Genomic DNA, 144,179 nt, shown 5'->3' on the forward strand with positions numbered 1-144,179 from the left:
TGTGATACTAATACATTTGGCAAGAGATTTACGGACAATCAAAGCCATTTAGGAAATATGAGTCCTTTTCCTCTGAAATGTGTGATAATTACCCACTTCTAACTTTTTCAGTTCTAGAATTTGAATTTCGATTTTTTTCTTTTGACAGCACATGAATTCAATTCTGTGATATTCCAAAGGAATATATAAAGTGTCATTGACATGTTTGAACAATGCCAAATGCTTCCCTGTACAGCTGCGGAAACTTGAGTGAGCTTATCGGCCACTCAGAATCAGGGAAGCTGACAGTGGGACATCGCACCTGTCTTCAAGGTTGTAGGAGAATTCTCCAGCCTTGCCCTTCTGTGTCTCACTCCTTTCACGTCCTGAATTGGTAATAATTATGTATACCTCTATATCATTTAATACTTTTTAGCATGTGTTTATTTACAGCATAACAAGCAGAGGAATTTCCTTATTTTCACTTTTTGGAGGAAAATGTTCATGTTCAAAGAAATTAACCAATTTAGATAATGATCAACTTATAGAATCATTGAGTCTAGAGGTGAAATCACACATATTGGATACAAATTGCAGAGTAAGTTTGATATAAATCCAATTTTTAAATGTAAAAAATGAAATTACAAATATTTTGGAAGAAAATGAAAAGGAATATTATTATCATTTAAGGACTTTATAACTTTCAGGACAAAAGTTATAATGGAAAATATCGTTAGGTTTGAGTACTTAAAAACACACATGTGCTGGGGTGTGTGGGTGACTCAGTCGATTAAGTATCCGACTCGTGATTTTGGCTCAGGTCATGATCTCATAGGTTCTGAAATCCAGCCCCGCGTCCGGGCTCGCACACAGGGGGAATCTGCTGAGAGTCTCTCTCTGTCTCTCCTCCCACTCTTGCACATGCCTGCTTGTGCCCTGTCTCTGTCTCCCAAATAAATAACCCTTTAAAAGGAAAGGAAAGAAGAGACACCTGGGTGGCTCAGTCAGTTAAGCATCCGCATTTCAGGTCATGATCCCAGGATTGTGGGATCGAGTCCCGTACCAGGCTCCCTGCTCAGGGGGGAATCTGCTTCTCCCTTTCCCTCTGCCCATTGCTTCCCCTGCTTGTACTCTCTCTTGAGCTCGCTATCTCTCTCTCTGTCAAATAGATACATAAAATCTTCTTAAAAAATAAGAAAACAAAAGGAAAAGAAAAAAAAAACTTATTTCACAAATGAAGACACAAAGGCAGAAGGAGGGAAGCCCTTGCCCGAAGTCACACTGTTGGCAAGGCAGCGCCTGGATGCAAAGCCAGGTCCTGTGGCTGCAGACCATGCTACGGCAGGGGTATAAATGTGCTTTGTGTGCTCCCTTTACATGGTGAGAGAAGGAGGGGGGGTGAAGGCAGAGATGCACATTGACCAGTTTTCAGTGTTTATCTCCGGGTGGGAGGATTATGGGGAAAAGCTTCTGTTTATTAATTTAAAAAAAATTAAATCCAATATATTCTCATTTCTCTGCACTTCACGCATGTCACTGGGTGGTAATGAATTATGAGGTTTTCAAAGTTGCAAAGTTGTCAGAAAGGGTGAGGAAATACTCATTCTCCCCCTTGTTCTGCTGCTTTGGTAATTTACAGGCCAAAATAGGATTAAGGAAAACCAACTCAGCTTCCCGAACCCCCGTCTCTGCTAAACCCTTGATTGTAAAGCCTCACAAAGGCACAAAATGTGGTGTGTGATTTCTTTTTTTTTTTGTATTTTTTAAAAAAATTTATTTCTTTCTGAACATTCTGTGCCTGTCATTTTTTTTCTCCTAAAAGGATTACTGAACTGAGCCCAGCATTCCAAAGTCCTGACGTTCAGACCAGGAGTTGGGCCCCTCTTCCCACTGCTGTCAGCCCAGCATTGCCAAGATCCTTGTTATTTCTGCTCTGTGTTTTCTCACAATCCCAGAGGATCTTGGTGAAAGGAAAAGGCTCTCTCTCTCTCTTTTTTTTTTCTGATTCAAATCATTCTGGCTTTTGAGATTGTAACAAATATCAAGGGGCCTAGAAATAGTACAGTGTTTCCTGGTATTAACTCTTTAACAGAGAGAACACACTAGGGGTGGGTTTTTAAAAACCTGCGTCAGCTTTGGCAACTTAAAGGTGGGCCTGATCAGATTCCTCCAATAACACCACTGATGTGGACGGTGATTCTGAGAGTGGAAACAATCTCTGGGGTGGACTGGGTGCCCTGCCCTGTACAGAGGGCTTTGCTCACACTATTCTACAGACCACGCCTAACAGGAACGGGAGGGAGGTAAGAGCATCCCACTTCTTGCAGGGTTCAGTGCTTTAGACCCTCCTGGGCCCTCAGAACTCAGAAGTGGAAGGACTACGATCTTCACGCTGGTCTGCCCAAGTTCAAAGTCTGTGCTTGACCATCTAGGTCAGGGTCTAAGACTGGAAGGAATTGTTAATGATGTGAGCTGAGGGGTCCACGTCCCATTCCCTCACCCCCCATAGAAAGCATCGAGGCCATGGGGCTCACCCAATGTTCATGGAATGAATGGATGCCTGGGTGAATGAATGCATGAACAGAGCCACCACCATCTTGCCAAAGAATGTGGAAAATGGTCGTTAAGTGGTTACTTTTTTTTTTTTTTAATTTGAGAGACGGTCTCGGGGGATTGAGGGCCTGGGTGTGGAGTCTTGTACCTGGGGGCAGAGGGTCCTGGAAGTTCTGGAGAGGTCCAAGGGCCCAGTGTTGCCTAAAGAAGGGGCTGCCACATTGGAGAGGAACCCCTGACTCTAGATGCCAACCACACTGCAGAGCAGGGACTGGCACTGTTTCTCTGTAAAGGGCTAGACAGTAAATATTTTAGGTTCGAGGGCCAGACAGTCTCGATGGCAACTGTTCCGTTCTGCTGCCATAGCGCACATGCAGGGGTATGTCAGCACACGAGTGGGTCTGTGTTCAATAAAACTTACTTATAGACACTGAACTTTGACCTTTCTATAATTTGTATATATCACGAAATATCACTTGTCTTATGATTTTTTCCAACTACTTAAAAAATATTCTTAATCACAACTGTACAGAAATAGGCAGCGGGGAGAACTTGGCCTGTGGACCGAAGGTCAGTGGGAGGCATGAACCTTTTTCCACCTAGGATGTGAACTCAGCCATCTAGGGGAGGATGGGGTTTATGATAAATACTTTTCTGTTGTACCACCTGTGTAAGTTTGGGCAAATAACTGGAATTCTCTGTGTGTCTCTATTTCTCCTTCCATGAAACATGAATGTGGAGGGGCGCCTGGGTGGCTCAGTGGGTTAAGTGTCAGCCTTCAGCTCAGGTCATGGTCTCAGGGTCCTGGGATGAACCCCCACATCAGGCTCTCCACTCAGCAGGGAGCCTGCTTCTAACTCTCCCTCTGTGACCTTTCTCCCTTTCACTCTGTCAAATAAATAAAATCTTAAAAAAAAAATGAATGTGGGCGCCTGGGTGGCTCAGTGGGTTAAGCCGCTGCCTTCGGCTCAGGTCATGATCTCAGGGTCCTGGGATCGAGTCCCGCGTCGGGCTCTCTGCTCAGCGGCGAGCCTGCTTCCCTCTCTCTCTGCCTGCCTCTCTGTCTACTTGTGATCTTTCTCTGTCAAATAAATAAATAAAATCTTTAAAAAAAAAATGAATGTGGAATACGAATAGGGAGCATGAATAGTCCCTAGCTTGAGATAATCCACTGAAGGCACTTAGAACAGAAAAGTCCTCACCGACTGCTAGCCATCCTCATGATGGCTAAGGTCATGGCTGATGCTGTAAGGAATGCAGGCGGATGGGAAATTCCAACAGCGGCTTCCACGTTTGTTTCTTCCAGGGAGCAGCAGGGATTTGGAAAATATTATGGGGTTCACTGGGTCCATCTCCTGGCCCTGCTCACTTTGAAGTAGAAGTGTTCAGAGTTGGGTGGGCTCTCAGGCCTTCTGGAGCAACCTTCCATCTAAGGTAGATTCTTACTCCAGCCACCATTACAGAGTCAGCCTTTTCACCTGTTCAAACCCTGTTCAAACCCTGTTCAAAATTCTGGAGATGCCCTTGGTTGCCTCCTGTGTCTAACCAATCCTTCTCTTCCTGGACTTCAAGATCCTCCATCCTGATGTTGTCCCTGTATCTGGCTGTCTTCATGTCTTCCTTCTTCCTTCTCTGAGTCTTCTTCTGTCCTCTCTCCCAACAGTCAGGGAACTCTTGTAGCTGGCTTGGTTTGAGGTCCCTGGAGGTGGGGAACAGGACTTCTACATCTTCACATCCCAGGCACCAAGCCCACGCAAACATCCAACTAGCTTTGGGAGAATAGCGTCGCACCTTTGTTCTCATACGTGGTTCTCGTAGAATTGCTCTTCTCCAGTCATTGGCACGAAATGCTCCGTGTGCTAGATCCTTCCAGCTGCTCCAGCATCCTAACCCACATTCTCCTCAGGGCCCTGCCAGCAATGAAAGAGCTTTAACCAAAGGGCCAAAGAATGTAGCTAGACTGGCCTGGGGAGGCTTCCATGTGAACCCTGCTACCAAGACGGAGTGTTTATTTGGGCAGACAGGAAGCAGTGAACTCAGAGAATAACACAGCCAGAGCCCAATGAGGTAAGCACAGAGGGAAAGAAATAAAATTTTCCATTCTAGTTCAGCCATGACTAAAGTTGTCAGGAATCAGTGCAATAACGACGAATTTGAACTGATTTGCATGGGTAAATCTCTTTGCAAATCTGGGCTTTTATTTTCCCATATGTTCCTACTTTAGCTTTCATAAGACTTCAGTAGCTATAATCGCAGAAAAAATGATCTGAAGCATGTTCAGTATATTTTTGTTCATTTATTTAACTAAATACTCAATAGTATGTATTATGTGTCAGGTACCATTCTAAAAACTTTATATACAACCACAACACGATGCTGCCTCTCATTCATTTATTCATTCTTCAATAAAAATAAATTGGATATATTCTGTGGAACCACAATGTGCTAGGAATAAAAAGGCACAAGATATAGTTTTTCCCCCTTGGTTTTAGTGGGAGAGACAAACAAGTAAATCAATAGCACAACGCCTGTAATTAGGGCACACACGGCATATATCTCTTGTCCTGGGGACTAGGAGGAAGGGCATGTAACTTATCCCCGAGGAGGTGATGTTCAAACTGTATCTTCAAAGGCAAGTGAGGGTCTGTGAAGCGAGGAGGGCCAGTGGGCCAGGAACAGCTTAGGCACAGCTTTGACGAAAGTCAGCCCACACCTTCAGGGATCTGTGATCCACATTCCACAAGCTTACAGCAAAGTATCTGAGTTGAAGAGGGGTCCCACTCTGCCCAGACTGCCATAATGGAATACTGAGGACTGGAGGCTTAGATAGAAATTTATTTTCTCATGTCTCTGGAGGCTGGAGGCCCAGGATCAGGGGCGAGCAGTTGAGGTTTCTCCTGAAGTCTGTCCCTTTGGCTTATAGATGGCTGTCTTCTAGCCATGTTCCCACATGGTGGTCCTTTTGTGCAAGCATGTCTGGTGTTGCTTCCTCTAATTGTAGGGACATCAGTCATATTGGATTAGGGGCCTACCTTAATGGCCTCATTTTAACTGATTCCCCTCTTTAAAGGTCCTATCTCCAAACACAGTCACATTCTGTGGTCCTGGGGGCTAAGGCTTCCACATGTGAACTGGGGGGGGTGGGGTGGGGGGAGAACTAATTCATCCATAAGCCACGAGGAGGAGGGATCAAGGGGTCTGAGGCTGGCATGGTGGCTGCCGGAATAGTCCAGGGGAAAAGTGATGGAAGGCAAAGCGAACAGCAGACGTGAGAATGGGAAGAGAGTGTTAGATCCCTGAGAATTGTGAAAGGTGCCCCTGCACACAGAGATGCCAGCTGGCTGGGATGGAGGGACACTGGGGGAGGCCGTGGGTGGGTGGAGGGAGGAAGTGAGAGGGTGAGTCTAGGATGACGTCCAAATTCTGAACAGAAGGATGGGGATGCCTCCCTGGAAGGAGGAACAGGGGAGGGGGAGCACATCTGGAGGTGGGAGGAGGACAGTGCGTTAAAGACGCCAGTGGAAAATCACAGGGAGAGGTTAGCAGGCAGTTGGGTCCGTGGGTCTGAGAATCCAAAAAGAGGTCTGGCCCAGAGCTAGAAATCCGAGGTCATTGAAGCCAAGGATTTAAACAAAGTCATCCAGGGAAAGGGAAAATAGGCAAGCACAGAACTCTGGGACTCAGAAAAAGGAGTGGCTAGAGATGTGAGGGGAAGACCAGAAGAAGACAGAGAGTAGGCGATGATTTAATGAGGGTCTATGTGCCCAATGAGGCGCTGGATGCTGTGGGGCATCTCTTTCTACTCGTACGGAAGTTCCTGGATATAGGCATAGTACAGAAAGTGAAATAGCGTAGACAATGTGTCAGGCACACCTTGGAGTACTTGCAGTAGCTCATTAAATCCTCACAAAGCCCTGCTATTTATACATGAGGACACTGAAGCACGTAAGAGAGATGTACTCAACATAACAGAGTAGACTGCGACTCAGACCCAGCTGATAAGGCCCCCAAGTCTAAGCTCCCCACTATGGAGCTAGTCTGCCTCACCCTACACTGCACTAATTTTAGAGATGAAGAAGTTAAGGGTCAGAGAGGTTAAGAAATTTGCTCAAGGTGACAGGGCTATTAAGTGTCAGAGTCGGGTTTTAAATGAAAATGTTGGCACTTTCTGCTATACTGTGCACCTTCTTTACATACTAAGGAAAGTGGGAATTGCAGGGACAAGTGTTATCTAGTGAGAGTGGAACAAAAAGTGTCTTACAACTGGCCATACTGGGGTCAGTTTCAGCGGAGTGATGGGGTGGAAGTCAGGTTGTAAAGTCTTGAAGAGTGAATGACAGGCAAGGAATTTAGATTGGTCTTTCAGGAAGTTTGACTATCAAGCTAAGAAGGGAGACGGGAAAGTAGCTAAAAGGAAAAGTGGGATGGAAAACTGTTTAAAAATTAGTTTTTGGAAAAAAAAATTGGAAGGGGAGGCGAACCATAAGAGACTATGGACTCTAAAAAACAACCTGAGGGTTTTGAAGGGTTGGGGGTGGGAGGTTGGGGGAACAGGTGGTGGGTAATAGGAAGGGCACATATTGCATGGAACACTGGGTGTTGTGCAAAAACAATGAATACTGTTACGCTGAAAAAATAAATAAATTTAAAAAAATTAGTTTTTGGTTAAGAGAGAGAAACCTGCAGATATTTGCATGCCGAAAGGAAATCCAAGAATGGGGGTCAAGGTGATGGAACTTTGGTTTTCAGTTTGGTGTGAGTTTGGTTAATTTGAACCAGGGTCTCTAACTTTGGACTTCCACTGAGAAACTGAGCCTATAAGCTGGTAATGTTGCCAAAGCACACAGTCACCCCAATGGCAGCACATGGGGAATGGTCCCCATCTTTACTTTGCCTAGCTTTAACAGCCGACATAACCACAGACTCATCAATGGGTGATTGTTCTGCTATTAACACTCTCCAAATCTGAACAGTAACAACTCAGCTAAACTGTTAGTTTCACTTGTAATCTAAGACATACAAATGTAAATACGGGGAGGTACCATACACCCAGTACCAAAGATTTAAAGCCATGAAAACTCCCTGCTGGTGAAGAGACAATTTGGTACAATTCTTTTGGAAAATAATCATGCACTTTCAATAACCTTAAAACGCTTCTCTCAGTAATTCCATTTCTGAGAGTTTGGATACAGAAACAAGCAAAAGTACAGAGATGTTCATTGCAGCATTGTTTACAATGAGGAAAAACTGGAAACACTTTGAGTAGTCATGAGTAAAGACATGCCCACACAAATAGTAAGTCCTCCTGATGGAAAATAATGTAGTGGCTTCATATACCACTTACAAACACAATTTTTGATACTTGATATGCATACAGTGGTAAGTGAGAAAAGCAGAATAACAATTCTACAATATGAACACACCATAAATAAGCCAACAGTATAAAAAAGACTGAAAGTATCTTCACTTGCAGTGATTATGTTTGCTTGGTTGGTTCTTTGATAATGAAAAAGATACTAAACAGGAAAAAGTCTCTATAGTTCTCCACTGATTAGCAATGGTTGACATTCAATGAATGCCATTTTTTCCCCGTTCCCTTTTTCATACCGTTCTCTAGCATTTTGGTAGTACATAAATTATCCATAAAGAAATGCAGGTGTTTTACTGAAAATGCATCAAACGAAACCTCTAGATAACACACTAGGAAAGCATCTTTAGCATTTTTTTATTATGCTTGACACCACTTTTCTGTATAAAACAATACACACTCATTTGGAAAGTGTAGAAAAACTGTAAATCAGAACTATGGAGAAGCAAAGAAAAATTTCATTTAATCCTTCTATTTAGATAATAAATGTTGATATTTTACTTCATAAAGGAAACAGTTTTGGTGGGAGAAACTGCAGTGTTCATTTAAACAAATTGCGTATTACTGTGACATAAAGCTCTTACACTACATTACACACCTTAACAAAGCCTAATCATCCACACAGACAGTGTAGGTTTAAGGATAACCAACACTGTTGAGCTCAGTCTATGTGGGCCTGGGCGGGGCTCTGTAAAGGACCTGTCCTCTGTTGACCTTACCAACCAGGAAAGCAACTTTTGTAGCTGTTGCTCTTATGGAGTAGATCAGAGATCAGAGAATGCTATAAGTAAAATACAGCTAGAATTCATCAATAAGTCTGGACGTGGTGCCAGGAGAACAGCTGTGCTGATTTCTGCATTCTTCCCCGTTACTTGGGGAGAGGACCAGCCTCTTGTAAACCATAAAAATTAAGCCAGCAGATGAGTTTATTCTGGAGTAGCAGAAGAATTGCAATTCGGGACAAACTATGGCAAACCATGGACAAGTACAGAGAACAAAGGAGAGGGACTTGCTTTCCTAAAGGAAAGGAGGGAGTTGGGAGGGACGTTTTTGAATGACAGTTGATTGGAGGAAATAAAAAAACTTCATTAGAAGAGAGTGAGAGTTTGGGGTTGTGGTGTCTTCTCATTGGCTGAGTTGTAGCAGTTTCTCATTGGCTGGGTTGTGGCAGCTTCTCATTGGCTGGATTTGTTTCCCCAGGGAGAAAATCTTCCTTCCTTCTTCCGGGGTATAAAAAGTGTCTTCCTGATGGGTCATAAAAAGTAATGAATGATATGAGTGGTACCTGTATAAGAGCTCTTCCTTCTAGTCTTCCCGATCCCATTTTGAATTAGGTTTGCCTTTACTCATTTGCACTATCAATCCCCCCCTCCTTAATCTTCAGCAAACTGATGGCAGTAGAATGTAGCAGGTGCTCAATAAACAGTGGAGGTAAACTAAAGTCTTGGGCTCAAATTCCTACCCTATCACTTATCAGTAGATGCTCCCATCCATTTCTTTGGTTTTAACCCCTGTCTTTGAGTTAATCAGTTTCAAATTTCAATTATTAACCCTGTCTTCTCTCAAAAACTCCAGACCCAACTAATTAGCTGCTTCCTTCACTTGTCCTCTTGGATGTTCTGTAAGTGGCTCAAAATCTCCACCATCAGCATAGGTACCCCAGTGAGAGACTAAATCTCTTGTCCTTCTTTTCCTTTTCCATGTATTTGCTCATAAAATCCTGCTGGATTCTAGTTCAGAAATCTCCCAAATTCATCCTGTCACCTCCATCCCCACAGCTGCTGCATGAACTAGCTCAGACTCTCATTATATCTTACCTGGACTGTTACATCAGTCTCCTACCTAGTCTCTTTGCCTTCAATCTTCCTGTTTTAAAACATCTTCTATGTGACCATAACCAAAGTTATCTATCCAAGGTCAGGCATCATTGTATCAAGGTTTTCGTTGAAAACATTACAAGGCTCTGCATTGCCTTGAGAATCTAAATTCTTAGACAACCCAGACAGCCTATCACAATCTGGCTCCAACTTCCCATTCTGGCCTCATCTCATAAAACTCACTCCTCTCATCCTAACCAGGCCTTGTCTGTTTGAGCCATACAGAATTCCCATTCTTGCTCTTATAGACCATACTTTCTGTGTTTCCACAAGTTAGTCCAGGATCTTCTCTCCCAACTTCTTATCCATGGTACTTCTTCACCTGGGAGTTCCTATCCTATATTCAAAGTCCAGCCCACTTGTCACCTCTTCTGAGAACCCATCCTGGGGCCTCCCAGGTAGAACCAACCACTCCCTTGACCCTGCTTTCATAGTACTTAGTCAATACACCTTTTATCGCACTCCTCTTGATCTCTTTGGTGGCAAGAATGAATGCCCCAGTAAGAGTGTGATGGGTCTACAGCTGGTGCCACATCTGTCCCTGTGACCACAGCCCCGGCCTCTGGGTATTGCCTAGAGTCTCAGACACTTCACCACTATCCTCTGCGTAGTGGTCCTCGGGCTTCACTTTGTGAGCCAAGGCCCCTGGATGCTTGTTTCACGGGCACATTCCTCCATCCTCCCCACAAAAAAGACTCCTTCAGTCGTGGTCCATGCATCTTGGGTGAAAGATTTGTTCAGAGAGAATCAGCAATGGGGACTGATCCTGGGGCAAAGGGACCCATGTCTGGAGAAGGGAGTGAACGGAGTGCATTTATATTCTGGGACTGCAACAAGCTAGGACAGAAAGGCTCTTCATTCAACTTGATTAAACCTATGCGGGGGTCCATGCTGGGTGCACATGAAGACGAACTGAAAGTATCCTTGAAGTTCTAGTTAACTTTTAGGATCCAATTTTGTGTCTTGAATTACTGTACTTCAGGCTCCCCACAACTGGGCTGACTTGTCCCCTGGGAAGTCCAGGCTTATCCTCAGCAGAGCCTTTCACTCAGTGCATGACAATTGCTGAAATGTGGTGTACCCTCTAGCAACCACACTGTAAAGTTAGCCAAGCACAGGGGCTGTGCTCATCCATCCTAGTCCGCTCCTAGAAGGTTATTTGGGAAACAGCTGTTTAACTACATTGAATGAAATAGTCCTTTCATACCTCAGGCGACCGAGCACATTCAGTATGTCCACGGAATGAGCACACAGCTGGCGCTCCAGCATCTCTAGACTGACTCAACAAACAAACCGACCCCGGGGCCTCTGGGGCCTCGGGAGCTCAGCCTACTGCGGAGGCGGAGGCGAAGAGGCAGGAATGTCAGGTCCTTTCCGTGGTCCCCAGGACTCTGTGCCCTGAGGCCGGTGCTGCACGTGCAAGAGGAGCAAGCCGAAGCCAGGAGATGAAATCCACGGCGGATTTATGAAGGATTTATGCAAAAGGTCCATGATGATCGGTGGAATTTCCACATGGAAAGGGATCCAGGGAGAGGAGCGAAAATGCAGAGTATGGTGTGGAGGGGGGAAAAAGGAAGAAACGTTAAGAAAACAAGCTGAGAGGCCATGGTGGGTAACTGACTCCACGTCGGGGTCGGCCTGGGAGCGGAGGTCAGAAGTCAGCACCCGCCCCGCCCGCAGACCCCGGCCCCCTCTCCCCGCCCCAGGCAGGGAGATCCAGGGAGAGGGAGGCGCGGGGTCTCGCGCGCGGCTCTTTGGTCCCCTCTCCCCTGAACCCCCGGGCCGTCCGTCCCACCCCGGCCTCCGCGGTGTCGGCCAGGCCGGGGGCGGGCCTGGCTCCGGGTGGGGAGCAGCGGACCCGAGGGGGATGAGTAACTCTCGGCGGCGAGCAGGCGCGGCCGGCGGGGAGCCTGCCAAGTTCCAGCCCGACGCGAGCTCGGCCCGCAGCGTCCGGGGTCGTGCCCGAGGCCCGGGAGGGGCGGGCGGCCGCACCCAGGGCGGATAAAAGGGCTGCGCGGCGCGGGCCCGGCTTTCTCCACGCCGGGCCTGCGTCGCGCTGCTCGCGGGCGGGCGCCTGACGCCGGAGCCGGGTGAGCGAGGCGTGTGGGCACCGCGGGCAGGGCCATGGCTGAGGTGGCGAGCGCGCCGGCCACTAGGCCGAGCCTGACCTCCATCTCGTCGGGGGAGCTGCGCAGCCTATGGACGTGCGACTGCGAGCTGGCCCTGCTGCCGCTGGCCCAGCTGCTGCGCCTGCAGCCCAGCGCCTTCCAGCTGCGCGGCGACCAGCTCGTGGTGCCCGGCCCCGGGGGACCCGCGGCGGCGCGCGGGGGCTTCAACGTCTTCGGCGACGGCCGCGTGCGCCTCGACGGGCAGCTCTACCGCCTCAGCAGCTACATCAAGAGGTGGGTGGCCTCGCTGGGTCCCGCAGAGGCCTCCACCCTGCTGTCGTCCCGGGAGCCCGGGGACCCCTCACTCCCTCTGAGTACCCCTTCCCGGACTCCTCTTCCTCTCTTTCGTGACACTTCTAGGTTTCCCTCATTGCTAACGTCACCTGGAGGTGCACAGATCCCCTAGTCCTGGCCTTTTCTGCCCTTTGCCTTGGCATCTTTCAGCTGCCGCTTGAAGCCGCCCAAAAGGGCATCAGGGAAGGCGCATGCTGTAGAGCTGGGTGGGGAGCTCGTAACTGGCGAGTGCTTCTCCCTTTCTGGCTCCTTAACTGGGTCAGATGAGCTCAGATGGAGACACACCCTTCAGGGGGTATTTGCAGAGGAGTCTCATGCCCTGGCTTTGGATTTGTGGGGAGGGGAGAGGCTGCTCAATTCTGTGTACTCCTGGCTTCATCCAGGGAGGAGACCCCCTGGAAAAGCCGGCAAAAGTTCAAAATCTCCCATCTCTGGCCTGCCTTAGTTTTCAAAAAGAAAGAAACCGTGGCTGAGAAAGGAACAAAGCCCGGAATGAAGTCCAACCCCGGCCGTGTAGGCTGTGATGTGGGCTGGCGAATTCTGGGAAAATCGGTGCAAATGAGTGTAGCTTCCAGGATCCTGGCGCAGAGCTGGGCCCGAACTTAATTTGATGGCGAGTGCCCAGGACGCTTAGCTGTTGTGGCCAAAGTGTCTGAAGCATTTCTTAGCAAACTTGCAGTCAGCAGGCTGCAGTCCATCTGAAACAGGCTTTGATCGTCATGGGATAGAGGAGGGAGCTTCATGCTTGATTCTACATAGTCTCATGCCTTCCAGAGGTCATCCTGTACTTGCGCGTGTACGTGTGTGGGGGTGGGGGCGGGGTCTTCCACTTGTGCGGCGGAACTGAGTTTCGGGAAACAGGCAGCGCAGCCTAGATTTTGAATCAGAGATGCGTAAGCTGGCGAGCTATGAAGATATAAAGCCTTCGCTACTGGGAACGACAGCAGCGCTGTGGCACCCGGTGGGTGGGACGGAACCAAGAAGGGCAAGCAAACAACGTGAGATATTTAAAATGCCTTCATCAAAGCTGCTGGGGAAAACGTTGCTTTTCCACACAAAGATAGTGAGGGCTTTGAATGCCTGAAAACTGTTCTGCAGCAAGAATTTCTCCCTTTCTTAGTGAACTGAATATTCTAACCCATAAGCAGGAGACGATGGGAGGAACTGAGTTAGAAATCATACTTGCAAAGATGAAAAAAAAAAGGTAACCATTGTATTTGAGCACAGAGTATGAAAGATTAAAATGTCCAAAATTAATTGAAACCATAGGTTAGACTTTTGACAGAGCCAGTTCCCTCAATCTTACCAAGCAGTGCGGCAAAATTTAAAACGATGTCGAAGTCTGGTAATTAAACCCTTGCTTTGAACACAAAAGACGATTAAACAGCAGTGGTCTCCTGGAAGTTTAGAGTCCAAAATAAATAATGACCAGACCAGAATGCAGAGAGGATGCAACAACAAGGTTCGCATTGTCCAAGCAGTTGAGGGAGGGCCTGCGGACACTGGGACAGAGCAAGGAAGGTCTGAGAATAATTTGGGTGATCGAAGGAACTATCTGCATTTCTCTCAGGGGACATGCGATGGCAGGCGAAGTAGATTTTTAGAGGTGGGTGTGCAGTCCTGAAGGACAAACCTGATCTAGATGGAGAGAGCCTTCTAGAAAGGGGGGGGGGGGACTGGGTTGTGGATAGCAGTGAGAGGTTTTTTCTTCATAGAGCAGAAAGTGGGCGCACAGTCAGAATGCAGACATCGAAGTTGCCTCCTCAGATCTGCCAGATTTACCCCGTTGTCTTTGGCTTTGGGGATAGCATACAGCTTCCTCTCTCAGAACATTACTCCAAAACAGTGATTCATTCCCTCCGTCCCTCCCCCCTTCTCTTCCCTTCTCCCTTCCTTCCTTCCTTCCTTCCTTCTTTCCTTCTATAAGATTTAGCCAGTTTTACTAAAGAAAAACTGCATAATTTACTTCTTACGTGTCTGTTCTGGCACAATTCTAAAGATCACAGAATCACCTGGATCAATGATAGCTAGCGTGCACCTTTTCTCTCTGCATGCTATGCCCCGTTCAGGACTATTGCCACTGCACGCTGGACAGCAGTTTTGGCCAACAGGACATAGTACTCTCTTCCCAACTTCCTCAAGGTTGGGCAGTGTTGTTCAGGATGATCAGTTTCAAACAGTTTTGCCTTGCCAACCATCACAGTCGGCTTGTACTCCAGCACGTACGTCCCACTTTTCATGTCCAGTCAGGACCTAGAGTTGATGGACTCCAGCAATGTATTTTTTCATCTTTTCTGGGGCTGCCCTATTCCTACCTTAGGTGTGGGATGGCCTCCAACCAAGAAGAGCTGCCAAGATGGCCAGGGAATGAGAAAGGCAAGCAATGATTCTTAATCATTTTAGACTAATAGAGCTCCTGAGAATTTATGAAGATCATCTCCCCAGAGGGGTATGTGTGTGTGTGTGTGTGTGTGTGTGTGTGTGTGTGTAAGCTTGGATTTCCTTTCTGAGGCCTCCACACCCTGCGCTGTGTCTTTCATGAGGTGCTTTCCTCAGGAAAAGGCTTAGGGCTACTTACCCTGACATTCCTGTGATTCACTTATTCAGACAATAGGAGGATGACAACAAGAGGACGGCTCAGCTTACTTGGGTGTGTCTTCTGATACTTGAACTGAAATCCGTGCCCACTAAATACACCTGAGGGAAGCTGGGGTGAAGGGGGCAGGTTTAAGGATGGCCACTGGGGCTGTAGAGCTCCTGAGAGCCTTCTTGAAAAATCTTTTCCAAATGAGGGGGGATGAATGGTAAAATCTTCCTTGTTATTATTATTATTTTTTTTTTCTTTCAAGCTCAGAATTTCCATCTGTGTTGCGAACAAAACCTCCTTGGGCTACCAGGTGTAAATAACCACTAACACACACACTTTTTTGGTTTTGTTTTTCCTGTAACGTGATGCAGTGTCTTAGTGAGATTTAGTGGCATGTGTTTGGTAAAGAGGAACGCCATCCTTCTTTTCAGAGGTCCCTGAGCACGAGCGAGGCTGTTTGGGTGATACACAGAAGTGTGTCGCAATGATGGCGGCTGCCGATGGTCGCTGGGCATCAGGAACAGCGCAAAGTCTCTCACAACTCTCACCTCACAAAAACTTGCACAGTTGGCACCATTGGTGTCTTCCTTCTTTTTCCAGGTGAGGAAATTAGAACTCGGGGAGATCAAACAACTTACCTTATCCAGGGGCCGGTGGGTCCTAGAACCAGGTCTTCCATGTCGCCTTGGCCCACTGGAAGCCTCTGCTCTCAGCCAGCTCCCGCGAAGCTGAAAGGATTCTGGCTTCCCCGAGACAGCAACAGCTTTTCCAGAGTCTCCTGAACCGGCAAATAAATAACTGGGATTACAGCAGACGGTACATCTCTTATCTAATCAGGCAAAACGGGGAAGTAAATCTGGTGGCCTTGAGGAGGCCACTGGAAGCAGAGATGTGAGCTGCTCCTGGCCGTAGGCGACCAGCTGTTAGGTGGTGATGGGGACACCCATCTGGAGGTCAGCCACCTGGGGCGGGGGTTGCTGGGGGCGGTGGGGAGATGCATGGGCCCAGGTGGGGAGGAGTTAGGGCTGGGGCCTGGGGAGGTCTTGCCCTATCTGCTCCAGGAATTAGCGGGCTGTGTCTGTGTGCCCAGGCTAACCTCTCTGAGGCAACCCTGACTGGAAGCAGGAGGCCTAGACACAATCGAGACCCCATTTGCTATGTGCAGCCCTCAGGGTCTCCTGTTGTGTCCTTGTGTCTGCTCCTTTGCCTTGATCTCCATGTCTGAGTTTCAGATTTGGCTACCTGCCCGGGACAACAGCCCCTCCCTAGGATGTATAATGCTAGTGATGAAATCATCGTGTGTTGAGCTATGATTTGTATGAGATGATGTCTAGAATCGGTGTGGATGAGCATGGGGGTCAGGACCAGATTGCCTTGGTTGGAATCCTGTTTCTGCAGCTTAGCAGCTGGGGGACTTGGGAGATGTCTTCATCTCTATGACCCCATCTCCTCAGTGTATGATGGAAATAATAGTACCAACAGCCTTATAGTGTAGTTCAGAATTTAAACTCATAAGGTCCTTTAAGCAGTTACTAGCACGTACTGATCACTGGACACCCGTTAACCTGTAATATTATTAAGCAGTCCCATAAACCAAGCGCCTCACACACATTATCCAATCAGTTAGCTTCCTGATGGAGTGCCTTTTGTTAGCCAGATTTTATAGGTGAGGAAACTAATCTCAGCAAAGCTAAAAAAAGCTTGCTGGAGTCACAGAGATAGACGGAACCCAGATCTGATGATTCAAAAGCCACGGGCCTTTACTGCCTTCTTTCCTCAGGAGTCCTGTTCTGGACCTCCAGCCACATGCTGGTCCCCTTCTTACTCTCAGCTCACCTGGGCCTTGACAGATGGCCATCTGCAGGCCCAAGTGAGGCCACCCCACAGTCCCTGAGGCTCCGCTAACCCGGGACTCTTGCTGGGGATGCCTTCTTCCTGCTTTGGCCCACCCGGTGGTGGGACCTTTGTCCTGACAGAACCATCCATCTTATCTGTCTCAGCTCAGGAAATGGTTCTCAACTCCCAACCCCTCCTGCTTTGCTCTTTCATATTTAAATAACCAGAATATAAGCCAGTGTCTCTGGGACCCCTGAATGCAGAGAGCTCTGCATTTCTCTGGCATTTGTACGTTTGAGTCATTAACTTGTTTGTAAGCCTCTTAATGGCAGGTTTCACGGTCTTCGATCAGTGGTTCTCAAACTTGAAATAAGCACGCCGTTCTCCTGGGGAGCTTATTAAAACACAGTGTGTGGGTTGAATAAAACGGGGGGAGGAGCCAGGACTCCGTAGTCTCCCCAGCTCCTCCGTGATACCACTGCCCAGGGATCATGCTTTCAGCAACGAGGTTTTACCAGTCTATCATCTTATACTGAAATGGTGCATTTTCTCATGTCTTTCTAATAGACTAGATGCTCCTCGAAAGCCAGGCTATTTCCTTTTGTTTTTTTGTGTCCCCAGTGCCCAGCACACGTGCTTCATGTCTATTGCTTGAATAAATGGAAGCATAAATACATCATTTCTGCCCCAGGACGGGGGGCATGTACTGAGCATCAATAATGAATGAATGAATCAGTAGATGAACGTGTGTGTCCTTGTTTCAAATCACCAGAGAGTAGAGTGATAAATCAGAAAATTTTGCTTCTGTAATGTAGAGCTGGGGCAGAAGGAGGGGAGGAAGTGAGAGAAAAAGAGCCGTCAGACAGCTCAGGCTGAGGCCCCATGTAAAGCTGTCACGTTAACACTGGAAACACAGCAGGTTCATCCTGCTTGCTCCCAAGGGCAAAGTGCTTTTGCTTAGCGTCACAGCAAAGGATTAGGAAAGCTATAAGCTATTTCTGGGCCTTCTACACAAGGACTGTTCCACATGCGTTCCTCCTTTCCTGGGCTCCACGCTCCATATTTTTTTAAATGAACACACACCCAGAGACACACATGCGCACACACATACACGCCCTCAGACAGAAGCCACGGGTTTGAATTCTCATTGACCTCTGCACACTAAATTGCCAGAGCCGAGGGAAATTTGGTGCAGCTTTGCAGATTGTGCCAGAAATGATGTGGAACCTGGAGGAGCCTTCAGAGAAAGTAGGTATCTCAGAGGGGAATGATCTGATCTCTCAGACACTCTGGATTTGCTAGAAGCAAAAATACAGCTTCTTTCTTGGTCTCATCTTCCAGACATTGCTTTCGTTAAGCTTTGCGTTGGCCTTCCGAACTGAAAAAGCGAGGAAGAAATTGGAGCAAGGAAGGAGAAATTCTTGCTCATGTATTTTTCAGATGCTCCTGTTGTCCTTTCTCCTGGTCACTCAGATGAACACAGCCCTGTGTGTGTGTCATGAGTCTGTAGAACTTCACCCTACGGCCAGCAGAACTGGCCGGGATTAAAGACACTAACCATGTTTGTTGAGCAGCTACTATGGACCCAAGTACAAATGTCTTTATTACTTGTGCTGCCTTGAATCCTCTCCAGAAGGAGATCTTGTTATAGCCCTTCTACAGATGAAGGCACAGGTTCAGGTGGGTGAAGTAATACATTCAAGATCACAGTGATCTTGTGATCTTGTGGTTCTGCAGCTGAGTTTATACAGTCAGTTGGGGCATGAATTAGATCTTCTTATTTCAAATCATTAAACATCGCATCCCATTGGTCTGCTTTTCAATCTCTGGACTGAAACCAGGCATAAGAAGTTTCAGCCTAGAAGCATTTTGGGGCCAGGGTAAAAGCAACAAAGACATGAGAGTTTCAAGGAGCTGCCTTAAACCCTTTGCTTTTCATCCTCAATAACTTTGGCAAATGTAATAAACATCCAGCACCCAAGAAGCAGTATTTGCATCAGTAATTCAGAAATCTGCATGATTAAAGATGAAATAACTAGTCCCTAAAGTAATCTGGTAAGGCTTATCTTAAAACAAAGCCAGTGATTCAACGTCAGATATTTAAATACCTAGGAGACTTCACAACCAGGTTCTCAGTCTTTTTGTATTTTAGTGACTTATGTATCCAAATTTTGTAACGGTGAATTCCAAAGGAATGCTTACATTTGTTAATTTCACTGGACTTCGAAGGGGTTTAACAATTGTACCATCACTGGGAGGCTGGGAATGATGAATTAAGAAGGTATTTCTTATTTCTGACCCGGTTTAAATAGAGAGTTCATTAAGTAGGGATCTTGCTACAATCTCTTGTCTGTAAATTCTGTTACAGAGCTCTCACATAAATAGCAGCATTTTCACACATCTGTGGCGTCCTGATAACTGACATGCTCTGTGGTGATGTTTACAGCCCCGTTAAGATCCTAAAAATGCCTCTAAATCATCCAAGGGAGATTAAATTATGTTGAGCATAGTTTTATTATTCAGGGCATCTTATTAAATTCAGACTCCAGAAAGGATGACTCATGTATAGGTTATGCATTAAACTCAGTGTGCGGCTATCTGGAAGGCCCTCCCCCACACCTCGCCTGGCCTGGTCCCCCTTCTCTGATCATGAGAAACAACAACTCTTGGAGCCCCAAAGCATTCCACAAAACCTTCCACAGTATTCTAGGGAAAACTGATTATTTTCCCAATCAGTGGTCATTCTAAATTGAGATTTTCATGTAAGCTGTTGGCTCTCCAGTATAAAACCGATGGTCCCTCCAACTGGATGTTGACTGCTCTTGCAGGCAGAGGCAAGTACACGCTGTCATTTGCCGCATCAGAATAGTAACTGGGATGGCGGATTTTCCAGACGCACCGTATGTCCGTGCCGTGCACATGCCCTAGAGAATGACACTCAGACCCCGAATATTGAGAGAGCAGAGGAGTCACCCCGAGGAAAATAAGAAATGTTTAAAATGGCTATAAATTAACTCTGTGGTCTACAATCTAGGAGAATATGCAAATCGGCCTTGGGTGGCTCACAGGGGCTGCCTGACTCCGCCCCAGCACCAGGCATAAATCTTGCGGAGGTTGACTCCAGTCGGACTTGTCCTTTCCTTCTGTGGTTCCAAGGGTTGTCTTCCTCTTCTCCTCCTCGGCGCCTCTCCCTACAACCCTGCAACCGCAGACCTCACTGACTCCGCAGCCTCTGCCAGGCCACGCTTGCCTGCCCGTGGCAGGTCCTGGGCAGTGGAAGAGATGATGGCAGAGGGGCTGGGAGGACACAGGGAACCCCTGTACTCCCACCCGCTATCCCAGCCCCACCTCACAGGCCCTGAGCCCCTCTGGTGTGATAAAGCACGTGTGATGCCTGTCTGGTGCCCAGCACATTATCCGTGACCGGCGAATGCTGTTTGAATGAATGAATGAGAGCGAATGAACTCTGCAAATGGTAATCCCCCTTTCTCCCTGCTTCTCTTTTGCTCCCTTTCTTTAGTGCCTTTTGGCTGTTGGCCAATTAGGACAAAAGAATGGGAACATTCTCTCCCTGCTGATAAGGAACACTAGGGCCTCTCTCTCTTTCGGGTGCCCCATCTCTCCCATTCTCGCTGGGCACTTTGTTGCTCAGGTGAGGACGAGGGCAGGAGAGGAACCACAGAAGGACCATACAAGATCCCTGGTCTGCATTATCTTCCGCAGTCTGTTACCTTGTCATTTCCGCTGGTCCCCACCCCTTACCCCAGACTCCAACCCTCCTCACCCTACTCCTGAGTGTTAACACCTGCACACCCCTCCCTCCCTGGGAGCACGGCCACCCTGCATCCCCTTCTCCACCCCAGGACGAGCCCCCTGGCCACCCCCAGTGCCTCTGGCATGGGAAACGGAGACTACATTAAAAGCCTGGCGAAATACAAGGCAGGAAGCTTTTCAGAGGCTCCATCAGGGGTCAGGTTTTAAAAGCTCTCGAAATCAGGTCTGACAATCCCAGGGAAAAAGATAATGATACAGATTTCTAAGAAACCAAGCTGGGAGACAGACAAGCCGAAGCTGTGTTTTTCTGCCTTGGGGGTAGATATTCTCCCACGTGCTCGCAAACCATGCCCCGCCAGGTCTCGTGGGCCAGCCCCTCCGAGCGGGTTGTGGGAAGTGGGATGGGGCGGGAGGCTGAGAGGACTGCACGGCCGCAGCTCCCTGCAGTGGAGATCCCTCCAAGGCTGTGATTTTCTTGTCAGGCACTGGACAGACAACAAGCCAGAGAGAAACACTCGAGCTGTCTCTCCCCGTGACTAACACACGGCAGCACAACAAAGGCGGCCCATGCTGTCAGCCGGGGCAGCCGTTCACTCCGTTCCCTCCGTGCAGATGCACGCAGCTGTGCCTGTCAATGGGGAACCAGGTCTGTGTCGAAGCGGGATTGTGTGTGGCAGGTGCACCCTCCTGCCTGCTGGAGGCCACGCCACCTGCCGCATCCATGTGCTCTGTGAGCTTGGGTGTGGACGGGAAATGAGCCATCTTCTAGAGGGAAGCTGATGTGTGTCTTCTTATCAACAAGGCAGGTAGAAACACTACGTGGAAAGTTTGTAGAATAGGGGGAGGAAGCTGGCATGCTGGACGGCAGAGTCAAAATGCGAAAAAGTACTCCCCAGGCTGGAATAATGTATGAAAACCAAGGAGGCTAAATTGAATAGGGTCATGGCCAGAAGTCCAACATTAGTGTGGTCTTTTTTTTTTCTTTACCTTCATTGCACAAAGCTCAGGATTAGGGAGATATGAATTAGTTCATAGGAATATCGGTTGATTGTGTAATCTCTGGAGGGGCTGGGATCTTGTCTTGGGATTAAAGAAGGGAAGAGGGCAGGAGAAGAAAAGGAAAATGTCAGACCCACCAGTTTGGCAGGATGACTGAAGACCCAGTTTATCTCACTAGAGTGTAATTCGTCTTCAATCTGGAGAGACACAGAGCTCTTATTGCTTCGAATTAACTCTTCTAGCCCAAAAGGTAGATGGTACTGGCCATCATCTTGTGAGGACTTCCCCTGAGAGCCAAGCATTGGGGCCAGGCCACCCCAGAGACCACAGCCACCTTCGGGTTGTGTCTCAATCTCTCATCTGACTAGGGAGGGGATTTATTTATATGGCGCAAAATATGACTGCCTCCATAGGACACATTTTAGGGGACTTCCCTCATGAGGTCTGTGGATGTGACAGGCGCCTGTCCTGGACAGGATATCCCCTGGAGGGAGGATATTACATTTGCAATTATCTCTGCTTTTTTCATAGATATGTGGAACTGACCAACTACTGTGATTATAAAGATTACAGGGAAACTATACTGAGCAAACCAATGATGTTCTTTGTTAATGTACTGACCAAAAAAGACACCTCAAAAGGTAGGTATATAAATATTTTTGGTTGGATTCTGCCTCTTGGGGCTGTGGGCTGTGTCACGTTAATGAGGTAGAAGTTGTGCATGGACTAAGCAGGTGAGTGTCAGCTGTGACAAGGGTTAGCAGTCTGGAGTGTTAGACCATCTAAAGGACGGCACAAGACTGCAGAACCTCTAAGTGATCTGAGGGCAGAAGCCATCTGTCTCCGGGTTTTGTCTTAACTTCCTGTCTAGGCAGGAAGTGCTATGGGTTCCGAGGCTGCAGGGTTTGAAAAAATGGCTGGGATGATAGTGATGATCTGTAATATTGTGCATCACATACCAAATGCTTACACATATGAGGCATGCTCTCGTATTACCAATTGACACAACAACTCTGTAGGGCTTTCATTCAAATGGGAACACTTTTGAGCATGAAAGAAGGTACTCTTAATTATGCTGGGACTGAGGTATAAACAGGCACTGACCCAGGGGAATTAGGATGCTTAGTCATTCTACCTATGAGGTGCTTATACCCATTTTATAGATAAGGAAACTAAGGTAAAGAAATAAATAGCAATTGTAGATGCTTTTATGTTTTATGCTATGGCCTTCACATTTCAATTTTAGGGGTATCTCTTTATTGTTTCTTCTAAGAAATCAGATTAACTGCCAACAACTCTATTAACTCTAGCTCCAATATGAAAATATCTGTTTTCCCTTCTTCCTGCTTAGTGTTATGTGGAGAAAGTCACGGGTATCGTGCTCTGTGATAGAGGCAGAATTCCTTAATTCTCCTCCTAAATAGCATTCTTAAACGGAGTCCAAGGTAATAAGAAAAGATCTACAAATTCCAAATAGACTTTCTCAAACATTCATTCTCATTCAGATTCGTGGAGCTGATTCTCTGTTCATTTCATTCAGAATCATTCAGATTCTCTGCTCACTTGATGATTCAGTCACAATGCTCTCTCAGCAGGAGGGGCTGGGAACAGAACACAAGGTAACAAGCCGTGCTTGTTAGAGCATCTGAGCCCCTGATGTTCTTTGGCTTGATGATGACCGGAAACCCCGAGAGTTCTCCAGGATTGTAATTCACAGACATATCAAGTACACCTCCCGCCTGGATTTCACAGGAGGAATCTTAAGAAAGATTAAGAGACCTCTCCATTTTAGCATTTTAATGAAAGTGCAGGGAATGGTACAGGAGGTATTTGTGGATATGCAAGTGGCCTACAAAAGGTACAGAGTTGTATTACAGCTCTGTGGAAGGAGGTACAGAAACCCAGTGCTGTGTGATTGTGAGGAAAGCCATGAACTAAAGAGCTTCTATGATACAGAAGCTTAAGATGGTCAAGTTTAAATTATGAAAATTACAAGTAAGGTAACATGTCTAACCTTGCTGCTAAACTGCACTTTTGTGCAAAGTAGAAAAAAGCCACAAGTGGCTCAACACAATTTTCTAATCCTTTGCAGAAGTTTGTCGTAACAACTATACAAATAGACAATGTCTAAGAACGTCGATGGCATCCTCTCGAGTTGTGCAGTGCACAGCCTGACAACCAGTACAATTGTGAAGTGTGGTAGCCCTTAGTGTCTAATGAACCTAAAGATCTTAGTTTGGTTTGTGTGAAAGTTAATTCGAGGTATCAAATAGCTTGCTTGCTTTGTTTATCTCTGATCTCAAAGAGGACATATTTAAAGTACCTCCCCCCCAAAATGGTAATTTGAGAGAAAGGAAATAGGGGTAGAAAAAATAAGATGAATAGCAAAAGTTAGCTCAAAATATATTCCTCAGGAGTGTAAGACTCATTATTGGTGGACCACAGGTCTGGCTCTCAAAGCCAAGGCAAAATATTCAGTTCTCAAAATCACAGAATAGCTGGTCCACGGCCTTTAGACAGAGAGTGACCATCTATGTTACATGTCTGTCTAGAAAAAAAAGCTTGACTAATAAAGGCCATGAAGCTTGATTCTGGGGACTGGAAAAGTTAAGAAACCGATGGTTTGTAATACTTCAAATTTTCCTCATGAGCAAGCAACCTTCCCTTTGCTTAGATTGTATAGAACCAGATAGAATTAGAAATGAGGAATTAAAAAAAAGGAAAGAAAAAAAATCAAAACACAACCATCAACAACAAAACAGCTGTCTGCTAGGGCAGTGACGTGGTATTATTTAAACAATAGAAAGGACTTCTGCTGGGGACTGTGTTGGGGTGGGGCGTGGAGGGGACTCAAGTCTCAGATTGTCTTGATCCTTCAAACCCTAGACTAGCCCTTTGCATGCCAGGTCTTTGGGAAAGGATGGGAAGAGTTGGGTGATGGTGGGAGAAGGCATGGAGCAGCCTCCTTCTTTGGACTTGGCTGATGTTCTGCTTTGCACATGAGGAAATGTTGGTGAGAGCCAAGTCTGTTTAACTGTCCGGCAAGGCTGTTATGACTTTAGCCCTCCATGCTGGACACATGCCCTGGGACTCTGTTCTCATCTGTGATCATTAGGGAGACAAAGTGCAGTTAGGGGAGCTGATTTTCTAACTGGCTGTTACAGTTTCCCAAAGCTTCCTTCACGTCTACAAAATTCTCAGGAACATTTGTAGAAATCTGGTTAGGCTTTGCAGTGAGGGTCTGAGGGAGCTTCGAGGGAAGTTACAAATGAATAAAATCTCCCAATAAGGTGGGAATCACTGCTGCATCGTATGCTGAGAAGTATGTTTATATCACCCATGCACACTTCTATTTGAATTCTGCTTCCTAATTTCTAGAAAGAACATATGCATTTCTTGTGAACACAAGGCACCCCAAAATAAGAAGACAGATAGAGCAAGGGATGGACATGGTAATCTCCTCAGTGATTGGAGAAAGCTACCGACTTCAGGTAAGCCTTGGTCAATCTGAACCCAGGGCTGCTAACCACATAGAAAGGGGTCTGTGCAGTTCATACAAGGCCTAGTTCCTAGAGCTTAATTATAACCAGACTCATAGGTTTTCTTTTGTTTCATTATCACTACCAATAAAATGAGCTTGGTTTCTAGCAACTGATCTAGAAATAATAAATGTCAATTTGACCACGTAGTTCATGGGCTTCAGATGGCTGGGATGCAAATGCCAAGGTCTGTTTTAAAAAATGAAAGTCAGCCGTTTAAATATATCTGTCATAATGAAAAAGAAATAAGGGGTGTGGTATCTTGGATATTTGGGCCTTTGTTAATTCAACGGTATAATTCCATAGTAATATATAATTCTGTAATATAACATTATAGTTATATCCATGACATTAATTAAATGCTTCTCTCTCTTTCAGTTTGACTTTCAAGAGGCGGTAAAAAATTTTTTCCCTCCAGGAAATGAGGTGGTTAACAGAGAAAATTTGAGCTTTGTATATGAATTCAAAGCTGATGCATTATTTGATTTCTTCTATTGGTTTGGGCTCAGCAATTCCACTGTAAAGGTGAAAGGAAAAGTTCTGAATCTGTCAAGTACAAGTCCAGAAAAGAAGGAGACAATTAAATTATTTCTGGAAAAAATGAGCGAGCCTTTAACCCGAAGGAGCAGTTTCTCTGACCGAAAATTCAGTGTAACTTCCAGAGGTATGTTAAACATTCTCAAGTACCTGAGTAAGGTAGTTAAATTAAAGGGTAGAATAATATCATGGGAGTGGAGAGTCAATTAGCTGAAAAAGAAAGGCCTCTTGATAAAGGGGAAACAGAATATCACATAATTCAGAAAGTAAGAAGCGAAAAATATTTACTACCAAGAAGAAATAGGATGACTTTTCTTTTTAGCCTCCTTAAAGTTTTCTGAAATAGCAGTTAGAGTGCGCAGCATACCCAGAATGTAATTTTAAAATATACTATTCACTGGAATACATAGTACTGCTCATTTAAATATTAACAATAATTTAAGTATTAGGGAGAATGATGCTTTCCTGATGTGCACGTTCAAGGCAACACATGGTGTCAGCTGGGGGGGATCTGTACATGATCAAGATATCTATCTTTAAAACTATTTGAAAGGGTTCTCCAGAATTTATAAGACCACAGAAGAACAAATCTTGAGAATGCTTAACCTAACAGATTTTAATCTATATTTGAAAATCCAGTGCTTCCTCTCTAGGAGCTGGTGAGACTTTTCAGTCGGCTTTCAGCTAAGGCAGATGACATCCATCAAGTCTTGTCTGGATTTGTCTTCTGCTGAGCCCATTCTCCTGTCCCACACTAGTCTGGGCTGGAAAGCAACGTTCTTGAACCATGACTCTTGCAGCTAAATGCAAGAAGAAAAGACACAAAGACAAGCAAAATCATACCCATCTCTATGAGGCTGCAGTTTAAAAAATGTTCAGATGTAAAAAACAGAGTCTTTATTAATTACATTGAATGAAAGTTGCTTTCTTCCAATGTTTATAGCAAAAATGCTTACTTTTCAGTATTTCTTATCCTGGAAGGAGCCCCACCACCCCCCACTCCGGCACATTCGTGCATGCTCTCCCTCACTCTCCTACTCCTTCTTCCTTCCTCTTTCTCCTCTTCCCCTTGCCCCCTCTGTCTCTCTCTCCCTCTTCCTCCTTCATTGTTCACCACGGGTGGCCCAGCCCAGATGCATCTGCTGCCCTGGTGAGCAGGCCAGGCCTGGCCTCTACTGGCTCTCTGCCCTGGTGAATCAGCCCAGCTCTGTCCACTTGGTCAAAACGGACCTTGGCGCTAGGTGACTAGGCCCCACCTGTGGGCCTTTTGTCACAAGTGAGCAAACTCTCTGCATGTCTACTCCGGCCTGCGGAAAAGCACGTGGACCATATCCAGCTGGTAGACAAACAGTCAGAAAAGACTGTTCATCTTTCTGAACTTTTCTGAGGAAGTCAGGAGTCTCCACTAATCATTGAAATGGTGACGTTCTATGCTGTGTGAGTTTTAAGGCACTGTTGTTTTTTGATGTTGCTGTTTTTCCAGTGATGATAGTCATGTGCCTTGTTACTCGTCTCAGGTTCAATAGATGAAGTTTTCAACTGCAATCTGTCACCTAGATCATCGCTGACGGAGGCCCTTTTAGCAGAACTGCCATTTCCGAGCGTTTTGGAATCAGAAGAGACACCCGACCAGTTTATCTGATTGGATTGAACGTGTTGTGGTCGCTGCTACCCGCCGGGCCCGTGCAAGGACAGAAGGCTGAGGGGAGGCGAGAGGCAATGGGAGGCGGACACTTCCACCTGCTTTTCCACCCCTTGCTCCCACAGAAGGCCTCTGCCTTCCATTTCCTGGGTGATGCCCTGGCAGGCCCGATGCAGCTGACTTCAGAATAGGAGGGCTGTGGCCCCATGGCCTGAAGGGGTGTCCTCTCCTTTTAACACTTTTCCAAAAGGGCAGAAGGAGCAGCAGAGTGCCACCACCCTGAATGTTTTGCTTAGTGTCCCAGCTTCCTGGGAGCTCCCCTGGCGGACTTCGAGTGTTAAATCTCCATACTGCGTTAATCAGTCCCTCTGCTTGGGAACCTCCTTGTCTGAAGCCAAACCCATCAAGCAGGTGGTTAGCAGTGCTGTTATCTTGCAAACGTGGCTGGCAAAAAGCCTAGGACATCTTTCACTGGAAGACAAAGAGGTTTCTCATCCTTAGGAGGAACATTCTAGGTAAGGGGTACCCGGTACTCGGTACTCGAGGATTGGCCAGGTTGAGAGGACAGTAACCTTACCACCCACTGCCTGAAATTTGAACTCCCTTGCCGGTCTCTCTCATCAAAGTGGCCTGTGTAGAAAGAGGTCAGGTGATGTGGTATCAAACAGTGACGGGGAAGGATCATGTACAGGGCAGCGTCCTCTATTGGAAGCGCAGTAAGTCAGTTGGGTCCTTTAAATAAGCTTTCAGCTATCCTAACACTAAAAGCAAAATAGAAGAAAGCTATAACATTACCATAATACATTGTTACATCAATACATTTTTCATCTCATAGCTACAATGGAGTTCTTCAAAAAGAAAAAAAATTCTATTTACATATAAAAACCTGCATGAAAGAATCACTACATATGCTTATAATGAGGAAGATTTATGGGTCCTGAGTCTAATTTTTGTATCCTTTTTAAACTTCCTGTATTATCCATTTTGATAGCACTACTGATTGTCCCTTCATTTATATTGATATGTTGGGTACTCTTTTTGTGCAATTAAAACTTTTCTTAGCATTCAACATGGAATCAATTAAATTTGTGACCAAGTGTGTATGTATGTGTGATTTTTCCATTGTGCTTTGCAGGTGGTATATTTGCCTTGTAACTTACTAAATGACAATAAGAATTGTGGCTTTCACAGCTACTTGCTCAAGAAGAGCTTTTTGAAGAACAGGTTTCTGAAGCATTTGGAGAAAAGAAAAAGAATTTGATACTGATCTTTCACAAAAGGGAAAAAAGTTCCTTAATAACAGAAGAGGCTAAACATTTGTTATTCAACTCAGTGCAAAATGAAGAATGTTCACAATAAAATAAGTTTTATACCAATGCAAACAAACCTTAAGTGGATATCAAATATTAAATATTTCCCAAAGGAAATAGGGAATCTGTTCACAAAAGTTGAAAAAGGAGATTTTTAAAAGTAGCTTAACTGAGAAAAACCATCAGTAATCACTCCAAGAATGGACGAAAGATCTGGAAGTTTTCTTTTATAATTAAAACCTTTTCTTTGCATCGAACTAAAACCAATTTTCATTGAATACATTCGCTTATTCAATATTCACTCAGCAAAGTTTTGTGAACCGCTTCTAAGCGAAGGTACCCTGTGCTAATTTGTACGTTAATGCGTGTCACAAAGAAATGCTATTGGGGGTTCTTTAAAATTGGTGAAAAGTATATTGGGACAGATCTTTCTGCGTAAACGAGGTTTCCATCTGGGTATAAATGCAGCCTAATTCGGATATTTCAACAGTTCGAGGTCAATGGAAATCTGTAGGACCGCAATGATCTAGCAATTCCTCCATTCATTCAAGCCATTCATTCAGTCTACAGTCGGACTGAGCCCCTACTCTAAGCAGTGCACGCAGGTGGGTGCTGGCACGTAAACGTGTCTAAAGCACGGACCTTGCTTTCAAGGAGCCTCCAGTCTTAGAAGACAGCTGTGCAAGCTGAGAAGAGCAATTAAAATGAGTGCTACGAGAGAAGTTCAAAAAAGAGAACCTCTGAAACACTTGGGGATCCAGTTTGGGAGGTAAAATTAATGACGTAAAGCTGTAAAACTTGGTTGTAAAACAAATATGTGAGGACGGACTTATCCAAGGGCTTGATTTGTTGAAGCTCTCAGTACAAGAGTCACCTTGGAGGCTATTAATTTATTCCAACAAGAATGCAAATCCAGACACTATCTACAGAGTAAGGGAGGTTTTTTCTCATTACCTCATGGTTATAGTTTGATTTTTGGCTAAAGGATAACATTGCCCCACTTGATTGCCTACCTTAATTATCAGCTCGAATGTGAATGTCTTTTTACTGTTTCAAATCCCCAATCTATCCTCAAAGAGCCAAGTTATGCCCCTATTTAAGAAATTCAAAAGAAAATGCATCCAGTTCTGAAGGGAATTTCTAAAGAATTTCAAAAATGCTTTAAGCAATGGTGGTGTCATTAGAATAAATTATTACTTTGAAGAAGAGAACATTCATTTGGACGGGTAAATGCTGGTTTAACAGATTTGAAAGGAGTGTTCACACTTGATATTCACTACTTGAATACACTTGAAAGGACCAGCACTGTAAAGCATTAGTAATTACCCCGTGGCTGGCCTGGCCCACTTAACCTCTTAAGGGTTCAGAGAAGAGGAACACACAAGAACCAGGGAGGGCAGAGCTGGCCCAGGAGGGAGGAGCCGTTTATATTGGATTGACAAGATTTTGACAAAATCAACAGTCTGGACTTTCTGCTATGGCTTTATTTGGATAAAATGGGAGTAAGTTTGGCGAGTAGCATATTAGAAGCAGGGCTTAGAATCTGCCCCATTAGATTGGATCATCCTAACAAAATAGAGAACATTGTAGAATTTTCTTTTCTGGATCTTTCAGTAAAAGGATAGCCATCATTCTTGACTGCTTAACAACAGCTCCTCTGAGTGGCAGATAGGAATTCAATGACTTCAGAAAGATCTGGACCTGTGATGGTTAATTTTATGTGTCAGTCTGGCTGGGCCATGGTGCTCAAAATTATTCTTGATATTTTAGGAGAGTATTTTTGGATGAGACTAATATTTAAATTGGCAGGCTTTAGGTAAAGCAGAATTGCCCCCTACAATGTCAGTGCCCCTCTCCCATCAACTGAAGGCCTGAACAGAACAAAAGACTGACCTCCCCTGAGCAAGAGAAGATTCTGCACAGGTGGCCTTCAAACTGGAACTGCAATGTCCGCTCTGCCCGGGGCCGCCCACTGGCTGCCCTCCTTTGCAGCTTTTAGGCTTATCAGACTGCACAACTGTATGAGCCAATTATTTAAAATGAAATAAGTCTCTCTCTCTCTCTCTTTCTCTACACACACACACACACACACCATTGGTTTGTTTCTCTAGAAAATGCTGAATAATATAGACTCCATCACAGAAATTGAGAAAATGTTTTACAAATTAATGAATCAGCTAAAACAAAGGAGAAAAAGCAATATATATTTTTTAACATGGAGACACTTGAATAAAAGCATTGCCTATTACTGAGTAATAGAAAGACTTTTGCCGAAATGTGCTAAGCTGGAGAAACTTCACTCAGTATATCCATATCCAAAGTACTTGGGTAAACCAGGAGATCATCTGTGACCTCTCCCAGGCTTTCGGAAGCAGTCCCTGAATCTTTTACACATCCTTTGTTGGCTTGCTCTTTGAATTCTCCTATCAACTAATTTCCCATTCTCCTTCTCATTTGGGAGACATCCTTGCCTGTTGTAGCTCCTGGAACAGAGCCTCTTCAACTTGAATGTGCCTAGGAATCCCTTAGAAGTCTTGCTAAGCTGCACACTCTAATTCAGTAGGTCTGCGTTCTAACAAGTTCCTGGGTGATGCAGAGGTTCGTCCTAGCACCCGGCTAGGTCCATCTCAAACTTTATGAATCATCTGGGGATCTTGTCAGAAAAACAGAATCTCTGGCCCCGCCTGACTTACTGAGTCAGAATCTGTGTTCCCAAGATGCCCAGGTGTTGTGGGCATGTCTGTTGTGAGGAGGAGCACATCTGTCTTTTCCAGATCTGGGCTCCACCTGCTCTTTCCACAGCGGCAGGCAAGCTCCCATCTCTCTCCATTTCTTACCCACTGCCTACACACTTGGCTTCTCCTCTCTTGTTTGGGTACTCTCTACCTGACCTCTCGCTCTCCTCCAGCTGGAGACTTCCTTCTTCATAGCAAAAGCTGGGTGTTTCTATCCGTGCTGTCCCTTCTTTCTGCCACCCACCCGTCGCTACTCCTTCACGTCATGTTCCCTCTGTGTGTATATGTATGTGTGTATGTACCTAGAAACTGGAAACAACCATTTAACATTTAGCCCATTCAATACAACTAATAATACACATTATTATACAATACATATTTGTATTATAATATACAAATATACATATAATACATATTATATACATATATACATATATGTATCATGTAACATACATATATGTAATATACAAATATACTCATAATACATATAATACAAATATACATATCTGCATTATAATAATACAATTATAGAAATTATACAAATAATTCTCAAATCATTTGTTGATCAATTCGAAACTCTGTAAAAGGCATATTAGTAACCTGCATGTCTTAATTTCTCAATGGTTAACTTTTTCTGGTAGGTGTTATGGATAATCTTGCTTCTCTTTCCCCTGGAAAAAGAGATCGGGATTTATGTAAGCTTCTGACCTGGTCCCTTTGTTCTGTTGCTGTAACCCAATCCAGTGCATAATTCTCCTGCGCAGGGGAAGCCCAACTTCTCAGCATGGCCAGCAAGGCCTTTGGCTCCGTGTTGAGCCCATGATGTCCCCTGCCTCTGGGGCCTTTGCTCTGCCTACTGGCAGCTCTCCCTCTTCGCTTGGTTGCCTCCTAGGCATCCTTGAGAACTCAGATCAGGCATTTCCTGTTCGAGGACGAACTCCCCAAGCGCCCATAATATCCAGGGCATTTCCCTTAGTATCATCCTACAGCTCGTTTTCAGTGCATAGGCAGTGTTTGTTGAGGGAAAGAAGGACGGGGGAAAAAAATTCATCTTAATCATTGAAAGGGGTTGCCTCAAGCAACCCAAATTCAGAAGCAGGAATAGCGCTATAGCAGTCGTGATAAAATGGACTTGTACCAAAAATCCATTTTGAAGCAGGAATGAAAGACTATAAAAAGAATGAGGCTCAGAATAGGAATAAGACAAAAGAGCAATACCTTAGGTTTATGTGGCCTTATAATTTATAAATTATTGTTAGAATTATTCATCTTTACCGCGCGGCAAGGCAGGCACTGGTATACTCATTTTACAGATAAATTGGGGCTCAGGGAAGTATCTGCTGGATGCCAAAGGCCCCCCGGTAGAAAGTACAAAGAGATCTCCCAGCTCCTGATTCGGTGTGTGGGCCACAATTTCACAGCTTGCCTAAAAGGAGACAAATGGAAGATATTAATAAGAATTCACTTTTGAAATTCTATAGACTCCCTGCTCTGTTTTTAAAAAATATTTTTCTTAAATTATGCTATGCTAATTAGCTCAGCCATTTTCAGACAGTAATCTGTTATTGGGTGTTATTTTCTTCATTTAGATGCCACTACTAAATCCTAATTTAGACTCATTCCTTTTAATAACACCCACAGAACTCTATACCTTCTATGTGCTCCACCACCATTCATAGCTATAAAATTTGAGAGTCTAGAATGTGTTATATGTGTTCCATTATCGGATAGGACTCCTCTCAGAAAATTCTACTTTAGTTCTTATTTTTAAGCAATACCTTGCCTACGCACTAGGGATGTTTACTTTGATGCCTATTCTGTGTCCTTTGATAAACTCCTTTTTTTAAACGTCACCTTCACCTAAGGTCCTACTTTCTCAAATAACCCTTCTGCAGAGAGGGAATAGTTGTAAATTGCTTTCTAGATATGTTGCCAGCAATCTCTAATGAGTACTTCCTCTCTTTTCTTTGCACCCAGGTGGCTAATAGCTGTGTCCTAGCCTAGAAGCATTCAATTTTACTAAGTGCCTACTATGTGTAAGGTAGTTGCCAAGAATATGAAGATAAAAGGTCCTCCCTATTCTGGGAAAAACACACACGCGGCGGCCGGGAGAGACGCAGTTGAGTCTGTGGAGATAGAACAATTACATTGTCCATCACAAACCGCAACGGTTCCTGCCAGAAACCTCTCCTGGTGAGGAGAAAGGTGTCCCACACCCATCCCTGCCTACTCTTCTTTCCTTCTTAACGCAAAGATCTATGACAGCTTTGGCCACAGTCACTTCAGTTGAAAGTTAGGAAGAGATGAAAATTCGCGATTGCAAATCTGACAATACGACTTTCTCTTCAACCTACTCGTCTTTTTGCGTCTCTCTGCAGATAGGTAAGACAATGCTCAGGAAAGCTCACTGTGAGCGAGGACTATAGGAATGCACGAAAGTAAGTATCCATATTACTGGGAACACATCTCTGCTTTCCGCACCCGCCCCCCACCCCCAGCCTGCCTGATGAAGCGCTCGCCCTACACCTCCAGCGCCCGTCCGCCCCCCAGCTGAGCTGCAGGTAGTGACCCGCGTCTCCATGGCGACGCGTCACAAAGCAGCCGCGAGCCGCGCGCGGTGCTCAGCACCCAGACCAGCAACAGCAGAGGGCACCGCCACGGCCTCTTTTGAGCAAGAATGGCACAGCCTGAGCCCGAGGCCGCGTGCCCCTCTCAGAGGGGCCACAAGATTCAGCCAAGTAAGGCTGCAGACCCTGCCGGCTGGCGGGGCAGGGGGGCGGGCTTTTTCCTGGGAACGGGGTACGCTAGAGCAAAGGCTGCTTTTGTCTGCAAGGGTGTTTGCCTCCCTCTATGGGTGGGACTTAATTCGTGGATAGTCTTGGAGTCAGAGAGAATGAAATGTTCATGATTTTGTCATTCTACAGCCTTCGCCATAATTTCTGCAGATCCCCTCCCTAAACCATTCAGGTGTTTTTAACCCACCACCCCTCTCCAAGAAGTGCCTAGGAGATGTCAGAAAGGAGGGAAAGTGCCTTTCCAGGAGAACGAGGTCAAAGACAAAGAAGGTACAGAGGTCAGACGCTGTGAAAACAACAGACCCAGGGGAGACCTGACCCCCACGCAGTATCTAGGAATAGCATAGAAGGCGGGACCCCTTAGTGGATCTGCAGAGGCAGCATCCCCCCACGTGGCTGTAGCCGAGGCTGGGAACTTGGCATTCAGCTGCCACTTCTACATAACCTTTGTTGATTTCTCTTTCAATGGAATTTTGCATTTAACAGAGGTAGAGCTTTTCATGCTAATTTTGCATTCAAATGCAGCGGATTTACGGAGTCAGCTTTTTATGTCAGTGGAGGGAGAGCCATTCTAGCCGGGACGCTAGTGGCCTGATTACTGTGTAGTCAGCTCCGTTCCTGGTCTTTCTCATAGCAATAATCACCCACCGCAGCCCTCTAGCTGGGTAATTGTGGTTCCGTGGTGGCTACAGAGCAGCTGGGAACGGTTCGGCAGCAAAGTCCCTAGAATTGTAGACCAGCCAGAGAGAACAAAATGCATATTTTCAGTCCATTCATCCCTTTATAAAATTAAGGATAGAAAATGAAAATACTTAATTCGTACAAAATATATTGAAAAGACTCTGTTTCTATATACAAGGCGAAAAAGAGAGGCAGGGAGGAGAACCTCCTTCCCAGGTTTTCCCCACTACATTCCTTTTGAATCTCTTCCTCTCTTTCCAGCCACCTGTCTGGGTTTCTTTCACTGTTCCCTCTCCCCCTTCTTGTCTGGGGAATGTGAGAGTCCTTCAAGATTAGTTCTACTTGATTTATGACCTCCATGTAGTGGTCATGTCCTACCAAGGGTTTTGAGTCTACTGAAATGTGCCATTGGATTTCTAATCTCTCTCATTCACTCCTAATTTTTTTAAAAAATTTATTTGACAGACAGAGATCACAAGTAGGCAGAGAGAGAGAGAGAGAGAGAAGAAAGCAGGCTCCCTGCTGAGCAGAGAGCCCGATGCGGGACTTGATCCCAGGACCCTGGGATCATGACCTGAGCCGAAGGCAGAGGCTTTAACCCACCGAGCCACCCAGGCGCCCCCACTCCTAATTTTTGAACAAAGTATCCAGCTGCCTACCAGACAGTTCCATTTGGATGTCACAGAAGGGCCTCGAACTAGTATGTACAAAATGATACTGCTTGTCCTCCTAGACTTTGCAGGCCTGTTCAGAGGGTGCCTGCTGCTCAAGGGAGAAGGGAGGGTAGCTTCATTGACACCTCACTTTGATCAGCAAGGCTCATTGATTCTGCCCCAAAGATCCCCTTCCCATGGGCAAGTTTAACTCTTTCTGCCCAATCTTGGGGCTCTACCAGGCACTCTGTGCCACTCCATCTTCCACTGCTAAAAGTGTCATGCTCCAAAAGGTGGGACTGAGGTGTCACTGCCTAGCTTTGGTCCAAAAATAAGGTGAGGTTGGCAATGATGACCATGGGCTACTTGCTATTGAACTAATTAATATTACTAGATATGGGCTTGTAATTGCTGTTACTAGTTTGAAGGACCACCGTTAATAACCATGAACAGATGGCTTGGAACAAAGGAAATTCATTGTTTCACATTCTGGAGGCCAGAAGTCCCAAATCAAGGGGCATGGCTGCATTCCCAACAGTAGCTCGGGGGCGGGGGGGGGGGGGGCAGAAGCCTTTCTTGCTTCTTGCAGCTTCTGGGAGCTGTCAGCCTTCTTGTGGGCTCCTCACTGCGCCCGGACCTCAACGGTCACATTGCCTACTCTTCTGTGTGAAATCTCCCTCTGCCTCTTACAAGGGCAGTAAAATGGCCTTTGGGGCCCACCGCTAATCCGGCATGATCTCCTCATATCCAGATGTGTCTGCAAAGGCCCCTTTTCCTTATTTGGTACCATTCCCAGGTTCTGGGGTTTGGATGTGGATGCATCTTTTGAGTCCCGTTCAGCCTACTCTAAATGCTTGAATCCACCATCCCCTTTAATCCTCCCAACAGCAAGGCGAACTTAGAATTATTAGGGACTATTCATACTTGCCCACCTATTGGGCTATTGTGGAGGATAAAACAAGTTTCCATATGCGGAAATCCTCTGTAAAGTGTCATATAATATGCACAGGCTAGTTACTATTTTATAATATTTTCAAAACCTCATAATACATTTTCATAATTGTGAATACCTCCAGGGGTGGTAAAGCGCCAGGGTAAAGTGGGGCAAACCAGACCTTGCAGACCTGTCTTCTCCTGCCTCGCTCACATTGGGCCACTCCCCAGGTCTCAGACTTTCATATCTCATGCCCCTTCCTCTGAAAAATGCTTCACTTCACATCCTTTTGTGGTCCCTGTCCAACTCCTACTTTAAGTCCTGGCTCAGAAGCTCCCTATTCTCTGAAGTACGTCCAGGACCCACCCTCGATGCCCATTCTCTCATCCAGCCAGAAAGAATGGCACCTTCTGTGGGAACTCCCATGGCACACGGCCCAACAGCGAGTCTCTTAGCTTGTACTCACTGGAGATAAACTGTCTCCTTACTCACCTGGGAGTTCCCCTAGGCCAGGACAGGATCTCTCTGTCCTAGGGCCTTACCAGGGAGCTTGGTCCGTGGGAGGGGTTCAGGACTTGACTGTAGAATGAACAGAAAATGAAAGAAGGTAGAAACAGGAAGAGAGAATCCTGAGAGAGGTGGACACAGAGTTACAGGGGAAAACACCGAGGTACTTAATGAGAATGAAGGCAAAAGCAGGCGTTGGCACGTTCTGGAAATCGGTGGTTTTGTTTGTTTGTTTGTTTATTAAAGATTTTTATTTATTTATTTGACAGACAGAGATCACAAGGAGGCAGAGAGGCAGGCAGAGAGAGAAAGGAGGAAGCAGGCTCTCCGCTCAAGCGGGAGATGCCGGGCTCGATCCCAGGACCCTGAGATCGTGACCTGAGCCGAAGGCAGAGGCTTTAACCCACTGAGCCACCCAGGCGCCCCGAAATCGGTGTTTTAGAATATTATGATTATAGATTTTAAAGTTGTTATTTCTGTTAATGAAGAGGATTCATTCTAATAACATTGTATTTTCAGAAGCTGTGTCAATGGAAGTAGGAAGCACAGACACAGAGCTGACATAAAGACTTTTAGTAAGAAAAGTCATTAAACAAAAAATTGTAGAAAGATGTACCAGCAATTGTGCATCTCGTCATTCCAGCCATCCAAGCGGGTTAGAATTAGGGAGAGGGAAGTCCACTTGGTCTCAGGTCCAATAGGCAGCTGGACATGGCCTCTCCTGTGCCTGATGCCTTCTGGAATACGATCTTAGCAATAGGAGGCTGCCAGCCCCTAACCTGTCCTCAGGAAAGGGAAAGGCCCCAGATAGGGACACCCGGAGGTGGATCTGGCTTGCCCGTGTGATTGGTGGGGAGATGTTACCTGGATGTTGTGTTGCCAGGGTTTTTGAGGCCTGTTGTGGGCCTAGCAGGAAATTGGTCTGGCCTGGGTTAGTGCTGTTTGCTTTAGGAAGGAGAGAGTGAAATGATGTGTGGTCTCTGGGCAGAGGATCTTTCTTGAGCCTTCCAAGAATCGCTCTCCGAGGTTCAAATCAGTTTAAGCGAAGGTTTCTTTTTTTTTTTTTTTTTTTTTGACTGAAAATAATGTAGAAAACTTTATTTATGTTTCCAGTACAGAGCAAAACAACAAAACTGTAACTATGTAAACAAAAGAATGGTTGCTGCTAAATCAAGAACCACAGCAGCATCTCCTTTCAATAAATTAAATGGTTGAGAACAATGCTTTAAAAAAAGTTGCACAGGTTTCCCTTAAATCTATTTTCCTTAATATTTCACTTCTATTTAACACAAGCTGGGATGTTCTTTTAAGAGCAGCTCTGCCTCCCAATTTCTTCCCACTTACTTGTCCATACTTGGAATTCTCTGAACAAAGAACATTCAATTCTACAATTGGAACAAAATGCTTGAAAGCACGAAGCAACTCTCACTAAAGCAGCAGCGTCAGAGAAGAACGTCGTTTCTTGTCGGGAGTGGGATCTGGGCGGGGACACCGGGAGTGTGTGTGAGCCACGGCACAGAGCGGAGTGTGCGGGGGCTAGACTTTTGTTAGACGGGGGAAGCTGGTGGAGGTGAATCCCAGCCAGAGAGAAGGCGGTGGGGAAACTGTCACGGAGCAGCAGGTCCAGCTGCCTGGCCGCCTGCAAGGGCCTGTTAAATTGGGAACAAGAGCTGGTTGGGAGATGGGGAGATGAGACAGAAAGAAACACACAGACAGCAAAATCTAAATGTTTGGTCAGGGCCCCATATGCTAGGCAGTGCATAGAGATTTAGGACTCTTTGGGAACTGAAGATGTATTTGAGAAGAATACTTTATAGCAATTGTATTTAGGATGTGCGAGTGGGAACATCACAGATAATGAGGTGGCCATGGGGGTCTAGCGGAGAGAAGCTAGACCCCAGACAGCAGTGTATTCAGACATGAAGGGGGATGGTTTCAACCCAGGTTCCAGTGAGCATAAAAAGGTGAATTGCCCAGGTAGGAAGAATGAGAGAACAACTGAGTTAAATTTAAAATCTTTACTCCCAAGAAGTGGGGTGGCACTTTGTGGACACTGGGAGGTTGGGGTAGTTATATTCTGTTGTTGTGAGCATGTGCCCCATGGTTAATTCTCTGTCATTGTCTTTGTGGACCCAGTCCCCCACATCTGCCATAGGCGATCCTTACCCCCTGCCTCCTGGAAACCCCGCCTTCCTATGGCCTTCAGGACACCACGTATTCTTGCTGACTGCTCTCCTCTGCCGGCTGCCTCCTCTGATTCCCCTTCTCCCCAACCTCTTGACGCTCGTATGCCAAAGGCCTTTGGACTGGTCTCCTCCAGCTGTCCTCTCTTGATCCCACCCATCGCTCACCGCTTTAAATTTCACCTGTGCTGTGGAACCCAGTGCTATCATGAGCAAGAATCCATTAGAGCTTCTCCTGATGAGTTGGAGGGCTTTCCCATATGACACCATTCCGTGACAGAGAGAAGAAGATGAATTAGGAGGCCGCTTTTGTAAAACAAGATGGTGAAAACTAAAACCCAATGTCAAAGTATTTATAAATCTCTAGGTCATTGTGTCAGCAGATGTTAAAGCATGGAAAGAAACCAGCGCTGTTGTTCGCATGGGGTGGGAAGAGGCTGAGGAGGAGAGTGACAATGAACAGAGGGAGGAAGGAGAGAGGAGAACATGCCCAGGATAAAACGGGACATGTGAACCTTGTGTCAAATCATGTCATGTGCGTATAGGTGGATCTTCTACGATGCGTGGGAAGGTGGTCACTGAAGTCAGAGTGGGCACCTTAAAGTCAATGCAGGTCAAAAAACTTTCTGTTTTATATTTTTAGGTGTTGCCTGAACACTTTAAAATAACATGTATGACTTCTCAGGAAAAGCAATGGACCTGTTTCAATTTAGGGAGGAACTCAGATCATTCGATTGAGCTTTCCCCTTTCCTATGAGGCCACAAGTTGGCCTTTGTTCCTTTAGACTTTCAATCGCTATCCAAAAATGTTTTTCTTTTGCAAAATTATTTTAATTATTAAAACAACATATAATGGAAATATTCTGGTTTGCCACATTTCAAACTGTTTTGTCATCTTTTTGGCAGGTGACGCCAACTGGGATTCCTACGCCACCACCATGAGGACCGCATACGCACCGAAGACCGGAGCCGTGCCTGCTTTAATTCGGTAGATCCCAATTTGTGTCAGGTTGATCTACATACCTTAAACTGTTCACCTGCATTCTATTATTCAAAGTCCAAAGCCAAGAGAAAGAGTAATCAGAGAAGGCTTATAAAAATGTCCACACGGAGAGCCTATTGCATGCACGGTGCTTCTCCAAGCACCAGATAGGCTCCCCTTAAGAGGTATCCAGACCTCTTACAGGAGAACTAAGAAAAGGAACATATGGATCCCTCATAAAGTCACTGCAGGTCATGCTTTACAACAGAGCCAGTATATGGGTTAACGGAATTGTGCTGCCTAAACATGGAGTAAGAATCGAATCTATTACCTAGTACCTAGTAGGCAGGCAGTGACTACTGAATGAATGGCTGAATGAAGAACTGTTAGCACCTCTCTCACCAACACTGCTCTGGGAAACTGGATGGCCATAACCCACTCACCCTGACCTTCACTTCTCCACTTACTGCTTCCTCAAATGGCTTGCAGCTTCTCCATTTCCACCTGAATTGTGAGTGGTGAGAATTTCTGTCCATCAGCTGCCTCTTTAAGCTCGTTAGTGGGTAAGTGAGAGTGGGGTCAGGAAAGCCCTGTCATCATTCATTGCATCCATGGTGGGTGGGAAATCAGCATGGAGAAACTTCACCTGCCTGTGTGAACTGTTTCCAATAAAGAGGATCTTTTCACTCCAAGAGTTTGAGTTGCTGAGAAGTCAAATGGGGTATGGGCAAGACGTGGCTGAAGAGTCAGGCAGAAATGGGTTTTAGCCTCTGCTCCCTGCTCCTCCCCTTATTATCTCCTCTACCTTTGGCAGGGAACAAGCCAACTATGGCTCAGCTTTGTGGTTGGCAAAGTGGGCGCGATGATCCCTGCCTCAGGTGGTGGTTCTGAGGATGGAATGGAGGCACTAGAACAGTGACTAACATCAAGAAGTTACTCAAAAATTTTCGTTAATTTTTCCCCCAGCATAATAGCTGGTAGACTTTCAAGCACTACAGGCCCACAAGACTCTTGATATCTGACTTCCTGGCTATCCCACTGAGTTACATTATGTCCTCTAACTGGGAGATTTATCATCTCATGGTAATGATCATGCCAGCTTCCTAGTCAGTAACAGTTGTCTCAAGAAGAAACATTTGGGATAAAAGCCAAAAACAAATGGGTACTAATGGAGTCTAGGTCAGTGGTCTTCAAATTCGCGTATTTTTTAAGTTCACGGAAAACTTTTCATTATAAATTAAAATGACTGTGAAAAGTGAATTGCATAGCCCATCCTAAACATTAACATTTTAAACTAAAACTATGAAGTCATAAAAAAAAATAGCCAATGGGTAACCTAAACACCTTAACTTACTGATACTTACTATGATCTTTCTAAAAACACACAAACTCTCCTTCAACAGACCACTTATTTCATTGCTTTTGCTTCTTGAGCTCTTGTTCCACTCCACTTCCTGCATAGACTCTTACCCTGCTGTAATATATTTTGTGTTTGAAAGCAACTTATTGATCACTGCATTATACTTTGCTGAAACTATTTTAGTATATTAATTAAAATTAATTTTTAAACATGTTATGTGACCCTAAGTATTGAGTTATCATAATTATTTTTAGTACACAGTTGCTCAAAGCAATAAATATATTACAAATGTTAGTAATTACTAAACACAAAAAGTAAGCTCTTTGGAATCGTAACTTAACGAGATAAATGTGACTGTTCTGTTTGCAATTAATTTATGTATCCAGTTTAAAGTGTTATTATTTTTGGAATGGAACTGCGTTCAGCATCAATTTTTTTTCTACTTCTCATGTTTATTTTTCAATTTATAGATGCTAGTGTTGAGCAAACTTGTTCATATAAATAAGTAGATGTGAATGAAAGGAGTTAAGTGTGGCGTTGTCATTCAAGACTTTGAACTCTTTCTGAGTTATATGCCAGAAATTATAAGGTAGTTTTTATGACTGAACAGCTGACAACTTGGTTGGGTTAGTCTTTTGGTTTTATTGAAAGGAAATAATTAGATGATATGCCATCCAGTTATTGAGTTATTCCCTAACTCATTTTCGGAGAAGTATTCTGGAAATCTACCTCTTAACACATGACTATTAAATTACATCAGTTGTTCTTTCACTTGGGAGACACTTGTTTAATATATTTTTTCCAATTTTGTTGAGGAACAATTGACATGCATCACTGTATAAGTTAAGACATACGGTGTGATGGTTTGAGTTACATACATTGTGAAACGATTGCCACAATAGATTCAGCTAATACCCATCTTCTCTTACAGATACAAATGAAATATTTGTTATGCATTTAATGAGAGAGAAAGTTCTACCTGTTGAAAATTAATTGATCTGGCATGTCATTACATATTTTACGATATAGATAAAATGAGGAATGGCTGTATTGGATTAAATATTTCATAATATGTTTGGGTTAAAAAAAAGACTTAAGTACCCAATTGAATGATGGATACAAAAATCTGAAGAAAAAAATATCAAAATTTTTGTGTATCAGTTTTACCTAGTGAATCTTTCAAATTTGCTGATCTCAGAAAAGATCCCAGTTATGTTCAAAAGTATCAGCATTGCTATCCTGTGCTACTTCACCTGTCCAGAGATACTCTTCTTTCTTTTTTTTTTTTTTAAGATTTTATTTATTTATTTGACAGATAGAAATCACAAGTAGGGAGAGAGGCAGGCATAGAGAGAGAGAGAGAGGAGGAAGCAGGCTCCCTGCCAAGCGGAGAGCCCGATGCGGGGCTCGATCCCAGGACCCCGGGACCATAACCCGAGCCGAAGGCAGAGGCTTTAACCCACTGAGCCACCCAGGCGCCCCGATACTCTTCTTTCTATCTAATGACATGTCCTAGGGATTGTTTTTTTAAACTGAAAAAAATCTTTAACTTTAAATTTGTGGGGAAAAGAGTCATTTGAAGCACTCTATATTCTCTGCTCTCTTCTCAGAGGGTTCTCCTTAAAGAGGGCTGAACATTCTGTAACGGTTAGGAAATGAAAAACTAGACATTACTCTTAGCCACAGAACTCTACAGTGTACCGAAATTCAGGTCATCCCCACATGGACCACATGTCCTGGTTAGAGAAATGCAATCCCTCTGCCGTCCCCTTTCCCCATGCCCTCCTCACCCTCTCAGACCTCCAAAGGCAAGCCCAAAGTAAAGGTATAGGATTTTAATGAAACTGAAGCCATCAAAGGCACATGAAGATTTTCCAAAGGCAACACAGCACAGATAGCTTTAAGGGAGTTGATTTTCAGATCTCCATCTCTCAGTGTACTCTTTCTTAACATGCTTCTGCCTGAAAACAAACCTCCATATTTACACAGGGGCTTTCTGGCCCCCATCTCTCCTCCTTGTGTCATGGTTAGATGTTACGACTTCACTTTCATTCAGGACCACAGTCCTACCTGAGCCTACACATCTGAATGATAAGTAAAATAGTCCATCATCCAGATGTATCCCACTTCCCAGATGTTTGGTTTCTTAAAGATAGTACCTAGGCTGTCTTTAAAGAAACCCAGGCTTCTTTAAGTCCAACCCAGGCTTCTTTAAAGAAAAAGCCAATATGAAATATTTTAGATGTACACAAAAGAATATACAGTAAATTCCTAGCAATTATCCACCTACAATAATCAACACATTGACACTTTTTATGTATACCTTCCACCCAGCCTTCCCGTTGGATAATGTTGAAGCAAATTCCAGGCATTATATAATTTTAACTCAAAATATTACTTTTATGTATCTCTAAGAGATCAGGATGCCTTAAAAATATGCAACAATACCATTGTCTCAGCTCAAAAAGAAACAATTCCTTAGTATCAAATGGCCAATCAGCAAATTTCCCCCAATGTCTCATAATTAAAAAAAACAAAAACGAGTCAGTTAGAAATTAAATCCAAATAAGTTCTACACATTGCACTTGGTGATGGTTTTTTAACCTCCTTTAATCCATAGGTTCCCCTTCTTTTTCTTTTCTGAGAGTTTCTTTGTTGAAGAAACAGATCATTGTTTTGGATTTTTCTGATTTCACCCCCACTCTGTTGTTTAAAATATTCCTCTTTTCATTCATTTCCTATAATCTACTATTTCAAAGACTTCATCTGATTCAAGCTGGGTGTTTTGACAAAAATACCAGATAGGTGTTGTGTATATCCGTCCAGGGCACGGATAGCTGGTGGACTCTCTTCTTGAACTGTGAGTAGGAAATGGTGACCATTGCCTGGATGCATAATTTCATTACGGCCTTGCTAACTAGTGATATCCCAGTTCTTCTGTATCTTCCTTTTATTAACTAGAATACTTCCATAGAGAGAAACATTTCTTCACCAAGCATTTGATTACACTGAAGTACTGTTTATAGGGGAGGGTATCAGCTCTTTAAAAAAATTAATTGAAAAAATTACTGAATTTCAGATGGCTGTTCTTTTAAATTCCATTTTAGGCTTCCCATACGTTTGTGAAGAACTGTCCTAAGGCACAGGATTGTTTCTTTTCAAGGGAATCTGGAAATTAAATTATTTCTGGCAGCAAGTGTTGAACCAGACAATCTTTTAAAAAAATGTTATAAGCAAAAGGATTTGATATGTATACTGCTGTGAGATTTGGTATTTAATCCCTTATTCTGATTTCCACTATGTTTTCTCATAGCCAAAAAAGTATCAGAAGACTAGGATATACATATTCACTTAGTGACCCTATTCCCAATCAGACACAGTACAATGATGAGTATGTTTGGAAATCACATTCTAAAGAAGACTTGATCAAAATTGGGACTTCAAGAGGAATCAGGAGACACAAATGTCACCCCAGTCAAGTAAGCTAATATCTACATATCTATTTAATTTAATACTGTATCAGTAATCCATAAAATGAGAGTCTAAATATATCCCAGATTCTTCATCTGTAGTTATGGTCCTTCTTATACTATTTTTTGCCTACCTTCTCATATTTATTTCTAACCACTTCTCCCTTATCCTCCAAATTTTTAAAAAGATTTAAAAAAATTGAAATGAAATTCACAGGGCATAACATTAGCCACTTTAACATGAAGAATTCATTGACAATTAGTACATTCGTAATGTTCTGTAACTACCACATTTATCTCATTCCAAAACATTTCCATCATCCAAAAGGAAACCCCACACCCATTAAGAAATTACTTCCTGCTTCCCTCTTCCCTAGCCTCTGGCAATTATGAACCTACTTTCTGTCTCTGTGGATGACCTATTCTGGATATTTTTTACGGAGAATCATATGATGTTGACCCTTAGTGTTTGGCTTCTGCACTTAGTATAACGTTTTCGATGTTCATCTAACCTGTATCATCTATCAGTGCTTTATTCTTTTTTATGGTTCCTTTTTATGGTTGAATAATTCTTTATTGTATGTATATACCACAGTTTGTTCATTCATTTTTCCATTGATGGACATCTGGCTTGTTTCCACCTTTTGGTTATTATCAGTAATGCTGGCACTCACAAGTATTTTGTGTTTGGCTTTACGCATTCTCAAACTCCCAGATCTTTTGTCATCTTGTTTATCTAGAATCCCTTCTCCTGTCCACCAAAGAAATGTATACATTCTTTAAGATGCAGCTTAAAGAGAGCTGTTTCTAATTCCCTTCTCCTCTAGATGGAAGTAGACTCTCTTCTGGGCACTAGATACCCTTCTTCTACCTTAGAAAGCAATGCTCAACTGTAGTAAAGGCTTTCATTTACTTGGCTTTACCTTGGAAAGGCACCCAGATGCATTCAATTCAATAGACATTAGGTGGTGGAATGGGAAGGATTTGGTGACTGAAAGATCTAAAAGACAAGAGAAAAGAATGAAGGATAATGTTTCTGTTTTGGGCTTGGATGGCTAGGTGTAAGCTGTTGCTGTTTGCTGAGCTGGAACGTGGGAAGGACCAGGCTTGGTGCGAAAGGGCATGGGAGAAATGTGAGTTCAGCTGAAGACATGTTGATAGAAAATTTGTCCAATGAGCAGTTGCATGTACAGGTCTGGAGTGTGGGAGAGGAGAGCTGTAGATGTAGACTTGGGAATCATTAGAACATACATACCCCATTTAACTTGGTTCTTCATGGCACCAACTTATTTTAATGAATTTACCCCTTAAATATTTGCCTTGAGATTTTAAAATTAAAGGAAAGCAATTAGTTACAGTATTATACTGTGTATGTATACCTACACACATACATACACACACAAGCATTTATTTTCCCTTGAGGCATGTTGACGGCTCCCAGCCAAGGAGAGCTAGAGTGTTTGGGTGTCCTGTGCATTCTCAGCCAATGGGCAGTAGTGAGGCAGACGGCCCTGTACACTTTCAAACAATGAGAGTTCCATACCAGGCTGCAGCCGCTCCAGCACGTGAATGGTCTTCCCCCTGACCTGGATTGAGGGCGTTCTGCATTGTTTACTCTGGTGAGCCTTCTTGCTCTGCCATTTATTGTTTTTGTTGAATGGTTTTGACTGTGGCTCAAGGCCTGAACTAGGATGAGACTAGCAAATGCTCCCACTCTGCTAAGAGACAGGATCTGCTTCTAAAGAACAGTTGTCCTGGGAGTTAAAATGTAGACTGTGGTTGGGAGCTCCTTCCAGGAAAGGTGGTGAGAAACAAGGGCCGGCTGATATATTGGTGACAATAGGGATGCATCCAAGTGTGTGCGGTCAGGTGGAAAACAGGCTGGGGGTGCGGAGTGATGCCTCAGAGGACTAGCACTACCAGGATGAGGATATAGATGTGTGTGCCTGATGAAGCCCTGGGGAATCCCTAGGTTTGAGGTACAGGGTGAAGAAAGAAGCTGTAAATTGAGACAAAGGAGCAGTCTCAGAGGAAAGCCTGAAAGATGTGGTATCTGAAATGCCTGGGAAAGGGATACAAGGGTGATCCATCATCATGTAACTTACCTCTGCTCTCTGCGGAGTGTCCCACCAGAAGTCACTGGTGACTGCAAGTCCCATTCAGGATATTGGAAAAAAAACAACTTAGCTGGGCTTACCAGTGGCTGGGAGGGCAAAGTCTTCAGGCAGTAGATAGTTATGTGTACGACCTTTTTATTTACTTGTTTAAGCAACCAATATTTACTGAGTGCCTAGTATGTGCCAGACACTCTTCTGAGCCTGGGGATGTAGCTGTGAACAAAACAGGAAAACACCCCTATCTTTGTGGAGCTTACACTTTAGTTGGGGAGACGACATCTGATGATAAATATAACACACAGGCAGACTGTAAATGTGCCATGAAAGATTAGAAAGTGATAGTTTTATGGGAAAAAATGAAGAGAGTAAAGGGGATCCAGAGTGGAGTGGGTGGGGGAAGGGTTTGCAATTCGGGGTGGGATAATTTGGAGATGTGTTGTTTAGATGGTGACATTCACACTAAGACTTGAAGGAGGTGAGAGAGAAAGCCATGTTGATATCTGGGCGAGAACCTCTCTCTCTTTCAAAGGCAAAGCCTTAAGACAGGAGCATGTCTGGCATTTAAGGAATTGGTAGGAAGTCCTTGTGGCTGGAGTGTGATGGATAAAGGAGAAGTAGGAGGAGGTGAGGACAGAAAACAAAGAGGAGGGGGGTTGGGAGGGGATGAGGGATAGAGGTGTGCTGAGTTGGGGGAAGTAAATCAAGCAAAGCCCTATAGGCCATTGAGCATGGACTGTGACTATGACTCTGAAACATATGAGGAGCCCCTGCAGGATTTTGAGAAGAGGGGTCACGTGATTATGCTTTAACAGGATTGCCCTGGCCAAGAGTAGACTATCAGAGAGTAGATGTGGAAGCCAAGATACTGGTTAGGAGGCAATCACAATAATCCAGGAGATAAATGCTGATGGCTCAGTCAGACTAGGGTGTTAGGAGTGGTTGGGAGAAATGGTCAAATTCTAAATATAATTTCATAGGCAAATAAAGTTTCCTGATGTAAAGAATGTGGAATGGGAAGCAAAGAGATGGACCAAGAATGACTCCAGGGATTTAGGTCTAAAGAGTGGCAAGGTTGGAAGGATCATTAACTGAAATGTAGAATATTCAAGACTGAGGGACATGCTCAGGGGTTCAGGCGTGGGAATGTGGAGTTAGAGGTATCTAAGCTTCCAAGAGCACATCTCCAGGAGGACGTTGATATGGGATCTGGGTTGAAGGAGAGGTCTAAGCTGAAGATAAATAAGAGTCTTTGTATGTGAAATAAAATGAGACTGGATGAGATCATTAAGCTAGAAAAGAGAAGATGTTCAAGGACCAAACCTTGGAGCGGTTCACATTTAAGAGGCCAATGAAAGAAGCAGCAAAAGGGACTGAAGAAGGGGCAGCCAGTTGTGAGGGAGAAAACCCAACAGAGTGTGTTGTACTGGAAGCCAAGTGAGCAAAATGAAGAAAAAGGACTGACCACTGTGTGAAATGCTGCTGGCAGGTCAAAGAAGATGAGGATAGAGTTGTCCATTGACTTTAGCAGAATGGAGTTCCTTGGTTGCTTTGACAAGAGCAGTTGTGGTGGAAGAATGCTTGGTTAGTGTGAGGTGGGAAGCTTCTTGGAGAACTGGCTGAGTCTAGATTTGGGGTGGGAAATGTGCAAGATGAGTCTGGAACATCTTGTCATGTCACATAGCAAAAAAACCCATAAAAAACTGCTAGAGTTATATTAAAATTAAAGAAGTACCTACAGGCCAAAAATGATTTGAGCTTCTATAATAATAATATATGCAATAGATGGAAACACATCAAATATGCTTAGATCTGTGAGTTCTGTAAACACACACACACACACACAAAACTGGTGACACTTTCAGAGGATGATAAAAACCAATTCAGTATCTTAAAAACTGACAAAGGGAGAAAGATCAAGCTTTTCTTTCTGCCTTATCTATATGAACTATGCCACTGCTAAGCTAAATGGTAGATGAGGGAAAATGTCTCTTTATAAACATATTCTAGCTAATAAATGAAAAAGAAATGATGGAATATCACCCCTTTGTATCCATTAATCTAGGCGTTAAGCATCAATAGCTGCTAACATCACACAAAGAGAAACAGCTGTATGTTATGGTCCTCCTTGCCAAATGGATTTATCCCACATGTAAGTCAGTCTGGATCTAGCTGCCAATTGCAGGCAATGCAGGGAACAGAGGAAGTTTTAACCTGCATAATGTGTATGCATTCCACACAGTCTGGAGTGTGGGAACCTCTTCACATCAAATGACTTTATTTCTTCAATAGATTATAAGGGAAAGAAGGGAACGGAGAGGGACCCTAAAGATTAAGACATTTTAAAGACACGTTTTGGGGACAGGGAATATATGTAACTATTTGGGGGGAATTTCAGTATAAGGCAGACTGAGTAATACCTTAATAACTAGAGGGGAAGATAGGGTGAAGAGAGAGTTTTCCTTTCTAAGAGAAATGAAGGCAAACTTGGATATTGGCAACCATGACCCCAAAGAAAGGGAGAAATGGAAGTTGCAAGAGAGGAGTGAGAATTTTGGGGGACATGGGCCACACTGGGCTAAACGCAGTGGACTGTGGTGTACCAGACACAGTGGGCCCTAAAAGCCCCTGCTGCTCCATTCCCATCACAGCATAAGTGAGTGCAGATGTGGTGGCTGGATGGTGTGGTGGGCTTTGTGTGGAGGTTCTCGTCAGAGGGCTTCAGTTTTCTCAGGGAAGTAGGAAGCAAGGTTATGAGAGAGTGGGAATATGGAAAGAAGTGCTGGAGTTTTCAAGTTTCATGATCATAAAATTTCTTTGCAGACAAAGACAGAGAGCCTGCCCTCCACCCCCCTACATGCTCATTCTGAGGCCTCTCCATGGGAGGCTGGGTGTGTCTCGAAACTTGGGGCTCTGAGGGGAGGCAGCAGCTATCTGCTTGGGCACTTAGAGCCAAAGCTAGCATGGGTCTTGGCTGAAGATTTCTGGTTGCAAGTACCACTCTTTGGACTTTGCAGTCACTTTTTCTTGTCTCGATATGAAAAAGTCAAATTACTAAGTACCTGTGTTACAGCTGCATAAATTGTGGTTCCTGTTGGCAGGCTCCTGCAAACAATGCAGTGTGGTAGCGGGGTGTAAAGGACCCAGAAGAATATGTACACACAGATACTCAGAGTCTTCACTCAATTAGGGGAACCCATATGGATTTTCTTAAAAACTGTGTTTGTATTCGTAGGACATCTTTCCCTGGACACTACCTCAAGGTCAACCAGCAGCATCAATAAAGAGCTATCTCCCTTGGAAAATCGCTGCTACAGAGGAAGAGGTTAGGAAGGCAATATCAAATCAATTTATTTCCAATACTAGAAGAGATTTTGTGGACAAAGCAAAAGGTAAACATGTTCCTTTTTCTCCTTTTCCTGGTTACATGTTGTGCACTGGAGTTGCTGTGGTGAACACCCCAGACGCAGTGTCTTCTCTCGAGGAACTCACAATATAGACACAGAAAAAGGCAATTTGGTAAACAAAGACAGTTGAGTATGAAAAAGTGCACCACATGGAAAATGCTGTGGGTACACGCAATAGGACATGTAGCCTAAAGGGACAGCCTTCCTGGGCCTGAAAAATGAGGGTGGAAGAACCTGGACAAGATGAAGTGGTCAAGTTAAACATGCTGTTTCGGATTATTATTTTTAAAAATTGAAACACACTTCTATTAAACTAATGCATGTATACAGTGAAATCAAATAGCAACATAAGGGCTTATTACAAAATAACAACCATTCTTTGACCCCACCGGCAATCAGTTCAATCCTTTCAACTGTTTCTTATGTAATCCTCTATATTTTAAAATAATAAGCATATACTGCTATTTTCTTTTTAAGATTTTATTTATTTATTTGACAGAGACATAGCAAGAGAGGAAACACAAGCAGGGGGAGTGGAAGAGGGAGAAGCAGGCTTCCAGCTGAGCGGGGGACCTGAAGCAGGGCTTGATCCCAGAACTCTGGGATCATGACCCAAGCCAAAGGCAGACGCTAATGCCTGAGCCACCCAGGAGCCCCTATTCTGCTATTTTTGATTCATCAATTTTAGACATTATTATTATTGACTTCTTGTTATGGTGGTTAAGGATTTGGCTCTCCTGTAACTCTTTCTCACACCCCTTCCATCCATTCTCTTCAATAATTATATTACAAATTCTTGCTTAATTCATTGCTAATATTTATATTATGATGATATGATGATATGATTATGTAAACATTCACCACTGAGCCAGGTAGTACTTTATGATTGTTTCCTTTTCTTTACATTTTCTTTTTTTTTTTAATTTTGTTTTTTACGAGTTAGTAATTGACTTTTTTTTTTATATGCTTAGTCTTCTATGTCCCTATCACTACTTTTTTCCAAATACTTTGTCACATACTTATCAGGATTTTTTCTAAACACAGTTTCAAACATTCTACCACTTCCAGTAGTTTTCCTACAGGTCATCTTTCTGACACCCTTCATCATTTTCCTCTAACCTAGACTGATTGTTTTGTGGATTTGCTGCCCAACTGTGCCCTGGGACTTCCTTTTTCATTATTCTGGGAATTGCTTTGGCCTCTGCCTGCATTGGATCTTGTTTCCACTTCTTCATTCTTGTCCCTCTTCCCTAGTTTTGGTGAACCACATCTTCCAGTAGTTTCCTAAGAAAGAGTGCATGGGAGGAATTTTTTGAGTGTGTGCTTCCCAATATGGAAATAACATTTTCTATTCCTTATATTTGCCTGATAGTTTGGCTGGGTATAAAATTCTAGGATGATAATCACTTTTCCTAAGAATCCATTCCTCCAAATGTCTTCTCGCATCCAGGATTTCTTTGTGGAAAACTGATGCCATTTTGATTCCTGACCCTGTTGTATTTTTTTCTGAAAGTGTGTAAGATCCTTTCTTTATTCCTGACATTCTAAATTTCATAACTGTATGCATTAGTAATAATCTTTTGTCAATGATTATGTTGGACATTCAGGGGCTCTAGAAGCTATAGTCATGTCCTTCAGTTCTGGGCATTGCTTCTTGCATAGTTCCTTCCTACTTTTTTCCCATCTCTTTTTTCTGTTCTCTTCTGGGAAATTTTTTTTAATTAATTAATTATTTATTTATTTATAAACATATAATGTATTTTTATCCCCAGGGGTACAGGTCTGTGGATCTCCAGGTTTACACACTTCACAGCACTCACCATAGCACATACGCTCGTCAATGTCCATAACCCCACTCCCCCTCTCCCAAACCCCCGCCCCATAGCAACCCTCAGTTTGTTTTGTGAGATTAAGAATCACTTATGGTGGGGCGCCTGGGTGGCTCAGTGGATTAAGCATCTGCCTTCGGCTCAGGTCATGGTCTCAGGGTCCTGGCATCGAACCCCGCATTGGGTTCTCTGCTCCGCAGGGAGCCTGCTTCCTCCTCTCTCTGCCTGCCTCTCTGCCTACTTGTGATCTCTCTCTCTGTCAAATAAATAAAATAAAATCTTTTAAAAAAAATCACTTATGGTTTGTCTCCCTCCCAATCCCATCTTGTTTCATTTATTCTTCTCCTATCTCCCTAACCCCCCCATACTGCATCTCCACATCCTCATATCAGGGAGATCATATGATAGTTGTCTTTCTCCAATTGACTTATTTCACAAGCATGATACCCTCTAGTTCCATCCACAATGTCGCAAATGGCAAGATTTCATTTCTTTTGATGGCTGCATAGTATTCCATTGTGTATATATACCACCTCTTCTTTATCCATTCATCTGTTGATGGACATCTAGGTTCTTTCCATAGTTTGGCTGTTGTAGACATTGCTGCTATAAACATTCGGGTGCACGTGCCCCTTCAGATCACTACGTTTGTATCTGTAGGGTAAATACCCAGTAGTGCAATTGCTGGGTCATAGGGTAGTTCTATTTTCAGCATTTTGAGGAACATCCATGCTGTTTTCCAGAGTTGTTGCACCAGCTTGCATTCCCACCAACAGTGTAGGAGGGTTCCCCTTTCTCCGCATCCTCGCCAGCATCTGTCATTTCCTGACTTGTTAATTTTAGCCATTCTGACTGGTGTGAGGTGATATCTCATTGTGGTTTTGATTTGTATTTCCCTGATGCCGAGTGATGTGGAACACTTTTTCAAGTGTCTGTTGGCCATCTGGATGTCTTCTTTGCAGAAATGTCTGTTCATGTCTTCTGCCCATTTCTTGATTGGATTATTTGTTCTTTGGGTGTTGAGTTTGCTAAGTTCCTTATAGATTTTGGACACTAGCCCTTTATCGGATATGTTGTTTGCAAATATCTTCACTCATTCTGTCAGTTGTCTTTTGGTTTTGTTAACTGTTTCCTTTGCTGTGCAAAAGCTTTGATCTTGATGAAATCCCAATAGTTCATTTTTGCCCTTGCTTCCCTTGCCTCTGGTGATGTTCCTAGGAAGATGGTGCTGTGGCTGAGGTCGAAGAAGTTGCTGCCTGTGTTCTCCTTAAGGATTTTGATGGATTCCTTTCTCACATTGAGGTCCTTCATCCATTTTGAGTCTATTTTCATGTGTGGTGTAAGGAAGTGGTCCAATTTCATTTTTCTGCATGTGGCTGTCCAATTTTCCCAGCACCATTTATTGAAGGGGCTGTCTTTTTTCCATTGGACATTCTTTCCTGCTTTGTCGAAGATTAGTTGACCATAGAGTTGAGGGTCTATTTCTGGGCTCTCTATTCTGTTCCATTGATCCATGTGTCTGTTTTTGTGCCAGTACCATGCTGTCTTGATGATGACAGCTTTGTAATAGAGCTTGAAGTCCGGAATTGTGATGGCACCAACTTTGGCTTTGTTTTTCAATATTCCTTTGGCTATTCGAGGTCTTTTCTGGTTCCATATAAATTTTAGGATTATTTGTTCCATTTCTTTGAAAAAAATGGATGGTGTTTTGATAGGGATTGCATTAAATGTGTAGATTGCGTAAGGTAGCATAGACGTTTTCACAATATTTATTCTTCCAATCCAGGAGCATGGAACATTTTTCCATTTCTTTGTGTCTTCCTCAATTTCTTTCATGAGTACTTTGTAGTTTTCTGCATATAGATTCTTAGCCTCTTTGGTTAGGTTTACTCCTAAGTATCTTATAGTTTTGGGTGCAATTGTAAATGGGATTGACTCCTTAATTTCTCTTTCTTCTGTCCTGTTGTTGGTGTAGAGAAATGCAACGGATTTCTGTGCATTGATTTTATATCCTGACACTACTGAATTTCTGTACAAGTTCTAGCAGTTTTGGAGTGGAGTCTTTTGGGTTTTCCACATATAGTATCATATCATCTGCGAAGAGTGATAGTTTGACTTCTTCTTTGCCGATTTGGATGCCTTTAATTTCTTTTTGTTGTCTGATTGTTGAGGCTTGGACTTCTAGTACTATGTTGAATAGCAGTGGTGATAATGGACATCCCTGCCCTGTTCCTGACCTTGACGGAAAAGCTTTCAGTTTTTCTCCATTGAGAATGATATTTGCGGTGGGTTTTTCATAGATGGCTTTGATAATATTGAGGTATGTGCCCTCTATCCCTACACTTTGAAGAGTTTTGATCAGGAAGGGATGCTGTACTTTGTCAAATGCTTTTTCAGCATCTATTGAGAGTATCATATGGTTCTTGTTCTTTCTTTTATTAATGTGTTCTATCACATTGATTGATTTGCGGATGTTGAACCAACCCTGCAGCCCTGGAATAAATCCCACTTGATCGTGGTGAATAATCCTTTTAATGTACTGTTGAATCCTATTGGCTAGTATTTTGGTGAGAATTTTTGCATCTGTGTTCATCAAGGATATTGGTCTGTAGTTCTCTTTTTTGATGGGATCCTTGTCTGGTTTTGGGATCAAGGTGATGCTTGCCTCATAAAATGAGTTTGGAAGTTTTCCTTCCATTTCTATTTTTTGGAACAGTTTCAGGAGAATAGGAATTAGTTCTTTAACTAAACATTCTTTAAATTTAAACATTAACTTAAACATTCTTTAAATGTTTGGTAGAATTCCCCTGGGAAGCATCTGGCCCTGGGCTTTTGTTTGTTTGGAGATTTTTGATGACTGTTTCAATCTTCTTACTGGTTATGGGCCTGTTCAGGTTTTCTATTTCTTCCTGATTCAGTTGTGGTAGTTTATACGTCTCTAGGAATGCATCCATTTCTTCCATATTGTCAAATTTGTTGGCGTAGAGTTGCTCATAGTATATTCTTATAATTGTCTGTATTTCTTTGGTGTTAGTTATGATCTCTCCTCTTTCATTCATGATTTTATTTATTTGGGTCCTTTCTCTTTTCTTTTGGACAAGTCTGGCCAGGGGTTTATCAATCTTATTAATTCTTTCAAAGAGCCAGCTCCTCGTTTCGTTGATTTGTTCTATTGTTTTTTTGTTTGTTTGTTTCTATTTCATTGATTTCTGCTATGATCTTTATGATTTCTCTTCTCCTGCTGGGTTTAGGGTTTCTTTCTTGTTCTTTCTCCAGCTCCTTTACGTGTAGGGTTAGGTTGTGTATTTGAGACCTTTCTTGTTTCTTGAGAAAGGCTTGTACTGCTATATATTTTCCTCTCAGGACTGCCTTTGCTGTGTCCCACAGATTTTGAACCGTTGTGTTTTCATTATCATTTGTTTCCATGAATTTTTTCAATTCTTCTTTAATTTCCTGGTTGACCCATTCATTCTTTAGAAGGATGCTGTTTAGTCTCCATGTATTTGGGTTCTTTCCAAATTTCCTCTTGTGATTGAGTTGTAGCTTCAGAGCATTGTGGTCTGAAAATATGAAGGCAATGATCCCAATCTATTGATACCAGTTGAGACCTGATTTAGGACCCAGAATGTGATCTATTCTGGAGAATGTTCCATGTGCACTAGAGAAGAATGTGTATTCTGTTGCTTTGGGATGAAATGTTCTGAATATATTTGTGATGTCCATGTGGTCCAGCGTGTCATTTAAGGCCTTTATTTCCTTGTTGATCTTTTGCTTGGATGATCTGTCCATTTCAGTGAGGGGAGCGTTAAAGTCCCCTACTATTATTGTATTATTATTGATGTGTTTCTTTGATTTTGTTATTAATTGGTTTATATAGTTGGCTGCTCCCACGTTATGGGCATAGATATTTAAAATGGTTAGATCTTCTTGTTGGACAGACTCTTTGAGTATGATATAGTGTCCTTCCTCATCTCTTATTATAGTCTTTGGCTTAAAGTCTAATTGATCTGATATAAGGATTGTCACCCCAGCTTTCTTCTGATGCCCATTAGCATGGTAAATTGTTTTCCACCCCCTCACTTTAAATCTGGAGGTGTCTTCGGGTCTAAAATGAGTTTCCTGTAGGCAACATATAGATGGGTTTTGTTTTTTTATCCATTCTGGTACCCTGTGTCTTTTGATTGGGGCATTTAGCCCATTAACATTCAGGGTAACTATTGAGAGATATGAATTTAGTGCCATTGTATTGCCTGTAAGGTGCCTGTTACTGTATATTGTCTCTGTTCCTTTCTGATCTACTACTTTTAGGCTCTCTCTCTGCTTAGAGGACCCCTTTCAATATTTCCTGTAGAGCTGGTTTGGTGTTTGCAAATTCTTTCAGTTTTTGTTTGTCCTGAAAACTTTTTATCTCTCCTTCTATTTTCAAGGTAGCCTAGCTGGATATAGTATTCTTGGCTGTATATTTTTCTTGTTTAGTGCTCTGAATATATCATGCCAGCTCTTTCTGGCCTGCCAGGTCTCTGTGGATAAGTCTGTTGCCAATCTAATATTTTTACCATTGTATGTTACAGACTTCTTTTCCCCCGGGCTGCTTTCAGGATTTTCTCTTTGTCACTAAGACTTGTAAATTTTACTATTAGGTGACAGAGTGTGGACCTATTCTTGTTGATTTTGAGGGGGGTTCTGTGCACCTCCTGGATTTTGATGCTTGTTCCCTTTGCCATATTAGGGAAATTCTCTGCAATAATTTTCTCCAAGAGACCTTCTGCTCCCCTCTCTCTTTCTTCTTCTTCTTCTGGAATCCCAATTATTCTAATGTTGTTTTGTCTTATGGTGTCATTTATCTCTCGAATTCTCCCCTCGTGGTCCAGTAGCTGTTTGTCCCTCTTTTGCTCAGCTTCTTTATTCTCTGTCATTTGGTCTTCTATATCACTAATTCTTTCTTCTGCCTCATTGATCCTAGCAGTGAGAGCCTCCATTTTTGATTGCATCTCATTAATAGCTTTTTTTATTTCAACTTGGTTATATTTTAGTTCTTTTATTTCTCCAGAAAGGGCTTTTATATCTCCAGAGAGGGTTTCTCTAATATCTTCCATGCCTTTTTCGAGCCCGGCTAGAACCTTCAGAATCGTCATTCTGAACTTTAGATCTGACATATTACCAACGTCTGTATTGATTAGGTCCCAAGCCTTCAGTACTGCCTCTTGTTCTTTTCTTTGTGGTGATTTTTTCCACCTTGTCATTTTGTCCAGATAAGAGTATATGAAGGATCAAATAAAATACTAAAAGGGTGGCAAAGACCCCAGAAAAATGTGCTTTAACCAAATCAGAAGAGACCCCAAATTGTTGGGGTAGAAAGGGGATAAAAAGAGGTTCAGAAAAAAAAGAAAAAAATTTAAAAAAGAAAACAAATAAGAAAAAGTATAAAAATGAAAAATATATATATATTAGATAAACTAGTTAAAAACGTTAAAAATGAAAAGGGTAAAAGTTAAAAAAAATTTAGCAGAAGAAGAAAATTGAAATTTTACATATATAAAATAAGAACAGAATGCTGTTCTTTCAGAAAATTGAAAAAAATTGAATTAACTGCAAGACTAAAGAATCATGGGGAGAAAGCCATGAGTTCTGTGCTTTGCTTTCTCTTCCTCTGGAGTTCCGCTGTTGTCCTTTGTATTGAATCTGCTCTCCTTGGTAGGTGAACTTGGTCCTGGCTGGATTTCTTATTGATCTTCTGGGGGAGGGGCCTGTTGTAGTGATTCTCAAGCAACTTTGCCTGAGGCAGAATTGCACCACCCTTACCAGGGGCCGGGCTAAGTAATCCACTCAGGTTTGCTTTCGGGAGCTTTTGTTCCCTGAACGCTTTCCGTAGAGTTCTGGAGGACAGGAATGAAAATGGCGGCCTCCCAGTCTCCGGCCTGGAGGAGCCAAGAGCCTGGGGTCCCACTCCTCAGTGCACCCCCTGAGAACAGCACCCAATCACTTCCATATCCCTGGGCTCTGGCCACGCTCCAAGCTCACCCAGCCTGTGACCGGTTCAAGGTAACCCTGAGTTGAGAGCTCACTCCTCGGCTCTGTCTCTGTAGCCGGCTTCCCTGTTCTAATACTTGCAAGCTCTGCAACACTCCGACACCCCCAATCCTTCTATGACCCTGTGGGACCTGAGGCCACGCTGATCCCGCATGGGCTTCACCCTGGTTTAGCCTCTCGAGCAATGTTCCTCAGTGGAACAGACTTTCAAAAGTCCTGATTTAGTGCTCCGTTGCTCCGTCGCTTGCTGGGACCCGGCCACTTCCCCTGCGGTCTGTCTTTCCATCACTTTGGATTCACTTCTCTGCCAGTCCTACCTTTTAGAAAGTGGTTGATTTTCTGTTTCTAGAATTGCTGTTCTTCTTCTCTTTGATCTCCCGTTGGATTTGTAGGTGTTTGCAATGTTTAGATAAGCTATCTAGCTGATCTCCTGCTCCTGATGTAGTCTCAGCCTGCTACTTCTCTGCCTTCTTGACTCCTCTCCTCTTCTGGGACTCTTGTTTGTTGGATTGATTCTCCAATTTTCTTACCTTTTCTCTCCTAGTATCTTTCTCTTTGTATTTTTCTTCTGCTAACTTGAAAAATTCTTTACCTTTTAATGTAATTCTTCTGTTGAATTTTTTATGTCCAATCTCTTGTTCTCCTTCTTGCTAATTTTTTTGTTTGATGAATAAAATGAATAAGGATATTTACTGCAATATATAGACCCCTTCCCTCAATATGATTATTTTTTAAAACAGCATTCTGTTCTTGTTTTATATATGTAATAATTCTTACAAATTTTAGGATATTTATGATATACTTAATTTTCAACATTTTCATCTATTCCTTGCTTTGTCTCTATTTTCTCTGAATGTTTTAATGGTCTAATGAAAATCTGATCTTTTCAAATTTACAAGAGAGCAGAGGCAGATTTACTATGATGCTTATAAAACTTGTCTCAATTCTGTGGACACTTCTGTTTCTTGAAGTGAGTATATGAAAACAAAATATTAATCTCTAAGGTTCACCAAACCTACAAGGGAGATACTCAAATCTGATTGGAAGCTATATACAGAGATGGTGATTGTTAGCTGGTGCTTGTTTTAGGTGGTTAGGTGATAAGCTTTTTGTTGGGAAACCCACAAATGCCTGGATTTTAGTTCCATTTCTCCAGGAAGATAAACACTTGGCTCTTGGCATTCTGAAAGTAGGATTGGGGAGGTAACTGGGATCTTTCTGCTTGCTGTGCGGATTCTCACTGAACCGTTATTTTTCCTCTTCAGCATCCCACTATACCCACCTTCCACTGTGCCTGATGTTGTGGCATCCCAAGCTTCTTTGGTTCAGTTTTGCACCCAATAAACTTCTGGTTAGGAAAGGACAGTCAAAAAGACAGTCAAATGCAGGAACTCTATTCACTCTGTATGTAAGCCTTCACCAGGCCTCTTGTTTTCAGCCTGAGCTGCAGTATATAGCTTCCCCTGCACCTGTTACAGAAACCTGTTGGGGTTCTGTAGTGTGGCTGAGCTCACTGTTTCGTTATACCCTTCAGCAGTCACTTAGTTTTAGCTCCCTCTAATTTGCTAATTAATTTGACACATCTGTATTTGACTTCCATCTTCTAAAAATGTGTTGACCTCTAATCTATCATTCTGGTGAAATTTGGGGAAGGAGGAGTAAAATATAATATAGATGATCTTTTATGAATCTAAACTGGATCATGTTATCCTGTTGCTTAATTTCACTGGCTTTGAATTGCACTTTGAATAAAATCCAACTTTCATTTCCTTCTTTCTGTTCATTCTATCGTACAAGGCTGGCCTGGACCTTGCTTCCCTCCTCACTCTTCCTTCTCACTCCATCTTCCTCATTCACCAGGCTCCATTCTCATGGAGTCTCACCCAGTCTCATCTTAAACTCCTATAAGATGCCATTTCCCCCCCACCTTCAGCCAGTGTGCAAGCTGCCCCCTTTGCCTGCATCGTTCTTCTTCCAGTTCCTCCTGTGATTTTACTGTGTCATTCTATAGATGCCAGCTTAAATGTCACCTTGCCTGGGAGAGATTTCCTTACTATTTTATCTGAAGAGGTTTGCCACCCTCTCATTTGTTACCTTCTAGCTCCTCGCACTTTGCAGTCATCTGTTTACTGATTTTTATTTTTTTGTTGTTTTTGTTTTGCTTTTTCCTCCAACTATTCAGCGGGTGCCCCCAAAGGCCTTTATTCACTCAGAATCTAGTGCAATATATATAGTCCAGTCTTGGTGTATAGGAGATGCTCTGCAAATATTTGCTGAATGATGGAAAAAAATTATATTGGAAGTGCACTTTTTGAAGTTAGATGAGTATAGAATCAAAAGACCTCCATACTTCAGATAAACATTAAGGGTGATGGGAAGACATTTGAAGTGTCAGCATTCTTAAAAGATGTCTTCGAGCTTCTAATCAAAGTCCTTTCAGTGTGTGCAAATTATCATTTCCCCATGTGTAGATAAATACCCAAGACCTGCCAAGAGTCTCTACTAAATCTCTCAGCTCCATCTGCTTGTCTTCCTCCCCAAAGCCACTGCTATCCATGTCTCCTCCTTGGATGACCTCTAATCCAGCTCCCTTTCCAGTTTCGTTGCCTCCAATTCATAGCTCATCCTATAGCCATAGTGAGTTTCCAGATATGCAAATTGATATCACCTTCCAGTTGAGAACCCTTCATTGACTCCCCATTATCCTCAGGATAAAAGCTAAATGCTTTAATGTGAGTCTGTACAATCTGGTCCCTGCCTGCCATGCCAGCATTCTCAACCTCAACAACCCCCACTCTCCCTGCGAGACTGACTGCCCTCCTTTCTCCAGACTCACCATGCCCCCAGCAGCCTTATGCCTTTTGCACACACTGCTTCCTTCCTGTGGAACACCTGTCCCTCTCTTCTTTTAGCCTATGTCTATCCGTAAGTTAAGTCTAAATATAGGCTTCATTTCTCTCCTGGGAATCTTCTCTGGTCCTCCAAGTTTGGATTGGTGGTCCTCCCTTATGTTTTTATAAATCTTGTTCTTATCTCTTTTGCAGGGTTTATCACCTAATATTGTAATTCTCTTTTTTTTGTTATCTGTTTCTCTAATACTTTAAGTGTCTGAAACATAGGGACCATATCTTATCTTTGTATCCTCATTACGGTATTAAGGCAAATGAATGGAAAACACTAAAGGGTGCTTGTTTTCAGATTCAGGCTTGGAGAACTTGGCTTTGATGAATTGGAACAGCAGGCAGAGACAGTAGAACTAGTTCTTACTTGGCTATATAGATTATGTGCCAGTGGTCCCACTGGTTTTGAATAGTCTTTGCTGTAGATGTACTTTTGAATTGGGCCTTTCTGCAAATGCCATAATAATCTTCAATGGGCCAGTTTCTCTCTTTGGGCTATAGCTACATTAGTGTAATATCACTGTTATCAAGAGAAAAAGAAACAGTGGGAGCTGAGCTCCTGAGGAACAGGGATGGCTCCCTGGGAGGGGTCTGGGCCTTCGAGGTGCAGTTAGCATCGGGTCTGATTAGCTGTGAGTCATGGTTATCCTGTCTGTCCAAACTTCAATACCACTATGGGGACTTGAGGGGATGGTGGGATCCTTTGTATCAAGAACTTCTTTTCTTAATAATGCTGAAGGAACTCATTAATATTAAATTTTAAAAAGGCAATAAAAGCATTAATTGAGAAGAACTAAAGATTACTGTAAACATATATCACATAGTCACTAGAGTGTGGTTCAAGTTGTTTCTGTTCTTTTTCCTTTCATTCCCTCATTAATAAACATTTAGTGAGGTCTGTTACGGTATTAAGTGCTAAGGTATCAATGAAGGGTAAGACTTAACTTTATCTTCAAAGGAACTCAGAGAATCTAGGTCTGAGTTTTGTTTTTTCTGGGTCCTCGTCTCCAGGGGCGCCACTATGCTGGTTCATTGTGGTGTACGTTGTAAGGGCCTATTTAGCCAGAGCAGCTCCATCCTGACCCTGTCCCCCCACACCCCGCCCCGGGGAACTTACTTAAAAACAAGTCCCGAATACCAGTCCCAGGTAACAAAGCCCAAATACAAGGGTAGGTCAGGCGAGGTGGAGTTATCCAATCGGTGGGGGTGCATAGTGTCTCCCTAGCTACCAAGGAGTATGGGCCCCGCCCTTTGGGTGCCTTTTGGGTGCCAATTCTGACCAAGGTGATAGGCTAGTTCAAATGTCTACTATAGGGTAAATTGTAATTCAGTTGGTCACTTAGTGTGACCTAGCAGGACTGTGCAGCTTTCTCTGTGTTACAATCTCATTGGCCACCTGTGCATGGCCAGGCCCAACCACATGGCCTTTGCCCTTAAAAGCTAGTCTGTAAGGCAGAGAGAGATTGTCCTCTTTGCAAGAGACAGTCCTGGCCGGTCAGTTTGATTCTCGATGCTTGGCGCGAAATAAAGCTTTGCTTGACCTTCGCTTTGTATCAGTCTTTCTCCTTTGACCATGGACCCAACAACGTGGACTAGCCCCTCAAGACCCTTTGCAAACTGACCCTCATGTCTCCTCCTTCACCCTCAGCTGCTTCTCCCTGCCCTGCATACCTTATCCTCTTACCAGCCAGACCATACTTCACAAACACACTGCGTACCTTCTGCTTCTCCTTCTGCTTCAGTGTTGACATGTCATCAAAGCACATCTTTTCTGTTTTTGCCTTTTAATTCTTGTCTTCCTTCCCTCCCCTAACAGAGCTTTTTGTATTCTCTCTGGCCTTCTGTAGCACCTCCTGAAGGCTCCGAGGAAATGATTCTTAAGCATATGGGGAGCTTGTTCACAGTGTAAGTGTCTAGGTCCCACTTCTAGAGCTTCTCAGTGTCTGGGATGAGGTTCAGGAAGTGTGTTTTGGAAAAACCTTCCTGGGTAAGTCGGATATATTATCCCCGTGTGAGAACCATGGTTCCAAGTGTTAGGGTTATAAGACATCACATTCCATATCTGTTTTCCCTGTGTATATCTTTCTAATCACACTAGTTTGAGGTTGTCTCAAGGTAGAACAATGACTACATTATTTTTAATTTTGGCACAGAATACATATAGGAACTGAAAACATTTTTCTATTAGGTGGTAGCTCTAGGGAAGAAGGATAAGCGTATGTATCAAGTACTTCAATGGGAATTTGTTTTTCTCTTATAAAACTCTTAGTAATTTACAAAAACCAAGTTACAGATGGTGCTTGCCAAGAACAATGCCAGATGATTTTTCAAAATATCTTAAGAGATGTCCCAATATTAAGTCCTAGATTTGCCTCTTCTCTATAACCTTGTCTTTTCCTTGGGGAGTGTATGAGGTCATCATGAGGCCCGTTGAGTATCATGTCCTCTTCTTCTGAGTCATCTAAATGAAGAGGCAGCATGTAGTGAAACTTTCTCTCACGGTTCTGTTCTAGACAGAGATAATTTAAAAAAAAATCAATAGTAAAATGCTCTTGGATGCCAGTAGGTAACATCATATATTGTTTGATGTACATTTGAATTTATTTTGAAAAGACCTATTGAAAAATGAGTTCAGAACAAGATTCCAGTTTAGTTTCAATAGTAATTGGTCCTATTTGGATATTGTGTGTGATATCCATATTTTTAACACTTTTGTCCTGAATAAGGTTGGTGTTATAAGATGTGCTTCTGAACCAACACTATAGCAAGTATTAAGGATGAACTCACTCTAAGGGAGGTGTCTTGCAACTCCTCTAATAATCTGGCAGTGCTTGTGGAAGCTGGCATTTAGTCCGTGCTTCCTGGATATTTAATGAATAGCTGTTAGTGGAGTTGTTTCAAAGAACTAATAGTGCAATTGTCCACCGATGACAGCAATGTTACCTAACCCTCCAGCAGTAAGGGATAAGCTTCAAGTGGTTCTTTTCCAGATAATGCGAATGATATGCATCGCCCCATCTAGAGTGCTGCCAGATCTAACAAATAAAAATAAAGGATGACCTGTTAAATTTGAATGATTATATATAATAAACAATGAGCACATGTACACACTTATGCCAAGAAATTTTTCATTATTTATCTGAAATTCAATTTAACTGGCATCCTATGTTTTATATGACAACCCTAGCCTTACCTAAACTCTCTCACTCTGCTCCCCACCCCTGCCCCGGGACTAGGCAGGCCTACTGGAATGAGGAATGCCTTCTGTGTCCCCCTAGCAGAACAAAAGAGCACTCCTAACTGACATACAGTATCTTCATTAGAAGCTGCTTCTAATCATTGGAGCATATACTTCCTGTGCCTGATAAAGCAGAAAATTATTTCTTGGTTGAAAGATCCATAAAAACTACATTGATTGTACCTCTAAATACAAGAAGAGCAGGTTTAGTATGACCAGTTGGAAGGTACTGCCAGAAGCAAAATGGGACAATAGGACACTATTTTAAATAGCTTACAAGGACTTCTACACTTGTAACCCCACCCCAGCTCAGAAGATTAAGGAAAGTTCTCCGATGTCTCTGGAATGGAAAAATTTACTTCCCCGACCCGCAGACACTGAATTTCGACGGAATTACCAAGTTCCAGCTAAAATTCCCGAGTTGCAGGATTTTAGTTTCAAATATGGATGCTATTCAAGCCTACCAGTTGCTTCTCAGGGTCTAGGTAAGTAAGTATACCTGTAGCTTTGAAAGCAACTTCAGAGATTCTGTTCTTGTTCCAAGATTCTTCGGCATGTAGGGCCCCGGCCGGTAATCTTGGTAATAGTTAGGAAGAGTGCCAGTTATCTCTGCATCCCTGCAAGGAATCAAAACTATGTCTAGCTTCAAACCCAAAGAATGAATAAGTCTTGGAAAAGAACTGATTGCATATGCTATGAAATGAGTATATGCTCTGCCTTGTGGTGGGGAGGCAGCGGGGTGGGGGAGGGTGCGGGTAAGCAATTGTTGGAATTGGAAAACAAAAGGAAGGCTTCAGTTGTTATAAAATTACCAAAAAAGAGACTGGGTAGGACTCAAATTAGACTTGTCTGTTATCCACTGGAAGTTTAACCACATGGTACACCTATCAAATACCTTCAGATTTGACAACCATTCTAATGATCCTGATTCCTATTGTTTTCAACAGAAGAGTTTTTAAAAGTCCCATGGCCAAGCCACCTCGAAGCTACTGGTTAAATATATAATTTGGTGTCAGTCTGAGATAGTGATCTATTCCTGGCATGGAGTTGGAATCAAGTAGTGCTGTAGACAAAAATCACAGGAATAGAAGATTAGCATCTTGAGGTTAGAAGACAGCCTAGAAATCACCTCATCTAGATCCTCATACCATATGGGAATCCCCTCTATCCCGTCCTTGCCAAGGGGTGATGTCATTACTTTCGGGGAGAGTGCCCCACCTCCAAGACAATGCTTTCATTTTTGGATACTGTTGGAAAGTTCTCAACAGCTGGAACCTCCCTTGCTTAAACTTTGGCTTTGGTTCTACTTCCTCCCACCAGCTGGTGGTCCCTGTAAACGGGACATGTAGAATCAAAAGCAGTATTTAAGGTGTCCTTAAGATTTACAAAAATTGGGCATTTTGTAGAAATTAGGGTCTTCCATCACGTTTCATTGCTTTTTTTTTAAGATTTTATTTATTTATTTAACAGAGAGATCACAAGTAGGCAGGGAGGCAGACAGAGGGAGAGAGGGGAAAGCAAGTTCCCCGCTGAGCAGAGAGCCCGATGTGGGGCTCTATCCCAGGCCCCTGAGATCATGACCTGAGCTAAAGGCAGAGGCTTAACCTACTGAGCCACCCAGGCACCCCTGCTTTTTTTTTTTTTTTGGCCCAATAATTCCAAGACTATCAGAACCCACATTAAATGAACAATACTCAGAATCAAGCAAATGATTTTGATTTTGCTTGCACATGATACATTAGTCTGAATTATTTATTAGTCTGAATGTGCAATGAGTGCTGGCTGGACATATTTTCACTGCTCATTTGCACACACCTGGGTCACTGAGGGACTCCTCTTAAGGTGTCACCCAGTCTGCGCAGGAGATGGCACGAAAGGGAAAGCAGCTTCTATGAAAGCATTTGTTTACTAAGGAGCTGGTGAATGTTACCATCCCACCGTGATGACCTGCAGAAGAGTTGAGCTCAGGGAGAACTTTTCTGAGAATGGTAGTCACACTTGCATCTCTGGCCATCAGCACCAGTCACCCCCACTGCTAGCATCCACCGTCCCGAGTCCCAGCAGCTCTGCATAGCCTGAATCATGGGAGGACTGTCTTCTACTGTGGCTCGCTTTCCAGTACCTCAAGGATGCTGACTAAACTCCAAGTGGGGCTCGGGGCTATTGGGGGTGTGTTTGACAAATAAGGGTGGGAATTCTTTGCTCAGTGACAGCCTCCGTGTCTTTCCTTCCCCTGTGTCCCCCTAGTCCCTGCTGTGCTGCGCAGCCACATGAGGAATCAAGAACGCACAAAGAAGCAGACTATATACCAAAGCGATTATGGAAAATCCTATCTGGATTTCTTAACGATTTTAGACTCATTTACTCCCTCTCAAGTCACAGAGTACCTTCAGGGTGTTTCTTACAAAGGTAGGAGGTCTTAAAAAGGTAGGAGGAGGTCTCGAGTTACTATTGAATGAATTTACAGATAGTAATACATTGCTTTTCATGCCAAATAGAAATCGTTCCAATGTTTAGCCACTGGAGCTAAATGTCCACAAGAAGATAAACACTGCCTCAAAGAAATCCGATAGTTCTGTGTAAACCTCAACCCACTGAAAATAAATTTGTCTTAAAAGAGGCCCCAGGGACTGTAGCCCCCTTATTAAAAAAGAAACATCTACGTCGTCGCAAATGGCAAGATTTCATTTCTTTTGATGGCTGCGACGACGTGGATGGAACTAGAGGGTATCATGCTTAGTGAAATAAGTCAATCGGAAAAAGACAACTATCATATGATCTCCCTGATATGAGGACGTGGAGATGCAACATGGGGGGTTGGGGGAGGGAGGAGAAGAATAAATGAAACGAGATGGGATTGGGAGGGAGACAAACCATAAGTGACTCCTAATCGCACAAAACAAACTGAGGGTTGCTGGGGGGAGGTGGGGTTGGGAGAGGGGGAGGGGGTTATGGACATTGGGGAGGGTATGTGCTATGGTGAGTGCTGTGAAGTGTGTAAACCTGGCGATTCACAGACCTGTACCCCTGGGGATAAAAATACATTATATGTTTATAAAATAATAAAAAATAAATAAATAATTAAAAAAAAAAAAAAGAAACATCTAGCCTTTCGCTCCTCTCTGATCTCACTCATTTTGCTCCTTCAGCTCCACGGTTGCATTTCTCCAGGATGATCTCTGGTTTTATTACAGTGAAGTGATTTCTTCTGTGGGCGTTCGTGCTGTCTCACAGTTTTGTTTTATCTTACGTAATCTTTATTGCCTGTTGGATGGTACTTTTGGTGATAGGCTTTTTAGGGTACATGAGAATCTCTGTGTAGAACATCTTCCAAAAGGGCAAAGGCCATTCTCGGGGAGTGTTAGTTGTATTGCAAAGACTTACCCCGGTTCTGGGCCTGGGGACTGGAATCTGCTTGGGAGCATCTCAGGGACGGCTGGTCAGTCTGTGCACGTGTAAAATGTCAACTCAGAGAAGAGGAGTTGGAGGAGAGGAGACAAACTCTTCTAGCAGCTGCCCTCAGGATCCATTGCTGGTGATCACACTTGCTGTAACTCCCCATTTTTGAGCATATGCCCCCATGCAGACATATTTATTTCTATAGAGAATAGTCATACACCACTAAACTAGTGTATTATGTAAGTTATAAAACACACTAAATGCTGAAGAAAGAAGTAAAAATCAATATAATAAAATGTTATAGAACATAAATAGGTAGAATATAAATACAAGTTCTAGTATTTCTTCCCACATGCCATGGACCACCTTCGACCTGCCACTTGGTACTTCAGGCTATGTGGCAGCCACTGCCTTGTTTTGTGTCCTGTGGTCAGGCTTGACTTGGAATGTCCACCAGGTCCTCATTAACTCCAACTGCTCCCTGCCTCCTAGCTGTCTTGGGTCCCCAATCTCTGTCCCTTGCCTGTCCCCAGCTACATTAAGAAGAGCTTGGTCGGGGCACCTGGGTGGCTCAGTGGGTTAAAGCCTCTGCCTTCGGCTCAGGTCATGATCCCAGGGTCCTGGGATCGAGCCCCACATCGGGCTCTCTGCTCCGCAGGGAGCCTGCTTCCTCCTCTCTCTCTGCCTGCCTCTCTGCCTAGTTGTGATTTCTCTCTGTCAAATAAATAAAATATTAAAAAAAATTAAAAAAAAAAAAAAAGAAGAGCTTGGTCTTCTGAAATCCTCTCTGAAACCCTTTAATGCTAGGATCTTGTGCCCCACACAAAACTGAAACCCTACTGTAGGCAAGTCTGGTGAGGGGGTGCGCATGGGTGTGTATATGTGTGTAAGGAGGGGAAGAGGATACCTTGCATGATTGCAGACTGAGGGTTGATGGCCCAAACGCCGTTAAAAGAGCTCAAATGTTGGGTTTCAAGAAGTACAGAAGCAGGTGTTTTGCCTCACTTTAAGGCACAAGCAGAAGCCTGTGTTTGCCAACAGGAGCCTGGTTCCTCTCAGCAGATGCTTCTGGGCCAGTTTGACCCCTCAGAAGGAAACAAGAGGCTCCTTGAGGTCAGCTGCTCGGATCTTGCAGGGAGGCAGAACAGAAGCTCCCCATCAAGCCCCAGCCTGCTTTCCATTGTTTTTCCCAGCTTGGGTTCATAGATATAAAACCATAGTCCGCATTCTGTAATGGACCCCTTTCACCTCTGGAGCCACATCTGTTTGACCCCAAACAGATGAGTCCACCCAAACCAGATGGAGGTTTCCAACTGCCCAGGGACTTGAAATGCAGGTGGCATTGAGGCTTCTCTGCCTGCGTGGAAAAGCCAGGTGGTTGCTGGCACCTCTGTCCTTGGTTGTGTGTGTGTGATTTGTAATCCAGCCTTGGTGGTGCCCCCGAGGGTGAACCAAGGACGCCGCAGGTACTTTGACAGCCTCTGCTCTACTTGGATCTACCTTCTCCAAGATTCCTAGCATAAGCTGATGCAGCTGGACTTTTCCAGTTGGGTTTTCTCCCCAAACAAGTGAGACATGATCTATTACCCAAAAAGGTAGCTTTAGGGCCAATTTAGACCTTGGTTGCTTTTCAGGTGTCCTGCTGTCCTGGGGCCCTCAGGATGTACTGGAGGCAGGTACCTGGATGCTCAGGCCCCAGAGCCTTGCCATTTTGCACAGACTAGGGCCTTTATAGGATCTACGGGTTTTAGTTTCTCTTTCCTCGTTTTGCTTTCGAATGACCTACTCCTCAGCCAGCTATGCTAGAGGCTGACAAGCAAGTAGGAGGTTCCCTTTGAATTATTATGCCCCCAAACTCTTGTCATTTAATTGCCATTAGTGTCTGGGATGACGCTAATGCTTTTCGGACGGTGAGTGTCTCAGCAGAGCTCCTGCGTGGTAGAGCTGAGCCAGTATGCAGGGGAATAAAACACTTGGCAGCTGCACTAGGCTGAATGAATTATTACCACCTTTTGCTCAAAGTATTTTGCTGGATTCTCCCTCTTAGAGAGTATTGGGGCCCAGAACAGGTACGTTTTGAAAGAGAGGGGAAGGGAAAGGATGCCCATCATGGCCCAAGTCAGGGGGCAAGGGAGATGGTGGGATAGAGAAGATTCCAGGAAGACAAGATGAAGCTGAGGAAGTAAGAAAGGAGGAGCAGCTGAAAGCAAATCTTTTGTTTCCAGTAATCCTGTGTATCGCTATCTGGTATTGTGTTCTCTATTACGACTTGAGAGATTTGAACTGTCTTTAGTGGCCATTCTGTTTGCAGAATTGTCTTAACCTCAGAGTGATTCAGACCACCCAACAGCTTACTCTTTGCACCTCCGTTATTTATTAGTAAAGACTCTCATCTCCCTACTTATCCCCCCCCCCCTTTAAAAGACAAAATTATCTGAAATCTGGTTTTCAGAGTCTTTCAGCTATCACTCCCTCCCCATCTCTTCCAGTCAAAACTCCCATGCATATGGCTATCCAAACAGTAATTTCTTCCTAGGGTGTGATTCAGTATGGTTCAGAATATATCCACTGACTGGAGGAATTTCATTGACAGAATAAATCACTTGATACAAAGATAAATAAAAAACAAGTCCTCCCTTTCAAAGAACTCATCATCAGGTATGGGAGACAGACACACAGGTGTAATGTGATAAGCTCTGTAATCGAAGCAGTCTTTGGGTGTATTAGAAGTCTTTGGGTGTACACCCCCGCTCTGTGGGTTGAAAGAGCATTAGGGAAGGCTGCTCTGAGGAGGCCTCTTTTAAGGGTCAAGGGCGGATCACGACAAGGAGAAGCAGGGCCATTTAGAGGGAGCAGCGGGAACAGCATAAACAAAAACATGGAGACATGAATCTGCGTCTGTACATAATAAATACAGGCAGCGTTTGAATTGCAACTGATAGCCTTTTTGAACAGTTGTTTAAGTTGATATTAAATTCGATACCAATGCTTCTTTTTTATTCATTCATGCTGAACTTGTTTCATCTTATATGCTTATCTTTGACATAAGAAGGATTTGTGTTTATTCATTTGCTTGCTTATTTAAAATTAACTCTTTGGTATAAGATTTAGCATAGAGACCTTTTAGGCTTAAAATGACAAGGACCGAAACTAGCAAATGTTGAGAATACAGAGAGATCTGTTGCTGGTAGGCATGTCAAATAGTAACGTCAGTGTAATATTCGTAACAGATCTGGCAGTTTCCCATAGAGTTAAACCTATATCTACCCCAAGACCCAGAAATTCTATTTTGGGGTATTTACCCAAGAGGAAAGAAAACACGTGTCCACTGAAGGACTTCTACAGAAATGTCCACAGCCACTGTTTTCTTAATAGTTCCAAACGGGATACGACACACATTTCCACCAACAGCAGACTGTGAAAAACTGGTATATGCACAAAATGAAACTCTGCTAGGTAATTAAAAAAAAAAAAAAGAATCAGTTATCATTGTGGTCAACAACATGAACTTCAAAAACATGATGCTGATTGAAAGAAGCCAGACACAAGATCTTACGTTTTGTGTGATTGCCTTTATTCAAAGGGCTCCAACAACAGGCAGCACTTCTCTGTGATAAAGGAAATCCGAACAGTCTGTCTTGGAGGGGGAGGGGTGTTGACCGGGAAGGAGCACGACAGCTCTTTCTGGAGCCGTGGCAGTGCTCTTATTATATGGGGACGAGTTACATGCATGCAAGTATCAGCCCATCAAACCATTCATGAAACACCAGCGTGTTTCACTTTGTGAAAAGTATACCTCAATATAAGACAATGCTGAGGTCAAAAAAGACATGGAGCAACGTGGGGATGTCAGGTCACAAAAACAAAGAACCAGGAAAAACTGGAGAGTAAACCAGGACGACCCCCACCCCCCCACACACACCTGATCTTTAGACCCCAGCTGACACTGAGCAAGGTCACAGGGACACTGCGCGTGATAACATGGTACCACTCCCACTCTTCCTTCCTTTTGGTTTCTGCTGCGCAGATGACAATTGCTAGGAGTGAGAAAAATTTTACAGCTCCACTCTGTAATATTTTTTTTAAGATTTTATTTATTTATTTGACAGATCACAAGTAGGCAGAGAGAGAGGAAGGGGGAAGCAGGCTTCGTGCTGAGCAGAGAGCCCGATGCAGGGCTCGATCCCAAGACCCTGGGATCATGACCTGAGCCGAAAGCAGAGGCTTTAACCCACTGAGCCACCCAGGCGCCCCTCCACTCTGTAATATTAAAAAAGTATAGATATATATATGGAATGAGAATTAGGGAACTATAGCTGTTCAGAACCGTACAAGATTCCTTTAACTTCCCAGATGAGGATGTGGAGGCCAGGGAATTGAAGGGCCCTCTCATGGTCAGTTGTCAGTCAAAGATAGCAAAGCAATCCAACGGTTGGTGGGTGGAAAAACAGCCCCAGCTTTGAGGAAACTCTGGGAACCATAGCCTGTATTGTTTTTTTTGTCATCACTATTTATTACTGTGTTCTTGGTTATAAAGCATAAGGCAGACCAGGCCATGTCTAGGTGCTTCATACACAGCATTCCTAATCTAGTCCAACGACTGTACAAGGTGAGGCCTATTTATGTATTCAAAGATGAGGAAATGAAGGAATGGAGAGGTCACATGATTTGCTAATGCTCCCCAGGACAGAAAAGAAACCTGAGTCCACTTCACTCAAAACACCATGCTTTTTCCAGGAAGACTTGCTGATCCTTTAAATATTAAGTTTACTCTTTTTTAATCAATAATTATACACTTGTGACTTTTTAGGTGTTAGACATATACCCTTTGATTATTTTGGTCTTATCCAATTTGTATATAGATTACTTTTATAAGATACTTGCCTCCTTCCTAGAATTCTCTATTTAGCACTTAATAGTTAAATGGAAAACTTCACCTTATTTTTCTTTAATTTTCAGACAGACAAATTCTCGATCGCTTTCTCCGCTCTCACTGTGACTTTGGCGTGGGACAGAAAAATAAAGGAAACAGTTCAAGTGAAAAAAATTGAAAATCAATAAAAACACTGGATCATTTTCTCAATAATGGAAAAAAATAAGATCGAATTTTTTCCAAATAACATATTCATGGATTTATGTAATTTTGTTTTGTTTTACTTTGTTCTTAAACAGTAAAATCATTTAAGGCCATAAATCCTCCCCCACCAATGTATCCAATAGGTTTTGCTATAATTTTTTTCCTTTTCTCTTCTGGGTATTTACTTTATGGTTTCAATTTTGATTACATCTCTGACCTAGAAATAATGTAGAAGAGGCTTTTTAGTTTTCCAAAAATTAGAGGATTTTTTTAAAAACTTTTTATTACTTTCTATATAAAAGTTTTTAAAAAAAATCTTTGTTTTGGGAAATTTAGCAAAGTTTCCTTTTATGCTAAGTGTGTGGTTGGTGTATTACATGAATATAAGAAGAGAAAAAAATGTATGGTCTATTGTATTTCTCAAATCCCTTATATCTTTGCTTTAATTGTATACTTAAACTGTCAAATTCTGAAAGAATAATATTAAAAACATCGCACAGTAAAAATGTTTCCATTAATTTTCTTGTATTTCTGGGGTTTCATGTATATTTATATACTATATATTATGTATACATTTATGTTTGTATATATAAATATATAATATATATAGCTGCTATGTTGTTTATCAAAGTTTTTGACTCATATAGAGCTTTTTCAGTGATTAATTTTTTTCCCTCATTACATGCTATTTCTCTTTGACTTCATTAATAATTTTGGTCATGAGTTACATTTTAATTGATATTAAGGTTGCCATTCATGTTTTGTTTTTCTTTACCTTTTCTTGGTATACATTTGCCTTCCCTTAATTTCCAACCTTTATTTGTAAATTTCTTTCAGTTTGCTGTTAGAAATACCTTATGTAGGGGTTTTATATTATAACTAATATAAGAATTTAGTCGATAGTATACAATAATTATGATGCTTGACATACTTGGTTTTATGATTTCCATATTGTCTTTTCTTATTCTTTGTTGTTCTTTTTAGTCTTACTTTTTCTAATTTTCTTCATTTTTTTTCTTACACTGCTAATTTATTTTTAGAGAGAGAGAGAGAGAGAGAGCATGAGTAGGGGGAGGGACAGTGGGGCTACTGCAGAGCCCCACTTGGGGCTCAATCCCACAATGATCTCAGGATCATGACTTGAGCCAAAATCAAGAGCTGGATGCTTAACGGACTGAGTCACCCAGGTGCCCCTTACACTGTTAATTTTAAAATCATACTGTTTTTCACTATACTAGCAATTTTTTAAAATCACACATGAGCATTGCTAAATTTGGATTTCTCTATTAATACATAAAAATTACACTTTCCTATGCTTCCAGTATCTTTTCCTTATAATTCTACCCTTCTCCAGCTTGAGAGATCATCTTTAATTTCCCATCCCATATCGTACTTCCTACTCCCACCTGAGCACTCACACAGATAGTTTGGAATTATTGCATCAAGCTTTTCTTAGGGATTTCCTTACAATTTCCTGTCCTATTTAAAGAAGACTTAAAGCTTATAAATTTTCAGTCATATCATCAGTATCATCCATTTATGTTTCACTATCACTTATTCATGCATTATCTTGTTTTCCCAAATGACTAGATCCATGCTCTGACATACTTTTATTCAGTTAGAATAGTTTCTATGTATTTCCTCACATGGGTTACATGGGTGGCGACCATTGAATCCTTACTTGTCCCAAAATGTCATTCTATTGATTAAATGATATCTGGGATAACTTGCCTGGGTATAGAATTCTTGGAACTTCAATTTTCTCAATCGTCCAGAGTCATTCCATTGTCTTTTGGTTGAGAGTATAATTTGTAAATCAGATATTGGTCTGGTTCAATTACTGCCATAAGTGATCTGGGCTTTTGGTTTTGTTTTTCTGGAAGTTTATAAGATTTTCTCTTTATCTTTGGAATATTTTGGTAACTTTTGAGGCTATGTTCAGTTTCCTTTGGAATTTTTCTGTAACTTCAAGTAATTTTATTTCATATTTTTTTATTATGGCCTTTCTTCTCTATGTTACTCTCTATGATACTTCTTTCTTTCTGAATATAATAATATTTGGAGGAGAGGCTTCCTGGATCTGTCTTTAGAGTCTTTTTGATTTTTTGTTTATAGTTTCCTTCTTTTGGTATTTTATTTATTTATTCATTTATTTTTATTCTGTTCAGTTAACATATTGTACATCATAAGTTTTTGTTGTAGTATTCAATGATTCATTATTTGCACCCAGTGCTCACCGCATAGTTTCCATTTTGAAAAAAGTTTTTGACGTGTGTTGTATATTTCCTCCTTTTGCCCACTCAGAACATCATTTTGGTTCTTAGCGATGAATGTTTTGTTTACCCTCCTTTAAAATCCAGGCATCAAATTTTATTTTACCATTAATTTTGTAAAGGTTAGATCAGTCCTTTGGGGCCCCTGAGCCAAGAAAAAGGAGCCTTAGAGGAAGGATGGTCTTTATGTGTTTACTGGATGAGCGGTGTGGGGGCTGGGCTAACACAGAAGGGGCTCAGTTGCTGCTGAAGTGCTCACAAAAGTCCCATGCTCCCTCCAGGCTGCTCCAAGAACAGGATTGACTGCACAGACTGGGTAAAGTTTATTCTAATTGCAAACTCCTCCAGGTTTTATATGGTTATCTAGGGTAGCTTGTATATGGTTAGTATATGTTTATCTATGGGTAGATTGTCTAAGAACCATAAGCCACGAGGGGACATGTATGGCCATTCTGGAAGGCATAGTCCCATATCTGCCCATCTGGACCTACCGGAGAAGGCTGAAGTCTGAGATCCTTGTCGTGGGCTCCAGCAGACTGTCTTCTCCCATGGCTCTGTGCCTGCTGCTCTCTCATGGCACAGGGTTCAAGGAAAACAAGATTTGTGTCTCCTTCAAATCTCTGAACAATGTGCAGCTTCACACACAGCCCAGCCTATCTCAATAGTGAGCAGTTCGGTTGTTGTGAGGCATTGGAGTGTAGCCTTGTCTGCTTTCCTGGAAGTCCTGTGGGGCGCATCTCCTCTGCTCCCTTCCCTGAATGACAACTGCCAGCAAGATTTACATGGAGGGGGCAGCTTGACCACTAAGGTTTTTATGGGTCTCTTATTTGGACTTGTTCCACTTTCCACTTTCATTTTGTATTGAAGCAGTAACATCCCCATGGTGTTTCTTTCTTTCAGATGGGTGATTTCCTACCTATAAGCTGGTGTTTGCCACACTTTAGCAGTTGTGGGCCCACACCTGAACATCAAGCTGCTGTTGATGTCCTTCTTGGAGTACTAGGGATTTAGCTGTGGCCGACCCATAATTTCACAAGGATTCTTTCTCAGTTTAGTGTGTGCGGTGTGGGACTTCCTGACTACCTTCGTGACACTCACTCCCCAGCATGGTCCACGCTCCCTTGGGATCTTGGGTCACATATCAAACATGAGTAGCCACTTCAGTCAATGTTTATTGAACATCTACTCTATGTCAAGCAGTGTTTTTAGGTAATGGGAATTCATTAGTAGTGAAAAGAAAGATACGGAGCATACATTCTAGAGGCAGGGACAGATCATAGGTAAAAACAGACATAATTAGAGAATATAAGTGTTACACAAAATATAAATGGTGCCGTGATAGAGAATAATGAGAGGCTTCTATGGGGAAGTATCATATAAGCTGAGCCTTTAAGAGGAGAAAGATCGGGGCGCCTGGGAGCCTCAGTTGGTTAAGTGTCCAGCACTTGATTTCCACTCAGGTCATGATCTCAGGATTGTGAGATCGATCCCCATGTCAGGCTCCGTGCTCAGAGAGGAGTGTGCTTGGGATTTTCTCTCCCTCTCTCTCTGCTCCTCCCCCTGATCACTCTTTCTCTAAAATAATAAATAAACCTTAAAAAAGAGAGCAAACCAGGTGAAGAGATGCGGCCACAGCTTTTCTGGCTTGGGAAACAGCAAGGCAAGGCCATTCTGGTAGGAAAAATCTTGAAGTGTTCTAGAAACTGGCAGAATGTCAAGTGACTGAAGTATGGGGAATTGGCTGGGCACAGGGTGCAGAGGGACAGTCACAGAAAAGGAGACCAAGGAGGCAAGGCTCAGATCCCGCACAGCCTGAGTGCCGCTGATTCTTGGTAGTATGGTCTCTGTTGTTCTTGTTTCTGTGCTCCAGATTACTTAACACATTTCTGTTGACTCAAGTTGTAGATCACTCATGAACATGGCTTGGTTGGATGCTAATCCTCCTCTTCAAACTTGGCTGGTAAAACTTTGTCTAGGACTGGATTTCTTAGCCACTGAACACCATGTAGATGCATCTTAGGCTTTCCACCTATCTCCAGGAGAAAGCTCCACACTCTGGGGCTCCCAAAAGGGATCGCTTACCTCCTTCCTAAAAGACTTTTTTTAATGTTATAAAGTTTACTCTTTGTGAGGTTCTATGGGTTTTGACAAAAGCATAGAGTCATTGTACAGAATAGTTTCACCACCCTAAAATATCACCTGGGTTTCAACTATTCCATCCTCCCTCAGTCTTCTCAAACCTCTTATTGCTTCTTTTGGAAATGGTTTTGGTATTCTAAGGGCAGGAGGGCCAAGAAAAGACACACCAAATCTATTGCCTTGTTGCAGACAGCCTGCAGATGAGGATTACCATCCACCTGGCTGGACATGAAAAGGCATGCTACATAGAGTTGTAGAACAGGTAAGTGGCTGCCATTTTAGAGCCACACATTCTGCCTATGTGGGAATTGTGGGATTGTGGGAACTGTGGTATTGATTGTCTCCAATTCTTCATCTCTTTCTGTCTGTATCCACACCCTTAGCTATGCAACTTTGTAGTCTCTCCTACCAAGTTTGGAACGTAGTTCTCAGCCTTTGCCAGGTAGCTTGGCCATGTGACTTGCTTCAGCCAATGGGATGGTAGCGGACATAATCCTGCTCTGGTTCCAGGAGGAGGATGAGAGACTTGTGGAAGGAATCTACTGCTATGGTCTGAATGTTGTGTGTCCCCAGATTCATACGTTGAGATCCTAATCCTTGAAGTGATTATAAGCCGGTGGAGCCTTTGGAAGGCAAAGCCCTCATGATTGGGATTAGTGTTCTTATAAAACAGGACCCACAGAGTTCCTGGCCCCTTCTGCCTTTGAGGGCCCCAAGATAGCCATCTGAACCAGGAAGCTGTCACCAGACACCTAATCTGCTGGCCCCATGATGTTGGAATTCTAGCTTCCAGAACAGTGAGAAATAAATGATTCTTGTTTATGCACTACCGAGTTTATGATATTTTGTTATAGCAGCCAAATGGACTCATAGAGCTACCCCAGCTGACCTACCCTAGTGACCCACAAACAAACTGTGAGTGGGAAATAAATGGGTTTTGCATGCCACGGAGATTAATGCAGCATAGCTAAGTGATGCAGGCACAGTATCCAGACGAGACATCTCGGGAAACCTCAAGATGAAACGAAAGGCTTGGTAGAATCAGTTCACTCTCTTAAAAATATTAAGGCTGATCCCCACTAAAAATGGGTAGTGTTTAAAAAGTGGAGAGTGTGGTTGTGGTTCTTTTGTATTTTAAAGCCTGCCAAATGGTGAAGGCATTTTAAATACTGAAAACTTCAAATGTTCTCATGAGGCCAGTAGCCACTGCTTATTTTAATGTGCCAAAGGATGTGAATGATTGGTTTAATACTGTTCCTTCTCAGAGCAGATTGTCGAGACCAGATCAGTCAATGCATCCAACATGAGTTAATTATGTAGTACTAGTACCTCTATTATAATATTTCAAAGAGAGTAGTGTTTCAACACACATAATGATTCTGAAATTGTTTCTCTTGTGGAATCCCCTGATGGCTTTTTTGATTCCCTTTCTACTCTCTTGCAAAACTCACCCCAGCACACACACACCCAATAAAAAAAAGTACATATAACAGATTTCTATGCTTTCCAGAAACATCTGTTCTTTGTATTTAACCTCCTGAAGAAACTGTGATATAAATGTTTAAATTTGTTCTATTTTGTTTAAAAAGTGCTTTCACAAATGGAAGAGTAGAAAAATAACATCACTTGAAATTAAAGACTGCACTAATTTATTAAAAAAATGAAAGAAAAAGAAAAAGAAAAATCACAATGGGGCATTTGAAGTTGAATTTTCATTATGTCCTAATAACCTCTCTGCATAGGTAGTGTATGATCCAGAGTAATGCTTCTCAACCTTGGCTGCACAACAGAATGACCTGGATAGATTTTTAAAAAATCCTGATACCCTGGCCACTTCCTGGACCAGTCACATCAGAAATTCTGCGTGTGAAACTCAGCAGCACTTGGTTCTAGATTTCTCCAGGTGATTCTAATGTTTATCAAAGATGGAAAGCCACTGACCTAAAGAAGTGACCTAGCTGGCACCTCTTAAGGTCAAGTTGTTAGTTCAGTCAAGGTCTGAGCAGGAAAGAGAATCCACCCCATTTGTTTCATATGAGAAAGCTTAAATGGAGTACTATTTAAATGGACCAGCAATAGAAGGAAGCTATTACCATCTCTAGGCTTGATGGAAAATGTGACCCAAGCCCAGGGAGACCCTGATGCGTGAAGAAGCCCCTGTCCCAGGGGAGTTGTAGTTAGGGAGGTATAGAGCCACACTGCCAGAGACATGCAACAGGGAGAGATGGGGGAAGAAATACTCTGCTCTCATTTTCTCCTGCCCTTTAACAGAACCTGACCCCTTGTCAATGGATCCCATTGACCAAGCCCAATGGACTCCCTCCAGAAAGGTGTTGAGGGAGATACAGTGCAAAAGGTCAGCTTCCAGTGGTACAGAGTAGCTAGAGAAGGACATTAAAGGGGTTTTGGGGGCCTAATCAAATTTAAGCAACACAGCCAGCCAAACTTTCTGAACCGAAACCAAAAGCAGAGTGTGCGGCCAAGTACTGAATATGATTTCTAAATGTAATTTTATAAAATGCCTTACAAAATAAAGTGTAATTATTCATTTAAAGAACCATCTTAAAAAATAATCACATTTCATGAAAATTGGGATTGTTCCAGAAGATCTAAGGTATATTATTATGAACAGTTTAAACTTTATCGTTCATTCAACGTTTATTTCAGAATATTTTTTAAGAGCTCTTGTGCCAGACACTGCGCCATGCTAGATACAGAATCAAAGACATTGGAAACACGTGTACGTACTTCTGGGTCGCGTATTCTGTAATGTCAATTATATCATTCCTATAGGTCAAATCTTCTGTATCTTTACTGATTTGCTTTTGGAGAGAGGAGTGTTCAAGTCTCTAACTATAACTGGGATTTATCTATGTATCATTTCAGTTCCATCAGCCTGTCCATTCCCTTCCTGTATTTTGAAGCTGCATTGTTAGGTGCAAACACAGTTCCATGTCTTCCTGAAGAACTGACCCATTTTCATCATATATGGGTCCTCTTTAATCCTGATAATATTCCATATTCTGATGTCTACTTTGGCTCATAGTAATGTAGCTATTTCAGATTTCTTTTTGTTTCTGTGTGATATGATTTTTTCCATCCTTTTCCTTTTCCTTTTGTCTTTTTGTTTAAAGTGGGTCACTTTGTGTGTATATACCACATCCTCTTTATCCATTCATCAGTTGATGGGCACTTGGGCTGTTTCCATAATTTGGCCATTAGATAATGCTGCTATCTACATCAGGGTGCATGTATTTTGTGGGTGGGGGATGGGGGAAATAGGTGATAGGGATGAGGGAGGGCACTTGTGTTGAGCACCAAATGTTGTATGAAGTGCCCAATCCATGTATTGTATGCTGAATGTTAACTAATCGGAATTTAAAATTAAAATTAAAAAACCAAAGTGGTTTTCTTGTAGATGCCAATGGTTGGATTTGCCTTTTTATCTAATCTGATAATCTCTCTCTTTCAATTGGTGTGCTCCTGGCATGCACATTTAATGTGATTATCGTCATGATCAGTATAAGACTTACCATTTTGATATCTGTTTTCCATTTTATTTCATATGTTTTTTTTCCCCTCTTTTTCTCTCTTCTCTTGGATTAATTCAGCATATTTTTATTATTCCATCTTTGTCTCCACTATTATTTATACTGCTTTTCCAAATAATTTTTAGTGTTTCCTTTAGTTTCTCCAATATGCGTCTTTAATTAATATATATCCAGCATCAAATATTTTACTACCTCCTATGTAGTTTAAAGACCTTATAATTGTATATGCCTAACTCCCCCATTCTTTCTTTTGTGCTATTGTTATTATACATTTTATTTTAACCTATGCTATACATATATAATACATTGCCATTATTTTTCAGACAACTTTCTTTTAGAAAAATTAAATTTTATATTTATTTATTGTATTTCTGGCTCTCTTCATGTCTTTGTGCTGATCTGAGTTTCTGTCTGATGTTATATTCCCTTAGCATTTCCAAAGCTTTTCCTTCTGGTAGACTTTAGTGTGAGAGTTAATGTTAATCTTGTCATGAGCTGGGCTGGCTTTGAGGTTTGTTGTTGGTAGGGTTATCCTCGGTACTACAAAACCTTCGAATTCTTCTCAGTTTTTGTTTGAGAATGTTTACTTCTCTTTCATTTATTGAAGATATTTTTGCTAGGAACAGAATTTTTGTTTGACAGTTTTTTGTTTTTTTTTTGCTTTTAACATTTAAAGGTGTTACTCCATTGCCTTATTGTTTACACAATTTCTAACAAGTGTTGTAATTCTTATTCTTAGTCCTCTGCAATATGTCTTTTTTCCTGTAGTTGCCTTCAAAATTTTCTTCTTTCTTTCTTTTTTTCTTTCTTTCCTTCCTTCCTTCCTCCCTTCCAAGAATTTGAGTATAATATTGAGGTTTTTGTTTGTTATTTTGTTTAATTTTTGTATTTATCATGCCCAATATTCTCTGCTTTGGCCTGGTGTCTATCATTAATTTTGGGAAATTCTTGGCCATTATTTCTTCAATATTTCTTCTGCCCTGGACATTTCTTATTAGAATATTCTGTATTGTTCATTTATTTCTGCCCTATTTTCTCTTAGTGTTTCAGTTTGGCTAATTTCTATTGGCCTGTCAACAAATTCACTGATACTTTTCTTGATTGTGTCAAGTCTACTGATGAGTCCATCAAAGGGAGCTCTTCATCTCTATTTCTACATTTTTCATTTTTAGCATTTCTTTCTGATTCTTTCTTATGGTTTCCATCTCTTTGCTGACATTACATATTGTCTGCATTTCCATTAGACTTTACTATAATAATCATAGTTTAAAATTTCCCATCATATCATCCCAACATTTTTGCCATCATTGAGTCTTCTTCTGTTGACTGCTTTGTCTCTTGGCAGTGTACCAATTTTTTAAAATGGTGCTTCCATGTGCTTCATAATATTTTGCTGAAAGCTGAACATCTTGTTTGTGACAGTAGAAACTGGAGTAAACAGTTTTCATGACTGGAAATTGGTATTCTTTTTCTTCCAGTAGACCTTTTGTGTGGGAGTTAGGGTTAATATAGACAGGATGGGACTAAGTTTGAGGTTTGTTGTTGCTGTGGTTACCTTCAATGCACCCAGGCTTCAGTTTCCTCTAACAATATCTTGTAGTATAACACCACTTTGTAGGGCAGCAGCTGGCTTTTCAGAGGATGTTTTCAATTCCTGCTCCCTCCTCAACTTTGGGTCCTTTGTATATAATGCACCTCTTGAGAATCCATTTTCAATTCTCCCAGCAGTGTTCTACTCTTACTCATTACTCACAGCTTGTTAGCTTCATGGTGGAAGGGTGTTCTTTGTTGTTCTGCTTAAGTCTTATTCTTAGTCAGGTTCTATGTTCCTGGGTCTTGGGATGTGACCTTTTTGGGGCTCCTGCCTCCCTTCCAGCCATAGTTCTGAGCCCAGTTCTTGTTTCTGTCCCTCTCCCATGAGTAGAGGATGTTTTCATTTCCTTTCCCTCAGCTGCAATGGGTTTTCACCTGTACCCTAAAGGCAGTGTTATTTTCTTTCCCTCTACAGGTTAAAGTTTTTATTCTGTATGGTAGAAAAGAGTCTGGGTAAGGTTTCATGTTCCTCCTGTTGTAGCTGTTCTCCCTAAGGCTTGCCAGTGTTTTCTCTGGAGAATCACCAGTCCCTTCTATGAACTTCTGGTGGGGTCCACAGGGAAGTCCGTAAGCAGGTGGGAACTTCCCTTATTTGTGCTGCCTCACTGGGCTCCACGCACTCTTGCCAGCCCATATTCAGTCTCCATCAAATTACTAACTCTTCTTGCTGAATTCTTTCTGGTGTCCAGCTCTTCTGTCCTAGGTCAACAAATATTAGTTCCCATTTCATCCTGCAGGTGCCTGTATTTTCTTAAATTTGGGGCTAGTTGGTTGCTCTCTGTGATAAGCACAAAATAAGTTGCAAACTTGCAGCTCATCTAGTTTTCTGTTGTTCTTCTAAGTGTGGAAATTCTACCCTTTCTAGGTTTCCAGATCTCTGAGTAGAAACGGAAGGTCAGAAATATAGTTTTTATTTGTCTTTCAACAGTTTTCAACTTCCAGTTATAAGATAAATAAGTCCTGGGGATGCAATGTACAGAATGAAATAATTTGCAATTCTGTATCATATATTTGAAGGTTGCTAAGACAAGAGATCTTAAATGTTCTCATGGCAAGAAAGAAATATGTAACTATATGAGGTGATGGGAGTTGACCAAACTTATTGTGGTGATCATTTATAATATCAACAACATGTATGAAATCATTACATTGAATACCTTAAACTTATACAATGTTATGTATCAATTATATTTCAATAAAACTAAAAAAATAAAAGGATGAATGTTTTGGCATGTTAATTACATCAATAAAAAATCAGTGTTTTTAAAAATATTTTTATAATTAATTGGTGGATATAATTAAACAACAGTCAGTTATTAACTAATTTTATTAGTTTTTTTTTGTTTTATTTTATTAGTTTAATTTTTCTCATTTTTAGAGTAACCATTTAAACTCCCATAAAATAATTTGGGTAACATGTAATTAGAAATGTACAGGACCAACATGAAGAAAATTCATGAAATTCTCTAAGGAACATGAAGTAAGTCTTAAGTAAATAAAGAGGCAGGATAGTTTAATACAGAGGATTCAATACTGTAAAAATGCCACTTTTTCCTAAATTGACTTATAAATTTAATACCAATAGAATTTTCATGAGCATGGATAGCTGTGTATGTAACTTGACAAAAAAATTCTAAAGCTCATTTGGAAAGAATAAATGTCAAGAATAACCACGAAAATTTTAATCCAGAAGACAATTGGAGAAAATGATTAGGGGAAAATGTCCCTTACAAATATTAAAATGTGTCATAAAGTTACCACACTACACCTTGTCACAGGTGCAGGGGAAAATGAACAGATTAATGGAACAAAAATAGGCCAAGAAAAGACTAAAGTATATATGAGAATTTGGTATATAATAAAGGTGTCAGTATAAAACCATGGGAAGGAAATGGCTTATTAAATAAATGTCACTGAAAACCAACCACGGGGGGGGGGGAACATATTAGATCATTCCCTTAATAAATTGCAGATGTATAAAATAAGTAAATGTAAAATGTCTAAAAAATGAAACCATCCAGACACTGGGGTAAAAAAACCCCAAAAAACAAAAACCAGATTCTTAAATAAAGAGACTACTAAATTTGTCCACCCCCAAATTAAAAACCTTTAGTATGGCCAAAACAGCGCCTACCCACCCCTCCCCCCTGCTCCAAAGAACCTCTGCCATAAAAGTGAGAGACAGCAGAAAAAGTTTTAGTATCACGTATAACAAAATAGCAATAGTAGATTCAAACAGGCTTTATAAATGAATCAGAAATTCACAAACACCTTAATGGAAAGATGGGCAAAGTTTTGCCGTGCTGGCAAAGATGAACCAGACAGTGTTGGCAGGAAAGGATGCTGTCACGTGTGGCTGGGGAGTGCATCCATTTGTTACTGCTATTATAACGAGGTACACAAACTGGATGGCCGGAGACAACGGAAATTATTGTCTCACAGTTCGGTAGTCAGAAACTAAGGTGCTGGCGGTGCCCTGCTCCCTCCAAAGCCCCCAGAAGAGAATCTGTCCAGGCTTCCTCCAGCTTCTGCTAACCCTAGACGTTTCATGGCTTGTAGAAGCATTCAACCTCTGCCTCCATGGTACAGGGCATTCTTTCTGTGTCTTTGTGTCTTTGCAAGACCATCTTATCTCTGTGTCTCCGTCCAAATTTCCCTCTTCTCATAAGGGCATTCCTCAAATTGGACAAGGCCCCACCCTATAGAATATGACCTCGGTTTGGCAATATGTTTCAGAGTTCCCCCTCATGAATTGACCATAATGGGATCTTTGCACAAATGGGAACAGTTACATGCCCGGTTGGGTTTTTAAATCAAAGCACTCCCTAAAACTGGAGAAAAATGTCAATGACTTTTATTTCCATTAATAGGGGAGTGTTAAGTAAATTCAGAATGGAACACCATGCGCACATTTAGGTCTCTATTTAATGATAAAGAAACACAGTCTAGACGTCTTGCTAAGTGAAAAAAAGTAGATTACAAAATGATGGGATGCCAATTCTATAAAGTGGTACAACTTCACATTAGCGTAACATAAAACGAAAATACACTGCTGTATTTCGGCGTGCTGAAAATGCACGCTGCCCTGTATCTGGAGGAATGGCTATCAGGTATCTCACATGTAGTGCTTGAAGTCAGAGTGTCTCCAGAGGCTGGGGGCTCAGTCAGTTCAGCCTCTGCCTTCAGCTCAGGTCATGATCCCAGTGTTCTGGGATTAAGCCCCACGTTGGGGGTTCCCTGCTCAGTGGGGCATCTGCTCCTCCCTCTGCCCCTCCCCCTACCTGTGCTCTCTCTCAAATAAATAAATAAATAAAAATCTTTAAAAAAAGGCAGAACATCTCCACACTTTTTATAAAATGTCGAGAGAGACCCAAGGTGATGGAGCTGTGTGTAGTGAGGGTCAGAGGAAGAGCCAAGCTAACGAATCTCACAGCAGAAAGGGCTCTACCATGTACTGACCGTGAGTCTGCAGATGAGCCACACCCCATGTGGAAATGAAGATCACAACCGTTTAGGAGTTTATCCCCAAAGAAAAGCAGACGAAGTTTTAGGAGCTACAGGCAAAGTGAGAAGTGCTATTCGTTCATGCTGCTTCCGCACTAGGCATATTTCTAGGCTTTGGGGATTCAGCTGGAAAAAAGATAAATTTATGTCTGTGGAGCTTATATTCTGAAAATAGAAAATTGATAACAGGGGTACCTGGGGGACTCAGTTGGTTAAATGTCTGCCTTCGGCTCAGGTCCTGATCCCAGGGTCCTGGGTTCGAGCCTCATGTTGGACTCCCAGCTTGCTAGGGAACCTGCTTCTCGAACCTTTCCCTCTGACCCTGCTCATGCGCTCTCTCTCAAATAAATAAATAAAATCTTTTAAAAAATTGGTAACTAATAAACAAATGCATGATGTAATGACAGTTACAGCAGTACGAAGAAAACCATAAACCTATTCTACAAATATGTGTTTCACACAGAATACATCATGTAAGTATGATACACTGTGGAATTCAGGAGTATGAAGGAAAATACAGCAGACTATTGACAGAAAGGCATGAGGGGATACTGTTTTAGGTGGGGTGGTCAGGAAGACATTTATAAGGGGGCATTGAGCTCGTTTCTGACAGAAATCAGAGAGACGGGGAAAATCTTGTAGGGAGCTGTTGGAAGGGCCTTCCACATAGAGGGAACGATGGCAGAAGCTGGTGTGTTCTAAGAGAAGATCACTGTGCTACTAGAGAAGCCAGAGGAGGAGATGAGGTCAGGTAAGTAGAAGGGTGAACAGATCACAGGACCCACTGCAGCTGTGGATTTTGTGTGTATGAGATGAGATTCATGGCAGGATTGAAGATTGATATTACCCAACTTCTGCTTTTAAAAGATGGCTCTCGCTGGGGATACGGGAGTGATTGGGTGCTGTCCTCTGGGGGCGCACTGAGGAGTGGGGCCCCAGGCTCTCGGCTCCTCCGGGCTGGAGACTGGGAGGCCACCATTTTCATTCCCGTCCTCCGGAACTCTACGGAAAGCGTTCAGGGAACAGAAGCTCCCAAAAGCGAACCCGAGCCGATTACTTAGTCCGGCCGCCGGTAAGGGCGGTGCAATCCCGCCTCGGGCAAAGACACTTGAGAGTCACTACAACAGGCCCCTCCCCAGAAGATCAACAAAATATCCAGCCAGGACGAAGTTCATCTATCAAGGAGAAAGCAGGTTCAATTCCTAAGACAGCAGAGCAATTCCAGAGGAGGAGAAAGCAAAGCACGGAACTCATGGCTTTCTCCCCATGATTCTTTAGTCTTGCGGCTACTTCAATTTTTTTTTCTTTTTTCAATTTTTTTTTCTTTTTTCAATTTTTTTTCTTTTTTCTTTTTTCTTCTTCTGCTAAATTTTTTAAAACTTTTACCCTTTTCTTTTTTAACATTTTTTGACTAGTTCATCTAAATATATATATTTTTTCTTTCTTTTTTATATTTTTTTATTTGTTTTATTTTTTAAATTTTTTTCTTTCTTTTTTTTTCAGAAGCTGTTTTTATCCCCTTTCTCCCCCCCACAATTTGGGGTCTCTTCTGATTTGGTTACAGCGCATTTTTCCGGGGTCTTTGCCACCCTTTTAGTAGTTTATTTGCTCCTTCATATCCTCTTATCTGGACAAAATGACAAGGCGGAAAAAATCACCACAAACAAAAGAACAAGAGACAGTACCAAAGGCTAGGGACCTAATCAACACAGACATGGGTAATATGTCAGATCAAGAGTTCAGAATGACGATTCTGAACATTCTAGCCGGGCTCGAAAAAGGCATGGAAGATATTAGAGAAACCCTCTCTGGAGATATTAAAGCCCTTTCTGGAGAAATTAAAGAACTAAAATCTAACCAAGTTGAAATCAAAAAAGCTATTAATGAGGTGCAATCAAAAATGGAGGCTCTCACTGCTAGGATAAATGAGGCAGAAGAAAGAATTAGTGATATAGAAGACCAAATGACAGAGAATAAGGAAGCCGAGCAAAAGAGGGACAAACAGCTACTGGACCATGAGGGGAGAATTCGAGAGATAAGTGACACCATAAGACGAAACAACATTAGAATAATTGGGAATCCAGAAGAAGAAGAAACAGAGAGGGGAGCAGAAGGTCTATTGGAGAGAATCATTGGAGAGAATTTCCCTAATATGGCAAAGGGAACAAACATCAAAATCCAGGAGATGCAGAGAACCCCCCTCAAAGTCAACAAGAATAGGTCCACACCCTGTCACCTAATAGTAAAATTTACAAGTCTTAGTGACAAAGAGAAAATCCTGAAAGCAGCCCGAGAAAAGAAGTCTGTAACATACAATGGTAAAAATATTAGATTGGCGGCAGACTTATCCACAGAGACCTGGCAGGCCAGAAAGAGCTGGCATGATATATTCAGAGCACTCAACGAGAAAAACATGCAGCCAAGAATACTCTATCCAGCTAGGCTATCATTGAAAATAGAAGGAGAGATCAAAAGTTCCAGGACAAACAAAAACTGAAAGAATTTGCAAACACCAAACCAGCTCTCCAGGAAATATTGAAAGGGGTCCTCTAAGCAAAGAGAGAGCCTAAAAGTAGTAGATCAGAAAGGTACAGAGACAATATACAGTAACAGTCACCTTACAGGCTAATAATGGCACTAAATTCATATCTCTCAATAGTTACCCTGAATGTTAATGGGCTAAATGCCCCAATCAAAAGACACAGGGTATCAGAATGGATAAAAAAACAAAACCCATCAGTATGTTGCCTACAAGAAACTCATTTTAGACGCGAAGACACCTCCAGATTTAAAGTGAGGGGGTGGAAAACAATTTACCATGCTAATGGGCATCAGAAGAAAGCTGGGGTGGCAATCCTTATATCAGATCAATTAGATTTTAAGCCAAAGACTATAAAAAGAGATGAGGAAGGACACTATATCCTACTCAAAGGGTCTGTCCAACAAGAAGATCTAACCATTTTAAATATCTATGCCCCTAACGTGGGAGCAGCCAACTATATCAACTAATTAATAACAAAATCAAAGAAACACATCAATAATAATACAATAATAGTAGGGGACTTTAACACTCCCCTCACTGAAATGGACAGATCATCCAAGCAAAAGATCAACAAGGAAATAAAGGCCTTAAATGACACACTGGACCAGATGGACATCACAGATCTATTCAGAACATTTCATCCCAAAGCAACAGAATACACATTCTTCTCTAGTGCACATGGAACCTTCTCCAGAATAGATCACATCCTGGGTCACAAATCAGGTCTCAACTGGTATCAATAGATTGGGATCATTACCTTCATATTTTCAGACCACAATGCTCTGAAGCTAGAACTCAATCACAAGAGGAAAGCTGGAAAGAACCCAAATACATGGAGACTAAACAGCATCCTTCTAAAGAATGAATGGGTTAACCAGGAAATTAAAGAAGAATTGAAAAAATTCATGGAAACAAATGATAATGAAAACACAACAGTTCAAAATCTGTGGGACACAGCAAAGGCAGTCCTGAGAGGAAAATATATAGCGGTACAAGCCTTTCTCAAGAAACAAGAAAGGTCTCAAGTACACAACCTAACCCTACACGTAAAGGAGCTGGAGAAAGAACAAGAAAGAAACCCTAAACCCAGCAGGAGAAGAGAAATCATAAAGATCAGAGCAGAAATCAATGAAATAGAAACCAAAAAAAACAATAGAACAAATCAATGAAACTAGGAGCTGGTTCTTTGAAAGAATCAATAAGATTGATAAACCCCTGGCCAGACTCATCAAAAAGAAAAGAGAAAGGACCCAAATCAATAAAATCATGAATGAAAGAGGAGAGATCACAACTAACACCAAAGAAATACAGACAATTATAAGAACATACTATGAGCAACTCTACGCCAACAAATTGGACAATCTGGAAGAAATGGATGCATTCCTAGAGACATATAAACTACCACAACTGAACCAGGAAGAAATAGAAAACCTGAACAGGCCCATAACCAGTAAGGAGATTGAAACAGTCATCAAAAATCTCCAAACAAACAAAAGCCCAGGGCCAGACGGCTTCCCAGGGGAATTCTACCAAACATTTAAAGAAGAACTCATTCCTATTCTCCTGAAACCGTTCCAAAAAATAGAAATGGAAGGAAAACTTCCAAACTCATTTTATGAGGCCAGCATCACCTTGATCCCAAAACCAGACAAGGATCCCACCAAAAAAGAGAACTACAGACCAATATCCTTGATGAACACAGATGCAAAAATTCTCGCCAAAATACTAGCCAATAGGATTCAACAGTACATTAAAAGGATTATTCACCACGATCAAGTGGGATTTATTCCAGGGCTGCAGGGTTGGTTCAACATCCGCAAATCAATCAATGTGATAGAACACATTAATAAAAGAAAGAACAAGAACCATATGATACTCTCAATAGATGCTGAAAAAGCATTTGACAAAGTACAGCATCCCTTCCTGATCAAAACTCTTCAAAGTGTGGGGATAGAGGGCACATACCTCAATATTATCAAAGCCATCTATGAAAAACCCACCGCAAATATCATTCTCAATGGAGAAAAACTGAAAGCTTTTCCGTTAAGGTCAGGAACACGGCAGGGATGTCCATTATCACCACTGCTATTCAACATAGTACTAGAAGTCCTAGCCTCAGCAATCAGACAACAAAAAGAAATTAAAGGCATCCAAATTGGTAAAGAAGAAGTCAAACTATCACTCTTCGCAGATGATATGATACTATATGTGGAAAACCCAAAAGACTCCACTCCAAAACTGCTAGAACTTGTACAGGAATTCAGTAAAGTGTCAGGATACAAAATCAATGCACAGAAATCAGTTGCATTTCTCTACACCAACAACAAGACTGAAGAAAGAGAAATTAAGGAGTCAATCCCATTTACAATTGTACCCAAAACTATAAGATACCTAGGAATAAACCTAACCAAAGAGACTAAGAATCTATACACAGAAAATTATAAAGTACTCATGAAAGAAATTGAGGAAGACACAAAAAAATGGAAAAATGTTCCATGCTCCTGGATTGGAAGAATAAATATTGTGAAAATGTCTATGCTACCTAAAGCAATCTACACATTTAATGCAATCCCTATCAAAATACCATCCATTTTTTTCAAAAAAATGGAACAAATAATCCTAAAATTTATATGGAACCAGAAAAGACCTTGAATAGCCAAAGGAATATTGAAGAACAAAGCCAAAGTTGGTGGCATCACAATTCCGGACTTCAAGCTCTATTACAAAGCTGTCATCATCAAGACAGCATGGTACTGGCACAAAAACAGACACATAGATCAGTGGAACAGAATAGAGAGCCCAGAAATCGATCCTCAACTCTATGGTCAACTAATATTCGACAAAGCAGGAAAGAATGTCCAATGGAAAAAAGACAGCCTCTTCAATAAATGGTGCTGGGAAAATTGGACAGCCACATGCAGAAAAATGAAATTGGACCACTTCCTTACACCACACACGAAAATAGACTCCAAATGGATGAAGGACCTCAATGTGAGAAAGGAATCCATCAAAATCCTTGAGGAGAATGCAGGCAGCAACCTCTTCGACCTCAGCCATAGCAACATCTTCCTCGGAACAACGGCAAAGGCAAGGGAAGCAAGGGCAAAAATGAACTGTTGGGATTTCATCAAGATCAAAAGCTTTTGCACAGCAAAGGAAACAGTTAACAAAACCAAAAGACAACTGACAGAATGGGAGAAGATATTTGCAAACGACATATCAGATAAAGGGCTAGTATCCAAAATCTATAAGGAACTTAGCAAACTCAACACCCAAAGAACAAACAATCCAATCAAGAAATGGGCAGAGGACATGAACAGACATTTCTGCAAAGAAGACATCCAGATGGCCAACAGACACATGAAAAAGTGCTCCACGTCACTCGGCATCAGGGAAATACAAATCAAAACCACAATGAGATATCACCTCACACCAGTCAGAATGGCTAAAATTAACAAGTCAGGAAATGACAGATGCTGGAGAGGATGTGGAGAAAGGGGAACCCTCCTCCACTGTTGGTGGGAATGCAAGCTGGTGCAACCACTCTGGAAAACAGCATGGAGGTTCCTCAAAATGTTGAAAATAGAACTACCCTATGACCCAGCAATTGCACTACTGGGTATTTACCCTAAAGATACAAACATAGTGATCCGAAGGGGCACGTGTACCCGAATGTTTATAGCAGCAATGTCTACAATAGCCAGACTATGGAAAGAACCTAGATGTCCATCAACAGATGAATGGATAAAGAAGATGTGGTATATATACACAATGGAATACTATGCAGCCATCAAAAGAAATGAAATCATGCCATTTGTGACGACGTGGATGGAACTAGAGCGTATCATGCTTAGTGAAATAAGTCAATCGGAGAAAGACAACTATCATATGATCTCCCTGATATGAGGACATGGAGAAGCAACATGGGGGGGTAGGGGGATAGGAGAAGAGTAAATGAAACAAGATGGGATTGGGAGGGAGACAAACCATAAATGACTCTTAATCTCACAAAACAAACTGGGGGTTGCTGGGGGGAGGTGGGATTGGGAGAGGGGGAGCGGGCTATGGACATTGGGGAGGGGAGGCGAACCATAAGAGACTATGGACTCTGAAAAACAACCTGAGGGTTTTGAAGGGTCAGGGGTGGGAGGTTGGGGGAACAGGTGGTGGGTAATGGGGAGGGCACGTTTTGCATGGAGCACTGGGTGTTGTGCAAAAAGAATGAATACTGTTACACTGAAAAAATAAATAAAATGAAAAATAAAAGATGGCTCTCCACATAGAATGTATAGCAGAGAGGCAGAAATTAAGACAGGGAGACCGACATGAGGCTAATGCCAATGTCCAGCCAAGAGTCACAAGTTAACTCAGTCTAGAAGGTGTTGGTGGGGAAATTGAGGAATGGTTGGATTCTGGAGATATTTCAAAAGTAGAATCTATAGAATTTGTTGGTGGACTGAATGTGTGTTTGGGAGGGAAAGAGAAGGAGATACTCCAAGAGTTTTTCCATAAGTAATTGGAAAAATGGAGCTGCTGTCTGAGTTAGGGAAGGTGGAGGACTGAGATTGGGTAATCAAGGTTCAGTTCCGGACAGTGGGTAGCAGACAAATATAGTTGTTATTATCGCACCCAAGCAGGGCAAACTGAAAAAAGAGTAAGTTTAATACTAGAGTTACTTTCCTCTTCGTTTCACTCCCTGGTGAAATTTCCTCCCCACCCCACCCCCAACTTCGTGTTAGTATCAATTACCTTCTCTGGTGATGGGATTAACATACCTGGGGAGGCGCAGAGAGAGGAGGAACCTAGCCTGATACTCTAGTCACAAACCCTGGCAGTGAGGGGCACGTCACCGCCGTGGGCAGAGCTCATCAGCACTGGCTGCTCCCAGCAAATAAGCAGCAAGGTTTTCTTTAGCAGGCATCTCTCGGATCATTAGTAATTGCTCTAGAGGGCCGAGTGGATACCTTTCTAATCAATAAATGAGTACCTGGCAGGTTTTGCTGTCTGATAGCATGAACTGGAGAAGAAGAAGAGCAGGCTCTGCTTTGGGAAGGTTAGAAACATCTCATGTTAACAGGTAAGAAAAGTTACCTTCATTCCTTGCTTTTTTTTTTTTTTTTAATATCTCTTAGAATTTTCTAGAATTCTACTTGAGTATAGAGAGCTGTTTGCCATAACAGTGGATATTATAAAGTAATTGTTTATGTTGTCGAGGAAGCAGATTTTGCTCCTCAGGAGGAAAGTAAAGGGAAGTTTGTCTCATTCATTGTGGAGCCTGACCACACCCCCTGGCCTGGCACGAACACCAGTGTGCAGCAGTGGATTGGGCTCAGTGTGCTTAACTGGCTGTTGCTATGGAAGTTTTGTCTCTGTAATCAGAGCCTCTGCCTTGATCATTTAATTGCACTTAAAAAAAAAACATGAATTTGAGTAAATCCTGAGAACATCACGAGAGGGCTTTTGATTAATGCAAAATTAAAGCACTTTCAGAAGCATTAATTGAATAAAAAGAACACTATTCAGAGAGCTTTAAGGACATCCCAAACGATTTGAAGATACAGACTCTACAGCCATTATATTAAAATCTGGTTAATTAAAGTACTAAGTGTCATCAAACACTTCGACTTCGGGGTACTTTATTTATATTTGTTTCCATCTCATTTTTTTGTTGCCCTGACCATTAGGTATCTATTTTTTTTTTCTTACATTGCCCAGTCATGTTGGCAGGAGAAGAAGCCCTAGCATATTCAACTCAGTCTTTCAACCCATTCTTCTTACTGGCCAAATGTTGATGAAGTATCATAATTAAATGTGATTTGTTCCTTTGGAGGTGGCTAAAATAAAATGTGCTTTTTGCTTGGTTGAAGAATATGTTTTTTGACTGTGGAAAGAAACAAACTGTAAACCTAGTATTAGATTAATATTGATACTGACAAAGAATACACCTAAAAGTTTGTTAATTGCTAGCTCCCCAAAGAAGTCAAAAGAAACCCTTAAGTTACGGGCAAAGCATCACCTTCAAGCCCTTGGCATAATCATGTTACCAGTAGGCGTGGGTCACTTTGCTCTCTGTCTTGTGAAACTGCAGGTACCATCTGGGGGGTCTTGGGCTAGGGGTCATAGAAGACTCACAACACCTACACATCTAGAAAACTGATTACCTTACAATATCACTTTGTTGGCAGGCAGTGCTCCGAGTTTGGTTAATTCAACAACGAAAAGTGTTACTTAACACAAATAGCCTTTCTATCCTCCTTGTTCAGGCTTTTGGTCTCACTTTCATCCTGACTGCTTGTGGTTTCAGCATCTCCAACCCGGGTCCACACCTGAGGCAAGAGCAGAACTAGGTGTCATCTTCTTCCCTTTTTAAAAGCGTGAAACCTTTCCCAGTTGCTACCCAATGGACTTCCACTCACATTTGATTGGCCAAGTTGTGCCATGCGCTCTTTACTAAACCCAAACCAGCAAGGACAGTGGGTTACTTTTGTTGTCTTAGACCCCCAGGATTCATACCCTGAGACTAGGGAGGAGTCCTGCTTTTCATGAAGGGCACGCTCCCAACACCTCCACAGACAAAGGCAGAGTTCTGTCATCAAAGGCAGGGTGGGGGAGAGATGCTGCTGGATAGAAATGCATGGGGAAAAAAAAATAAAAGATAAATAAATAAATAAATTTTTAAAAATGCATGGGGGGTGGAGGGAGGTTCTTATTTTCTTCCTATTTTTCTAGTTGCTCAGTTGTGATCCTCTTACTTTCCTTCCTCTTCCAGTCCTTGAAATACTGGGATTCCTCGGGACTCAGACTGGGCCCTCTTCCCTTCTCCATGTGTACTCTATGCTTAGAAAAATCTCATCTAGTCCTGTGGTTTTAAATGCCATTTACATGCTGGCAACCCTCCAAATTGATATCTTTAGCCCATAACTCTCCTCTGAGCTCCACATTTGGCATCCAACTACCCACTTGACAGCTCACTTTTGTGTCTCAGAAGCATCTCAAACATGTACATCCAAAACGGAACTTTTAATTTTCCCCCAAACCAGCCCTTCTGCGGGCTTTCCCATCCTAATAAACAGCACCTCCATCTGCCCAGTGTTTCAGAACAGATGCACGGGAGTCAGTCTTGACACTTACCTTCCCTGACTACCCATTGCAACCACTTTTCTTTTGTTCAGCAGCATTTAGCATGCCATTGCAAGGGTCCAGCCCATAGTAGGTGCTCAATAAATACTTGTTGAAAACTGATTGAATGTGTTTGTGTGGTACATACCTTGACTGGAGAATGGAAGTGTGGAGGTTAGAAAGAGCATGAGGGTAATAATGGGTGGCATTCTGATAAAGATGTTCATTCTGAGATAAATTGAAAGAAACATTCACAATGCTTTCTGAGAGTTCTAGCCATTCTTCCTCTCCATTTCAAACATAATCCCACCGATCTTTTGACAGAATTTCCAAGGGCGCTAAAGGAGGGATGGACATGAAATTTTACAATTTACTTGGATTTCTCTCAGAAGCATTGGCGTCCATAATGCTCCTGGTAGCAATGCCACGTTTGGTGGTTCAGTGTACAATAAGAGCCCAGTGTGGACTGAAGTTGTAATACATGACCTGCATTTTCCTTCAATAAGACTTGTGATCAGTGACTAATGAAATGGAAAGCTGAGGGATGTTATTCTTGTCTTTTCCATCATCAATGATGCTGATAAGCTATGATGTTGAAAAAAATGGAGAATTATACCAGTCAGCTACTGCTTCATAACAAGCATCTAGAAAATCTTGATGGCATAGAGCAGTGAGCATTTATTTCCTGTGGGTCTTCAGCTTGGCTGAAGTGGCTCATCTAAGGTGGGTGTTACTGGGGTAGCTCTTGAAGCTGGGTTTGACAGGGGTGACTTTGTTCCACTTGTGGGTCCCAGCCAAAGGGGCAGCAGCTTCCCAAGGGAAGTTTTTCTCGGGTTGATGAGGAAAATAAAGGCACAGGAGGGCAGATGGAAACACTTGAAGTATCTAAAAGCCTAAGCTAAGAACTGGCACACTGCCACTTTGGCCAACTAGTCAAAGCAAGCTACAAGACCAAGAGCAGTACATTTGTGGGAACATCTACCGAACATCTACAGGGCAAGTTGCATGGATATGGGAAGTGTGATGAATCAGAACAATACTTCCATCTGCCCAAGTATATATTACACGTTAAAGAAAACAAGAGAAAGCAGGGTTCAGCTTGAACTGATCAAGCCCAGGGTAGGGCTGCCTCTCTTCTGTTCCCATGCCTGTCACTGTAATTCAAACTACCCCTTACGGTCCTTTTGGAATAAACTACCTGAAATAGTCTCCATCCTTCCCAAAGGCATTCCATTAGCTATCTATTCAGGAATGCCCAGACAATTTCCCAGGCTGCTGCCCTAGAAGTTGGTTCCTGTAGTATGGTTGTTATGGGAAACATTTCATTTCACATCTGCTGACACAATTTGCTGCCTCTCTACTTTTTTTTTAAAAGGAGAAAGAGAGAGACTCATATTCTGATGGCTGTAAAGGATAATGAGTAATTTATTCAGAGCTATATACAAATCAGACTATCGTCTTCCAGACAGAATCAATAATATAATTTTAAGCCCACACACATTTACAAATGCTAACACTCCGGCGCAGCTGGGTTGCCATGGGCAACCAGGGCATGCCAGCTCGTGATCTGAAACAGGCCCGTGTCTCCCAGCCTGGTAAGCACATTCTGCAGACAGAATCCAAGGGAGCCAAGGATGTTAGTGTTGGCTCTGATCTGGCTGCCTCACAAATGCACCCCTGTGATGGTTTGGATTAGTTCTTGATTGAACTGCTCAGCTTTTTTAAACTCCTATTTGCCCAGGACTTCTTCAATATCCCTTCTGTGACTCTGTTTGAGCAGGCTGGGGGACGGAGTGGGGACCAGGGAAGGAGCTGTGTGGGTGGGAGCAGGTGACAAGAAACTCTGTCATAGCTGCTGGAGGTCAGAACAGTGAAGGGTGGTGCTCAGGTCAGAGGTGAGGGAGCAGGCTGGGTAGTAAACTATAAAAGTGGGCCCAGTCGGTCTTCCCCCAGGATCAGATGTTGGGAGCTGACTTATGTCAGTTGAGAAAACAAGAGCAAGAAACCAAAAGGCATGAAGGGAAAGGAGAAGGTGGTCAGGCAAATGTCAATTCTGGGAATGGGGTGAGAGACATGCAGGTCCCATTAAAAGGGCTACAGGGAGGGAGGGCACACAGGAATGGCCCATGATGGTTCCAGTTAAATATGTCAACACAAACCAGAATTCATGTCAAAGGAGTCTGTCTTAGTCAGCTCAGGCGGCCATAACAAAACACCACAGTCTCGGTGGCATAAACTATTTCCTTCTCACAGTTCTGGAGGCCAGAAGCACAAGCATCAGGGTGAGCACGGTGGGAGTCTTGCTGAGGGTTCTCTTCCTGGTTACAGACAGTCAACTTCCTGTATATTCACATTATGGAAAAACAGACCATCCCTCCCTCTTATGTTTGTTTTCACAAAGGCACTTATCTCATTCATGAGGGTTCTACACTCATGACCTTATTACCTCCTAAAGGCAGAATCTCCAAGTACTATCCCACTGGGGGTCAGGGCTTCGGCATATATACTGGGTGGGGACTCAAACTGGATGATGAGATGTCCCAGGTGAGAGAGCCACCGATATTCACAAAAATCATGAAAACATTTAGAATTAGGTGATGTTTTATGATGCTAAAACATGACCTGTCTTCCCTCGCTGGCCCTTGTGTTGGTCAGATTCAAAGAAGTGAGTTGGGGGAAATTGGAGGGGGAGACAAACCGTGAGAGACTGTGGACTCTTGAGAAACAAACTGAGGGTTTTGGAGGGGCGGTGGGTGGGAGGTTGGGTGAGCCTGGTGGTGGGTATTATGGAGGGGACCTATTGCATGGAGCACTGGGTGCGGTGCGTAAACAATGAATTCTGGAACACTGAAAAGAAATTTAAAACACACACACACACACACACGCACACACACACACACACATGCACAGGCAACGAAGAGCAGATTGACAGAGAGATCTAGGCTATATCCTACCCCGGCCACTGAACGGCAACATGCCTTGACTTGTGAGTGAGGCTCCCACCTCAGTTTACACGCCTGCCGCAGCCAGGACATGCCTCAGGTGACAACAGTGTGAGCAGAGGCGCTTAGGTGAAACTGGGACTGTTCATTACTAGGCTGGGGAGGAGACTTATAAGCATGAGGGTTTATGTGACTAGGGGTGGAGACCTATCAGGAGAGTCTCTATTTCCGCCTTATCTTTCTTTAAGTGAAAACATTTAAGTTCTACTCTCTTAGCAAATTTCAATTATGTAATACAGTATCGTCATCTGTGGTCACCGTGTTACACATTAGATTTTCAGACCTTATTAACCTTATAACTTTGTACCCTTTTATCAACCTTTCCCTATTTTTCCCTACCTCCAGCTCCTGACAACCCCTACTTTCTTCTCTGTTTCTAAGAGTTTGCTTTTTTTAGATTCAGGGATAATTGATACCATACAGTGTTTGTCTTTGTCTGGTCTATTTTACTTAGCATAATGCTTTCCAGGTTCATCCATGTTTTTACAAAAGACAGGATTTCCTTCCTTTTTCTTTTGGATAAACACTCAGAAGTGGGATTCCTCGATCATATGGTATTTTTATTTTTAATTTTTTGAGGAACCTCCTTACTGTTTTCCATAATGGCTACACCAGTTTACATTCCCACCAACAGTGCACAAGAGTCCCCTTGTCTCCACATTCTTGCCTGCATTTGTTATCCCTTGTCTCTTGATAATAAGACATCCTAACAGGTGTGAGGTGAAGAGTCTTTGAAGACTAGCAGAGAAATCATAAGAAGCCCTTGGGAGGGGTGTCTGGGTGGCTCAGTGGGTTAAGCCACTGCCTTCGGCTCAGGTCATGATCCCAGGGTCCTGGGATCGAGTCCCGCATCAGGCTCTCTCTCTCTCTGCCTGCCTCTCTGCCTACTTGTGATCTCTCTCTGTCAAAAAAATAAATAAAATCTTAAAAAAAAAAAAAAGAAGAAGCCCTTGGGAGATCAGCTGATCCAACCACCTCACTTAACAGATAAAAAAAATAAGGTCACAGAAGTTAAATGATTTGCCCAAGGTCAGAAAACCAGAGAGCAGCAGGCATGTACAGACCATAGGGCAGTGAGGAGCTCCTGGGCTTCCAGTAGAGGGATGGCATGAGGAAAGGGTCTTCAGGAAAGCAGATCTGGTGTCGAGAAGAATCAGGGATGACAGAATCAAAAGCCAGGAAGACCAGAAACCATTCAGTTTGGGGGTCATGGGAACAGAAGGTAACAGGATGGGATGACTTGTGACTGGGCGGGTCAAGAGGATGGAGGGTGAGAAAGAGGAACACGATGACCACACTTATGAGTTTGGGCAGCTTTTCAAATAGTGGTTCTGCTTCCAGGTAAGTGGGGAGAAGAAAGAATTAAAAAGGTCTCAGGCTCTGGGACTGGGCAGCTGGTTCAACAGTGGGGTCATTCCCAGGGAAATGAGACAGGAGCAGCTTTCAGCATACTGGGATCCAGGAGCCATAAGGACAACCAACAGGAGAAATGCTGTATAGCCAGTGTAAGATTGCCCTGGATTTCAAAAACAGGGCAACCCCCACCTCCACCTTCCAAACCTCATGTGAAGATGAGCACCAAGGTCTCTGGCTCCTGAGTTTGCCTCTTGCTCTTCTCTCCCTTGTCCTCAAGTCTTCTGACTTCCTATTTCCCAGTATCTGTCCCAAGACCTGATCCTTTTTTATTAACCTGTGTGCGTTTATTCCACTGAATTGTTGACCTTGAGCATCGCAATTAGGTGCTTGGCTACTGGTGCACAGGCATGTCAGCGGCATTGACATTTCTGACAACAAGACACTCTCCACACCTTCCTTTCCTGCCTCCCCTCATGCGCCAGCGACCCTGTGTGGGGAGGTCTCCAGTCCCCTGCCTCCAGCCCTCTACTTCTGCTTGCCTGGCAGACCCCTGTTTCTAGCTATCACTACAGGAACTTCAGTTCAATATGATCTGAAGTGGCACATCTTTTTTCTTCCCCCATGGTTTTCTAATAGCCTCTCCTCATTTATATCACCCAGAACTCTGGAGCCATTCATTCTTCCTCTGCCCAGCAACAAAGGCACGGAAGCCTGTTACTTCATACATCCGCCCACATCTCCGGTCCCTCTACTGCTGTGGTTCAGGCCCTCTGCAGTTCTCTCTTAGACTGCTCCAGACAGCCTCTGTCCCTTCTAATCTCCTTGCTGCAGAAAGAACAGCATTTCTACAGTATCTTGCTGAGGTGGCTCTCCATTGTTTCAGCATGAAATCTCCTTAGTATGACAAACCCGCTCCTTCAGGATCTGACCCCCCACTAATTATTGGCCCTTCTATCTTCCATCTCTCTGTTCAGCTGCTTACAGCCCCATGACGACATTCAGCATCCAGCTCATCCTTGTCTCTGCACCGCTTTACTTGCTTTGTCTGTTCCCGGAAGGCACTGCCCCTCTAGTTTTCCTGGAAAACTAATACTTATCTCTCCAATAGCTTCTCCTTCGGGAAGCACCTCACCACCCTGCCTGTCCAGCAGAGTTAAGTGCTTCCTCTCTGTTGTTACAGGGCTCCAACAGGTACCCTCCGACATGGCACTTACAGCAATGTTAAAATTTTTGGCTCACCTGTCTGTACTCTGTTGTATCTTCATAGTGCCAGGGTCTAATCCAATGTCTATAGGACATGGGCTTAACAAATGCTGATCCAAGTAACAGAATGAATGAAGACGTGAATGAAGAATTCTACCAATGTTATGCCACCATGCGTACCCTCATTCTGAAGGATAACCACTTCCAGAACTCAGGAGCTGGTAGAATAGGTAGGGTTGGTTTGGTTGGTAGGTTTGGTAGGGTTGGGGGAGGGTGGTACAGATTCAGCTAAGCTGCATAATAAGTAGAATAACAACAGTGTTTAGAAGTAAAATGGAACCTAGAGGGATTCCTTCGCCTACTTTTTCACTTTAGGAACATGACTGGATGATGAGCAAGCCATTGAAGATAGACCTGACTTGGACTCAGTCTTTCTCACAAACTTTCTGTGTGCTACAAATTAGTGAGCCAATTCTTTTATTGTAAAAAAAAAATTTTTCCTGGTTACAAAGTAAATGTTGATTATAGAATATTATAAGTTGGTTGTCTAGGCTCATTGTAGAACATTTAGAATAGAGAGAAAAACAAAGAAAGTAGAAACCAGGGGCGCCTGGGTGGCTCAGTAGGTTAAGCCTCTGCCTTCAGCTCAGGTCATGATCTCAGGGTCCTGGGATTGAGCCCCGCATCGGGCTCCTTGCTCAGTGGGGAGCCTGCTTCTCTCTCTGCCTCTGCCTGCTTGTGCTCTCTCTCTCTGTCAAATAAATAAATAAAGTCTTTAAAAAAAAAAAAGAAAGAAAGAAAGTAGAAACCATGTGTGGACCTTCCACCAGAGTCAATTTGCTCTTTTGATTTGGCTTTTTGGATTGCAAGGGAAAGAAGTCTCTTCAAGGTAGTTCAAGCCCAGGGATGTTTTGGTGGCAAGTCATGTGGAATCATAGGGATTCTCGTGAAAGTCTCAGAGCAGGACACCATCTCTGCATGGGACCTGGATGGGGCTGGAGTGGGGAGTAGCTTTGGATGCAGAGGCTATCTGAGAACCAAGTAGCAGTGGCTCAGAATCTCTCCTATGGAGCCCCACCATTCACATACATCAGCTTACACCATATGTATGCTTCTTTCCATCCTGCCACAAATCCCTGAACACTTTTCAAAAACCCAGTTTAAACTCTGAGAGAAAGAGACTTGTGCTGGCCCACCTTATCTCTTCAGTAATCCTTCAGCTTGATGGACATCTTTGATACCTCACCCAGTCAGTCATGGGCAAGAGGGTCAAGGGCACCTGGTCCACTTGCTGTAGGGGAGGAGGAGGCAGGGCAAGCCTTAGTAACAAGAATAGCAGCAACGGTTAGTAATAATAGCTGGCAGGCACGGAGAACATACTCTATGTTTTGTCATACATTCTCACATTTACTTTTTACCCTGTGAGTTAGGTACTACGATTACGATCATTTCACAGTTGGGGAAACGAAGCTTTATAAGCCACGGAGCCATGTATCTATACTCTACCACCGCAAAAACCTGGGGGGCGGGTTGTGCATCTGCAGTGCTTCCATTTCCTATCCCCCCTTCTCCCCTTTGTCCCCTTCCTGCAGAGGTCTAGTGCCCTCACTTTAGTTGTCCAAGGTAATTCATTTCAATGCCCATGCTCCCGTGTTATCCCTACTCCTTCTCCCCTCCGCTACTCATCCAAATCCTACTCTGTTCCATTCACCGCGGGCTCTCTTCCCCTCCCCTCCTCTTAACCCAGAAAAGCCTGGTTTGGCTGTTTGTTGTTTAAGTCCTGCCACTATTGGGGAGATTTTACTCCAGGATAGAATCTGTGTTCTTTGGGTCACATGGAATGAAATTTCAGGGCACCAAGAGTAAGAGACTCTTCAAAGGTTTTCAGTCTCTGTAGACTCCGTTTCTACATCCGGCGTCCGAGCAATACGCAGGATGATCCGAAGGGGGCGCTCTTTATCACTCAATAATCCGGAACCTCCAGGAGGACCCACAGTTGGCTCTGTAGCCTATAGTTGAGCCTCTGGGTGGGATAACTGGTTTACTTTTTTTTTTTCTTTCTTTTTCCCGGAGCCCAGATTATGGGACCAGTAAAATGAAATAAGATTACAAACTTCTTTTACCTTACTTGGCAACCAAAGAGATGAGATTCTTTCAAATCCTTGTATTTCAAAAAGATCCAGTGAGCAAGAACTTTAAACAAAGGGAGTTTAAGTAAGGGACTAGCAAGCATTACTCTCTCTGAATACACATGCAAAAGGGCACAGTATTATGTAAAAAAGTCTAGGATCTATTTTTGCCTGTTTCCTTAAGTTGGAAATACTTACAAGGAAAAAGCAACAATATCAGGTACCTTTGGGAATTCTCTTGAGCAGCCCCCTATAACGCTTTTGTAAAATTAATAGTAATTAGGATTATTGCTTAAACAACTTGTCATTTATATCTAATTACCAAGCACTACAATAAAAATTATCATGACAGATTCACTTTGTTGTAGGCTTTATTTAATTACAATCCTTAACTTCTATGGATTTTGTCTTAATAGTTTACTGTTTGTTATATTGTCTGTTCAGAACTGAAAATGTTTAAGATACTGTAGTTCTGGGCTTAGATAGGTCTTTTTCTTTTCTTTTTTAATTCTGTTTTCCTTAAAGCAGACTGGGAAAGGCTCCACTTGATGTCTTCCATCTTGATCAGTTAAGGCAGAGATTCTGCCTTCACACCCCACCCCCAAAGTCCTTTCCTACTTTTGGTGTGCCCTCTGAGAAGGTGGCTGCTTAGGGGGCCTACAAGGCAACTGCATGTGAGGTCATGGGCCATGTTGGTGGAGTGGGAGCCAGTCTTCTTACTGAGATCCTAACGTGATTGTGTTCTGGGGTGGAGTCTGGACGGCATCTTGGACGCAGCAGCTATCCTGGGCGAGCCGGTAATGCTCAGAGTCCAGACTTGCCCCGCTGGACCTCGGCCTTCACAGGAGCAGGGGCTGCAGAGGGCTGATCCCCCGGCCTGGCTGCTTCGGGCCTGCCTGACCAGGCAGAGGATGCGCAGCCACTCCATTGGAATGGAGGACCTGGCTCAAGGAAAGACACCGCCACACCATGCAGACCTGGTTCAGAGCCTGAGGGCAGACAAGGTAAGGACACAGCGAGTGGGACCACACCTTCATGGGCCATGCAATCTCTTGGGCAGGATTCCAGGACTTGACTGGAATCCCATAGGGTCCATGGCTTATAACTCAACTTAAAGCCAGCATTCATAGTAGGTATGCTATGTGCTGTGGTCTCCCCCCATGTAAGGTCCCATTCTTGTGTTTGCTGCTCTTAACCAGCCTTCCCCTGATGCACATACCTCCCAAAGCCTCTTCTGTAACCCACGTGGCCAGCTTCACCATGCTGCTTCCTCTCTCCTTTCCATGTCTTTCAGCACTTTTTTTTTTTTTTTAATGTCTGGCTCCTTTCCAGTATCATTCTTTGCTTTTCAAGGTCACAGTTGCCTCTTTGCATAAGTCAGATTCATGTCAATATGTTAAGGGTGAGAATAAATGCCATCTAATCCATTTTATTTTATTTCAATTCAGCAAACATTTATGGAGCAATATCATGTGCTGAGCCCCAGAGAAAACTCAAACTTAAACAAAATGTAGTCTCTCAAGACTTTATACAACTAGCACAGATTTTCCTCGAAGGAAATGGTATTGGGATGAGATTTTTTTAAATTGTAGTATTAGTAAATATTTATGTAAATGTATACTAGAAATTTCAGAAGCACATCAAACCCATGATTTCATAATTTCTATTGTTTAGAATGAGGCTAAAGAAGGTAGTATGCGAAATAAATAAGTCTATTTAAGGAAACATATAAAGTAAATAACACAGAAATGACAAAAATTTATGCAGGTGATGATGGACTCATGGCTAATTTTTGAAGTAGGAGCTCAGTAAGAAAGGAAGATTTGTAAACAAAAGACTCAATCTTAATGAAGAGACAGGAAGATGACAAGGAAGGCTTCATGGAGGAAGTGGCATTAGAGATGGGTCTTCAAAGATAACTAGGAGTTCTTCTAAAGTTGTGAAGGAGAGACCACCCCACATGGAGGAAAAAGCATAAGCCAAGACACACAAGTGATTGACGTACACGGGGTCCAAGGAGCAGAAATGGGATTTCAGGGAAGTGAGGCAGAAGTGGATCATGAAGAGTTAAGAATTAGGTTTTGTTCTTTTTGCTTTTGTGACCCATGCAGCTAATATACCCAAAGGAGCTTTCCTCAGGACAGGATCTCCATAGTGTGGGTGAGATCAGTTAATGGGTCAGGAGACTAATTTATGGGAATATGACTGGAATCTAAGAGAGAGAGAGGCAGGAGTTAATACCAGAGTGCATCTTCCAGAACAAGCACAAGTAGTGTGTTATGGAACCTTTGTTTTCTGAGTGTGCATTGAGTCGTGATGGAAAATGGGTGGTAATTTGAAAAGTCTGAAACTCGTGGCTCCCATGTAGGCTCTACTCCCACCTTCACTTTGCCCATTAGGCTCTTGTTCAGTCTCCCATGATGATAGGAAGTTTTGGTCATTGTCAGAGGGTGGCAAAGCTGTGTGGGGCCTTTTGTGGTTGAGGGTGAACTGGTTTTAGAGGGGAGGGAAGGGCAGAGGGAGAGAGAATCTTAAGCAGGCTCTGAGCTGGGTGTTGAGCTCCATTTTATGACCCTGAGATCATGACCTGAGCTGAAATCAACAACTCAATTGACTGAGCCACCCAGGTGCCCTGAGGGTGAGGGTTTTTTTTAATATTTTATTTATTTATTTGACCCAGAGAGAGAGATCACAAGTAGGCAGAGAGGCAGGCAGAGAGAGAGGGAGAAACAGGCTCCTCACTGAGCAGAGAGCCCGACGCAGGGCTCGATCCCAGGACCCTGAGATCATGACCCGAGCCGAAGGCAGAGGCCTAAACCACTGAGCCACCCAGGCGCCCCATGAGGGTGAGTTTTTAACTGTTTGTGGCCAGCCTGGGTTTTGGTCCTTTGCTAACTGGGTTAGCCAGTCTGGACACATCAGTAACACTGGCCACATTGTTTGTGACTGGGCTGTGTTTGGCAGGGGACTTCTGAGGCCTGAGGCTCCTGTCGCCATCTTGGAATAGTGACAGGATCTGAAGCTTCTGGCTTGAAGTGTGTGTGGGATGGTGCAGAATCAAGGCTAGGCAGGAGGGTGTGGGTTGAAGCCACTTCAAAGTGAAAGGGCTGGCCTAAGTGGCACAGATTTAAATCAGCTGTGGGAAAACAGGCACATAGCAGCTATTTTTAGTTTGTGTTAGAACTGTAAAAGCCAGAGTTGCTCATAGAGTAGAATACTGACTTTGGACTTTTTTTTAGCTCTACCACTAACTTCTGTGCTGACAGCCAGTGGGAAAGAGCCAAGGGAAGATAGTAGGCAGCAGGGCTGGCCCATTGTGACCTAGTTCAAGTTTATAATCACTATCCCCAAACTCATTTCATCTGAGAGGGCTCCAACCTTTTCCTGTGCCGTCATCCTAGATCCACAGCTTCATATAATACTCATCCCTCTCTCAAAGCCTGCTCTTGGGGAAAGACCCCAAAATTTCTTATTTGGGTGGAAAAGACTGCTAATAGCTTAAGTTTACCTTTGCAGAAGTGTTTGTACTTCAGTGAGGCTGAGTAACGTCATGTGGCAAAGGAAAAGCTCTAGCTGGACTCCGAAGTCAGTGAGTAGAACCTCTGTCAGGGCAGTGAGGCCCTTCTTGACACAGTTACAGCACCGTGTGTAGGTATTACACCAATGCGCACACTCAGATGTGGCTGCAACTGCTTAGAACCTGGCTTTTAAGGCTGGAAAGAGCCTGATCAGGTGTCCTTCCTTGATAACATAAAGAAACCAAGATCCAGAGGGATGAGGTTAATTAGGTTTAACTGAACAGGTGTGTTTTGAGCACCTACTCTGTGCCAGACACCATGCCTGATGTAGGGAAGCAATGATGGATAGGATACAGTACCTCCCCTTCATCTTCCCAACATCCCGTGTCTATCTGCACAGACTCAGGGTGGGGTCATTGCAGCTGCAGGCTGCTCTGTCACTAAGAGTGGACGGGCAGGGCACCAGGATGGGCCATGTTGGAAAAGACACTTTCATTGGATGGAGCTGTGTGTGACTGGTGACTCACGATTTGTTCCCATGGAGTCAAGAAGTGGAGCCGGGGGAACAGTAATGGTCCCATCTCTGAAATCTTGGGCGATAAGGTAAAATCCAGCAGGGATCAAAAATGCAAACCCAGGCATAGTGTAGCTCTAAGCTGCTCTCAGTTCGACCAAATTCAGCAGATGTTTGTTGAGTGCTTGTTTGTGCCCATTAGAGAGAAGGATATGAGGACACAAAAATGAATGAGGCCCATTTGCTAACATGAGAAAGTCTGTGGCACAGAAGGCTGAGGTTTTTCAGACTGCAGGTGGGTCATGAAATCAGCTTGGCGGATGATAAGCACAATTTAGTGGAGGTGGGGAGGGAAGGGAAATAGAATAGATATTAAAGGTAGGGGCACCTGGGGTGGCTCATTCAGTTAAGCATCTGCCTTCAGCTCGTGTTATGATCCTGGGGTCCTGGGATTGAGCCCTGCTTCAGGCTCCCGGCTCAGCGGGGAGCCTGCTTCTCCCTCTCCCTCTGCCCCTCCCCCTGCTTGTGCTCTCTCTCTCTCACTCTCTGTCTCTCAAATTAAAAAAAAACAACTTAAAAAATTAGTTTTTGCGAAAGCATGACTTTCAAACTTCCTTTGATATTACAATCCTCATGAGACTCTGTTAAACATACATATTATATATACATACCCACTATAAATCATATATGTGTGTATATATTTATGCACTCACAATGTTTAGTGAAATTTTATATTTATATATATAATTTATAACATGTTTGTATATATATATGTTTAACAGATTCTCACCGAGGATTGTAACATCAAAGAAAGTTTAAAAGTCATGACTTACAGTATCTAACATTGGAAGGGCTGCTAATTCAGGCATTCATGCCTATGGTAGAACCTCAACCAATACATTAGTGACAGTATATCAGTTATCTGTTGCCATAGTGATACTGCATAGCAAACAATGCAAAATCTCAGTGGCATCCAACACCAAGCACTGGTTTCTCCCATGTTTGCAGGGTCAGCTAGAAAGCTCTGTTCATCATCTGGCTGTCTCACATGTCTGGAAACCAGCAGGTTATCAGCTGATCTAAGATGTGAATGCTGGGATGACTGGGACAATTTGAGATGAGTGTCTCTCATCTTCTAACAGACTGCTTAGCAGGTCCTCATGTTGATGGCATGAGCAAAAGGACCTGTGCAAACACTTTTTAAGCCTCTGTTTGCATCATGTTTTCTAATTTTCCACTGACCAAAGCAAGTCACCCAGCCAAACCCAGAGATAAGATGGGAAGGCATGGTAATTTGGCAAAGAACATGGGCCATTTGTACAGTTTGCTGCAACAATGAGCAATGAAGTTGGATTTGCTTTGATTGATTCTCTCCTAGACTATTGGTCTTCCCTTCTCTGATCTTGGTTCTCAATCTCCAGTACCTAGAACTCTAGAAGGCATGGCAGGATCTTCTCTTCCCTTTACAGACTAACAGGTAGAAGAATTACAGGGGTAGGCAAGAAAGTGTCCTCAGGTGACAGACTAAAAGGGGACATGGGTTGTGAGTTAGGGACCTGGCACCTCCTGGTGAGGCAGGGCTGGAGTGAAGAACAGTGAGGAGAGATGGTGTGAGGAAAGCTCCAGGAGGGCCCTGATGCCAACTGGGAACATCCCTCTCCTTCTAACTCTACACTCAGTTTAAGGAGAAACATCCAGTCAACTTGGTCCAGCAATGGGAAGGTTATTCTATGTGTGTTGTAGAAGGAAATCAGACTCTTGGTACTGATGTGATTTTGGGTTAAGTTACTTTTCTTCTCTGGTCCTCAGTTTCCCCACTGTAAAGGAAGCGGGATGACCATATGGGTTCCAAGATCCCTTCCAGCTCTCCTTCTTGTCTCTTTCCCTGGTTGCCTTGTTCATGGTGCAGATGGGTTGCTTCAGTTCTCACTCTTCCCTCCAGTGATCATAACAGACAGAGTGAATCCATCCTGGCTTTTCCCTGCCAAGAGTGAATATTGTCTCAGAATTTTCAACAGAGTACTTGACCACTACTGTTGATCAGAATGCACACGCAAGGTCAGCTTTGTTATACTTATTTGGTAAGACTGGAGGAAGAATTTCTGTCTTTCTCTGTCTCTGTTTCTCTCTTTAAACTACTAGGAGGCCATGGAATCTACCCAAGCAGCTGGAAAAGCAGCAATATATTCATTTTAGATTAATTTAGAGAAGCACGCTGGGAAATGCTTGGGCTTCTCCTTGCAACAAATTTGGATCCTTTTAAAAGCTTACATAAGCTCTAAAATCTCTCCCATTGTGGGAAGTCTTTAATACTCACTGAGGGAAGGGAGAGGAGTGACTCATCCAATGTAATCATACTTTTGACCATATAACATATAACCATAACCAAAATAAGTAAGAATAACTCTAAGTAAAGGGGAATTTGAGGGTCACACTTAAGGTACTAGCAACTTGAGCTGAAATAACCCACTCTGATTTTTAGACTCTCCAGAGGAGAAACATGAATGATAGTGAACAGTATAGGTCTTGAAATCCACATGCTTCTACAGTACACTCATCTGTCTGTGTTCCCCTGGGAGCGGGCCCAGAACCTCAGGCAGAGACTGGGCAGCAAAACATCGAGCTGGGCAGTGAGTGACCCGGTCAGCAGCACAGACATTCTGTTTCAGAATGGTTTCAGCAGTTGCTAATTGTGCAAAGCTGGGAAATTGCATTGGTCTCCCTGTGCCTTAGTTTTCTGATCTTTAAGCTAGGGATCATAATAAGATCTTCTTTACAGAGTTGTGAAGATTAATGAAACATGCAGATAAGGTACCCAGTGACCAGCTCACAATACACTCAATAAAGTTTGGATGATAGAGGCAGTCTGCCTAAGGCCGCAGTAATTACTTTAAAATTGAGGCTGCTCTTTTAATCTTCCTGCTTCTAATATGGCTAAAACGATCACCTATTTAATTTTTTAAATTAGTTTTTTAAGACTTTATTTATTTGACAGACAGAGATCACAAGTAGGCAGAGAGGCAGGCAGAGAGAAAGGAGGAAGCAGGCTCCCTGCGGAGCAGAGAGCCCAATGCGATGCAGGGCTTGATCCAAGGACTCTGGGATCATGACCTGAGCAGAAGGCAGAGGCTTTAATCCACTGAGCCACCCAGGTGCCCCAGGATCATCTATTTTAGACCCATGGCTGAGGTGGGTTCCAGAGTTCCTGGGATAGTCACCAAGGTCCCCATCCCCCCACCTTTTTCTCCTCTACTTCCTAGATTAAGCTATGATCCTCTTGCACACAAATGCTGTCCCCATCTAAGTTCACTGGAGAACTCCCTGTAGCCTGCCCCTTTTCCTCTTCACCTGGATGTTCTGCCACGGGATCGCCTAGATTTCAACCCACAGAACTCCCCAAACCCTCTGGAGTCATTTTCTCTTTCAGAATCTTAAGATCACAGGATCATATCTATTTTCTGAAGCTACAGAGACAACCTCTCAAGGAACAGATTTTCAAAGGATACTTTATTCGATTAGTCAATTCCCTTGTCGTAGATGTGAAATTACCCCTAAACCATCCCGACTGAGGAGACTCTTACAGTGGGAAGCACAGAGATATTGGGTTGTAACAATAGGAGAGCTCATTTGCAATGCAAATGAGCAACCAGCAGGCGAATGAATCCTTATGGGAAAACCACTCTAATCATAAAAACCACTTGCTTTAGGGAGACTGCAATGTAAGGACAAGCAGAATCATAGCTCCATGAATCCCCTCTAATATAGGATATTAGAGAATTATCCAGGTAATTTTCTATGAAATTGCATTTGAGTAAAGCAAAATGCATTGCTGGGCCATAGATAATATCTTTAAAATTTGACTCCACAATTGTAGACTGAATTATTTATGGTTGTCACTATAGCTATGATAGTTTGGAAATAAAATAGTCAGGCTTTTCTCCCTGTTTTTATTTGTAGGAAAACAAGTCATTCAAGCTTTTTAGTGATACAATGTGACTTGCTGTCGATGGCAGTTACGAATTTTCAAGCTCTGCCAAGCACAGGAGTACCCAGAAGGGACATATGTTTTCTCTGCTTTGTGTTCCAAATTTGCCTTAAAAAACATGCAATTATGTGAAGGCCTGATTTATATTTTCAAGGAAAAGCACAACAATGGCTCTGTTTTGTAGCCGTGTTTCTCCAAAACGTATTTATTTTGCTGCCTTTTCAAAAGAAGTTGGCTAATGATCATTGGTTTTTCGATTTCTGTCATGACATATGAAAATTTGATGAGGTCTGTGAGATTTAGAACTGTTTTTCTTAAGTGCAATGGAAATTTAGTTAACATGGTTTTGTACTGCAAGCCTGAAAAATACTTACCTTTCATCCATTTCCTTATTTTTGTGGAAAGTGGGAGAAAGGGATGCAGGAAAAACTCCATTTGTAGCTAGGATGGAACAGAATGACGACAATAACAAATAGGAAACCTTGAAAGATCTGACGATCAGAAGGCTGTATGAGGGTCATGAGTGTAGGAGGAAGTGGGGTGGGATAGAATATTTTCTGGGGATGGGTCCGGGGAGAAAGTGAGGCTTTTGGGGTACATGTTACACTTAAATGAAAATTACCATAAAGCACTATAAATTACGTAATCCCTCCAGCAGTAGATTTCACAACCTTCATTACTACTATTAGTAATAGCGTTCACACTACTCTCTCAGCAGCATTTCTAGTAAATTTATTGAGAGAAGATGAGCTTGTCTCTTTCTGGATTGGGGAGCCCCCTCCTGGGAGGTAGGGCAATTTTTTTTTTGTTTTTTTCTCTTTCAGTAGTGGAAGTAGAGAAAGGTCAAAGGCCAATTTTACATAATAAGGGAGTTAGTGGACAAATAATTACACAGTATAGAATATTAGGAAATTTTGAAGCTAAGAGGAAAAGGTATCAGGGGCAACATATATATAATGTTTTGATTGCCTTGTACAAATCTAGAATTATTTTGTTAGTTTAGGAATATAAATATCTTATTAACATATAGGCTCATAAAGTATTTATACTGCATATTTAAAATTATAAAGGCTCAGAAAAGTGCAATGTAAAAAAATGGAAATAATAGCATGTCTTCCCCATAATTTTTCAATCTTAAGAGAAATAATTTTCAAATTCTTTAAAAAATTGTTTCACCTCCTGGCACTCACATCTAGGGTGCAGAAAGAGAAGTCATATGCTTTTAAAGATACCATCTTGTTAGGCCTCAGAGTCACATACCTTTTTCTGATACATGTTGTGTGTAAGCCTGGTACGCTCTCATCTGCTTTTTTGGATCTAGAGAAGGTTTGGTCCAAGATGATTTTGAATTCATTCAGTGGTCATAACTTTTGTTGGGTAAGTGAAATGGCCCCTCAGTGTGATGGAATCATCTTTCATACTATTGAGATCATTCCCCTAGTCAGCCTTTTAATATTACCTTTCAGGCCTTGCCAAAAAAGCCGTACAGGGAAATTTTAATAGAATTTTCAGGTGGAGTGTTTTCCCATTCTAGAGCTAGGTTTCCAATTTTGTTCCTTGATAAAAGCAAATAAAAAGTAATTATGGGATCATTGAAGACAGAATTTGAAAGATACTTCAATTTTATAAAATGGTGGGTCTCTCAATGGCTTTGGTGTCAGTCTGAGTTTTATGGTAAAGGCCACCACCTTGGAAGCTTGGAGGCTGGTCATAGTGATTTCAGAGAATGATCCTATTGGGGAAATAGCCAGTTCCATCCTTTGCTATCTTCCTTAAGACTTATGAGATGATGCACGAACACCAGAGCTTAACTTGGCTTTACCCACTGGTCACAGTTTATTCATTCATTCTAAGTCAGAAATTTAGAGATTTTCAATAATGAAAGCCAAATTGTTGAAATAGTAGTAGCTCAGAAACGGGAGGTGATAGGAGACAACCTCTGGTGGTCTGTTTATTGAGCTAAGGACAGGTGACTAAAAGATGGCCCATTTCCCTAACACCAAGAACCTCTAGACATAGCTTCAGAAAATGTACCCCAGAAAAAGAGATCCCAGATAACTTCTCTCTAGACCTCCTCCTGGTTTAGCCTGGAGTGAGACAGATTGGGGTAGGGTGGGGGAGAACACAGAGGACATGGCAGAAAGCAAGCCTAGTGCACAGGTTGCCTGACAGGAGAGAATCTTTGGACTATGATGTAGCAAAATATTTTCAATCTCCCTTTTCCCATTTCCATCCAGGTCATGATAAGTCTGTGCCTATCTTCTCCTTTCCTCCTACTACCTCACCTCTTCCTTCCTTCCAGTCCCATCCAGCCAATCTTCCTCCAGAACTGGGGACTGAAGAATCAATTGAATTGGAGTAGAAACTAGGAAAAATGTGGGTTGGAATCGCCTAAGTATTACTCGGGGGCTCAGCTATGTCATGGGCCTCTCATAAAGAGAGAAACAGCGGGTTCCCAGAAATTGCATTTTATGGGCATTATCATTAGTATTATATATTTTTAAATTTATTTTCTTTTTGTTTTGATAAGATCGAACATCAAGTGACCTTAGAAGAGCTACAGAACTTGAGTGCACTCTTTCAGGTAGGAATTGACCAGGTGAGCTGTCTAAATATTCATCTGGGTAATTTGATTCTCCCCTTGATGGTTTCAGTGAAAAGTGCAATTCTTTTAATTCCTATAAAATAGCGACGAAGAATAAATTCACCTTAATTGTCATTTTTTAATGGAATTAGAAACAAGTTGTGAATGCATCAGAGAAATGAACGAAAGAGATACTATGTTAGAAGTTGACAGGGTTTAGGTAAGTCTAATTAGACATTCGATCCTTTGGGCTCTTGCTCCTAGACTAAACAAAATGCAGCTATGTTCATCATTAATTATTCTTTTTCCCTCCTAGGAGTATGAAAAGAGAGGAAGACAGCTGCTGGACATGGAAACTTTCAAATGCATAATGAAACAGAGTATGAGGTCACAGAATAAAGTAAATGGATTTTATAAATGTTGGATGATTGAAAACCACAGTTAAAACTTTACCTGTATGAACCAATTAATCTTGATGTTCTATCTGTAAGATCACTCTCAGCTCTAAACTGTGATTTCTGCTAGTACCTACCTGATTCACAGTTTACCTGGGAAAATATTTTTTAAATTATTGAAAAGATGCTGGAGCAGCAAGATATTTAGAGACTTTTATTGAAAAGGAGAGAAAGGCTCTTGCTCTATCACTAATTATTTCTGTAGATGGTCCCCAACTTAGGATGGTTTGACTTTAAGATAGTGTGAAAGCCATGCAGTTAGTAGAAACTATACTTTGAATCTTTATCTTTCCTCCAGAGCTAGTGATATGCAGTCTGATCCTCTCTCATGAGGCTGGGCAGCAGCCACAGCACCCGGTCAGCCATGTGCTTAGAAGGGTCAACACCGGAAAATACACTGAGAACCATTCTGTACCCAGAACCATTCTGTACCCAACACTCCATTATAAAACAGACTTTGTATTAGAAAATGTGGCCCTGCTGGAGACTAATGTTTAAGGTGGGCTAGGCTAAGCTATGATGTTTGGTAGGTTAGGTATATTAAATGCATTTTCCACTTACATTATTTTCAACTTAGGATGGGATCATCAGGATGTATCCCATGAAAACTTGAGGAAGATTGGCATACCTATTATTTCCAAAGACTGTGGACCCCCCTTCAGTACCCGATCTGCTGGAATGAAACAGTTTAAACATACCCTCTGCCATATCGTTTAGCCCAGTTATTAACTCAAAATATGAAATCTTAATGAATGGCTATTCAGGCTCCTATAACAAAATACAGCAAATTGGGTGGCTTACAAATAACAAACATCCATTCCTTTTGTTCTAGGGACTAGAAGTTGAGATCAGGGTCAGGTAAGGGCTCTCTTCCACGTTGTAGACTTTTCCTTGGGTCCTCATGTAGCAGAAGGGACTTGGGAGCTCTGTGGGATCTCTTTCCTAAGAACACAGATATCATTCACAAAATCTCCATTTTCATGACCTAAGGACCTCCCAAAGGCCCCACCTCCTAATACCATCACATCAGGCATTAAGATTTCAACATATGATTTGGGGTGTGGCAAACACAAACATTGAGTCCATAGCAATAAATAAAGTTTTATTCCTGAGATAAAATACACATTACAAAATGAGAAGCTCTCTAGGTACTACTTGTTAGGTTTCCTGATTACATCTTAAATTATATATAAAAACAAACTCAAGGTAAACCTCTTTGATCTTGTCGCTGAGATTTGAACAAAGACATGCCCCTTTTAAGGGCAAAGCCCACAGTTTCAAGGGCTACAGTACAAGTTTAGGTGTATTTAAAATTTCTTCTACAATGAGAAGTCATCATTAAGTGGAACTATTTTTAAACAGTCTCCCCTCTATTTGTGCGATACCATACAAAGAACTTCTGTTGGGAAGAGAGAAGAGTGTTTTAAATGGATAAATTCTTGTGTGTTTTACCAACATTCTAGATCTTTTTAACCAAAGCAGTCCAATTATCTATATTTTTAGAATTCCTGCCCGCCTAGTCAGCCACTTATTCCCTTATCCTCTCATTCATTCATTTACTCACTCATTCATTCATTCAATAAATCTTTACTGGGGCAATATTCACTTAGTAAATATTTACTATTGTTATGCCCGAGTTTTCGTGTCTGAGAGACCACCAAGGAGCCAAGCACGGATGCAATCGCATGAGGGTTTATTTGACAAGCTTAAGCTTGGGCTCAAGTACACCCGACACAGCTGAGTAGGGACTTGGACCCCGAAGTGACATGCTTAAGCTTGGGTCCAAGAATACCCGACTCAGCGGAGTAGGGACTTGGACCCCGAGCTTAGTTAAGACAGGGGTATTTATGGGTTCCTGTTATTAAAGCAGGGTGGGGATTCCTGGAACCAAAGCAGGGTGGGAGTCTCTGAAACCAAAACAGGGTGGGGGTTACTAAAGCAGGGTGGTGGAAATTTCAGCCCTTGGGCACAGGAGTCTGAGATGGCTGCTGGAGCTAAGATGGCTGTACTTATGCTAAGGCTAAACCTGAGGTGGGATGGCCTTAATTTTCTCGGCCTCCACATTTCCCCCTGAACAATTCTGACCCTTAAATCTTTAAGGTTGTTGAAGGTGGAAGGTCTCATCTTCTGTAACTTCTTCCTGCTGAGTAGGGGTATAGAGTTGTCCCTACCTACTCGGGTCAACATTGATCAGTTGGGGAATGTATAGGGGACTTATGAAAGACAGAGGCAGCTGAGTCCAGGGGTTTAAATCAATCATTAAGGGAGAGAGGGACTGTTTAAAGTGCTAACCTGAGTAGGTCAGAACCCAAGAAATATTTTGTGATAATCTGGAACATCAAGATGGCTTGTGACACTGCATGACCCTTGCCTGATGTACCTTGTTTGGAGTTCCAGGATGCCCAGGCATGCCCACAACTCTCTCACGCACTGCCTTCTGGAGACAAGGTGGTCTGAGTGGGCATCTCGAGCCCAGGCAGTGATTGCTTTCATCCTGAGCTTTTCTGTTTCCCATTCCTTCTGTGGCTCTATGCTCTTCTTGAAGTTATCCCTCTGGGTGTTTTGGTTTGTTTGGGCATTCATTTCAAAAACATTTGTTGTATATTATGTGCATGATATTGTCTAGTTGCCATGGTGAAGTCTGCACTATCATCCTCAGACGAGTATGATGTGTCTCCATCTGAGCATGACTTAGAGGGAAGTGGGACTGAGCTGAGGTCCACAGCCAGGGCCTTTCCTCACAACCCCTCCACTGGCATTGAGTGTTGATTCACCAAGAGGCAATGCCTTGGTGCCTGAATAAGGCATCATCTTATTTTCTCCCTTTTACTGTGTAGAACTCCCATTACTACACAATAGCAAATACCCGTGGGACTTGTAAGAGAAAAGCCAACATCTTACTCTCCCAAAGAGACATATAACCTTACTATTTCTGGTGAAGATACCTTCTATATACATTCCTGAAATTACAGAATCTTCGGGTTTCAAAGGACCTTAGAGGTCATTTAGTATATAACCCCTTCAATGCTCAAATTTTCTTTTTTGCTAAGCCCTGAGTCAGCATACACTTGAATACCTTCAGCTAACAAAAACACAGTGCCTTACAAGGCAGTCTATTTCAAGGTTAGAGAGCTCTGACCTTGGAAACTTTACCCCTCCTTGATGAGCTGAAATTGGTCTTCCTTAACATTCTACCCATTAGCTCAATTTCTATTCTTTTGAGCTGCCATAGCAAATTACAACAAACTTAATAACTTAAAACAGATACATATTTATTATCTCACAGTTTTTATGAGTTAGGAATCAAATCATGGCTTAGCTAGGTTCTTTGCTTCAGGGTCTCTCATGAGGCTGCAACAAGCTGGTAGCTACGGCTTGGGTCTCATCTGAAACCTTGATGGGGGGAAGGATCCACTTCCAAGCATATATGATTGTTGCCAGGAATCAGTTCCTTGCTGGCTGTTGGCCGAGGTTGCCCTCAGTTCCTTGCCATGGGGGCCTTTCTATATGGCAGCTCATAATAGAGCAGCCGGTCTCATCAAAGCCAACCAAGGAGAGAGCCTGTTAGTAAGACCAAAGTTAGGATCTCATGTAATCTAATCATGGAAAAGGCATTACCCTCTACATTAGATATTCTTTTGGCTACAAGTAAGCTACTCAAGGGGAGAGGATTACATAGGCCATGAATACCGAGAGGTAGGGATCATGTGTGGGTCTATTATGTAGTCTGCTTATTATGGCCACACAGAAGAAATCTACTCAGCCGTTCATAGAATAATCTTTCTAATACTCAAAAATAATTTTTTTGAAGTGTTCATAGGAACTTTTTTCTTTCTTTCTTTTTTGGTTCACCCCTCCATATTATTTTTATTATTATTAACACATAATTTATTATTTGCTTCAGGGGTACAGGTTTATGAATCATCAGTCTTACACAATTCACAGCACTCACCATAGCACATACCCTCCCCAGCCACCTATCCCTCCTCCCAATCCGCAGCAAACTTTAGTTTGTTTCCTGAGATTAAGAGTCTCTTATGGTTTGTCTCCCTCCCCAGTCCCATCTTGTTTCATTTTTTTCCCTCTCTACCCACCACAAACCCCCAACCTGCCTCTCAAATTCCTCATATCAGAGAGATCATATGATAATTGTCTTTCTCTGATTGACTTATTTTGCTTAGCATAATACCCTCTAGTTCCATCCATGTCGTTGCAAATGGCAGGATTTTGGGGGCTTTTTGATGGCTGCATAGTATTCCACTCTGTGTGTGTGTGTGTGTGTGTGTGTGTGTGTGTGTGTACCACATCTTCTTTATCCATTCATCTGTTGATGGACATCTAGGTTCTTTCCATAGTTCGGCTATTGTGCACATTGCTGCTGTAAACATTTGGGCGGATGTGCCTCTTTGGATCACTACATTTGTATCTTTAGAGTAAATACCCAGTAGTGCAATTGCTGGGTCGTAGGGTAGCTCTATTTTCAACTTTTTGAGGAACCTCCATACTGTTTTCCAGAATGGCTGCACCAGCTTGCATTCCCACCAACAATGTAGGAGGGTTCCCCTTTCTCCACATCTATGCCAACATCTGTCCCTTCCAGACTTGTTAATTTTACCCATTCTGATTGGTGTTAGGTGGTATCTCGCTGTGGTTTTGATTTGAATTTCCCTGATGGTGAGTGATGTTGAGCAATTTTTCACGTGTCTTTGGCCATTTGGATGTCTTCTTTGCAGAAATGACTGTTCATGTCTTCTGCCCATATCTTGATTGGATTATTTGTCCTTTAAGTGTTGAGTTTGATTAAATTCTTTATAGATTTTTGGATACTAACCCTTTATCTGATATGTCATTTACAAATATCTTCTCCCATTCTGTCAGTTGTCGTTTGGTTTTATTGATAGTTTCCCTTGTTGTGCAAAAGTTTTTGATCTCGATGAAGTCCCAATAGTTCATTTTTGCCCTTGCTCCCCTTGCCTTTGGTGATGTTTCTACGAAGAAGTTGCTGCAGCTGAGGTTGAAGAGATTGCAGCCTGTGTTCTTCTCAAGGATTTTGATGGATTCCTATCCCATGTTGAGGTCTTTCATCCATTTTGAGTCTATTTTTGTGTGTGGTATAATGAAATGGTCCAATTTCATTCTTATGCAGGTGGCTGTCCAATTTTCCCAATGCTGTTTGTTGAAGAGACTCTTTTCCATTGGACATTCTTTCCTGCTTTGTTGAAGACTAGTTGACCATAGAGTTGAGGATCTATTTCTGGGTTCTCTATTCTGTTCCATTGATCTATGTGTCTGTTTTTGTGCCAGTACCATACTGTCTTGATGATTACAGCTTTGTAATAGAGCTTGAAGTCTGGAATTATGATGCCACCAACTTTGGTTTTCTTTTTCAACATTCCTCTGGCTATTCAGGGTCTTTTCTGGTTTCATATAAATTTTAGGATTGTTTGTTCCATTTCTTTAAAAAGAAATTGATGGTATTTTGATAGATATTGCATTAAGTGTGTAGACTGCTTTGGGTACCATAGACATTTTCACAACATTTGTTCTTCCAGTCCATGAGCATGGAACGTTTTTCCATTTCTTTGTGTCTTCCTCCATTTCTTTCATGAGTACTGTATGGTTTTCTGAGTACACATTCTTTGCCTCTTTGGTTAGGTTTATTCTTAGGTATCTTATGGTTTTGGGTGCAATTATAAATGGGATCAACTCCTTAATTTCTCTGTCTTCTGTCTTGCTGTTGGTGTATAGAAATGCAACTGATTTCTATGGATTGATTTTTATATCTTGACACTTTACTGAATTCCTGTGTGAGTTCTAGCAGTTTTGGAGTGCAGTCTTTTGGGTTTTCCACATAAAGTATCATATTATCTGCAAAGAGTGAGAATTTGTCTTCTTCTTTGCTGATTCGGATGCCTGTAATTTCTTTTTGTTGTGTGATTGCTGAGGCTAGGACTTCTAGTACTATCTTGAATAGCAGTGGTGAGAGTGGACAGCCCTACCATGTTCCTGACCTTAGGGGAAAAGCTCTCAGTTTTTCCCCATTGAGAATGACATTTGCTGTGGGTTTTTTATATATGACTTTGATGATATTGAGGTATGTACCCTCTATCCCTATACTGTGAAGAGTTTTGATCAAGAAAGGATGCTGTACTTTGTCAAATGCTTTTTCAGCATCAATTGAGAGTATCATATGTTTCTTGTTCTTTCTTTTATTAATGTACTGTATCACATTGATTGATTTGTGGATGTTGAAACAAACTTGCAGTCCAGGAATAAATCCCACTTAGTCGTGGTGAATAATCCTTTTAATGTACTGTTGTATCCTATTGGCTAGTATTTTGGTGAGAATGTTTGCATCCGTGTACATCAAGGATATTGGTCGATAATTCTCTTTTTTGATGGGGTCTTTGTCTGGTTTTGGGATCAAGGTAATGCTGGCCTCATGAGTTTGGAAGTTTTCCTTCCATTTCTATTTTTTGGAACAGTTTCAGGAGGTAAATATTGATTCTTCTTTAGATGTTTGGTAGAATTCCCCTGGGAAGCTGTCTGACCCTGAGCTCTTGTTTTTTGGGAGATTTTTGATGACTGCTTCAATCTCTTTATGGTTTATGGGTCTGTTCAGGTTTTCTATTTCTTCCCGGTTCAGTTTCGGTTGTTTATATGTTTCTAGAAATGTATCCTTTAATTCCAGATTGTCAAATTTGCTGGTGTATGGTTCCTTATATGTTCTTATAGTTGTTTGCACTTCTTTGGTGTTGGTTGTGATCTCTCCTCTTTCATTCATGATTTTATTAAGTTGGGTCCATTCTCTTTTCTTTTTGATAAGTCTGGTCAGGGGGTTATCAATCTTATTAATTCAAGAATCAGCTCCTAGTTTCATTGATTTGTTCTACTGTTCTTTTGGGTTCTATTTCATTGATTTCTACTCTGATCTTTATTATTTCTCTTCTCCAGCTGGGTTTAGGCTTTCTTTTCTGTTCTTTCTCCAGCTGCTTTAGGTTAGGTTTAGGTTGTGTACTTGAGACCTTTCCTGTTTCTTGAGAAAGGCTTGTACTGTTATATGCTTTCCTCTTGGGATTGCCTTTGCTGTGTCCAAAGATTTTGAACAGTTGTGTTTTCACTTTCATTTGTTTCCATGAATTTTTAAAATTCTTCTTTAATTTCCTGTTTGACCCATTCATTCTTTAGTAGATGCTCTTTAGCCTCCATGTATTTGAGTTCTTTACAGTTTTCCTCTTGTGGCTGAGTTCTAGTTTCAAAGCATTGTGGTCTGAAAATATGCAGGGAATGATCCCAGTCTTTTGGTACCAGTTGAGACCTGGTTTGTGACCCAGGATGTGATCTATTCTGGAGAATGTTCCATGTGCACTAGAGAAGAATGTGTATTCTGTTGCCTTGGGATGGAATGTTCTAAATATATCTGTGATGTCCATCTGGTCCAGTGTGTCATTTAAAGCCTTTATCTCCTTGATGATCTTTTGCTTAGATGATCTGTCCATTTCAGTGAGGGGGCTGTTAAAATCTCCTACTATTGGGCTCCTGGGTGGCTCAGTGGGTTAAGCCGCTGCCTTCGGCTCAGGTCATGATCTCAGGGTCCTGGGATCGAGTCCTGTGTCGGGCTCTCTGCTCAGCGGGGAGCCTGCTTCCTTCTCTCTCTCTCTCTCTGGCTGCCTCTCTGTCTACTTATGATCTCTCTCTGTCAAATAAATAAATAAAATCTTTTTAAAAAATCTCCTACTATTATTGTATTATTGTCAATGTATTTCTTTGATTTTGTTATTAATTGGTTTATATAATTGGCTGCTCCCATGTTAGGGACATAAATATTTAAAACTGTTAGGATCTTCTTGTCAGACAGACCTTTTAAGTATGATATAGTGTCCTTCTTCATCTCTTATTATAGCCTTTGGCTTAAAATCTAATTTATCTGGTATAAGGATTGCCACCCCAGCTTTCTTTTGATGTCCATTATCATGGTAAATTGTTTTCCACCCCCTCACTTTAAATCTGGAGGTGTCTTTGGGTCTAAAATGAGTTTTTGCAGACAACATATTGATGGGTCTTGATTTTTTACCCATTCTGACACCCTGTGTTTTTTGATAGGGGCATTTAGCCCTTTTACATTCAGGGTAACTACAGAAAGATATGAATTCAGTGTTATTGTATTGCCTGTAAGGTGACGGTTACTGTCTATTGTCTCTGTGTCTTTCTGGTTTGTGTTACTTTTAGGCTCTCTCTTTGCTTAGAGGACCCCTTTCAATATTTCCTATAGAGCTGGTATGGTGTTTGCAGATTCTTTAAGTTTTTGTTTGTCCTGGAAACTTTTCATCTCTCCTTCTATTTTCAATGACAGCCTAGCTGGATATAGTATTGTTGGCATATTTTTCTCAGTTAGTTCTCTGAATATATCATGTCAGTCCTTTCTGGCCTTCCACGTCTCTGTTGATAGGTCTGCTGGCAACCTAATATTTCTACCACTGTATGTTACAGACCACTTGTCGTGAGCTGCTTTCAGGATTTTCTCTTTGTCATTGAGACTCATAAGTTTTACATTAGATGATGGGGCGTGGACCTATTTTTATTGATTCCAAGGCGGCCTCTCTGTGCCTCCTGGATTTTGATGCCTGTTCCCTTTACCAAATTTGGGAAATTCTCCACTATAATTTGCTCCAGTATACCTTCTGCCCCCCTCTCTCTTTCTTCTTCTTCTGGGATCCCAATTATTCTAATATTGTTTCATCTTATGGTATCACTTATCTCTCAAATTCTCCCCTCATGGTCCACTAGTTGTTTGTCTCTCTTTTTCTCAGCTTCTTTATTCTCCATCATTTGGTCTTCTATATCACTAATTCTTCTTCTGCCTCATTTATCCTAGCAGTGAGAGCCTTCATTTTTTATTGCACCCCATTAATAACTTTTTTACTTCAACTCTGTTATATTTTAGATCTTTTATTTCTCCAGAAAGGGTTTTTATTTCTCCAAAAAGAGAGTCTCTAGTATGTCTCATGTTTTATTTGAGCCCAGCTAGCACCTTGATAGTCATCATTCTGAACTCTAGTTCTGACCTATTACTAATGTCTGTATTGGTTAGATCCCTAGCCATTGGTACTCCCTCTTGTTCTTTTTTTTGCGGTGAGTTTTTCTGCCGTGTCATTTTATCCAGATAAGAATAGATGAATGAGAGAACAAAATACTAGAAGGATAGCAATGACCCCAGAAAAATATACACTAACCAAATCAGAAGAGACCCAAAACTGGGGGAGAAGAAAAGAGAAAAAAAAGAAAGAGAAAAAATATATATATTAGACTGGTGAATAGAACAGAGCCACACACTTGGTAAAGTGTCAAATACAATGAAGGGATAGAATATGAATATAACAATGAAAATTTAAAAAGATTTTTTAAAAGGTATTGATAAAGGGTACCTTGGTGGCTCAGTGGGTTAAGCCTCTGCCTTCGAATCAGGTCATGATCTCAGGGTCCTGGGATTGAGCACCACATCGGGCTCTCTGCTCAGCAGGGAGTCTGCTCCCCCCTCGTTCTCTGCCTGCTCTTTGCCTACTTGTGATCTCTCTCTGTGTCAAATAAATAAATAAAATACTCTTTTAAAAAAGGTATTGATAAGATAAAATAGTTTAAAAATATTAAAATGAGAAAGAGGAAAAACTAAAAAAATAGAATAAGAAAAAAATAAAATTAAAAAAATTTAACTTTGAAAGACTAAAGAATCATGGGGGAAAGCCATTAATTCCTGTAACTGTGAGGTTTTACAGTTCTCTTTGATCAGTGAACTTGGACTTGGCTGGATGTTCTTGTTGATCTTCTGGGGGAGGGGCCTGTTGCTGTGATTCTCAAATGTCTTTGCTGGAGGTGGAATTGCACCACCCTTGCCAGGGGCCAGGTTAAATGTCCTGATTCGGAGAGCGAATCTGCTTGGATTTGCTTCCAGTAGCTTTTGTTCCCTGAATGCTTTCTGTATAGCTTTGGAGGTCGAGAACAAAGATGGCAGCCTTCAGTCTCCTGCCCCATAGATGCTGAGAGCTCGGGGCCCCAATCCTCAGTGCACCCTCAGAGAAAAGCAGCCAATCCCTCCCGTCTCCCTGGTCTCCAGCCGCACTCTGAGCTCACCTGGCCTGTGACCGAGCGTTTCTATCTCTGGTGCATGGCCCGGTTTGGAGTCTCCAAACCCAGCATATTCTGCCACGCACTCCCATGCCGCTCCTCCTGGAGGAGGAAGGAGGGGGTCTCCCTGGATCTGCCATTTCTGGGGTCTCTGCTTGAAGAGCCATGGTCCGACTGTGCCTTGGATTACAGTTTAAATTAATCCCAAGCTGAGAGCCCCTCCTTAGCTCTGTCTGTGGAGCCAGCTTTTCTGCTCTGATACCTAGGAGCTCTGCCACACTCAGGCTCCTTCAGTCTTTCTGTGACCCTGAAGGACCTGGGACCACACTGTCCCTGCAAGGGGCTCCATCTCCTGCTTAGCCTCTGGAGTGATGTCCCTCAGTGAAGCAGACTTCTAAAAGCTCTGATTTTGTGCTTCACTGCTTTGCCGCTTGCCAGGAGCTGGTCCCTTCCCTCACAGTCTCTCTTCCTGTATATCACCTCGGGTTCACTTCTCTGCACATCCTACCTTCCGGAAAGTTGTCGATTTTCTGTTCCTAGAATTGCTGCTTTTCTTCTCTTCAGTCTCCTGTTGAGTTTGTAGGTGTTCAGAATGGTTTGATAACTACCTAGCTGAACTCCTGGGACCCAGTGATATTTAAGTCTCCTACTCCTCTACCATCTTGCTCTGGTCTTTAAAAAATGATTTTCATGACTTGCATGTCCTCTTGTTTTGGGATACACCTAAGGGTGCACCCTTACCATCCAACCTTCACTTGTTTTGCTGTTATCTAACGTGGGGTCCCTAAGCACAGTCCAGTCTTGGTTGGAACTGACCAGGGTGGAATGGGACCTCCTGGGAGCACATGAACTGAGAGACAAAAAGTTCATGCTAATTAGGGCTCCATTTCCAAAAATAGATGTTCTAGTAGCCCCACTCTCTCATGAGGGAAGAGTAGTAGGGTCTGCACACTGAACTCCAACTCACAGTCCTATTAATGTTTTAGAACAGGCATTCCAGAGACCTTTGACTATTATGCATTGTAATATAAGATTCATAAATTGGAAAAATTAAGATTTCTACTCTTTCTGCTTCTTCTCCCCCAAAAACCTGGTGAAGAGTTTCCTACTTTGCTGCCTATAAATAGATTTATTTTTTTTCTTTCCAGAATATTGAACAAATACAACAACTTTTCATGAAAATAGACTATGAATCAGTGGGCAGAATTCAATGGGTAAGTTGGGTTATGTTTTGTGAATCAAATTTGGGATTAGTAAGGAAAACACATATAATGTTAGCTCTGAGCCTGTTCCTTTCTGGAGTATGCTATGTCCTTCAGTGCTTTGTCAACTTGAAACTGAACCAAGGACAGTTTTCAAATTTTGTAATGTCAGATTATTCTTGGAATAGTTTAGCTAGGGATTTCAGTAGCTAAGGCAAGTTCCAAGAAGGGTTTCCTAAAACTAAGAAGTAAAGGATACACTTGTCATCTTACCCCAAAGCAAACATGAAACACCAGTGAGCAAGAAATTCTATGAGCAAAAAACACCTGATGATAATCAGATCAGTTAACACAGGTAAAGTATTTAGAACAGGGCCAGTCACAAAGTAAATTCCCAACAGATACCATCATCATGATTAATAGTCCCCAGTTTGAGTTGTGTAATAATGAGTTGAGACATCGGCTTTAAACTTTCTCTGCCATTGCAGCTGTCAGTGCCCTTCTACTGTCCCAGGATGAATTAAGTTCTAAAATGACAACTTGAACAGTAAGATACCTCTATTCAGACCTTGGGTCAATTCCCCAGCAAAATCCAATGGAAGCATTTACATTGTCGTCTGATTGAAGAGGAAGTCAGGATTCCAGAGAAGAGAAGGGAAGGCTCTAATGAACTGGGGCTTTGGGGAAGTGGAGAGAAAAGAAATGTTCCAGACCCTACAGTACCCCACCCCTTCCCTCTGACCACAGACTTCTTTTCCCTAGGTGTACTACTGAGATTCTAAATGAGGCATATACTGGTGGGTGGGAACTGTGCAGTCAGACCAATAAGGACTTCAGTCTCTGTCCAGCCACTTACTAGTTGTTTGATCTTAGGCAAGCTATTTAACCTTTCAAAGCTGGGGTTTCCAGATCTGTAAAAGAGAAGAACAATAGTATCTATGTCATACAGTTATCATGAGAATTGAAGGAAAGGTCTATGTTGCGTGGAACATAGTGTACTGTCAATGACAACCCCCACCGCTATCATCATCATCATCATCACCATCATCGTCATCACCATCACCACCACCACCATCTCCTTTAGAGAGAGAGACCCTGGGAGTGGGGAAGGGAGCCCAAGTGGGTAACAGACTTCCAACCCCAGCTGAATGGGCACATCCCAGTTATTGCCCTTGCATTTTTGGCATACTGATGAACTGGTGAGTACTAATAATTATGGCATGTCCAGGGAAGGAGTTACCCATACTCTGATGGTAGAGAGAAATTTTGAAACAAAGGAACATAGTAGATGTTTAATGTACTTTCCTTTATCCCCCAGGATGGCTTGTGCACATATCTGCAGCTCGAGTATTCAGAGCAAGCGGATGCTTTGGCCCGACAGAAAGAGGTTTCCTTCCAGCTGCCTGCTCTGCTGCATGGGCTGTCATATGGGGGTCCCGTGCTGCGCATTCTCTCTATGCCTGACGACACCTTAATCATGATCAGAGAAGATGGAGCGATTTATTCCTGGTCCCTGCAGCTGAAGTTGAAAAGAAGAAAGAGAGTTTTTGTATGTGATTTTCATTTGATAAGGATGCTGAGTGCTCCAGTTTGATTTTATTTGCTATTTTAAACTGCTCTTCAAGTGGCATGATTACAGAAATTGTGTCCTTGAATGTAATATATTCATGTTGGCTTTTGCTAGTCTATAGAATGCAAATAAAATGTGATCTCTATATGTAGTACAAGATAATGCTTCATTTTGCTTCTAAAATCAGATGGAGTAATGAATTACACATGACTCCATCATGTAATTTATCATGTGTCTTAATGAATGACAAATGGAAAAGAATTTTTTATTGTTTTTTTCCTGTTAATGATTATTTCAGTTTAGGCAGCTATGCTAGGGTTTGGCTTCTTATTGAATCACAGAATCAGAAATTCAGAAGGCAGAAGACATTTGGGGAGTAGACTTAGGATAGGAATAAAAATGCCTGACCTATTTTACAATATAGCCTATCTTTAAAGTCATTTGTTTTTTTATTATATCATTCAACAATAGTTGAGCCTCTGACATAGCCTAGGCTCTTTGCTGGGTACTAGGGGTATAGAAACCCATCTCAGCCCTCCGGAAACTTATCATCTACACTAGAAGTTACAGCTATCCTAAACCCCTCAGGGTGCCAAAATAAGCCCTCCCTAGAGAGAGGAAATAAAGGGGGCTCTTCGAGTCTATGTAGCAAGTTCTTTATACTTGAAGGAGAGCATCAGTTTTTTTTTAAAAACAATAATTTTAAGCATGCCTACTGTCAAACTGTCTTTTCATTAAAAGACATATTTTTGTTTATTTCCACTCTTCAACACATTAGGACAAGTCCACGAGTCGGAAGCCCAGGTGGGTGACGGATGTCATCAGCATGCCACAGTACCACAAGCTGCTCATAGGGACTGGGTGAGTGTCTGCAGCTCTTCAATTGGAAGTAAACAATAATTGTGTTATGAGAGTCATTGCCATGTGTGAGTTTACACAGACACATACACATCTGTGGTATTTAAAAGTCATGAAGCTCTTTTTAAAACATGTTAGAACTCATAATATCAGTCAAAGCTACTTTGCAAAGTTACGGCCTTGTTTGGCCCATTGCAGTGATGTCATTGTCTCCAACACCGAAAGAGGTCTTCTTCTGGACTAATCCAGAGTGACAGTATGGGCCAGATGGGGGGAAAAAATCAGTCTTGTGACCTCTTAGCACATTTTGTTTTAGATTCAAAATAATATGCCTATTTTATTATTTACCAAAATTCAGTCCAAAGTGCTTTGGACTTATTCAAAAAATAAAATCTACTGTAAAAAGATAATGATCACTGCGGAAGATCCTAAAGGTTTTGATCATGACAACAGGAGGAAAATGAACAGGCACCATCCTGGGTTGCTTGGTTAACCTCAGTAATGGGCCATAGAGAAGGGCGTGTGGCTTGGTGGGAAGGAAATTTGGAAAATTTCAAATCAAGGGTAAAGCAAAAAGTTCAACACAAGGGAAGGGTGCAGAGGCAGGACTTGTGAACTGCGATCCAGGGTTGGGAGACTGAGGAGTCAAGCTGCTAAACACAGGCTCTCTCCGGGCATGGGTAAAGGAAGGGACAGAGCTTGAGGGGATTCCCACAGCCCTGCCTACTGGGCTTCCCCTGACTCCCCCTCCCAAGCTAGGGGTTTCTCTTTTCTATCTAGTCTCCAACAGTGGCCCCTGGTTCTCTAGTCTTCAACCACTTTAACGAACCAACAGTTTTCCAACCTCAGATAACAGAGGCTATTAAATACGGTCAAATTTAATGTTAAATCTAATAATTAAAATATATTTCTTAATATATTAAAATGTATCAATATAATTAATACTAACTACTGAAAAGCAACAAGCCTGGTGTGTGCATTCAGCCCAGTTTTGTTTTAAAAGCCATGCCCAATAATTTAATTATCATGTCTTTTGTGCACACAGCAGTTCAGTGATTGCTCAGGAACCTACTAGAGACTCTCTGAGCTGACAAATCATAAGATGAGGCAAGGCTATGACACCTGGAGGCAGGGAACCACTAGAGCTACATGCAGGTGAAAAGAGTTTGGGGAAAAAGACATTTCACACTGAGGGAAAGGCAAGACTTTGGAATTTAGAGCGTGACCTCCATTTGTTCTATGCCAATAGGTCAAAGCAGTGAGTTGTGTTTCTCATACCCACAAACTTGTTCTTCTCTCAATCAGCTGCAAAGTGGACAAGCTAACACAGGAGGGAAGGGGTCAAGAGTGCAGGTTGGAAACGTGGGAAATTAGCGGAGCACTGAGTTAACCCTTTAGTTTCTAGAAAGAGGCCTCTGCCCTCCACTTGGCAGACCTAACCATCTTTAGTATCTGCAGTAAACAACAGCTCACATTTGTGAGCCCTTAGCAAGTCCCAAGTCCTGGACTAATCACTTTCTCATGCATCCTTTCAATCCTTGTAACCCTCCTGAAGGATAGGAGATCCCCATTTTACAGATGAGGGGACTAAATGGTGAGCTGGGATCTGATGACCCAACTACTGGCATCCAGAGCTCATATTGCTGGAAGCTGTGCCAGCCTTCTGATGGAGAAGGATAGGCCAGACTGATTTAGAACCAGGCAGAAGAGATGTCCCCAAATGGTAGAACAGGGGAGGGAGACCTCAGGTTCAGCCAGAGAGATTGCTCAGTAGGGCAGGTGTTTCACTGGCCCGGTGTCTCTGCTTTGTGGAATCCATGAAATAGAAAAACTGTTCTACAAAAGTGAAGTGGGGAATTTAATTTACTCCAATGGTACTTGATCTTTGAACAGAAACCGTGAAATCCAGCTATATGAACTCTCCAACCTGGAGCCTTACTGTCAGATTGGTGGCCTGGAAGCTGTTCCTCTGAAACTGGATTACTGGTAAGAGCATCTCCAGGGCCAGGCAGACCTCACAGGGCACTCTACCCTGGCCAGCGGGGCCTTCTCTCCTCTCTCTCCTTGGACAGTTCTGTTCAATCATGTTCAATCAGTAAATGTCAGGGCTTCCATGCAGCCTGTCTCCACTGTGTCGCACATCACAGTACTACACAGAAAGGAGGGACCTTCCTGCATCTAGTCAGGAAAGGGAAACTCAGAGACGTGAAATGATTTTTAGAGTCAGATAATTATGAATTCATCTGTTTTAAATGTGACTGGATTAATTTTCCTGAAACTCGACTTTGACCATGCTACTCTGCTTTCTTTCTTTTTTTTTTAAGATTTTATTTATTTATTTGACAGACAGAGATCACAAGTAGGCAGAGAGGCAGGCAGAGAGTGAGAGGAGGAAGCAGGCTCCCTGCCAAGCAGAGAGCCCGATGTGGGGCTCAATCCCAGGACGCTGGGATCATGACCTGAGCCGAAGGCAGAGGCTTTAACCCACTGAGCCACCCAGGCGCCCCGCTACTCTGCTTTCTAATGGTTGCTATTCCCTCTCCAAAAACATCCACACCTTCAGAGAGCATCCAAACTCCCCTCTGCCTTTTCAGCTTTCATCCTCTCTGAGCCTTCAGGTCTCCCAAGCACCAGCATAGCTAAACCGAGGCCCTCAACTTGGGCCAGGCATTGTCACCAGCACAGTATTCCCAGAGCTGCCCCCTTCCTCATCATCCATCCCGCCATGTTTCTTGAGTACCTACTGTGCACCCTTATTGTTGGATGTGGGACACAGGCATGAACGAGACAAGATTCTTAGGGGCTATCCCAGTCTCAAAGAGTGGGTGGTTCCTGCTGAAATCCTACCATTCTTCATGAGCCAAACCTCCATGGATTCCCCCGAATCTCTTTCATACCCAAAAGCTGACATCTTCTAGAAGTCTCCTCAACCTTTAGCATTGATGGTCCTGCATGTTATAGGGCGCAGGTCCTGAGTAACTCTCAGGTAGTACCAGTGCCTTAGTCATTGCTGTGTGTTCTCTGACACCTACATACTGACTGGCAGGCTCACAGCAGGCCCTCAAGGAATGTTTGTTGAATGACCAAGACAGAAAACTCTCATGTAAGTTGACAAAAGGAGGCTCTGGTTTTATTTTGCCTTTCCTTCCCTGCTCTTCCTTTTTCTTCTGTGTGTGTGTGTGTGTGTATGTGTGTGTGAAGGGCTAGGGATTCAGAAATTGAATGTACAGGACACCTAGCCTCAAGAGGAGTACTGTCTGGTGGATATGAATATGTTAGTCTGCTTGGGCTACCAAAACGAAATATTATAGACTATGTGGCTTCGACAACAGAACGAATTATCTCACAGTTCTAGAGGATGGGAAGCCCAAGATCAAGGTGTGGGCCTGTTCTGTTTCTGGCGAAGTCTCTCTTTCTGGCTCACAGATGTCCATCTTCTGCCTATGTCCTTAGGTGACCTACCCGTGATACATATACATGGAGAGAGGGAGCACGCGCACTGTCTGGAGTCTCTTCTTACAAAAACACCTATCCTATCATGAGAATCCTCCCTTGGCAACTTTATCTACCCTAATTACCTCCCAAAGTCCCCATCCCCAAATACCACCACCGTGGGAGTTAGGGGTCCACATATGAATTCTGGGGGACACAAACATGCAGTCCATAACAGTGAATATTTACTGACGTGGGTAGTGCTCTCTCATGTTATCTGTTCCTTGCTGAGGCATCTTCTGGGTTGGCCACTCACCAGTCCCATCAACTAATGGGGTTGTCTGTTGATGATGTCATTCTCTGAGAGCCCCTCCTCTGTTGAAGGGCTATCCCAGGAGAGTAGGGGTGAGGTTTCAGATACATCTCTGCTCCTGTGATGTGGAGACTACTTTTCTCTTTCTTCCTTTCATCTTCTGATGTTTAGCTTCTAGACACACCCAACGCAAAACCAATGTGAAACAGCACTTGTGAGCCATTATAATCCCCACAGACTGGTCTGGGCCTGTATTTGAGGGAGATGACCCTATGTCACCCGAAAACCTCACTTAAGAGTTGCTGGCTTGATTCCTTACGATTTCTTGCTAAGCAACCAGAACATAAACTTCGCATTTTGTCTCTATTTCATCTCACCACTCCCTCACACCCAGACCTAACCGCTTAGAGCAACATTAGAACCAACGTGGTATTTATCACAATATCCTGGGAAAGTAGGGTTCTGGTAAGCACAATGAGAGCTAGTTACAGGGACTGAATGCTCTAGGGAGCATTAATCATGGTATCTGAGTGCATTTGTAAGAGCACATTGTAAACTAATTGCCATGTATGGAGCTCACTCTATCATTACCTTTAATATACAATTTCACATACAATACAACTTCTGTTTTGTTGCTTTCACACTACTGTAGACACACTCTAAGGTATGTTTCAGCTTTAAAAATGTTAGATTTAAAAGTAAAAAAGACAGGCAAGAGAAATATTTTTGATGAATGATAAATGTATCTGCCTAATAGAACCTTTGGATCATAGGAGATATTCAATAGCTTTTTTCTGACTAAACAAATATGGAAAAAATAAGTATTTTTTTAATCCTGGCTTGATCTACTGCTAATTTGCCTGCTAACCAAAGGCAAGACATTGCCTTCCTTAAACATAAACTGACAAAAGCAGCAGCAGCAGCAGCAGCAGGAGGAGGAGGAGGAGGAGGAGAAGGAGAAGAAAAAGAAGAATAGGAAGAAAGGGGAAGGGGAGGAGTTCGGGGAGGAGGAGGGAGAGGGAGAAGGAATATGAGGAGGAGGGAAAAACTCCACTTTGCTCGGGGTATAACACCAACTTACCTCAGAAAATTTCTTGGAAGAAACTCTTAAGTTTTTCTATTGTTAAAACAGTATGTCTTTAAACAATATGTCACTAAAAGACCAAGTAGAGATTAGCTTTACTTTTCAAATTAGAAATTCCAGTTGTTATGTTTAAAAAAACATGTTTGTGTCTTCAATACCACTTCTCCATGAAATGAGTTCTGGAATGTAGATTTTTAAAAAACTACTTTCTCATGATGTTTGCACCCCAGCAGTGGGGGGAAGTAGACAAGCCAACCAAGCAATCTTTACAAAATGAGAATTAAGTGCTGGATAGAGATATGCATGAGGTGTGAAAGCAGGGGTCCCACCGGTTACACTGGAGGAGAAATGGCAGCTGACAGCAAAGCCTCCACAGGGAAGTGACCTTTGAACTGGAGAACAAATAGGTAGTGGGCCAGGAACAGAAAGGCCTTCCAATCCATGACAATGGTATGAGTATAGGTGGGAAGAGGAAGGAGTTGAAGATATTGAATTTTTTGGACAAACTAGTATACTTTGGAATGAAGAACATCTTTTAAGGAAAGAGAAGAAAAGAACATCAGGAAAGACAGACAAGACATTTGCTAATGAAGAGTCACTTGGGTCCTGCTAAGCACTTTGTCTGGCATCCTCAACTCTATGTCGATTTTATTTTATTTTATTTTAATAAATATTTAATAGTCTAAGTTAACTCAGTCTTAGAAAAAGAAATAGAACACATATTGTATACTATAGCCAGCAATGTATTTTTATTTTTTAGGTCCAGCATAGTCAAATAATGGCAACTTCTTATAATTCAACCTGTTCTATAAAATACACATGAAGGTCACAAAACGGAATTTTGGTAGATTTTAAGTTTGGTCCCAAGAAATATATTAGCTCAAACATGTTTCTAACTTTTTATTTAATGACCACATTGCTTGCTTAATTTAGAAATGCTCTTTGGGGGGCGCCTGGGTGGCTCAGTGGGTTAAAGCCTCTGCCTTCGGCTCAGGTCATGATCCCAGGGTCCTGAGATCGAGCCCCGCATCGGGCTCTCTGCTTGGCAGGGAGCCTGCTTCCTCCTCTCTCTCTCTCTCTGCCTGCCTCTCTCCCTACTTGTGATCTCTATCTGTCAAATAAATAAATAAAATCTTAAAAAAAAAAAAAAGAGAAATGCTCTTTGGGATAAATTGGATGACAGTTTTAGGAGGTTTGGATTACCTGTTTTTTAAAATTTATTTTATTTATTGTTGTAAGAACACTTAATATGAAATCTAACCTCTTAACAAATTTTTAAATGTTAAGTAGAATATCACTGACTATAGTTACAATGTTATACAGCTAGATCTCTAAATTATTCCTCTTGCTTAAATGAATTCTATGGCCATTGATTAGAAACTCCCCATTTTCTCATCTCCCCATCTCTTGGCAATCACTGTTCCACTCTTTTGATTCTGTGAACCTGACTACTATGCCTCATATAAGTGGACTCATGCAGTGTCTTTCTGTGACTGGCTTATTTCACTTTGCATAAAACTTTCATTTCCTTTGCTTTTGGTATCCATGAACTCACCGACAAGACCAATGTCATGAAACTTTTCTTCTAGGAATTTTATAGTTTCAGGGCTTATGTAAGTTTTTAATCTATTTTGAGTTGGTTTGTGTATGATGTAAAATAGAAGTTCAATTGAATTCTTTTGCTTGGGGATATCCAGGTTTCCCAACACCATTGGATGAAGAGACTACCCTTTCCCCATTGTATATTCTTGGCACCCTTTTTGAAGATCGGCTGACTGTTTATGTGTGGATTCATTTCTGGACTCTCTATTCTGTTCCATTGGTCAGTACATCTGTCTTCATGCCAGTACCATAATGTTTCAATTATTATAGCTTTGTAATATAGTTTAAAATGAAGAGGTATGATGTCTCCAGCTTTGTTCTTCTTCTTCTTCTTTTTTTTTTTTTAAGATTTTTTAATTTATTTGATAGACAGAGATTACAAGTAGGCAGAGAGGCAGGCAGGGAGAAAGGAGGAAGCAGGCTCCCGCTGAGCAGAGAGTCTGATGTGGGGCTCGATCCCAGGACCCTGAGACCATGACCTGAGCCGAAGGCAGAGGCTTAACCCACTGAGCCACTCAGGTGCCCCTCCAGCTTTGTTCTTCTTTATCAAGATTTATTTGGTAACTTGTGGTTCCATATGAATTTTTAAGTTGTTTTTTCTACTTCTGTAAAAAAAAAATGACATTGGGATTTTGATAGGGATTACATTGAATCTGTAGATGGCTTTGGGTATTAAGTCTTCTAATCCATGAACACATATCTTTCTTTGCATTTGTTTGTGTCTTGTTTAATTCCTTTCATCAATGTATTATAGTTTCCAATATATAAATCTTCCACCCCCTTAGTCTTACTCCTAAGTATTTTATTCTTTCTGGTCTATTTTTTATTGCATTGTTTTCCTAATTTCCTTTTCAGATAATTCATTTTTAGTGTATGGAAACACAATTGATTTTTCATGCTGATTTTGTATCCTGCAACTTTACTGTTTTTTATTTCTAGTAGTTTTTTGTTTTTGTTTTTGTTTTTAGTAGAGTATGTAGGGCTTACTATATGTAAGATCATTATGTTTGTAAACAGGAACAATTTTAATTCTTCTTCTCTGATTCAAATTCTTTTATTTCTTTTTCTTGCCTAATTGCTCTGGCCAGGTCTCCCAATACTTTGTTTTGTAGACGTGGCAAAAGCAGGTATTCTTGCCTTGTTCCTGATCTTAGAGGAAAACTGTTCAGTTTTTCAGCATTGAGTGTGATGTTAGCAGCAGGTTCTTCATAAATGACTTTTATTATATTGAGCTACTTTCTCTCCATTCCTAGTTTGTTCAGATTTTTTAGCATGAAAGGGTGTTGAATTTTGTCAAATGCCTCTTCCGCATGTATTGAGATAATCATGTAATTTTTAATCCATATTCTGTTAATGTAATGTATTATATTAGTTGATTTTTATATGTTAAATCATCATTCCATCCCAGGGATAAATCTCACTTGGTCATGGTGTATGATTCTTTCAATGTGCTGTTGGATTTGGTTTGCTAGTATTTTGTTGAGGATTTTTGTGTCTACATTCTTCAGAGATATTGCCCTGTAGTTTTCTTTTCTGGTGGTTTGTGTTTGGCTGTGATATCAGGTAATTCTGGCCTTATAAAATGAGTTTGGAAGTGTGTTTTCCCTTTCCTTTATTCAGAAATGTTTAAGAAGGATTAGTAGTAAATATATTATTATTATTATTATTATTATTAATTATTATTATTTTTAGGTTTGGTAGAATTCACCAATGAAGTCATCTGGTCCTGGGGTTTTCTTTGTAGAAGTTTTTTGATTACTGGTTCAATCTCCATACTAATTGTACATCTTGTCACATGTTCTATTCTTTCATGATTTAGTCTTAGTAGGTTTTATGTTTGTAGGAATTTGTCCATTTTTTCTAGGTTATCCCATTTTTTGGCATTTGATTGTTCTTTGTAGTCTTTTATGATCCTTTTTATTTCTGTTTTATCAATTGTGATATCTCTTCTTTCATTTCTAGTGATGTTTGAGTATTTTCCCTTTTTTAATCTAGCTAAAAATTTTTAAATTTTGTTAATTTTTTTGAAAAACCAATTCTTAATGTTGTTTTGTTTTATTTCTGTTCTAGTCTTTCTTATTTCCTTCCTTCTGCTAACTTTGCACTTAGTTTGTTCTTCTTTTTCTAGCTCCTTTAGGTTTAAAATTAAGTTGTTGATTTGAGATTTTTCTTCTTTTTAAATGTAGATATTGGTCACTACAAAGGTCCTTTTTACTACCACTTTTACTGCATCCCATAAGTTTTGGTAGGTTGTATTTTCATTTTCATTTTTGATGTTTTTTGACCAGATGGTTATTCAAGAATATGTTGTTTATTTTCCAAATATTTGGGAAGTATTTTCCTTCTGCTATTGATTTCTAATTTCATTCTGTTGTGGTCAGAAAAGATACTTTGTATGATTTCAATCTTTTTTTTTTAAGATTTTATTTTATTTATTTATTTGCAGAGAGAGAGATCACAAGTAGTCAGAGAGGCAGGCAGAGAGAGGAGGAAGCAGGCTCCCTGCGGAGCTGAGAGCCCGATGCGGGGCTCGATCCCAGGACCCTGAGATCATGACCTATGACCTGAGCCATCCAGGCGCCCCTGATTTCAATCTTTTAAAGTCATAACAAGTTAAGACTTGTTATGGGACATAACATGTGATCTATCCTGGGAAAAGGTCTGTGTGTGCTTTTTTTTTTTTCTCTCTGTGTGTGCTTTTAAGAGGAATATGTATTCTGCTGCTCTCGTGTCAAATGTTCTGTATAGGTCTGTTAGGTCCATTTGGTCTACAGTGTTATTCAAGTCCTATATGTCTTTATTGATCTTCTGTCTCAATAGTCTATCCATTATTGAAAGTGAAATATTGAAGTTTTTTACTATAATTGTATTGTTATCTATTTCTCCCTTCAGTTCCGTCAACATTTGTTTTGTACATTTAGGTGCTTTAAGGCTAGGTGCCTATATATTTATAATTGCGATATCTTCCTAGTGGATTGACTGTTTTATCATTATATAATGTCTTTCTATGTCTCTTGTGACAGTTTTTGACTTACTGCCTGTTTTTTTTATATAGTATATCTATCCTGGCTCTTGTTTGTTTACAATTTGCATGGAACATCTTTTTCTAGTCCTTCACTTAAGCCTATGTGTGTCATTAAATCTAGAGTGAGTTACTAGTTGGTGGCATATAGTTGGGTATTACTTTTTTATTCATTGATGGAAGAGTTTAATCCACTTACATTAAGATAATTATTGATAAGGAAGGGTTTACTATTGCCATTTTATTGTTTTCTGCTAGTTTAATAGTTCTTTTGCCTGTCTTGTCTTCCTGCTGTCTTCCTTTGTGTTTTGTTGATTTTCTGGTATTGATATGCTTTGACTCTTTGTGTGTGTGTGTGTATGTGTGTGTGTGTTACTTCCGTAGGTAATTTTTGTGTGTGGTCACCTCAGGGTTTACATAAAATATCTTACAATGATAATAATTACTTTTTAGCAGATAACAACTTAAGTTCAATCACATACTAAATCTCTACACTTTAACATGGCCCTACACACAAACTTTGTTATTGCCACAAATTTGTTTTACTTAATACATTTTAGTAATAGTTACTTTAGTAGTTTTGTATTTTACTTTTTAAAATATTTTATTTATTTCTTTGACGGAGAGAGAGCACAAGCAGGGAGTATGGCAGCCAGAGGGAGAAGTAGGCTCCCCACTGAGCAGAGAGCCTGATGCAGATCTCAATCCTAGGCTCCTGGGATCATGACCTAAGCCAAAGGCAGACACTTAACTGACTGAGCCACCCAGGCACCCTTGTCTTTTATTTTTATATTAGAATTGAAAGTGATTTACCCACCACTATTTTAGTAACTCAGTATTCTACATTTGTCTACATATTTACGTTTACCAACAAATTTCCATTTCCTGGATCTGGATGTCCATTCCCTTCTCTAGATTTGAGAAATTTTTAGCCATTGTTTCTTTAGATAAGCTTTCTTTTTTCCCTCTCTCTCTCACTTCTCTTTCTGGAACTCCTATAATTTTTGTATTAGTCTACTTAATGGTATCTCAAAAGTCCCTTCAGCTTTCTTCATTCTTTTTTATTTGTGCTCTTCTGACTGAATTATTTCCAATGACCTATCTTTGAGTTTGCTGATCTTTTCACTTGCTTGAGCTAGTCCGTTTTTGAATACCTCTAGGAAACTTTTCAGTTCAGTTTTGTTCTCTTCAGCTCCATGATTTCTATCTGGTACTTTTAATATTTTCTGTCTCTTTGTTGAGATTCTCATATTGGTCTCTTGACTTGTGGGCATCTTAGTGACAGCTATTTTGAATTCTGTCAGGTGAATCATAGAATTCCACTTTGTTAGGGTTGGTTTCTGGGAACTTATCTTGTTCCTTGGTTAGGATTAGCTTTGAATATTTGATATTTGAATATCTGAATATTTATTTCCCTGGGCTCTTTGTATTGGTGTCTGCTCATTAGACAAGGCAGGCATCATTCCCAACTTTTATAGACGGTCTTCATCGGATAAGATTCCCCTTAATCAGTCCTGCCAAGGATTCTGACTCCTTAGAGGGAAGCTGAGAGCTGAAAAGTTGGGATGCTGGGCACACAAACCAACCCTTTCCTCCCCTGGATGAAGCTGGGAGCAAGAGGGACTCTTCCTGATGATATGGCACTGTACCAGTCAGGGGTTCTCGTGAGATGATGTCTTAACCAGCTTCAGGGAGGCCGTTTCATACTCTTCCATGGTGCTGGAGGATTTCAGTTACTTTCTGGATTTCTCACAAAGGAAATTTGTCTGTGGATTATTGCTGAATTAGTGTGTTTGTGGGGGAAGGAAGGCCCAGGGCTTCCTACTCCACCATTTTGCTGGCATCCTTTCAATGCATATTTTATTTTATTCTATTTTTAAATATTTTATTTATTTATTTGAGAGAGAGAGAGTGAGTAAGGAGGTGAGGAGAGGAGCAGAGGGAGAGGGACAAGCAGACTCTGCTCTGAGCTCAGATCCCACTGTGGGGCTCAATTTCATGACCCTGAGATCACGTTCTGAGCTGAAATCAAGAGTCAAACTCTTAACCAACTGAACCACCCAGGCATCTCCAATCTATATTTTAAATCAATATCTAAGGAGAAATAGAGAAATGAGGGATGGATTAGACTGGGTTCAGAGAGACTGGTAGAGTATTGCAGAAATTCAGGTGTCTCAAGATAATCATCTGTAAAATGAGTTTGTTTTGAGGATTAAATGAATGAATAATTATAAAGCCCTTGAACTAGTAACTGGCGTATAATAAGCACTCAATAAATAGTAGCAGTTATTATTATCCACAAGACAAATGCTAAAGATAACCAACAAAAGCTGAAATAACAGATGGGGTGGAGAAAAAAAAATAACTCGAGTTTTTCAGAAGACCATGTAAACTGGGCTTGTTACTGATTGGAGATGCAGGCCTGAGAGCACCTGAGCAGAGAGGTGACTTCAAGTCTGAGTAGTTGATGGAGACTTTCACCACTCAGGAACTAACATAGTTATTTGGTTTCGGTCAGTTTAAGAAGATGATCATTAAGATGCCTTGCTTTCTCTCCTTACCTGCTCTTCAACACCGTATCTGTCACAATAATAGAGAAGAACCAGGATAAAGGAGTGGGACAGAGAAGAGGGTCTCAAAAGTGCCCCTGCTTTACCTTTCAGCCTACTTGGGAATCTCAAATATCCTGCCTTTGCCTGTCAGGCTTTCCTCTAAGTACTTTCCTTAAGTACTGAAGATCTCAGTTGTAAATAGCAAACATTGATTAAGCTTGTTGTCTGCACCAGTCCTTAAAGAAGTCAAATGATGAGTAGGGAATGAAGATTAAAGGAAGTGAAGGAGATAGATAAGAATATAGTGAAGAAAAACACACTCCAATGGAGCTCACTTTAAATTCATGATCATGAAGCTCAAGTGATCCCTTGAGATTGCAGGCAGTCATCTACACATCCCAGGAGTACTCCAACCTTGTTCCTAGTCTATAATTTCATTCTTTTTCCTCTCTCCTCAAATCACCATCAGCTCATCCCTTATCCTCATCTCAGCTAATGACCTTGCTTCTTACCTTACTATGAAAACTGAAGCAAAGAGGAAAGAAATTTCACTAGCTTCCATCCCATCACATCCCCTACCAGCGTCTATACTCTGCCTTCTCACTTGCTATACCAAATAAACTTTCCATGCTCCATCAAAAGCAAATCTCCATATTCAAATAACAGAGATATTCTCTTTCTCAAGATCTCCCTCCTACAAATCTCTCCTTTTTCCATCAACTTTTTATTCTCTACTGGATCCTTCCCATTAAGTAATAAAAATGCTATTTCTCCCATTGTAAGCAAACAAACAATGTCCTGCTCTATATCCCACTGGTACTGCCAGCTCATATCCTATTTTTTGGCAGCAGAACTTCTTCTTTTTTTTTTTTTAAGATTTTTAAATTTATTCATTTGACAAACAGAGATCACAAGTAGGCAGAGAGGCAGGCAGAGAGAGATGAGGAAGCAGGCTCTCTGCTGAGCAGAGATCCTGATGCGGGGCTGGACTCAGGACCCTGGGATCGCGACCTGAGCCGAAGGCAGAGGTTTAACCCACTGAGCCACCCAGGCGCCCCTGCAGCAGAACTTCTTAAAAGAATCAATCTAGGGTGCCTGGGTGGCTCAGTGGGTTAAACCTCTGCCTTCAGCTCAGGTCACGATCCCAGGGTCCTGGGATCGAGTCCCGCGTCAGGCTCTCTGCTCAGCAGGGAACCTGCTTCCTCATCTCTCTCTCTGCCTGCCTCTCTGCCTACTTGTGATCTCTGTCAAGTAAATAAATAAATAAATAAAAACTTTAAAAAAAAGAATCAATCTACTCTGACCAGGCTTTCTTCTCCCTCCCCCTTCCACCATGCTGTTACCAAGGTTACAGAGAATACCCACATAGAAAATCCTTTAGTCAACTCAACTCATCCTTTCGAGCACATCTGACATAACCCATCAGCTATACTTGATCTAGCTGATCATTGATATATTTTCTTCACTTGCCTTCCTGGACACCACACTTTGGATTTTTCTTCTATTTTACTGGTAATTCTTTTTAGTCTCCTTTACTAGTTCCTACCCTTCTCCCTTACCTCTTATACTCGGAGCATCCCCAACTTCCATTCTTGCTTCTTTTCTCTATATACACTCATTCCCTTTGGGGATCTTTAGTCTCTTGGCTTTAAACACCGTCACTATGTTAATGGCTCAAATTTGTATCTTTGGACTGCTTCATATCAAACTCCAGAGTCTTACATCCAACTACCTACTGAATGTCTCCACCTTGAAATCTGGTAAGCATATGCACACACCAGAGCATGTGACTTTGGAGATCCCTTGAATACACTTACCCAACTCTCCCACAGCCCTTCTCTTAGACATCATGTTCTAGCCCACTGTGTGGCTTGCTTTTTCCTGCATGCATGAACTGTTTCCCACCTAGAGCCTCATCACAGTTTTCTTCACCTACACACTCATTCAGTATCCATTTATGACTGCTGATATCCTGCCAATCCCCAGGATCCAACTCAGAAATCACTCTTCACAAAGCTTTTACCAACCCTCTGAACCAGAATTAATTTCTTCTTCTGGGCTTCCATTGTACTTTATTTATATATCTATTCTAGGCCTTATCATTCTGTATCTTCTTTTATAGTCCACTGTGTTCATTCACTCAACAAATCCTATAGAAGGACTGCTGTAGGCCAGACACTATTGTGGGTACAGGGAACACTTCAGTGTACAAAATAAGTAAGATTTTCTGCCTCTAAGATGTATCCATTCAAGGGGCACTTTGGTGATGCCGTCGTTTGTGTGTCCAACTCTTGGTTTCAGCTCAGGTTGTAGTCTCAGGGTCATGAGGTTGAGCCCTGTGTTGGGTTCCATGTTGGCACAGATTCTCCTTGAGGTTCTCTGCCTCTGCTCTTCCCCCCACTTGCTCTCTCTCTCAAATAGATAAATAAAAATGCTTTTAAAAAATATATATTCTGCAAGTTGGTACAACCACTTTGGAAAACAGTATGGCGTTTCCCCAAAAAGTTAAAAATAGAGCTACCCTATGACCCAGCAATTGCACTACTGTGTATTTACCCCAACAATACAGATGTAGTGAAAAGAAGGGCCACATGCACCCCAGTGTTCATAGCAGCAATGTCCATAACAGCCAAACTGTGGAAGGAGATGAGATGCCCTTCAACAGATGAATGGATAAAGAAGATGTGGTCCATATATACAACAGAATATTACTCAGCCATCAGAAAGGATGAATACACAACTTTTGCATCAACATGGATGGGACTGGGGGAGATTATGCTGAGTGAAATAAGTCAAACAGAGAAGACAATTATCATATGGCTTCACTTATATAAAGAACATAAGGAATAGTTTCTAGGACATTAGGAGAAGGAAGGGAAAATGAAGGAGGGAATCAGAGGGGGAGATGAACCATGAGAGACTATGGACTCTGGAAAACAAACTGAGGGTTTCAGAGGGGAGGAGGGGTAGGGAGATGGGTAGCTGGGTGATGAGTATTAAGGAGGGCATGTACTCTAACAAGCACTAGGTGTTATATGCAAACAATAAATCATGGAACACTACATCATAAACTAACGAAGTACTGTATGTTGACTAATGTAACATTAAAAAAAGGATGTATCCATTCAAGTGGGAGGAGTGAATTTATAATAAATATTAAATATTATAAATACACAAATAATATAGTATTGTTAGAAGATGATAGGTGCTATGGACAAAAGAAAAGGTGATGCCAAGTATGTATGTGTATGAATTGATAGGGATGGGGGCTGTCAGTTGCAGTATTAAGTAAGGTGGTCAGGGACAGCTTCAGTGAGAAGGTGACATTCAAACAAAGACCCAAAAGAAGCAAGGCAGTGAGCCAAGGAAACCAGGGGGGATACCTGGAAGACAGCAGCCCAGACAATGAAACAGCCAGAGCAAAGGCCTGAAGTGGGACATGTCTGCTCACCCTGCATGTTCAGGGACTCACAGCAGCCTGTCCCCGGTCCTCTGCTATGTGCACATGACACCATCACTGCCAGGCTTCACAACCTCACTATTTCTCACTGGTCCTAATTCATTGACTTCCTAACAGGTGAATCTTTTTCCTCTTTTACGTCTTCATATCTGTGACATAAACCATTTCTCTCTCCTTGACCTCTGCAATAGCGGCCTGTCTCTGGTTCACCTCCTCTAACTGGTCCTCCTTCTTCCTTCTTCATCCTCACCCCACTCACATGTTGAGAGCCTCTCAAGTGCTACCCTTGGCTTTCTCCTTGTACCACATTCCTTCTTTAGGTATTGTCTTTCTTTTACTGGCTTGACCATTATTTAGAATCTACTTCTTGACACCTGCACTCAGAAGGCTAGATTAAGTTCCATGTGGATGGCTTGTAGGCCTTTCAGACTTGGAGTGTCAAAAGACAAGTGCACTCTTCAAATCCTACCATGCTCCCTATGTGTCCTGTCTTGATTTCCAGCTCCATTTCATCACTCAACCTGAGAACCTTGGGATTCCCTATGATCACTTCTCCTCCTCACCTTCCACTTAGAATCACTGGCCAAGTCTGGTCCCTCGTCTCCTCTCAGTTTTGTGATCACTGCCCAGTGTGCATCCTCCCAGTTTCTTACATGTGCTAGTTAATTGGCCCATGGCCTGCAGTCTCTCCCCTTTGTAACTTGGCCCATACACTCTGGGAAGACCAGATTATGCTTT

The 144,179-nt window shown here is 42.2% G+C and overlaps 2 protein-coding genes and 1 long non-coding RNA gene across 3 annotated transcripts in view; 2 read left to right on the top strand and 1 right to left on the bottom strand.

The window, feature by feature from the left end:
* Positions 1-11,662: 11,662 nt before the first annotated feature.
* Positions 11,663-28,250, top strand: MEDAG (mesenteric estrogen dependent adipogenesis). The gene is made up of 5 exons (XM_045978146.1): positions 11,663-12,179; positions 21,967-22,076; positions 24,814-24,926; positions 25,353-25,638; positions 27,029-28,250. Exons 1-5 carry the CDS (start codon positions 11,902-11,904, stop codon positions 27,151-27,153), a joined length of 912 nt encoding a protein of 303 aa, XP_045834102.1. The 5' UTR covers positions 11,663-11,901; the 3' UTR covers positions 27,154-28,250.
* Positions 28,251-33,875: 5,625 nt separating this feature from the next.
* Positions 33,876-72,731, top strand: TEX26 (testis expressed 26). Its single transcript, XM_045978415.1, has 7 exons — positions 33,876-33,936; positions 39,858-39,939; positions 44,607-44,772; positions 50,113-50,269; positions 64,590-64,766; positions 66,529-66,690; positions 72,640-72,731. Exons 1-7 carry the CDS (start codon positions 33,876-33,878, stop codon positions 72,729-72,731), a joined length of 897 nt encoding a protein of 298 aa, XP_045834371.1.
* Positions 72,732-138,504: 65,773 nt separating this feature from the next.
* LOC123956035 overlaps positions 138,505-144,179 on the bottom strand; it is an 11,338-nt gene continuing 5,663 nt past the window's right edge. The window contains exons 2-3 of the long non-coding RNA XR_006821498.1: positions 139,016-139,026; positions 138,505-138,547 (exon numbers count right to left, since the gene is read on the bottom strand). This is a non-coding gene — a long non-coding RNA (uncharacterized LOC123956035). The remainder of the gene's footprint in view (positions 138,548-139,015; positions 139,027-144,179) is intronic.

This window comes from Meles meles, chromosome 14 (genome assembly GCF_922984935.1).
Source record: "Meles meles chromosome 14, mMelMel3.1 paternal haplotype, whole genome shotgun sequence".
Classification (NCBI taxonomy): domain Eukaryota; kingdom Metazoa; phylum Chordata; class Mammalia; order Carnivora; family Mustelidae; genus Meles; species Meles meles.

Excerpts from the sequence above, each read along its gene's own strand:
- TEX26 (XM_045978415.1), top strand. The coding sequence starts at position 33,876 with ATGGCACAGCCTGAGCCCGAGGCCGCGTGCCCCTCTCAGAGGGGCCAC. Across the intron at positions 39,940-44,606 it reads GCCGTGCCTGCTTTAATTCG|CCAAAAAAGTATCAGAAGAC; the intron begins GTAGATCCCAAT and ends GTTTTCTCATAG. Across the intron at positions 64,767-66,528 it reads AGTTGCTTCTCAGGGTCTAG|TCCCTGCTGTGCTGCGCAGC; the intron begins GTAAGTAAGTAT and ends GTGTCCCCCTAG.
- MEDAG (XM_045978146.1), top strand. The coding sequence starts at position 11,902 with ATGGCTGAGGTGGCGAGCGCGCCGGCCACTAGGCCGAGCCTGACCTCC. Across the intron at positions 12,180-21,966 it reads CTCAGCAGCTACATCAAGAG|ATATGTGGAACTGACCAACT; the intron begins GTGGGTGGCCTC and ends CTTTTTTCATAG. Across the intron at positions 24,927-25,352 it reads GAGAAAGCTACCGACTTCAG|TTTGACTTTCAAGAGGCGGT; the intron begins GTAAGCCTTGGT and ends TCTCTCTTTCAG.